The sequence below is a fragment of the Felis catus genome, chromosome A2 (genome assembly GCF_018350175.1).
Source record: "Felis catus isolate Fca126 chromosome A2, F.catus_Fca126_mat1.0, whole genome shotgun sequence".
NCBI classification, from domain to species: Eukaryota; Metazoa; Chordata; class Mammalia; order Carnivora; family Felidae; genus Felis; species Felis catus.
Window position 1 is genome coordinate 102,920,437 of NC_058369.1, and position 144,179 is coordinate 103,064,615.

Genomic DNA, 144,179 nt, shown 5'->3' on the forward strand with positions numbered 1-144,179 from the left:
TTGCAAATAGTTTATACATTTAAATAATATCTATAAAATACAAATTATATGATTTTGTGATGGTAAATGTAGAGATGAATATCCTATTAGGTAGATGTTTCTTTCTATAGACCTGGATATAAATGATTTTAAAATCGTTCACTCATTCTGCATAAACGCCTGCTCTACCTTGAATGACATTTATTTCCCACACATAGTTTTACATGTACAGGCTAAGTGTAAATATGTAATCTTTTAACAGATTGGATATATTTTTCATCTAAAATATTTCTTTTAGCAGGAAACCCTATTTCAGAGTCAAAGAAAATCTCACCATATTGTGAGAACACATTTTTGAATACTGTGTCATACAAATATTTTCCAAACACATCAGGCTGTTAATTTAAAATTAGGCCTGGCCTGAAAAACTAAGAAAACACAGTTCTCATCATTCAGCTCAGTGCAAGTCTGGCCATGAGTTTGGTTATAGTTAGGCCAGCTACCTTGCCACCTTCGGCCTTGACATGGGACAAGTCCCTCTGCTCAAATGGAACTCATGTCTGGGTTCTTCTAACACAAGTTAAAATTCCTCAAAAATGAGGTGAACACTCCTTGACTGGGTTGATCGGTAATTGAAGTCATTTTCTCGAGAACTTGCTACCAAATAACTACAGGAGTAGATACCAAAGAGTTATTTGTTGGCTTTCCTCCGACTTCGATAATAACTAGCTCTGACCTAGAAAGAAAGTTGGAGATTGATTTACTTCCTTTTTATAAGACAGGGAAATAAGCCCTTCTGATGGAAGGGGAAGAAATATAATATATAAATACATACATATATAGATAGATATAGATAGATATAGATAGATATAGATATAGATGATATAGATATAGATATAGATATAGATATAGATATAGATATAGATATAGATATAGATATAGATATAGATATAGATATAGATATAGATATAGATATAGATATAGAAGTGTTAGTGGTGTTTTGCTCCTAATAAAATAAAGCAGGGTCATTCAAATAGCTGAAAACAATGATAACAGAATTGGGTAAAGCAAGTTTAGATACACCCCAGATGAGTGAAACAGGTATGCTATGACATAAGGTGATAGAAATCAGGAGCTATAAGTCATGGACCCTGACACTCTTGATGTCTTTCCAATCTTCCTTTGGTGATACAGTGGAAGAAGACTCTTCCTAAGGCAACATTTCCCCTTAGGTATTAAGACTCCAGCAGTGTCTTCAGCACGTTGTCAAGTGTCCTCAGCTGTGTAATCGAATATTGCTGAATGGCTGCACATGCAGAACTTCAGTGAACGAATTGGCAAAATAAGCAATTCCAGGTTATAACTTAATACTAGCTGAGAGTCCCATTAGGCTATATTCAAACATAATAATATTGGTATATTGTCCTATAAATAATTAATATACAAGATGAAAGACCATGACTCAATTAAAATTTTTGAATAAAATTTTTATTCCTAGAGTATGGTTAAATTCTATTCAATGTAGTTTTAGGGTTAAATTTATTCTTCTAATTTATTGTAGTATGAATAAAGGAAATTATCAGAGACAATATTGCATTAAAATGGATTTTTTCTTTCATCTTTCTGCATTAAGAAGTATGTGTATGGTGTATACAACAACAGTTAGTGATATTCTAAATATTAAACTTGTCCAAGCTAATTTAAACATAATAATACTAAATATTAAGACTGTCCAAGTACATTGAAACATAATGTTAACATATGTGGAAAAAAAACCTACTTGGTACAGTGATGATACATATTATTAGGATGAAATGCCAAATCCTTCTGTGATTACTATTCAAATCCTTTGGAAAATTATAGATCTCAAAGGTATTTTTAGTTCATTTTCAGTAGAAATATATCTTCACACCCACACATCATTTTTCTTGTATCCAAATGTTTCTTCAAATTATATGGTGCAAAGAAATTATAATGGTAAGATCTCAGGTTCATGTTTTAATAGAAATAAATCCACAATATAAATCGTATTTGAGGGAAAAAATGTTAATTTTGTATAAAATGCTGTAAATAATGAGTCAGAGCTGAAGAATATCTGTGGATTTAAAGAGTTTGCATATGTGCCATGCATGTATTCACATCAGATTTAAACTCATTTGAAAATTAATATTCACTAACCCACCATAAGATATTTTTCCAACATAACAGATTAATAGCCTTGATTAGAATAATTATCTGATAAAGTAGTATGGAATGATTTTAATATACTGTATAAAATTTGCATCTCAAAGAATAATATAATATGGTATTGCAGAATTTTGCATGATACATATCTTTTATTATAAGGTTTCCAACTGATGAACAAGGGAGAGCTTCTTTAAAAAAGATTTCTTAAGATAACATACATGGAAAATGCTTTTTGTCCATAACGCATTTAAGCCACCTGCTTTGCACCATCGTTTTCTTCTTTCAGGAATGAAACGGTTCTGCATTAGCTTTAAATTATTCTGAGGGCAAATGCTCTTTTCATGAAAACCAGCTGTGCTGAATAAATGCAAATATGTGTCATATCACAATTTACTGAAGGGACAGAGCCAACAGCAAAACCTTTTGCTGTACTAATTAATCGTGAATCAAAGCTTCATCAGAGACTATTGTCTGTTGCTATATGAAAATCTTCTAGGTACAAGGAATAGTTTAACAACATGCCAATTATATGAATCTAGAGATAGGTGAGAGTTAATAAAGCACCAATAAACTACAACCAACTTAAAAATGGTCATTTTTAATAACTGAAAATACTTCAAATCAAGAGCTTGCATAAGGGTGGATTAGAAATTAGTTGCACATCAGTCCTTTTGGCCTCGAGTGGTGACATCATTAGGAGTACATATCCATATAAATGTCTGGTAAACACACTTTTTTGTATTCAGTAAGTCATTTCACAAAAAATTGGGTTCCAAGTAATTTATTATAAGCAGGTTTTACAAATGGATAAGACATAATTTCTTTCAATGGTGAGTTCACATTCTTTGAGAACATACAATATCAAGGTTTCCATGTTGCAAAGATTCACCATTCACATAGGTTATGGTTATCACTTCCTTAATTATAGCATACACTCTTATGTGCGTGGGGTCCTCTGAGGCTGTGTGGTACACTCTGTGTGGCCATATCTGGTGTTTTTCTTCTTTGTTTGTTTGTTTTTTGTTTTTGCCACAGGAACAAGTAACTGCTCAGAGAGAGCAACCTAAGAATGCAGGAGTAGGAAATAGAGAACCTACTTTTATGTGGAAAAAGTGAGAGAAAGCTTTAAAAATTTGGTTATGTTTTTGCTGTTCCTGAACCATAAGGAGCATATTTTTCCAAAGTGAGATGGGAAAGGCATTTCAGACAGAACACACATTACAGGCAAAGACAAGGGAGCTGGATTTATCATATGCTTCAGGCCTGAGTCTAGTAGAGAAGAGTAGGGATAGATATTAGAATAAGATAGACAGGGGTTAATTCTGAAACACTTTTGTAGAATATAACTGGGGGAATGGGGTCATCATTTTTGTAGCCTGGAAAAAAAATCAGTCTGGCCACAGTGTTCAAATGGAATGAAGACACTAGATACAGTGAAACAAATCAGATGGTTTGTCATAGTTGAAGCAAGAAATGATAAGGGCAGGAACCTTTTCTGTCTTTTTCATCATTATATCCCCGGGAACAAGAATAGTACTTGGACATAAAGGTGAACTAATGAGCAGACAGGAAGAAGGATCTAACATGTATTTAGAAAATAAAATAATAGAACTTCAAATTCCAAAGGATAGGGGTGCCTGGGTGGCTCAGTCGGTTAAGTGTCCAACTTTGGCACAGGTCATGATCTCACTGTTTGTGAGTTCGAGTTCCACGTCAGGCCCTGTGCTGACAGCTCAGAGCCTGGAGCCTGCTTCGGATTCTGTGTCTCCCTCTCTCTCTGCCCCTCCCCCGCTCATGCTCTGTCTCACTCTCTCTCTCTCTCTCTCTTTAAAATAAACAAAATAAATCAAAAAAAAAAAAAAAAAAAAGAAAAGAAAAGAAAAGAAATTCCAAAGGGTAGGATCAGAACATTTAACACCGCATTTTATATCAAGCAATGTTAAGTATAACTGAGATGGTACCCAGGGTCTAATCACAATATTTTTGGTCAAATTACAGTGGTCTGAACACCCCAACTGTTCACTGCTCAAACCTGTTCACTTTACACAAATATTTACAATATATGCCTGAAGGAACCAAAAAGGGGCTCTAATGTTCCCTATTTATCACCAGTCCTTCCAGAATTACTACATGCACTGCTGTGCTTGAGTGAGCTTCTACTGACTCACATGCTCTGTTTGTGGACATCTCTTCCATATTACATGAAACTCCATCTTGGTGATTTGAAATCACCCATTGTGAAAGCGTTTAAGCTATAGGAATTGGCAAATGTTACAAACTTGTTCTTCCCCCTCCTCCGAAAATCAGTTGTAAAACACTAGTCAGCATACTACTGACTACGTGAAGTCTTCTGTGCTTTCTTTTCCTGTCCCACCCACTTTTTGTTTTCCAGAAATTTTCACAGACTATATAGTGTCAGAACTCATTCATCTCAAGGTGCGTTGCCCAGTCTTCCAAAGCTACCTCTCAGAGTTCTCACAACAGTGCTGGGATCTGAGGCAAGAAAATACAGCTTTCCTTGATTCTTGGACAAGGAATTTACTGCTCCTCACATTTCCAAGTTCTTCTTGTTTCAGGATCTTTTAAAACACTTCATATTAAAAACCCATGAGTCTTTATCCCTCAAACCATAAAGACTTGCATCCTATTCTAGTGGCCAAGATGTGGGCAGGCACCACTGATCCAGCATTTATACTCAGCCATCACTAGCACCTTCCACAGGACCAACAAAAAAGTATATCACACAAACATACAAGAAAATCTAAGCATGTTTTCTGAATACAGCTGCTATACTAGAAGAGTGGTAACTCCACTTCAGACAGAGAAATGTTTTGTTACATTGTTACTATGGGGACATGGGAAGAATGAGAAGTGTGTTTGAGACCACAGAGCGTGCCACAGTTGAACCCATACATACCCAGTATTTAACATGGCATCATGACTATATAGCTTAAAAATAATTATTTCAGCGGAGCTTGGGTGGCTCAGTCGGTTAAGCGTCCAACTCTTGGTTTCAGCTCAGGTCTTGTTCTCACCATTTCGTGAGTTCAAGCCCTGCATCGGCCTCTGTGCTGGCAGCTGAGAGCCTGCTTTAGATTCTCTCTCTCCTTCTCTCTCTGCCCCCTCCCTCAATTGCCCTGTCTCTGTCTCTCACAAAATGAATAAACTTAAAAAAATATTTTTTTTAAAGAATTACTTCAATACCCTTAATGCTCAGGTAAGCTTTTTTTCTATGCCCAATAATGTAAACCCTACTTCTGTCAGGTGTCTGAAATACAAAATAAAATTAAAAACAATAATGACACAAACTTTGCAAAATTAAGCCTTGGTACAGGATAGGTGGTATGCTTGGAGGAAAAGCAGAAACTTGGAGTAAAAGTATGTCAAATTTATTTCTGGGTGCCTTTCAATGTCATAAGACCTCCTCTTTGCTTAACTGTGAAATGGTAAAAGACTTTTCCCTACTTTTCTTAAACAGATTTTGTGATCTTAATGAATAAATGTATGTTTAAAAATTCCATAAACTTTAACTACCGCACATGTTATTATGGCATTATTCATTGTAAAAATTGAGTGAATGAAGGCACATATTATTATAGGGACCAAAACGTAGGGCTGTATGTAGCACATCACCTTAGACTTTCCCAGTATAGTTGACTTTTTCTGTCTGATTATACTATCCCTCAATACACTCATTTTCCACCAAATGGAAAAAAGTACCTTTCTTATAAAAAGTAAAACATGAACATTGTGACAGCATGTACATGATTTCTAAGATTTACTAATTATCTGGTTAATTTGATCCATATAAAAAGACATTAAAGAACCCAATGTGTGTAAACTTTATATTAATTGCTCTAGTAATACAAGTAGCTGGAAATGCAAAATTCCTAAAATACATAGACATTTTAAAATGTGTAAAATTACTACACAGGTTTGTAATGAAAGCCAGAATTGAAAAACTTTTTTTTTTCTTTTATGATCTTGGGGAAGTTCGCAGATAAGAAGCAGATTTCTCTTCTTGAAGTACAGATAGTATTATCCTCCAAGTATTTCTGGGATAATTGGAAGGAAATTTTTTTTTTTTAAAGTATCCCAGTGTTTCACACAAGCCAGTTGCTGCTTACATTTAACTAACTTTTGCCACAGACTCATCAAAAATAGCAAATCTATGTGCACATTTCGCAAAGGCTTATAACTTATGTTCCTTTAGAACAAGTTTCCAATGTGAATTTCTGAATTACTAAATAAAAGCCATTAGCAACTTGATTTTTTTTTTGCTTGTTCTTTTACAACTGTAGTTCAACAGAAGAAATATTATCATTTTATGAATGTGTGAGACACTGAATGAATATAAAGTTTAATCTGGGCATATTCATAAAAACTTTATTACTTTTTTGTTGGTTGAATAATCTTATTCTAATTAGATTTATGCTGATACTATCTGAACATTCATATTGAATGTTTTCACATTTTACATGAGAAATAAAAGCTATATCTGGGAAAGGGACATAAAAATATCTCCAGATCATTCTTCAAATATTTGTATTTACATACAATGTTTACTAGTGTGTTTCTTTCTGATATAAAACCCAATTCCTGAGTTGAGATTTTGGCAAATTAAAATAATAAAATTGGTGCTACCTCATGATTAATGTAAGTATTATATTTCATCATTGGAATCTGTATTTTTTATGAGAACTATAAACTATTTATTTAGTTTTGGAATGATGTAGTTTAACAGAGCAATAAAAATAGCTTTATTTTGTATAATTGTATGAGTTGGTAGCAGGCAGATTATGAAATCAGATTATGAAAACCAAAGGTTAAGGTCAAAGCTAATATGATTACATTAGTTTGTGTTTGTATTTTTGGATTTTGTGGATTATATAATTCATTCAATGCATTAAGATATTGTAGAACCATTTTTAATGTGCATTCATCTCTTTTACTTTTAAAATAATTGATTACTACAAAGTTTAATTTACCCAAAATTTAAAATTCAAAAAATTAAAAGAAAAAATAGAAATCACTCTTAATTTTGCCACAAGGAGACAAAATATTTATATTTCATGTATTTCTTTCTAATGCTTTTTCCATTTAATTAAAAAATTAATTAAGATTGTATAGTGTATTCATATTTTATTTTATTTTTTAAAAGTTTTTTTTAAGTTTATTTTCAGAGAGAGAGAGAGAAAGAGCCTGCGACCATTGGAGGGGCAGAGAGAGAGGGAGAGAGAATCCCAAGCAGGCTCCATGCTTACAACACAGAGCCCGACGGAGGGCTCGATCTGACAACCGTGAGATCATGAGCTGAGTCAAAATCAGGAGGCAGACGCTTAACCAACTGAGCCACATCCAGGGGTCCCTAGTGCATTCATATTTAAAAAAAAAAAACTTTTGTTGTATTATATATAAAAATTTTATTTTATTATTAGGGAATGAACTTATCCATGTTATTATCACCTATGTCAAGGAAAAGAATATCTCCAGTGCCAGAAATTACTCTTCTATTCTCACCTAATCACTAGTCTCTCCTACTCCACAAAGTTAATCACTAGCCCAACTTTTAATACCATACATTAAGTCTGGCTGCTTTTAGCTTTATAAAAATGACACCATATATTATATTTACTTGTGTCTGCTTTTTGGGCAAACATCATTTTTGAGAGCTCCATCCAATATTATGAGTAGCAATTTACTAATTTTCACTGCACTCTTCCATGATAAGAGTATACCTCAATCTGTGGGAGGGGGGATGGGCTAATGGGTAAGGGGCACTAAGGAATCTACTGCTGAAATCATTGTTGCACTATATGCTAACTAATTTGGATGTAAATTTAAAAAAAATAAAAAATAAAACAAGTTAATAAAAAAAAGTAGATTCTCCAGTGAATTTTCCAATAAAAATAATAAAAAATAAATAAGAAAAAAAAAAGAATATACCTCAATCTATTACACATTGTTTGATAAACAATTGGGGTGTTTTTCCAACTTTTTGCTATTAATAGTAACACTGAATGAACATTTTGCAATGTCTTTTGAGACATAAAAATATTTCTGTAAGTATGGTCCTAGAGTGGAAAGGTTGGGTCGCAGTGAATGCTTTCATTCACGTTAGTAGATAACTGGCAGTTTCCAGGGTGTCTGAATGAACTTAAATTCCCAGCAGCTACACTATATGAAAATGCCAGCTAATCCAAATCTTTGTCAATTTTCTTTATTTTAGACATTTTATTCTAGGAATACCTGATTGTACCTTTTATGAGTATTTCTCTAATAACCAATGAGAATGAGCATCTGTTTATATTATTATTGACCAGTTGATCAACCTATTTTTGAATGGTCTATTCAAGAAATTGCTCATTTTTCTATTGGTCATTTCTCTTTTGGTTATCTCTCTAGATAGATAAGATAGATAGATAATAGATACATAGATAGATTCATAGAATTTATATACACATATAGCATATAGATATATAGAAATATATATTTTCCAAGTTTTTACGCAAATTCTAATTGGTTAAAATACAGTGTCACATTAGTTTTAGGTGTAGAATTTAGTGATTCATCACTTACTTACGACACCTGGTGCTCATCACAAGTGCCCTCCTTAATACCCATTATCTAAGTATTTTTTTGTTTTATATTATTATTGTATATTGTAACTACTCATTTCAGAACTTCCTATACTTAGCATAGTCCACTTTATCAATTGCTTCCCTTTCTGCATAGTCGAAGAGATATTTCTTATTCTAGAATATTTATCATTCAACTTTTTCAATATTGATCAAAAATTTCCCTGGAACAGGTATTCAAAATAGTGTAAAGGGAGAGGTCAGGTTTTATTTCTTCTCTATGTATGCAATCAGTTAACCCATGACCAATTAAAGAAAACTATTTTTACACAACTGCTCTAAGTATTCATTTATCATCTCTATCATCTATCTATCATCCATCTATTTATCTATCTATCATCTGTCTAACATGTCTGCCTGTTTATTTATTGGTCTTTGTACCCTCTATTCGATTCCATTGGTCTCTCTTTCCCTCTCTCTCCCTCTTTTTTTTTTTTTGACCTATACTACTTTTACTAGTGCCACACTATCATAATTACCGTTGATTTACTCCTTTTCTCTACTATAGGACTTTATATCACATTCTTTCTCCAAGGTTACTTTAGTTTTATTTTCCCATGTAAATTTAAAAAATAGTTTTTTCTATTTAATTCCCATGAAAAACCTGTTGGTATGTAATTGAGTCTCTAAATTAATTTTAGGAAAAAATGATTTATTTATAATAATACCAAGTCTTCATAAACATTGATATAGAGTATCATGTCTTTATATTAAGGTCTTCTTTAATTTCTTTAAAACAAATTCTATAACAATGTGTATAAAAGTCTTATGCTCTTCATTAGATTTATTCTTAGCTTTTTAAATGATTTTTATTTTACTGTAAAACCTATTTTTAAAAATCATTTGCTAATGATCTGTGCCTAGTAAATAGAGTTTTATATATCATTTGTATATCTAGTAAACATTTTATACTCCATTATTAATTATAGTAGTTTTCCCATAAATCTTTTGAGTTTTCTACATTGACTCTCAAGTTATTTGTTTATTATGACAGTTAAATCCTTTCATTTCCTGTCTGTGTATGGTTTATTTTATTTATTTATTTATTTATTTAATTTTATTTATTTATAATGAGTATTTATTAATTTGTCAAATTATACCATGGATAATCTCCAGTAAAATATAACATATACAGGATCACAGCATAAACTCTTTTTTATTTTTATTATCCAGGAAGCAAATTTCAGATTTTGCCTTTAAATATGAACTTTAGGTATTTTTTTAATGTGCTTTATCAGATTAAGAAGTTCTTTATAGCTCCAATTTGATAATGATTTTTCTGATATATAGTAGTTAGTAAAATGCTTTTCTAAATCTGTTGAAATAGTCAGGTTTTCTTTTTTATTTTGTTAATGTGATTGACTTATAAACCTATACCAACCACATCTTCATAAAAGAGTAAAAATATCGAATCTGACACAAAATATTTAAAAAGATAATAATAACATTAAGATATCCATACTTGGAGCACCTGGGTGGTTCAGTCAGTTGAGCATCTAATTCTTGATTTTGGCTCAGAGCATGATTCCAGGGTCATGGGATTGAGCCCTGCATTAGGCTTCATACTGAGCATGGAGCCCACTTAAGATTCTCTCTCTCTCTCTCTCTCTCTCTCTCTCTCTCTCTCTCTCTCTCTCTCTCCTTCATCCTCCTCTCCTTCATCCCTCTCCCCTACTTATTCTCTGTCTCTAAAATAAAAAGTAAAATAAAAAACATATGAAAGCAAAAATTTCAAGTATGTGACAGAACATAGTTTAGAATGAAAAATATTGGAAGGACAACTGTACTTTGAGTTTTTTGTCTCAGAGGCAATCCTAATAGACTGTACCATTCCAGGTTTGGTCATTGAGAGATGTTAAATAAATTTGAGATATTTAGATATAAGTATCTATAGAAATTAATGATTAATTAGTTGCTAAGGATGCATGGAAATGAGGAATTGGAGATATTTCCTAAGCTTCTGTTTTCAGCATCTATGAGGAAAATAAAGACATGGTTTGGTAGGAGGGGAAAAAGGGAAGAAAGATAATGAGTTCAGTTTGGACATTTTGAAATTAAGGTGGGTCTGTGATATTAAATCAGTTATCTTTTGGTGGCAGACATACAGATAATTTTTCATTGTTCTATATTTCCCACTACTTTTCAGAAATCTGCAGTGAGCACATATTATTTTTACAATCAGAAAACAAAATTAAATCAGCATCAATTGATTGCTTGTGGAATTTCTATGAAATTGTAACTCATTTCTTATCACTGAAATAATAATTTTGTTAGGATAATTATTGACATAGATGAGTACATAGCACATAATAATACTAAGTAAAAGAGAAAATTCTGCCTCCATTATTTACTAGTCATGTTGTCTTGGAAAACTCCACAAACGTCTCAAGGCATTTTCATCTTTAATATCAGATAAAATAATTATGCCACCTGTGTCTGAGGGTAATTATGAAGATCAGGTCTCAAAATTTTATTTATTTATTTTGAGAGAGAGAGAGAGAGAGAGAGAGTGTGTGTGTGTGTGTGTGTGTGTGTGTGTGCGTGCGCACATGAGGCGGGGGGAGGGGACAGAAGGACAGAAAGAGAGAGAGAGAGAGAGAGAGAAAATTCCAAGTAGGCACTGAGCTGTCAGAGCCTAATGTGGGGCTCAATCTCACAAACCATGAGATCATGACCTGGGCCAAAATCAAGAGTCAGACGCTTAACTGACTGAGCCATACAGACCTCCCTGAAGGCCAGATCTGATACACCCATGATGGTAAGTAACTGTTACTGACTATTTAGTAGTCATAAGAACTGTAGAGAAAATATATAAAATAAAAAGTAAGTTCTCATGTTTCTAAGAAGTATTAAAAGTTGTAAGAATAATCACTTAATTTTCAAAATCTGGTCATGTCTTTTTCTCAGCACCAAGGCTGCTATTGAGTTGTGTTCTTTTTTTCTCTTTAACTATTTTTTTCCAAATCCATCTAATCTAATAGTAATTAAGAAGGTAAGAATGCTCAGTTTCCATTGTATAAAAACAACCGAACTTTGAGCTATTATATATACACTCTCAGGGTGTTTCAAGTCCCATGAGGTATTTTTTTAGTTCCAAGGTTTAAAACACTAGGGACAAGAGTTCAGTTAGCAGAATCCTTCTAATTGTCACATTGAAATAAAATATTTATATGTTTCCTAGGCTACAGACACATATACTATTATAAAACATGTCCAAGGAATATGTGTTCTATTTAGGCAAATATTATAAATAATGTAAAATTATTTCAAATACGCATTAATAATTTTCAGAGAATTAGACTACTAAAACATTTAGCTCATGACTATACTGGAAACATTGTGATTTCTTTGGCACCTCAGAGGGTACCTCTACACCTTGGGATATCAAAATAATTATAATTATTTGGCTGTAACTGAAAGAAAATACTAAGGTAAGAACATTTATAGAATACCATATCACCTAGGTTTACCATGTATTTTTATTTGAGGGAAGATATTTTCACCTCAATTTTAGAATGTTAGAGTAAAAAGTAATACTCAGGTGGGGAAAAGCATAATATAGTGGTTGAGATTTTAGGCTTTGGAGTTATGTTGTCTGAGCTTCAATTCTAGCTTCTCTATTTACCAACTTTATGGCAAAGATAATTCATGTCTCTCCTCAATATTTTTATTTATAAAACATGAACTAGTCTAAGACATCTGCTTAGCACATTTTATGGCACAAAATGAAAGTTAATGTTTATTGAACAGATAAATGTAGTCTATACTAACTTCTGGGTGCCCCCTTAATCTTCTTACCTAAAGTGAAGAAAGTATTATGATAAGAGCTTTGAAAACATTTTTATTAGGTATTTTAACGATATAAATGAAAATATTTTTATTATATTTTCAAAATTTATAAATTCTGTAAGACTGGCACTATATACTAAAACATTGTATATGCATTTTACTCGTTAAAAGATTCCTAAAATAAAGTGTGTTTAGATTGAAGTGGTTATGTGCATGTTATTTAAAATTATATTAGTGAGAGGATGTCAGAACCCAACATCTTAAAAAAGATCTTCAGGGACACCCTGGTGGCTCAGTTGATTAAGTGTCTCACTACAACTCAGGTCATGATCTCATGGTTCATGAATTCGAGCCCCGCATTGGGCTATGTGTTGACAGTTCAGAGCCTGAGCCTGCTTCTGATTTTGTGTCTCCCTCTCTCTCTCTGCCCCTCCTCTGCTTGTGCTCTATGTGTGTCTGTCTCTTGAAAATAAATAAGCATTAAAAATTAATTTAAAAAAAAGATCTTCCACACCTAAAGCAATATTGCAATTCAGAAGTGGAAAAATCCAAGCTCTGTTCATGCATCTCATGGAACTATAACACATATTAATAGAACCCATGTCAATACTAATATTTAAGTTTACATTACATTTATTGACTAAACCTAATGTGGATGTCATAGTGTTGTTATTTTGAGTTGTAAATGCTTCAGAAGTGGTTCAGGCCTGGAAATGATTGGAAGAAGATAATACTGCATGAAGGTAAAAATTTATACTGCATTGTGAAATCTCAGGTACAATAAACCACTTTGACCCATTATTTAAGATAACTACACACAGAAATTTGAAAAATAGCAACAACTTAATAAATTTGCCATATAGAGGGGGATATATAAATTAGAAAATATATTTTGAAGTTTAACGCTGCCCATTTACCTCTTGTTATTGCTGCATTTACTTTTTACAGCAGTTTTGTGTTTTATTCTGCAGTGTAAGTGACATTAAAAATTACAAAGTATGAGGGCGCCTCAGTGGCTCAGTTGGTTAAGCGTCCAACTCATGATTTTGGCTCAGGTCATGATCTCAGGTTCGCGTTGAGCCCTGCGTAGGGCTCTGTGCTGACAGCACAAAACCTACTTGGGATCCTCTTTCTCCCTCTCTCTCTGCCTCTCTCTCTCAAAAATAAATAAATAACCATTAAAACAAATTACAAAGTTATGATGTGGATTAAACTTATATATTCTTGACATGAAAATGTTTCATATGCTTTTGTGTTTGGAATGGAATTAAAGAATCAATATAAATTCTGTAGTGCCTTACATATATACACATATATTTATTTTTTATTCTTAGTTACTAAGATTATTTGGCCAACACAAGGTAAAAATAATACCAGATTCCATTTATATGATGTCTTCTATGTCTCAAGAGCTTTATGTGCACTTTTCTTTAGACATCATCCAAAGTAGATGTTATTAGACATGGTTACAGATGAAGAAACAGGCTACATGGTACTAAGCAATTCGACCAGATCATGTGGCTTCTAAATGGCAGGGTCTTTGTTATTTCTAGGTAGCATATTTTTTCTCTGAGTAGGTGCATTAATTGAATTGGTGTCAAGAAATGCATGATACATTCAAGTTAGGAAATTTGAGGACAGTCTAATTGAAGAGATTATTTACAGATATACAGGTGGGTTTAGGAAAATGATAAGGGATGGGGGAATATAAGAGAAATCTGTGTGGTAAGAACCATCGGACAGGAGCTGAAGCCATTAAAGATGAATGTTATAAACCTATCATTACCTGATGGAGAGGCAGCTGAGAAAATAAATACCCTGGAGTCCCTCTTCTACTGGCCTCAGCACCTCCTTCTGGTGCCTCATCTTTGCCAATCCGGAATACAAGCAACCCACTGATGCAATCCAAGGAAAGTGTATCTAAAGGGCCAAATGACAGCTATTCAGTATAGAGGGACAAATGGCAGCTATTTCAGTATATAGGATATATTTAATAATTTCTGTAGAATGAGAATCCTTTAATGAGAAGGAACTTTATTCTCATATCACATGCAAATTAACAACCATGCCTATTTTGGTTCCTCAGTTTGTGAATAAAAGGGCTAATCAAATCTAAATGTCATATAAAGTAGTAAGCTTACTGGTTAATTAATACAACTTACAGTGCATTAATATGATTGGAAAGAAAAAAACACAACAGATAGCAACAGATTTCATACCACGCTCAGGAAATCAAGAAATGTGCCTTCTACTTCTCTCCACTGGCTGCCCTTTCGATTCATTTCTCACTTTATGCAAAAACTATAAATTCCAGAATGCATTATTATGCTGGGATGCGGTGGTAAAGTTACAGGATATGGCATTCTGAATGTATTTTTATTTCAGTAATATGTATAAACGTGGTTAGATATGAGGAGGCCAAGGGTCAATTATGCCAGTATGTGCATTCTTTCACGTACTTTGTTGCACAGTGTAGACCCTCACACTTAATCTGACTTTTGAGAGTTATTAAAGAATCTAACAGCCTAGGGAGTGATTTTATCACACTCTTGTAGCTGCAAACAATACAACTATATATATGAGAAGCTAACAGATTACAAGTGCACACTGATGAATTACCTGAAGCCTCTAGCTGCACCAATGTTTGCTGGAAAAAGGTGAATGCAAAACAGATCTCTCTTTGTTCTTGTTTAAAGCAGAGGAAAATCTTACTGTCTTTGAAAAGATTCTGCACGAAATAGAATACTTGACTTCTTGTGTTCTCTTGAATACTGAGAAAACTGGGTTTAGAGTATTTTTTGTCATGAAATAGAGTAAAAGTTTAGAAAAAAATTATAATTGTTATCTTAAAAGTTCAAAGGGCTGTAGGGTGAAGTATAAATGGATATACTGAATAAATGGATGACTGAAATCAGAAGGAGAAAATAAAAGTAGTAGTAAAATTTAAAAGAAGAATTCAAATGTACATTGGAAACAGTAAAAGGAAGCATATCATGTAAGCTCTCATATCAAGAAGCTCTCATGTAATAGAGGAAAAGAGAAAGAAAATTTTAAAATGGAAAAAAAGTTAAAAATAAAACTAAACTAGGAAGTAGAGATTTGTATTAAAAATTATAGGTCTGCCTATGAAAGATATCAGATGATATGAAATAAATCTTAGAGATGTTTTGAAGAAAATATTAAAGATAAGGGCCTCAGATAATAACCCTAAGCAGAATAATAGCTTCAGTGAATAAAAATTATTTAAATAGATGCAGATTTAGTTATAAGTTAATGCTAAAAGTTTAAAGTTTAAAGTTAATGCTAAATATACATGTGTAAATATCCAGAAAGAAAATATTTATGTTAACCAAAAAATAAATATGGTCATCCAATTCACCTGTATTGCAATAAAAAATAAGAAGTTTATGTGTTTTTAAGGGACACAGAATTTGACTAAAGAATTCTGAACTCAGATAGATTTTAACAAGTAAAGACATCATAATGAATATTTGCAAATGAATATTTGCATAATGATATTTGCAAAATATAAAAAAACTAATATCATATTTATAATTGGTATCATAATTAGTGATACAGAACTAAAAGTCATACTTGAATACAATTTATTTAAATTCTTGTTAGTTTACATACAGTGTAATATTAGTTTCAGGTGTACAATATAGTGATTCAACATGTCCACACAACACCCAGTGCTCATCACAAGTGTACTCCTTAATCCCCATCACCTCTTTCACCCATTACCCCCCTGTAAACCTCCTCTCCGGTATCAGTTTGTTCTCTATAGTTCAGAGTCTGTTTCTTGGTTTACCTCCCTTTGTTTATTTGTTTTCTTTCTTAAATTACACATATGAGTGAAATCATATGGTCATACTTAATGTGCTACTATAAGATTTGAAATCAACTAGGTACATGTTTAAACATTTACAACAGTTATAAATATGAGTAAAATTAGGTGCACATCTAAAAATATTGTAAAAGCCTATAAAATCTGTATATGCAAGGAATTGAAAAAAATATTTATAAGCTTAAATATAATAATTATATAATAAAAATCTAACCCATGACTCAAAATTTTCAATGACAGAAATTTTAATAGGTGATAGATAGATATTTAATTCCTGTCTATCTTAAAGAAGTGTGAAAATCATTGTTTCATTCCAAAATTAGACACATAGCTACTAAACACAAATAAACCATATAAGCTAATAAAAAATTTAGTTCCATAATATTTACAGAAGATACATAAGCTAACAATACATAATTTATATAATAAAATCACAGGAAACAATGAATAGCATAAAAACAAAGACATGAATAATGAAAAACTGTGAAGTAATTTGAAACATAAAAGCTATTAAAACTGTTTTAACGTCCTCTGTTTAGAGAGATATTCTGATTATATTAAAGGTAAAGTTTAAATTTGATGGTACCTGTAAAAATGAAGAATAAAACTAATTTATAAGGGAATAATATACAGCTGTTAAAAATGGGGATGCACCGTGGATTGTCACAAAATATCATGGAGGACAAGTGACAACCTCAATAAAGTATGCTTTATATGATCTCATCATCTTTACTATTTTAACTAAAACAGTGACAAAACTTTTGGTGTGGAGGGGGGGATAGAAAGGATGGGTGAATGGGTGTTTTTAATATTCATGGACAAAAAAAATAGCCAAACAAAAATAGGAAGCAAGATTGACAATAAATAATGGGGAAACAGTGTTTATTGAGGTGAATAAAGTAATTTTTAATTGATGAAAATGAAAATCTATAAAAAGTAGAAATAGTGGTAAATCTCCATTCATCTATAACCTCAAAATATGATTTCAAATATTATAATATTTTCATAAAAACATGCTTTTTTTGACACTTAAATGCATTGCCATTAATATATGAGTGTATACAGAAGTTCATAAGTAGTGAATAAATAATTTCAAAGTAGATAGGCATAATATGTCTAACAAGATAACCCCCAAAGAGTGAGAAGAAATGAGGCTGTTCCCCATAGCATTTGTTCCCGTTATGCACAGAAGACTGCTCAGTCCAAATTATATCCCTTTATTAAATAATTTTAGTTCAAGTTACCTATGCAAAAGCAATCACTAAAAATGTAGAAAATTTACACAGAGTTGTCAATTTTAGCGTTCTTCACATGGCAGAAATTGGAAGTAGTATAAAAGTTTAACATTAATGAAATGAATAATGGTATATGCACACAATATAATAATACTTATTAAAATTATTACATAGAAACAAAAAATGTTTAATGGCCTTATACCACATTAAAAATAATATTAAGTGTTAAATCAGGATGAAAGAGCATAATTTCAGTTACATAAAGATAAATTTAGTTATTTTAGAAAGTCTAGACTGGAAAGACATAACACTGGCATGTTAAGAATGATACTCTCTAGGAGCGCCTGGGTGGACAGTCGCTTAAATGTCTGACTCTTGATTTTGGCTCAGGTCATGATCTCATGGTTCCTGGGATCAAACCCCTTATCAGGCTCTATGCTGACGGTGAGGAGCTGGCTTGGGATTCTCTCTCTCCCTCTCTCTGTCCCTTCTCTATTTACACATGCTCACACGCTCTGTCTCTCTCTCTCTCACTCTCTGCCTCTCTCTGTCTCTCTCTCTCTGTCTCTGTCTCTCTCTCTCTCTCTCTCTCTCTCTCTATATATATATATATATCAAAATAAATAAACTTTAAAAAAATGTGATTCTCTAGGTGTTGATATTTCAAACTTGTATTCTCTTAAGATATTTATTTACAAAGTTTCTGTAATGAATGGTTCTTTCTTTTTTAATGAAAGGAAAATTTAATGCAATGAGTTAATCTTTTTATTTGATAAAAAATTTATATAGACATACACTTATCCATAGTTGTTTTGTTCCTTTTGAACATAACATTTATTCCTGAAAATCATTCATAAAGAAAATATAAAATATCTAATTTATTGTGAAGCAGTCATATATAAAATATATGTATACACATATTTATACACATAAATATATATATACACATATTTATTTGATATTTTATATATATTATATATATATATTATATATATATATATATATATATAATATATATATATAATATATATATAGTCATTATTCCAAAATCTCATCCTTAGTTTGACACCTTTTTTCTATCATGATTTAAATGAATACAAATAAGTTCTTAGGATGTGTTGGACCATTCACTTCTGTTTAAGAGCCATTAATACTTAAACATGTTTTTTGTTTGTTTATTTTTGAGATTAGGGACACTATTCTTCAAACCTCATAGTAACTATTAGTTTCACAGTTACAATTCAATGAAATTTTATGAATAAATGAATTAGTAAATGCAATATGTTGATAAATTATCATTATCCATTATTTAGTAACAGTTATAAATACTAAAGAAAAACCTCAGATATAATTGTTAAATGAATAGGATCATGTGTGATGGGACAGTGTATAAATGTACCTTTTTATTGCATGTTTCCCTCACTAGGTCCGAATCAGATAATAAATTGATTTGCTATTACTTTTAATTTCTAAACATAAAATGCCACACACACTTTTAAACTGTAGTGGAAGATTTCAGATTATATATGACTATTCTTCCAAGTTACCTTCCCAATTTCTTCCTATTTTCTTTATGACTAATGATAGGAACTTGTTTTATTTTTTTAATGTTTGTTTGTTTGTTTGTTTGTTTATGAAAGGAGGGAGTGTGTGCATTCCAGTGAGCTGAGAAGGGGCAGAGAGAGAGAGAGAGAGAGAGAGAGAGAGAGAGAGAGAGAGAGAGAATCCCAAGCAGGCTCCGCACTGTCAGCATAGAGCCGCGTGTGGGACTTGAACCCATGAGCTATGAGATCATGACCTGAGCTGAAATCAAGAGTTGGAAGCTTAACTGACTCAGTCACCCAGCTGCCCCATGAAATGTGTTTTATAATTGGCAATTCTATTTGAATCTTACTTTTCCTAGCTAAAGCTATACAAGAAATACCATATGAAGTGTTACATAATATTCAAGATGCTTTGATTATACAGCTTCTTCAAATTCCATATGCATCCACACTTTCTATTACCACTGATGACAGACAGTTTTGCATGTGTTTCAAGGAGAACTAGCATTCAGTGATTTTCTGAAAATGCACATATTGGTAAGTTCTTCTTTTCCTTTCTATTTTGGTCCTTTGTTGGTTGTTGAGGAAACAAATTCCTGGGGCATTACAATCTGCAGCCTTCCAAAGGGATTCTCTCAGTGCTTTCAAAATCTAATTATATGACACATGATGGGCCAAAAATCAGCTCCTCTGGTAATGTAACCCGTTAAAAGACAGTTGGTTTAGTAGCTTATTTTTACTGTGTAAGGATGAGCAATAGTGTCTCATGATCTGTTTCAAATTTGGAATCTCATTAAAGACATCAGTAGCACTCTTGTAAAAACTTCCTAAGAATTACTTTTAATATTCTTTTTTTTACCAATACTGTGAAAAATTGTATAAGGAAATAAAAGGAAGTTTTTGAATGTGGCAGCAAATGAAATAAAACTTTGTGAAAATTTGTATCAAATTCTCATACTGACTGATCATTAGAGTCATGTGATAAGCTTAAATAAAATATTAATGCCTGATCCATGTACCTGACCAATTAAATCCATGTCTGATTCAACTTTGCTTGGGCAAGCTCTCAGTTTATGAGCTCTTAGTGACCTAGCTCCCAAAATATGAGTGAGAAATAATATACTGATTTACTCTGATGGGGTATAAAATTATGATAACCTCCTAAATGGTACTCAAATAACCCAGTACATGCTTGTGGCATTCTTGTAATTCACAGATTACACATAGGACTAAAAGCAAGTACTGACTCTTGTTTTCGAAAATTAACTAGGATTAGAACAAGTGTGTGTGTGTGTGTGTGTGTGTGTGTGTGTGTGTGTGTGTATTGTTTCTCCTTTGTTCCGAGTCTTTAGCCATTTTTTTCAAAGAAGTTTTGCAAATTGCAGCTTACCTCTTTTATTCACATGGAAAGAATTGCTAGTCATCAATTTCACTTTAAAGCTAAAATTGCATATATTAGAATCAGTTAAAATTTCATTATGATTGGCAAAATGTTTCCTTTCTCTTTCTACTGTATTTTCAGTTTACATGTCAGGCATAAAACTCAAATTTTCCTGCTTTTAAGAACACATAAGGATTAGAAATGTTAGTGTTGATGGAAGTTGTCAGTCTGTGCTCATAAAGTGGTCCGCTGACCTTTAATTTTGATATGAATAAAGTTTGTTGTCATGTTCATGAAGATTAAGAGGTTTGTGCTGTTGGAAATGGAAGTTTTATATTGATCTATAACATTTGGCTTTCTCACACTGTTAAATTTAATACTTTTTTACTTAGAACTTGGTCAATCTATATTCCTATAACCAAAGATGATCGATCCTTATTTCTAACTACTCACAATCTATATCAAAATTGAGTAAGATTTAAATATCTTAACTAAGTCTTAATTTCCTGGTAAAAATATTAAAACAAATATTAAAAGTTTTCAAGAGCCCAACAATAACACCAAGGGTATTTAAAAACAATTACTGTTATTAATAATTCATCCTGGAAATGTTAAGGACTCTCCGGAGGCCTGCACATGAAACAGCCCCAAGTGGAGGAAGCATCATCCGTGGTGCCTCAGGGACTTCAGATTTCTCTTTATGATATTTTCCACCCTGATTATAATTCATACTATGATACTGAATAGTGTTTTCTCTCCAACCTACTCTTGATTGACACCTCAACTGAGAAATATTCACTTCATTCTCTCATTTCTGGCTCTGATTCCTAATTCCACTTCTTCGATGTTACTTTTGCTTCCAGCTCCACCCCAACATCTGTTTCTGACCTTTAGCATTAATCCTAGTTAACTAACATTTCTCTTTTTTTTTAATGTTTTATTTATTTTCGAGAGAGAGAGAGAAACAGTGCAAGTGGGGGAGGGGCAGAGAGAGAGGGAGACAGAATCTGAAGCAGGCTCCAGGCTCTGAGCTGTCAGCACAGAGTCCAATGCAGGGCTTGAACCCACAAACGGTGAGATCATGACCTAAGCTGAAGTTGGTCACTTAACCAATTGAGCCACCCAGGCACCCCAACATTTCTCTTTCATTTGAAGCTCCCGAGGAAAACTTCTATTCTTCAATTGTAATTATTTTGCATAAACATTAGAAGATTGTGCTACAATGTAGAACAATTGTTTAGTAGAACAATTGTAGAACATTGTAGAATAATGTTTTTGCATAAACATTAGAACATTGTACTATAATGCTGTGCATTGACAACTAACATTATGTCTATAGTGTTGTGGCAGGTGTATGTGTGTGTGTGTGTGTGTGTGTGTGTGTATATATATATATATATACACACACACACAGTACATACATATATACATTTATATAGTATATTATATAAACTATCTATGACACATGTGTATAGAATCATTTTTAGTTTCACTTATCAAGGTCTGGGGTAAGAGCAAGAAAACAAGCAAATAAGCCATATAGAATCATTATAGACTTATCCTATCAGTTAATATTTGAAATTACTTTAATAAATATCTGAAACACAGTAACAATAGGGACAATTAAATTATTTCCTTTAATAAATAAAAGTGAAGAAACAGTTAAGAATTAAAGGATGTACCTTATCACTGTAGGAAAAGGGGAACTGGGGCTCCTGGGTGGCTCAGCCAGTTAAGCATCCAACTCTTGATCTCAACTCCAGTCTTGATCTCAGGGTCATGAGTTCAAGTCCCATGTTGGGCTCTGCACTGGGTGTGAAGCTTACTTAAAACAGAAAAAAAAGAAAAAATTAAGAAAAGAAAGGAAGGAAGGAAGGAAGGAAGGAAGGAAGGAAGGAAGGAAGGAAGGAAGGAAGGAAGAAATAAAGAAAGAAAGAAAGAAAGAAAGAAAGAAAGAAAGAAAGAAAGAAAGAAAGAAAGAAAGAAAGAAAGAACAGGGAGGAGGAAAGAAAAGAAAAGAAAGGAAAAGAAAAAAAGGAAGAAAGAAAAGAAAGAACTAAAGAATAGTTTATAGTGCATAGTTTCTTAAAATTTTTTTAAATGTTTATTTTTGAGAGAGAGAGAGAGAGAGAGAGAGAGAGAGCGAGCGAGCATGAGCGGGGGAGGTGCAGAGAGAGAGGGAGATACAGAATCCCAAGCAGGCTCCAGACTCCGAGCTGTCAGCCCAGAGCCCGACGCAGGGCTCAACTCATGAACTGTGAGATCATAACCTGAGCTAAAGTCGGACACTCAACCGAGCCACCCAGGTGCCCCTATAATGCATAGCTTTAAGTATATTTGTGGACTTCAATGAAAATAAATGAGAATGCATACAAAAGCCTTACTGCTCCCTACTAAAAACTCCTGTTTTTCATGAAGGTACTGTTGTCACATAAGCATGTAACTCCTGGAAATTTATTTTTATAACTGCTACTAATACTATTTATACTAATAATTACCATACTTTATAAAGAGAGTGCTATCATCATACATTTTCACCTTTTAATTTGATTGTGCTAATCATATAAAATTAGAGAATAAATCTTCTAATGATAACAGGTGTGCTTGTTAGCATGCTTCATAGCTATTTTGATTAGTTTATATCCAAAGTATGCAAACAGTTTTGATTACCTGTATACAGTACAGCATTATAGCAAAACTCAAGACGAAATCATAAAGAATTTCTGAATTGCAATCTGCAAAATATCCTTCAGGTTAAAGCAATACCTCTTAAAAGGGAGAAAAATAAGATCTGCACTCCATGTCATATAGAGTTTAAATTAGAAGACTGATTACCTATTTACAGAACCTGTCAGTGAGCTCAGTCAGCAGCCATAGATGAAAGCTGGGAATTCTAGTTTTATCTTGTTTCACAATAAAAGTATTCACAATGCTCTATATGTTTAACTTCAAGCTGAATGGCGAATTCAATAGTATTTTCACTTGTGTAATTATGTAATGCCATTAATCCTGTTGACAGTCAAAATTCTACAATAATCAGCTTTTCACTGTTTTATGAATAAATTCTACAGGATTATAAATATTATATTCTTGAATTTATTTCTATTTTACTTAAATAATATACTTCAGATGTTAATGTTTCTAAGCAATTTTCACTCTTTAGAAATATTTGTTTTTATGGCTTGTGTGGTTATGAAATAGTCTCTGGAGAGAAATGACAGGCTCACTGCTATTATAAACCTCTGCATTTCTTGCTATATTAAGCAATAATAGCTTTGATTATTCTAAAATATCAATCCATCTAACTCCGAAGCAAATTCACTGTGAAAAGTTACTTTTTATTTTCTCTTCCCTCTTAAAACTAACATGTTAGTTCAGAGAAGGATATGAGAATATACCACGAGTGCTAAACTTTGCTATACTAAACTTGACCATAAAAGAGAAATTTTTAGTTATTTAATCTTGCAAATAACTACCTTTGAAAGAACTTTTACTTTGCATTTAGGAAATGTATGAAGTTTTAAATCTTCATGGAAACCATATAAGATTTATTGTTATGAGACCTAATTTTAGAATTCATTTAATGATGTAAAAACTGAGGTCCAGAGAGATTGCCCACTGAAATAACACTAATAAAGAGAAAATCTGTGTTTTGAAATCCTAGTTATGTCATCACTCACTTTATGACATACAAAACTTCTCTCCCATGCAAACTTCTTTCATATAAACCTTCGTATGTGTAAAATAGGTGTAAATCCACTTATCTCATATATGCAGGGCTGAAATGCCTGGCATGATCAGTGAGCTGAAGTTATCATTAGCATTATCATCTCTCCTAGTAGAATTTCCATTGTAATTGAGTTATGAGGCCCTAAGAATGTCAGAGATATCTTGGTTAAATTTGGGTATTCAGTCAGCCATTGTAAAGGAGTGTGTTGACTATTAGTCTTGCTGTCTTCCTAAAGTTATGCCACATAGGAAGTCATTTTTCCTCTTTTTTGTAAGCACGATATCAAAGTTACTTCTAAAACAAAAGTGTTAGTCCTTTGCCAAGGAGCCATGGCAGTCATGCATCCATAAATAGGGTTTAACTGAAACTGTATGCTCTTATCATTGAGATTTTTTTTGTCCCCTGATAAGATTATTTATCAAAAAAATGAATATGTGTTTCCCAATATCAACACATATTTGAATCATGCTAATGTAATCCTGCTAAGAAATCTTCTCTCAAAAGAGACTATTTTAAAATAATCAAGCAAACAAGCAAATAGAATTTACCTGCTTTTCGGGTTGTATGTAACAAAGCCCTAAACTATTTGAAAAACCAACTGGGATTTGGTCTTTACAGCTGGGAAACCTTTCCACTCCTTGCTGTTACCTTTTTCCTTTCAGCTTCCCTTGGCTCACAGTATCCTCTAATACAGAATATCTTTCCAGAAATCCTAGGGCCTGCTGTCCATGTCACCTACCTGCTAACTGGTTGTGATAGATCCTGTAGTAGAAACAATCTCCAGACCGATTCCCATCTCTCATCCTCAGAGAGACCCAATCAGGCTCTAATGTCTAATCTAATGAGAGAAAGCTCCTCAAAGGGTCTTTTCTGGAAAATACATGAGACTTTTTTGTTTTGTTTTGTTTTGTTTTGTTTTGTTTTGAGAGAGAGAGAGAGAGAGAGAGAGAGAGATTGAGAGCAAGTGAGCATGAGTCAGAGAGAGGGGCAGATGCAGATAATCATTAGCAGACTCCATTCTCAGCATGGAGCTTGACACAGGGCTCAATCTCACCACACTGAGATCATTACTCAAGCTGAAATCAACAGTTGGGCAGTCAACTGATTGACAGAGTTGGGCAGTCAACAGGGTAACTGAGCCACCCAGGCACCCCAATACTGAGACTTTTGTGTCTAGAAGCCATTACCATTGTCCCAAATTATGTTTTTCCTTTCCTTTTCTTTAATGATTTAAGTGAATAATAAAAGATAAGGGAGATGTATTTTAGGAATGATCTCCACATATATGACCTTGTATAATTTTGGTAGTTTTATAGGGACATGAGTGGTAGAAAATAAAATTTCAAAACCCAGTTGCATGGTGGAATGTTGAGAAGGGAAATATGTGGCCCTTTCCAAGATAACACACTTAATAAACGTTGTTGTCTAGAGATTACTTCATATGATTCTTATTCCTCCTTCCCTTTGCTCACAGTTCTTCCCATACCCCCTTACCCACTTGTAACTCCCATGCCAGGTAGAGTCCATAATCCCAGAAAATGGAATTTATCACTAATGATTGCTCACTAGGATGGGATGGAGTGCACAATTACTATGCTAGAGCAATAGGTTAAAGAAACAAATATGAGATCAGTTCTTGTTCTCCTGGACAGGAATGCCGAAGAGTTTTGTTACAGAATCCATTTAAGCTGCAGAGCCTCAATTTTGTAATGCTATTAGTGCAGTGCTGCATTTCATTCATTCATTCATTCATTCATTCATTCATTCATTCTTCCTATAATAATTACAGTCTATATAATGATGTCTTAGGGATATGCATCAGGAAATAATTTTTATTCTAGTGAGCAGATGATAGTATGACCTGAGTGACATGTCATACATATATATATATATAGCCACACACACACACATATACGTATATATATATATATATATATAGCCATACATATATGTTATATATATATATATATAATGTCAAATCTAAAAATGGCAAGCATATATATAGTGGGTATATATATTATATATGTGTGTATATATAATATATATGTGTATATATTACATATATATTATATATATATATAAATGTCAAGTATAAAAATGGCAGGCATATATAATATGCCATTGTAATTCTAGAGGTAATGTACCATGTTCATTTAGGAAATTTATAATAGAAACAGGTTGACTTTTAAAATGAAATTCTATTGATAGCATTTTCTAAAAAAAAGAAAATTGGTCCCATTTTAAACAACAAACTAGAAAATTAACTTAAAAATAGTTTGTGTATTAGAAATTGCAAGTCCCAGTTTCTGCAGACTATCATTCTTTTTAATTGCATTAAGAAAATTAAGAATTTATGCAAATACATTTTCATCATAGTTTTAAATGTTTTAATTATTCAAACTTTTGTTCTTCTATTAGCTAATAAAAACACTATGTAGATATACTGAGACAGAAAAAAATGAGAACAATGGGAGTATTATGGTCTGCTATGTATCCACAATGAGAGAAAAAGTGTAAAAACAAATGAAGTGCGATCTTTAAATGATTAACATATATCAGGAGAACTTTTAAGGAAAATTTAAAGAAATGAAACTTTTGGTAGTTGGAAGTCACTTATAAAAGAAGATGGAATTTGAAAATGTTAAAATTTCTACTCATACTGTTTCTTTTTCATGTTAACATCTGTCTCTATTATTACACCTACACATGTTTTTCAAAGCCATTTTCACTATACCAATCATTATGCATATTCATTAACATGTATAGTGTAGTTTAAAAATTCACTAAATTTTCATAAATATTAAAACATCATGCAAATAAGGGTGTTGGGTTCATCTGAAATTATTATTTCCATTTTAAGAAGAAAGTCATATTGGATATACATAAATGCATATACTGCATACATGTGTGTTTACATGAATTCATATTTATGTATGAATACACACACATCCCATTATAACTTAGAATACTTGTATTACTTGTCATTGTACCTGATGGACATTTCACTGTATGTGAAAATAGTAATCTAAACACTAAAAGGGAAGTGAAGTACAGTGATGTGAAGTGAAAACCTAGAAAACTTTATTTTCCCTGGGTAACAGTTATCTAACTCTGTTTTTTTTGCTATTCCTTAAAATAAATTTATTTAAATAAGACATTTTATAAGTTATTTTGAGACACTGTGAACAGCTTATGTATACTTCCAACATACAATTTTTGTTACTGTTAAAGATCTGAAATTGTTAATATCAGTCTGAACAACTTTTGCAATGTCTCTTTTATAAAAGTAAAAATGTTTTCTTTAACTTAGTTATGACACCATTTTCTAAAAGTAGTGTAAACATTTGGGGAGAAAAGTACAGATGATTCTTGTATACAAATATGGCATTATTTCATTTTTGTTGACATGCATCTAATCTTCATAAGTAAATATGTAATTTATATATAATTATTATAGATAATATAGAATTGATTATTATATAACTTATATATTTATAATTGCAAACAAGTATATAATTTATGATACAGAATCATATTATAAAATTTACAATAATATATGACAAATTATGAGTATATATTGAATAATTGTTAATATATTATTACGCCAATTAACCTTTAAATGTTAATACATAGTGTTTACTTATGCATAAATATATGTATACATAAATATATGTATACATTGTGTATTTATGTATATACATAAATATGTTATTATATAATTTAAATGTTATAATATGCAATGTTACATATTTTATCATGTATTTCACAACTTAATATAATATAAAATATATATGAATTTTATTATGAAAACAACCATATTTATTTTGATAGGTATATTTTCATACATATTTTTAATTTTAAGAATTTTAATGATAAGCTTGCCATTTACTCTGCTGAGTCAACCATTTCAGTCCCTCTTTGGCTCAACTGTCTTCCCAGAAAGACTTTGCCATCGTCTTCCATTTATACAGGCATGCTGTTCATGTGGGCACTGGATGCTTGCATGTTCATACATTCACTGGCTGAAATAATCGTGTGAAAGCTACACCTAACTGAACCATGGGCAATCACTCTTCGGTGTTTTATATTAATAAATCAAAGTTGTATGTAAGTGTATAACCTAACGAAACCCTGGATCTTATTAATCTTGTTAGGGCCAGCTGGTCCACTGAACTACTGAGTCCTCATCACATGTGCAGTGGGATATTTTGTGGCCTTAAAACAATAACCATCTTCTATACTTATATAAATTACCTTAGAAGATTATTTTTATGGTTTCTGTTTACAAAAATAACTTGAACCACTTGTATCCCTTCTTAACCTCCTGGTTTCATGCTATTCTTAAATTTGGTCAACAAGTCATTAATATCTCCTGTCAAATTATTGAATGTATATTGTATAATATATATTAAAGACTAGGGCTGCAGTCCTTTTTAAGTTGAAAATGATACATAAATTAATAAGAAAATGTGATAGGATTTTGAGTGATTATGATGTGCCAAACCCTATACTAAGTTCTTGAGATGTATTTGTGAATTCTCACAATGACCCCTCTGGTTAATATTATTGGAATCTTCTTATAAATGTGGAAACGGAGGCATAGGAAGGTGAGTTATTTTGGCTGAGATCATGTAGTTAGGTGATGGCAGAGTAAGAATCCAACTCTCAGCAGCTGAGTCTCAAATTGGTACTTGATTTTATGCTAAGCTGACATGACCATCTCTAATACTTGTAATTAAACCACTCTTTATAGCACGTTTCTACTCCTCATCTGGAAGAATATTATGAGGAATTTGTCAGAGCATATGCTGAAATGTAGAAATTATATATATATATATATATATAATATATATATAATATATATTATATATATATATAGCCAAGTATATATAATATATATATATATATATATATATATATATATATATATATATACATATATATAGCCAAGTATGTCTTTTAGACAGTAGCTTGCGTATGGTGTAAATTTAGAATGTAAAAAAAATAGTGAATGGATGAATAAATGAATCAGTGAATCCAAAGCATGGTAATTCAGTGCATAACTCTGAGATCAGATTATTTGGTTTAGAAACTAAACTGACATGTTTTATTTTTCAGGGACTTATTATGGCTGCTTTTCCTTCTATGCTATTCTTAAGCTATGTTTTTATTATCCTGGCTATGAATACTCACTGACATTGATCTCTGTCATTTAAATCTGTACTTCCGTCAATGTTTTTTGTAAAACTGGAACATAGATCTATCTCCAGTTTTCCAGTGACTATTCCATTCTGTGTTATTCATCAAATATCATGAAGACCACTTTCATAATCTTAACTTGAATTTTCTCAGTACCCTGGGAAATAACTCATTTGGGCCAGGAGACAAACTTATTTAGAGCAATTACCTGGCCTCTTACTATCTCTTCACTTATCACAGGCTTCAATTCCCTCTTTCGAAAGTTAGATCTGCACTTTGGGCCTGATGCTCATTCCCCTTGACAAGAAAAGACAGAGGCAAAATAGGAGTTCAGTAATTCTACTTTCTATTATCTACTAACCTTACAGCGTGAGCTCTGAATAGCAGACCTGAACTTCTATTATCTTTTTGTTTGTTTGTTTGTATTCCCAATAATCACTTTTAAAAAGTCTTTTATCATGTTACTAATTCATTCAGCAATGTATAGTAAATATGAGGCACTGAATGTTATATGGCAGAAATTCTACATGCCTGACTGTGGCATCATAGAGCATATCTGCGGGAAATACATCACAGGTTAAAAAGTTCAATTAAAAAGGAATGAATGAAATTTGAGGCCCTGTATATAGGAGGCAACCACTGACTCTGCTAGGGAAATCACTAGGCTTTAAAGGCAGGTGATTTTTGAATTGGATTTGAAGAGTTTTTCCATGTTTTCCTTTCTTTATATGTGCTTTGACCTTTTAGACATTATTCTATTTCTTTTTTTTTTTGCTCTGATTTTTATATCCACAGTTGGCTATGACATGTAATCATAATTTCTCTTTGTGTAATGGTTCCTTTGATCTCATTAGGACTTACTGTCTCCATATATTTGAAAGACTCTGCTCTACTTCTCTTTCTTTTCAGTTTAGATGCAGGATTCACCACACCTATAATTCACTGTTAACAATACTCTCACTGTTCTTGTCAATTTGCTACAACCTACTAACAAAATCCACACTCTAGAGGAATGCAAAACATGTACCTCCTAAAATTCTCCATTGGACTAGAATGGTGACAGTAATTCATGCCCAGCAACTATGTTCATTTGTTAGGGCTGTCTTACAAAGGACCACAAACCAGCTGGCTTAAACAACACAAGTTTATTGTCTCACAGTTTTGGAATCTAGAAATCCAAAATCAAAGTGTTGATAGGATTGGTTCCTTCTCAGAGCTGTGGAATAAGGATCAGTTCCAGACCTTTCTCCTTGGCTTGTATATGACTATATTCTCTGGCCATCTCTTCACACCATATTCTCTATACATGTGTCTGTCTCTTTGTCCAAGATTTCCTGTTTACAAGGACACCAGTCATATTAGAATAGAGCCCACCTGGGGCACCTTGATGGCTTAGTCAGTAGTGTCTGACTTCGGCTGAGGTCATGATCTCACGGTTTGTAAGTTTGCGTCAGACTCTGTGCTGACAGCTCAGAGCCTGGAGCCTGCTTCGGATTCTGTGTCTCCCTCTGTCTCTGCTCCTCCCCCACTCATGCTCTGTCTCTCTCTCTCAAAACTAAATAAACATTTAGAAAATTTTTTTTAAATAAAGAATAGAGCCCACCTTAATTTCGTTTTAACGCGATTTCCTCTGTGAAGACTGTATCTCCAAATAAGGTCACATTCTGAGGTACTGAGGATGACTACAATGCATCTTTTGGCGGGGCATGCAATTCAATCCATAACACTAATTTTAATATTTTTTCCGTCAAATATGTTTATCTGTATTTAGATTATTCTCCCTCTCTATCACACTTATTTCAAATAGTTTTACACTTCTCTAAATTAGACACCCTTTCTGAATCACTAAGTCATTTTGGCAGGTTGTCTTTACTCATGCTTCCAAAAAAAAAAAAAATCAGAAAATTAGAAGAAAAAGAACAAATGGGCACACCTATCTCTATCTATCACCAATCTCTTTCTCTTATATTTTGACAATAAAAACAAAGGATACGTTCTTTCTCCATAAAAATAACCTGTCCATCTAAACTGTAAATGATATCTCTTTCCACTTTTCAAAAATTCAGTGCCATTAAGTCCCCCCTTTTTTATTTTCAACTTATTCTTTCTGTTGGCCTTTCCTTATTAGCAAGTAAGCATGGTCTGATATCTCTCTTATTAAAACAACCAACCAGTTATTAACTAGTTCTCTTTGGTCACTTTTAAAATTTCATTATCTCTCATTTGTTACCCAGATAATTCCAATAGGGATTACACACTCTCCTCTCTTTACAACTCCCTAAAATTTTTAGTGACCATTGTGTTACCAAAATCATGCTCTCTATTTATTTAATCTTTGAACAATATTTGGCACAGCTTATCATCCTATCATTATAACACTGTCACTTGTTTTCTCTCTGGTCAGACATGGCTATCATTTTCTTCCAAATTTCTGTTCACTTCTATTTCTAAATAATTTTCCTAACCAACCATAAGTATTGGATTTTTTTTCTTTTTCTCAGCATGCCTTCCTTGGTCTTTTGGCTTTTTCCTTTATATCCTTTTCTCGTTCAAGACTTTCTTCCTGGAACACTTGTCTCTCCTCCTCTCCTTTGCCATACCACACCTAGCTCTTACTCAGCTTTCATATTTTAGTTCACATATAATTTCCACAGGGTTAAGTTGATCACATTATAATCTCTGATGATGTTCTAAAAGGATTATTTAACCTCAACATCCTCTTCTTATTGGGTCATTCTTTTCTTTTTTTATAAGTTTGAATTAAATATTGTCTTGACTATCAATTATATGTAGCTTTGGGAAAGTATCTTAATTCACCAATGCCCAAAGTTCCCTTCTATGATTTTCACAAGCTCTAAGATGACATAATCACATTCTGAATTGTTCTCATTTCCACCTAATCAAGATTCCACCTAATCTTGCAATTAATAATTACTCAACAGAAGTATCTTGGTTTAATACTTTCTACGCCTTCTGAAAAATTAATGACCTATTGTTAAACATCTTAGATTCATTTTTAAAATGTTTATAACCTTTCATCAGTTAGAATATAGCCTCTATAAAATTCACTTTATAGTGATTTTAAAAACACTTTGTTACTTTCAATATGATGGCATCAGGAAACACTGAAACATTTATGAGAATGCCCCACACTTTATAATTTTTAAAACGTCAGATAAAGGAAGCACATATAAGTTAATATGTTATGAAGCTGACAAAAGAGTACAGAAGCCAGCAAGTGAAAGATTTAAAACAGCTTTGGTTTGGAACTGCAGTCCCTAGGTGGTCTAATTCGAGCAGAACATTGCCACAAGGCACAGGACCCCGGCATTGTTAGAAACCACTCAAGTCATCTGCCATTTTGTCAGATGGAGGAGCTTCCCCACCTCGTAGATGAAGCTCATCACTGCCTTGACAACGTTGGGTTCCACATCATTAGTTTCCATTTGATTCTATAGCAACAAAATAAGAGAAAATTAATTATAGTAGATGCTGGAAACCAAATAGTGGAATTAAAATCCCAGCATTCTCATTTAATGGCCAAGAAACAAATTACACTATTACAGCAGAACAGCTTTTTTAACCTCCTGTGCTGGTTTCTGCATTTTGCTCAAAAGTGGAGTTTATACTCTTGAAATAAACAACTTTATTAAAAATGAATCCTGGAACATTGCTGTGGAGGGTTCAGTCAGCGATTCTTTCCAATATGTGAACTCTTATGAAGAAACCACTTCCACAATTCTGAGAAAAACGACTTACCTCCTTCTGTTTGCTTAGTAAACGGAGTAACCTTTTTACTTCAAAATCATCTCTTAGATGAACTCAAGCTGGTAAGACAGACTGGCAAACACTGGCTCCATCAAATGATTATACATTTCATTCCAATTTCACTCTAAGGCTGATTAAAACAAGGAAGTGTAAACAGATCCCTTTTTAAATGGAACTGATCCAAATTGCTGGCTCAGACTAAGGTCAAAATCAGAAAAGGCTTGAAATGGAAAGGCTGTAGGTATATAATGCGTCCAAAGAACCTCTTTCATCAGAGAAGAGTCCTCATTCTTTCACTGTAACTATGAAATTGCAAAAGGACAAAGCTTTCAAGAAAGTACTTTATATAAATGACTTCTTGTTTTTATTCCCTACACTTCATTCTCTAATAACACTCCACATTGAGAAACTGCATTATAAGCTTTATTAGCCATGTGAACACAAGGGTATGCTAAATGGCAAATAATATGTGCAAAAATGCTTTCAAGCCTGTCGCATTCCTTTCAAGTTTTATCTTAAATAGAATTGTAACACATTCCAAATGGCTGAAACCAGCAATATTTTTGTTATTATCTATTGTGTGTGTGTGTTTACATACATAAATATGTGTGTGTTTTATATAGGCAGATAGGAAGATGTGACTTTAGATGCTATAAAAGTACTATATGATAGCCTGGAAAACATATATTTAATTTCTAAATACTCTCTTTTATTTTGTCACTTCCTATCATCTTTGTACTTCTCTTTTTATTTTTTTCCTTTTTTTCATATTTCTGTTATACTACTTACCTACCAAATGTTTATCTATTTGTATCCAAGTTATATAGTTTCATTGTATTGGGAGTTAAAGAATCTACTATGTGACTCCCTGAAGGGTTCTTTCAGTTGAAGATCAATTGTCAAGTGTTTCTTCTTTTTATTTTTACTTTCAGCATGTAATAAAAATGTGTTTATTTTCTTCACTGGTATTGTGCAGACAAGGAAAATCATCAGTAATATTTCATGCATTCCTCATGATTATTGCATTAATTACTTTTTTCATGAATGATGCTAAGATATATGCTTTTACTGAGATTAAGACACACATGATCTGACTTCACTCACACAAATAGATTTCAAAGGAAGCATTTCAAGGTTAGTTACAAATGTAGTAACACTGTAATGATTATAGTCCTGAACAAAAGACTCTAAATATATAAATTAGAGAAATCATGGTTAGGTTACCAACAAGATAAAAAAAATAGAGAACATAATGTTTACGGGAAAAGAGTGGGATGGTGTATAAAAATAGGGATCAAACATTCATACTGTTATATAAAAGTTGCTGTATTCATATGTCGTATTTATTTTAAAAATTTGATCTTCACAGTCACCTGCAAAGTAGGTATAACTATTTCCATATTGAAGTCAGAGAAGTTGAATAACCTGTCAATTGTCAGTTATTAGTCATTCTTATGCTACTGTATCATCACTAGGCAATAATATCCTTGGCAAATTGTTTTATAGGAGACCCCCTCTCATTGTTTTCCATTTTGGAATCTTTTTGGACTCATTTCCTCCCCAAGATAAGCAAATGTTGATGAACTATAGCTAAAAAAAAAAAAAAAAGACATTGTAGAAATTCAATTCACACTTGGTCCAATGCCCTTTAAGTTTTTTACTGACCCTTCAGTTCTAAGCAAGAAAGCAATTTAGGCAGAATAAACAGATTGAAGTACTTGCAAAGACTTAAATATCAGATATATTTCTCAGGAACATCATGGCTTGTGACTAGATACATGATTATTTAATGAAACCATAAAATTTATAATGTGATGTTTAAATGCATTTTTTCTTTCCAAGTTTCTGATATTTAAGAATTGTCATACCCTAACTTTATTTTATAATATCAATTTTTGGGGATTCTCAATTAATTGAAGCCCTCTTACTTCTATACTTCCATACTCCTCATTATACTAACTCTCTAATTACTGTCATAGGTCCTTTATGTGATAAATACTCATAAGATTTCTCTAATTTCTGTTTGGATATTACCTAATTAATTTTGAGCGTGGAATATTGTGGTTAGTCTTTGGAAGATCACCCTTTCCCCCTCTAGCCTCCCACAACACACACATGCACACACCACCACCACCAAGATAAGAGCAAAATGAAATGCTGCATAATCATAAAGTTTTTACTTTGATGAGAGTTTTAGACAACGCAAAGAATTATCCTAAAATAAATACTAACATCCTATATACCTTTCTGTTTTGATTAAAAAATGCCTTCAATAAGGGTGCCTGGGTGGCTCAGTTGGTTAAGTACCAGCTCTTGATTTCAGCTCAGATCATGATCTCACAGTTCATGAGTTTGAGCCCTATGTCCATTTCTGCCCTAACAGTGTGGAGCCTGGTTGGGATTTTCTCTCTCTCCCTCTCTTTCTCTCTGTGCCTGTCACACTCACCCTCTCTCTCTCTCAAAATAAATAAACATTAAAAAAGTTTAAAAATGCCTTCAATAAGTGATTCTTAAGTTTCCTACATTAACCACATAAACTTAACATATTCAATGAAAGTTCTATATTAAATTTCCGGAGCAAGTTATTTTAGTGCACGGTAATGACGACTTTTTATACATTACCTTTGGGTCCAACCAATTATTTTCTAGCCATGTTTTTGTACCTTGCAATACTTTTTCTTGGGGAAATTAATTGAGTGTTGTCATTGCCACTTCCCACTAGAAGTTTCAGGACGAGATTGCAAATGACACTAAAATTGCTAAGTATTTCCAAAAGTTCCCTGGTAGTGAATAATGTCCCCAGGAAAATGGACTAGTATTTAGGAGAATGGAATTAGTTCATGGCAAAAGGTAAAAAAATGAATGGCCGACAATAGTGGTGTGCTTCATACGAATCTGTAATTATACTTTTTCTCTTAAAGATGATTGAGAGAGATTAGAGCAAAGGAGTGGCACATTAAAGCGTAAAGAAACTCTTTACCAAAAATAAGTAAAGAGTGAAACTTGAACATAGAAAAAAGGGGTTGATGTCTCTTCCTGCTTCACCTTACTCGTGAAGAGATCGATAATGGGAGATCCAGCAACAGAACCACTTCTTTCCAGGCTGGAAATGGGACCATAGAATTAGAGCCGGAGCCTCAGAAGAATGAGAAGCAGCTTTTTAATGTTTGATCCTAGAAATCAGTAGAAGGAATTTGTAGCAGCTGTGTTTCAGATAAAGCAGAGATTACTTGTACACAGAATATTACCTCTGCATACTAAAAGACCAGGATGCCTAACAGGGCCATGTTCCTTTCCACTGGGGCTAAATTCCCTTTCACTGTAGTTTGGTAAGAAATCTTCGGTCACATGGAAATGGAGATCACAGCTACAACTTGTGGTTGGGATTGTCTATGTAATTTCAGAGATTCAATGTAAAATGGAAGTTCAGGGCCTCTTGCTCAAAAAGCAGGGGAAAAGTGCTATTAAAAATACTGAAATGCAATGCTTTTTTTTACTTGTTATGGTGTTTTTTATTTGCTAACTAATATTCTAAGTAAAGGAAACATATAATTTTAAATTATTAACTTAAATTTTATTGTTCATCTTTATATTATGTCATGCTAGTTTTAAATGCAAATATAAGAGCATTTAACTTGCATGTAGAATCACTGAAATTACAAAATTTGTATTCCATAGCTCAAATATGCATAAGTATTTTGTCTTAATTGAACAGTGGAAACACTCTGCAAAGCTAACTTAACTGCTTTCATTCCACTTTTTCATATTCACAAATTTTACAACACTCTTTACTTTTAGCTTACTGAGAAAAGAAATGGACCTATAGGTTAGTCTCTTTTTCTCTTTCCTCCTATATCATTTCGAGCTTAAGTGGTTAGATAATATGGGTAAATAGCATGAGTAAGAAAGGACAGTTTCTTGGACATTCTTTCTAATGTCCAAGTCTTTCTAACATATCTTAGAATGCCATTGCCCTGTGTCTGCCTTCAAAACAAGTTCTGGTTCTAACGGAAGGCATGGCCTATCAAGCTTTTAGTCCTGCAGCTTATGTGGTCCTAGACATGACATACCTTGTGTTTGCTTTAAGTCTCACTGAACTTCCATGCATTGAACTCCATTGGAATTCTGTGCTCATGGGACATCATAAAGGCTACCTGTAAATGGGTCAGCAAGGAGTGGTGGGAGGAACACATACTGTGCATTTCTCCTCTGCTCTTGCTCCACTGACCCATTGGACTTTACTTTTAAAATTCAAGCTCAGTGATAAAACTATTAAGAATTTTGAGATGGTCACAGCAAAGCATTAAAACAAACAGACAAACAAGCAAACAAAAATATGGGGACTTTTCGACCGTGGAGCTTTGTACAATCGCAGAGGCTGCAAGCCCATGAGATTGGCTATGCTTGTAGCTCTTTCATCCATTCACCTCAGTGTGATCTGGTATGAACTTCAACCTTTCACTTTACGAGAAAATGCCAAAATATTCTCCAGGGTAACTCTACCATTTTCATTCTTACTAGCATTGTACAGGAGTTCTGCTTGCTCTGGAACCTTGCCTACACATGTACTGGCATTGTCAGGGTTGGGTTTTTCCAACCATTTTAATAGATGTGTAACAGTAGCTAATTGTGATTTTAATTTGCATTTCCTGAAGGGTACTGATATTTCTTTCATTGTTCTTACTCTCCATGTGTCTATCCTCTTTTGTAAGGAGTCTTTTGTCATGTATCTTATGTCTGTATAATTTGTATTCTTACTATTGAGTGTTGAGAGTTCTTTATACAAAATTTCACAACAGCCAGACCTACAAACATTTGAGAAAGCCGAAAGGCTAAAGATATACCTTTTTATCTTTAAATAAATTGTATCTAATATTGTCAACTTGGTTTTTGTCTGCTTAAATCAATAGATTCTGAAGACTAATCTTATTACATTCTTGAAGGCATTGCTAGGTGGACATTTGCAGTATTTTAACAAATAAGAGATTACTGATTCCCCATCAAGCTCTTAATCCATGAAGGGAGCTGAAAGATTGTCCTTCTTTAAGTTATGCAAAGTATTTTTTTTTCAACGTTTTTTTTATTTATTTTTGGGACAGAGAGAGACAGTGCATGAATGGGGGAGGGGCAGAGAGAGAGGGAGACACAGAATCGGAAATAGGCTCCAGGCTCCGAGCCATCAGCCCAGAGCCTGACGCGGGACTCGAACTCACGGACCGCGAGATCGTGACCTGGCTGAAGTCGGACACTTAACCGACTGTGCCACCCAGGCGCCCCAAAGTTATGCAAAGTATTGACTTAGGGAAAACTTTATAGCTTATCTATGGACAAACTTTTGAATTTAAGAAGTAATTAAGGGTGTATGCTTTGATCTACAAATTGGGGTTGCAGTTAATATTGCATATTCTTCTGTCTAGAAGATGCAAATATATGACACGTGTTATTACAGATAAAATAAATTTCCCATGGTGAAATTTTTCAAAAATATAATTCTAATGACAATATAATATTCTCTTGGTGTTTATTTATGTATTTATGTAAATAATCCATTATATGGACATTTGGGTTGTTTCCAGTTTTATTTTTCTTGTTTGCTATTATAAATGAAAGCAAAATGAACATGCAAATAAATACATTTCCCAGTGTATATCTTAATTTATTTCTCCATATATAGATCTCAGAAGTGGAATTATCTTGACATACAGGCAATTGATCTAAATAATCTACCACTATGATATAAAATAGACTATTACAACAGTGTTGTCATATATATCATATATCTTCTTCTTTCAAATATCAGTAATTAATCTTTATGAAGAAAGTGGGGCTAATGGAGAAATAGTAAATTTCCAGTTCATTACCACCTGCCAGAAACAGATACTTTGAGCTTCTTTACAAGTAGTATATTCATGTGTGTATTACTTATTCTTTAGATTCGTTAAACCAATACCTATAAGTGTCCACCTTAGAGGTAACATGGAAACTGGTTAATAGGATCTGGAGACAACGTGAAACAGTTTGCATCTCTGCCTTATCAAATAAAAAGGCAATACAATAAAGTATTATTCTAAAACTAGGACACAAATACCATTTACAATGCTCTTTTGGATTTCTAGGATTGCAATTAGGCACAGTTCTGGGGTCATTTTACATAATCCAATAAATGCACATATGGCGTTCTAGAACATAATCTACATATCATGTGTTTCTTGATAATAATCTAATATCTTTGTTTCCTCTTAGTCCTTAGATTTATGTTCCCATACCCAAGCTGTGACCTGCAACTGATGCCTGTGCTTGTATTCAAGTCTGTGTTGAAGTGATGTTTGGATCAGAGCTCCAAATTATTATTCTTTCCTCCTATTGATACTTTCCTTACATTTAGGTTATATCAGATAAAAGATACCCATGTATGATAATTACTTAGACCCAGAAATGCTCCACTTACTATTAACTAAATATGAAAGCTGAGATCAGTGTTCAAAGTTTCACTATGCTGCTTGACTAAAATATTTGAGCCTCTAGGGTCTCAAAAACTGGTTGTAAATCTTGCCAAGAGTGGATTACACTATTTCAGTTCTTAACTGTATTAGTTCTTTTTGGAACATAGAAGTGCAAAGGCAAGCACAATTTTTTAATTAAAAAGTCTACTGGACATTTTCAAACCTTCAAAAAGGTTCATGTCAGCTTCTGTTCTATAAATGTGCAAGCCTATTTTTTTCTCCTTTGGTGGCAGCTGTTCCTTCACCTGTAATTCAGCAAATAATTTCAGAAACACCTGGGATCCTATAAATCTATATGAAAAATCATGGTATGTTTAAACAGATGCCTGTATGAGTATATTCCCAGATGGATGGGTATTGTGGAGAGGGTCTTTTAATTTTTGTTTTTGTTTCCTTTTTGGTTTGTCAGATCTATACACCATTATGCATAAACAGATATAATTGGAACAGGCTAAGAATACCACCAACATTCTTTTCCGTACTATATCTTAAACATAATCATTAGTATACCACTTCATCTGATAGGGGAAAAGGGGAATAAAATGCATGTAGTCAGTGTGTTATCACTTAAGGAAATTCTTTTTTATCCAATATCAGGCTCCAATTTTCGTAAGTTAGATGAAACTAGTGAGAATATTGAACATTCTCACTCGTGTGGTTGACTTGTACAAATATCCCCACTATTTTTTTAAATTATAAATATTTTTATCACATAGTGAGTATCAAAATATTACCAAATAAGTGAAAATATGGAACATTGACAGAACACCAAAAGGTCCTTCATGTAACAATCTGAACATTGTACACTTACACCTTCCCCAAAATGTAATCACTGTCTTGACCTAGGATAATCACTTTCTTGATCTCCATTATTAGATTTACCGTATAAACATACATCTTTAAATAGTAAAAGTTAACTTTGTCTTTTTGAAATAATTTTATGTGACAAAATTGTACATCATGTGCTCTTTAATGTACCTTCTATTCACTCATCATTACATTTGTAAGACTTAACAATGCTGTTGTATGTAGGTACATTTCCTTCATTTTCACAGATCTTTGGTAGTCCAGTAATTGAGGAAGCCACAAATTAGTTATCCATTCTCCCCTTCTCCACTGTTCTCGAAGCCACTGTTTACAGTATCGGAGTGTGTACTAGAAAGCTAACCGATAATGGCATTCAAAATACTGCTGCCTCCCCAAACCTGGCTTTAGTCAGCATGCTTACCTTCTTTGTGTCTTTATTGTCAGAAATCTATGACTCCCTATGCCAGACTAACATTAGTTTCCCTATGCATTAGCTTATTAGGAATTGCCTATGGAATTTAATTTTAAACTCCACATTTTCAGATGGTTTGAAAACAGTAAAATTCAGGTAGGATCAAGGTAGGATCAGGTAGGATCAAGAAACCTACCAGTTTTAGAAACATAAAAGGTAATTCTGACATTAATACATATTAAAGTTTTGGAGACAACACATTATCAAAGAACTTCTTATTTAGAATTTCTTATAGTGATTAAGTCTAAATTAATGAAGCAACTGATTATCAAAGCAGTAGAATACTCTTGTTGTTTATTTCTATTCACATCTAATAGTTTTTACCCTATTTTAGAACAATCATCACTGTATCACCCCTCAACGGTATCCAATAGTGTCTGGAACAGATCTCATTTATGCAGTGTGTTAGATCACCTGGATATTACACTTCTGCTTCTCTAACAGAAATCCATCTCTCCTCAACGGCATCACTCCTCTTTCATTTATCTCAAGTAGAGACTATTTTTTTTTTCAAATGTCTGATTCATGAGTTTACACGATTAGAAAAAGGTCAGCATTTTTGTCTGTTTCCACTGCTAATCTCAGGCCATTGTTCATCTACTGTTATTCATAGTCCCTAATATTTTATTTATTTATTTAAAAAAATTTAACATTTATTTATTTTTGAGACACAGAGAGAGAGCATGAACAGGGGAGGGTCAGAGAAAGAGGGAGACACAGAATCTGAAACAGGCTCCAGGCTCTGAGCTGTCAGCACAGAGCCCGACGCGGGGCTCGAACCCACGGACCGCGAGATCATGACCTGAGCCGAAGTCGGACGCTTAACTGACTGAGCCACCCAGGCGCCCCAGTCCCTAATATTTTAAACATGTTTTTAAAAAAGTTTCTGTATGTCATTGATTGGTAATAATAATAGACTGAAAAGAAAACATATTAAGACATCAGCTTAGTATGCCTATCACCATAAGGACACACCTTCTACCAATTTTCTAATAACAACCCTGTGAGTGTACTTTACCCAAGTACACACTTACATAAGCATGTTGTGTTCTGTGGCTGGTTACTTTTCACTGGTCAGTTAATTATAGAAAGGCCAAACTTTTCTGACATGGTTTGCTTTTCACAAAGCCATGTTGGTTTTCCACCTTGTACCTTGTGTTCTCTAGATTATTGCAAATTGATTGTTTCAGTTTGTGTTCTAATTACTTTGTTAGGTATCAAAATGAAGACTACTAGTTTTTAACTGTTCAAAAGAACCAAAACAATAGTCCCAGAATGAAGTCACTTACACTAAGGTCTGTGTCCCCAAACTGAAACTTAATTTAATTATAGTTTTGTCTCTCTCAGAAATGGAGACTTAAGCCATTCAAGCAGGAATTTCCTGATCAAGCACTAGTTAGGTAATCTGCTGGATAGATGTCTGCCATCCCCTAAAGGAAAATAATCTTGTAATAACCTGATTTTTTTTTTGCCTAGTCTAACTTTCTTGTTCCCTCTCTGTTCTGTATATAGAAGTCTTTATTTTTGTATAGCTCCTCAGAACTCCTTTCTATCCACTAGATGGGATGCTTCCCGATTCAAATCAATGTTTGCTCAAATAAACTTTTATGATTTTTAATATTTTTCATTTTATCTTTTAATACTACCAAGTCAGCTTTTCTTCCCCTTTGAAAATATGAGCAAATTATGGCAAGAGCCTAAATGTCCATCAACTGATGAATGGATAAAGAAATTGTGGTTTATATACACAATGGAGTACTACGTGGCAATGAGAAAGAATGAAATCTGGCCTTTTGTAGCAGATGGAACTGGATGGAACTGGAGAGTGTTAGGCTAAGTGAAATATGCCATACAGAGAAAGACAGATACCATATGGTTTTACTCTTATGGGATCCTGAGAAACTTAACAGAAACCCATGGGGGAAGGGAAGGAGAAAAAAAAAGAGGTTAGAGTGGGAGAGAGCCAAAGCATAAGAGACTCTTAAAAACTGAGAACAAACTGAGGGTTGATGGGGGGTGGGAGGGAGGGGAGGGTGGGTGATGGGTATTGAGGAGGGCACCTTTTGGGATGAGCACTGGGTGTTGTATGGAAACCAATTTGACAATAGACTTCATATATTGAAAAAAATATGAGCAGAAATAACGTCTTCTCTGCTTTTTCAAGTAGTATACTTACATTTATCTAGGACTTTAACAAATCCTTAGGATTTGCTCATCTGATTTAAATGAATGTGTTTTCTTTAGCCAAGAATCCCTTCCCTCCTCTTCTTAATTTGGATTCTGCCTCTCCTATTATTGGCAGCATTCTCTTTGGACACATGATCACAACTGAATTTATTTATGTATACACATTTATACAGGTGTTAATCCAAAATAATAAATGACTTTTGGTGAAGTGAGACAGAAAGGAAGGATGTAGGGAAGGAGAAGTGGGAAGAGGAACAGAGGCAGAAAATAGGGGAGAGAAGACGTAGGGAAAGAAACACCTGGACTCAGTAGCACGTAGTTAATAAAATATCTCCGTAATCCTGAGTGAGCTAAGGAAGAGAGAATTATTGTTTTCATAATGTACAGCTGGTATAAACGATTATAAATCAAGGTAAGTTCTTCTAGGATGAACTTTATACTCACTGAGACACATGAGATTAATGGCAGACCGTGAGTGGCTGAATCTGCTCTATGCCTGGAATTTAGTTTTAGTCACGTAGCCCTCACAGCAACATGGTAATTTTAGCATTATTATTCCCATTTTATGAAAATAAAACTAAGGCCCAGAAAGATATTGTAACTTTACCAAACAGTCCTTGGATTTGAAACAAGATGTGGGCAGTCTCCTTAATTCATTTCACCACACTGTCTCACTTGCTACCTAACTTTGTACTTAATTTTGTGCATACTTACTCATTAAAGTATAATTTATATATTAAGAGCACAAATGTAATGTGTTTTGTTTGATGAATTATGATCTTTGACATATCTGAGTAACCACCACCCTTAAAAAAGATATATACTGTTTCTAAACAGAAACTCCCTGGTGCTCTTTTCGACTAAATGCCCCACCTTCAGGAAACAACCACTTTTGCAAAATGCTGTATGTTCTTTTATTTACTTATATATAAAGAAACAGGATGTGTTCTTTTCTTTGTCACTTCTTTTGCTCAACATAACCTTCACAAACTTGATTAATGTTATTTTGTGTATTAGTAGTTTCTGCCTTTCCTTGCCGAACTGTAACTCATTGTATGATGAATATGACATTCTCCTATTGATGGGCATTTGTTTCCAGCGGGTAGGTAAATACATACATGTGGAATTGCTAGGCCGCATTGTAGGTCTGTTTATCTTTATACTAAACTATCAAACATCTTTCCAAAATGACAATATCATCTTGCATTTCTATTCACAAATTGTTAACAGGTTCAATTGTTCTACATCTTCACCAGAATTTGGCATTATCAGTTTTTCCATTATTTTGTTAATTCTGGTGAGTAAAATGTTCTTTCAATCTTGTTTTAATGTGCATTTCTCTTAGGATGAAAGGTGTTGATAAATTGTTGTGATCAGTTGCTTATTCCCACTTTGTTTTGAAGTGTCTCTACAAATGTCATGCCAGTATTAAATGCTTACATCGTATTTTATTATTGATTTATAGGAGTTACTTAGACGTTCTGGATGTGAGTCCTTTGTCAGATATATGTCTAGAGATAATTTTAAACTATATGATGTACCATAATATACCATGTATATGCCATTATACACACACACACACACACACACACACACACACACACACAATTTTCTTAATGAGATCTTTGGATGAATAAAAATATTTAACTTGGGGGCACCTGTGTGGTTCACTCGGTTAAGCGTCAGACTCTTGATTTCAGCTCAGGTCATGATCTCACTGTTCAAGGGATCAAGCTCCTCTGAATCAGGCTGTGCACTGGCAGCCCGAAGTCTACTTTGGATTCTCTCTCTCCTTCTCTCTTTGCCCTTCCCCTGATTGCACTCTCTCTCTCTCTCTTTCAAAATAAATAAATAAACTTTTTTAAAAAAGTTTAATTTTGACAGAGTACAAAATTATTGTTATGTTTTATCTTTATTGTTGGTGAGTGATTTTTTTCTAAGTTTATTTTGAGAGAGAGAGAGAGAGCACATGCAGTAGGGAGGGGCAGAGGGACAGAGAGAGAGAATCCAAAGCAGGACAGTGCAGAGCCCCATGTGGGGCTCAAACTCATGAACCATGAGATCATGACCAGACCCAAAACCATTGATTGGCAGTTAATCAACTGAACCACCCAGGCACCCCTGTTAGTGAGTGATTTTGTCTTTTGTTTAAAAAATATTTGGCTACGTGGCACAAAAACAGACACATAGACCAATGGAATAGAATAGAAACCCCAGAACTAGACCCACAAACGTATGGCCAACTCATCTTTGACAAAGCAGGAAAGAACATCCAATGGAAAAAAGACAGTCTCTTTAACAAATGGTGCTGGGAGAACTGGACAGCAACATGCAGAAGGTTGAAACTAGACCACTTTCTCACACCATTCACAAAAATAAACTCAAAATGGATAAAGGACCTAAATGTGAGACAGGAAACCATCAAAACCTTAGAGGAGAAAGCAGGAAAAGACCTCTCTGACCTCAGCCGTAGCAATCTCTTACTCGACACATCCCCAAAGGCAAGGGAATTAAAAGCAAAAGTGAATTACTGGGACCTTATGAAGATAAAAAGCTTCTGCACAGCAAAGGAAACAACCAACAAAACTAAAAGGCAACCAACGGAATGGGAAAAGATATTCGCAAATGACATATCGGACAAAGGGCTAGTATCCAAAATCTATAAAGAGCTCACCAAACTCCACACCCGAAAAACAAATAATCCAGTGAAGAAATGGGCAGAAAACATGAATAGACACTTCTCTAAAGAAGACATCTGGATGGCCAACAGGCACATGAAAAGATGTTCAGCGTCGCTCCTTATCAGGGAAATACAAATCAAAACCACACTCAGGTATCACCTCACGCCAGTCAGAGTGGCCAAAATGAACACATCAGGAGACTCTAGATGCTGGCGAGGATGTGGAGAAACGGGAACCCTCTTGCACTGTTGGTGGGAATGCAAATTGGTGCAGCCGCTCTGGAAAGCAGTGTGGAGATTCCTCAGAAAATTAAAAATAGACCTACCCTATGACCCAGCAATAGCACTGCTAGGAATTTATCCAAGGGATACAGGAGTACTGATGCATAGGGGCACTTGTACCCCAATGTTCATAGCAGCACTCTCAACAATAGCCAAACTATGGAAAGAGCCTAAATGTCCATCAACTGATGAATGGATAAAGAAATTGTGGTTTATATACACAATGGAATATTACGTGGCAATGAGAAAAAATGAAATATGGCCTTTTGTAGCAACGTGGATGGAACTGGAGAGTGTGATGCTAAGTGAAATAAGCCATACAGAGAAAGACAGATACCATATGGTTTCACTCTTATGTGGATCCTGAGAAACTTAACAGGAACCCATGGGGGAGGGGAAGGAAAAAAAAAAAGAGGTTAGAGTGGGAGAGAGCCAAAGCATAAGAGACTGTTAAAAACTGAGAACAAACTGAGGGTTGATGGGGGGTGGGAGGGAGGAGAGGGTGGGTGATGGGTATTGAGGAGGGCACCTTTTGGGATGAGCACTGGGTGTTGTATGGAAACCAATTTGTCAATAAATTTCATATATAATAATAAAAAAATATTTGGCTACGATACAATCACAACATTCTTTTCTATGTTTTATACTAAAGGTTTTAATAAATCTAGCTTTTACATTTTAGTACTCTGATTTATTATGAGCTAATTATGATAAGATTCTTCTTCTTCTATTTGGATTTTCTGTTTTTAAGCACATTTTGTTAAAAAAGTGTTTACTTATAAAATTATCTTGGTACATAGGTCAAACATTATTAATTCATATATGGGCTGGTCTGTTTCAGAATGATATTTAATTGCATTGATGTCTATTCTTAATAGAGTCAATCTCTTTAGATCACTATAGCTTCATAATAAGTTTTAAAATTAGGTAAATCCTAATTTGTTGTTTTTAAAGAGTGTTTGATTATTCTAGATCTTCTGCATCTCCATATAAATTTTAATCATCTTGAAGTTGATTAATTTCCAGCCACACACACAAAAGCCTGCTGGTATTTTGTTTGGATTTTATCTAATCAGAAATGAAATCTTAAAGATTTTGAGTGTGTGTACTTGGTATGTCTATTTACATCTTTTAAAAAATATTTATTTATTTTATTCATGTGTCAATGACATAGAACATATTAATTTCAGTTGTACAACATATTTTTTAAATATTTGTACCTATTGCAAAGTGATCACGACAGTAAGTCTAGTTTTTTCCTTATAATAAGAACTTCCAGTATCTATTCTCTTAGCAACTTTCAAAATACAGTTTCAATATAGTTTTTAAGTGTTTTGAAATTAATTGGTTTGAATTTATTTTATTTTTATTTAGTTTCAGGTGTAGAATTTAGCAATTCATCACTTATACACAACACCCAGTACTCATCACAAGCGCCCTCCTTAGTACGCATCACCTATTTAACCCATCTCTCCCACATACCTCCCCTCCAGGAAGCCTCAATTTGTTCTGTGTAGTTAAGATCTTTCTTACCTTTCATTCTCTGAACATTGTCTTTAGAAGTTTTTAGAAGTTTAAAAGAACAGAAGTTTTTAATTTGATAAAGTCTAATCATTTTTTTTTTCAATTTCATGATTTCTGAGGGCTTTTTATCCTAAGAAACTTTTAATTGACCCGAGGTTAAATTTTTTTTCTCCCATGCAATCTTCTAGAAGTTTTAAGTTTTTCAATATATTTTAAAATGCACTATTAATCTTTAATACAGGAACCTCAACAAAAATATCCTATTAGTATATTTTTCCTGATTTGTAAAATAGACTTATGGCATTTTTTAGCAATTATGATAATAGAATACGTGTGTGTGTGTAATTATGCAGAGAAAGTAGAATATATTCCTACTTCCTAGATTCAGTTTGTCAGTGTAAAAACTAAAACTGAAACAGGTTTCTGGTAATAATTTTATAATAATTTAATAATTGTAATATTTATTTCTAATATTTACTAAATATATAATTTAACAGCCTAATATTTTTTAGTGAGCGAAATAGAAAAGGGAATTTTGATAGGCTATAAGAAATTTTAGACAGTTTATACAAGCACACCCTAAATATTTTCTGTAACTTTTATACCAAATGGATCATGTGGTTTATATGTGGATCATGCCCCTTTGTTTTTTTTTTTTTTTTTTTTTAATTTTTTTTTTCAACGTTTATTTATTTTTGGGACAGAGAGAGACAGAGCATGAACGGGGGAGGGGCAGAGAGAGGGAGACACAGAATCGGAAACAGGCTCCAGGCTCTGAGCCATCAGCCCAGAGCCCGACGCGGGGCTCGAACTCACGGACCGCGAGATCGTGACCTGGCTGAAGTCGGACGCTTAACCGACTGCGCCACCCAGGCGCCCCAATGCCCCTTTGTTTTAATAGAATCATGCTCACATTTTTAAAAAGTGAAATGAAAATCTGCTGCATTCATTTTTGAAACCTATTTTTGCTTCAAGATATAAAATAGTAATCATTCAAAAGCAATAAAAGGCTTTCAAATTAAAGTGCTATTGAATAATGTGCAGAGTGTTTATTTCACCTTCTTCTATCAGATGTGAATAATTAATTTTTAGCCTTAAATATGGGCACAGGAAGAGTTCTTTAAATAAATGAAATCCAAACCAACACTTGGATCATCACCCTCAGAGCTTTTGAAACTCTAATAATTAGTTGTCTGCTGCTGCCTAATTTCATAATTCTGAAGGCAATGGCACTGATAACAGTTTCACAATTTTCACAACTTTAATTAATTAATTACCACAATGTGATTGACAGAATGAGGAAAGAGTATTGTCTGAACTGGGTTTTGTTGCCAGGCAAAAAGCCAGGGATCCTGGGCCTAAACAGGAGAGGAAGTAAAAAACAAATGAGGTAAAATTATTTTAATTAGGTTGTAGATATATTCTGCTTCTGATAAATTCTCTTCAAAACACAAAAACAAATAACCCACAAAAAAACAACTCTAATTGGAGAAGGTTCAAGTACAATAGGGAACCCATAGTGATCCTCAGAGATTTCAGAAAACTTTTCAAGATATCTTATCTTCCTCTGTCCCTTATAAGTTCATGTCTATTTTGATATAATATTTATCAATGTAATATAATATTTAGACCTTTTGATAAAGCACTCTGCTTGAAGCAGATTTGGAAACAAGTGGTAGAAATTAAAAAGTCAGAAAGAAAGTTTCCACTTAGTTAATTTTTTCAGTAATAATGAGATATTTTATTCAAATTAACCATAAAAATAGAGTAGAATATTACTGTGGAAATTTTTTATAAAGGCTACTTATTTAATGTATGTAGTCTTAGTGTCTTGTGGATAAGATGCTCTTTAAAGGATTTTAGTGATTCTCCTAATATCTGATTCCTGTGCTACATGGTAAATCTTTATTTTTAATGTTTTTTAATTTATTTTTGAGACAGAGAGCATGAGCAGGGGAGGGGCAGAGAGAGAGGGAGACACAGAATGTGAAGCAGGCTCCAGGCTCCGAGCTGTCAGCACAGAGCCCGATGCGGGGCTCGAACTTATGGACTGTGAGATCACGACCTGAGCTGAAGTCGGATGCTCAACCGACTGGGTCACCCAGGCGCCTCTGCGACATTGTAAATCTTAAATAAGGAAACATACACATTCCCTTTCTGATTTTCCCTCAAGTTCACAACAATCTCTAGCTCCAGAAACACACAGCCTTTCCTCAATGCATGTGTACAAAGAGAGAGACAGCAAGTTTTCTTGTGTCTTTTCTTATAAGGAGACTAATCTCACTATGAGGACTGCACCTTCATGACTTCATCTAAACCCGCTTATCTCCCCAAAGCCCATGTCCAAATACCATCATCCCATTATGGTTTAGGGGTTCCACTTATGAATTTTGAGGAAAACAATTCAGCACATAACACTATGGATCTATTTCATGAGCACGTATTTACTTTAGAATTGAATCATCAGTAGTATATGTTGAAAATGTTAGATTTCCATGGGGCGCCTGGGTGGCGCAGTCGGTTAAGCGTCTGGCTTCAGCCAGGTCACGATCTCGCGGTCCGTGAGTTCAAGCCCCGCGTCAGGCTCTGGGCTGATGGCTCAGAGCCTGGAGCCTGTTTCCGATTCTGTGTCTCCCTCTCTCTCTGCCCCTCCCCTGTTCATGCTCTGTCTCTCTCTGTCCCCAAAACAATAAACGTTGAAAAAAAATTTAAAAAAAAGAAAATTTCAGAAATGATTTCCTGAAATTACCTAGAGATACCTCTGCATAGCCAATAAATAATACTATAATACAGCAGTGCAAGAACAACCTTTTCAATGGTGGCAAAAATCAACATAGGAAAGCTGTTATGTAAGGAATCCTATAAGTTCTCATCGCAAGGAGATGTTTTTTCTTTTTTCTTTCTTTTTTTTTGTTGTATCTATGATGAGATGGATGTTAGCTGAACCTACTGTACTAATCATTTCACAATATATGTAAATCAAACCGTTATGCTGTACCTCTTAAGCTTACACAATGATGTATGTCAATTATTTCATGATAAAACTGGGAAAAATAGAAAAAAGTCAAATTAATCATTTAATATCTTAGTGGATATTCTATCTCTGCAGTAGTGGGTATACATAAGAGTTTACACAATTCTTAAATGGCTTCTTCATAGCATCCACAAAATTTCTCTACTTCTTGATGTCTGCCAATTTAAATATACCTAAATTAGGGTTTTTGTGTCATCGTACTTCATCACAGTAAATTAGCAGAGTTACCCTGAGCGTCTCAGGTTACATCTATCAGCAAATTACAAAACCAAGGTGGCACAGGGGGAGAAGCTGAACTACATGGCAGATGTAACAGTGATCTCAGCCAGTTCCTAGAGGAGATTTGTATCTGGAATGTCCTTTCAGAATTTTCCCAAAATGGGTAAGGAATCCCTGTCTAGGGGACTACAGGGCTTCCACGTTGACCAGCTATGGGATGCAGGCTTCCCTGAAGCAGGCAATGTAATTGTAAGGAAACCATTCCTTTTCACTGGAGGCCGGGTCCTGGAGAGTGATCCAGCTGAGTTTTCAGCAGCCAACGCTTGCAGCAGATGGAGAATGAGTAACTACACTTGATAGGAATTGTCTATTGAACTGTAGCACCCACTACATATTTGCTCTCATAGTACCAGCTAAATTCTCCAGTGATGCTGCATTACTGAACACTATTTTTTTTAATATGAAATTTATTGACAAATTGGTTTCCATACAACACCCAGTGCTCATCCCAAAAGGTGCCCTCCTCAATACCCATCACCCACCCTCTCCTCCCTCCCACCCCCCATCAACCCTCAGTTTGTTCTCAGTTTTTAACAGTCTCTTATGCTTTGGCTCTCTCCCACTCTAACCTCTTTTTTTTTTTTCCTTCCCCTCCCCCATGGGTTCCTGTTAAGTTTCTCAGGATCCACATAAGAGTGAAACCATATGGTATCTGTCTTTCTCTGTATGGCTTATTTCACTTAGCATCACACTCTCCAGTTCCATCCACGTTGCTACAAAAGGCCATATTTCATTTTTTCTCATTGCCACGTAGTACTCCATTGTGTATATAAACCACAATTTCTTTATCCATTCATCAGTTGATGGACATTTAGGCTCTTTCCATAATTTGGCTATTGTTGAGAGTGCTGCTATGAACATTGGGGTACAAGTGGCCCTATGCATCAGTACTCCTGTATCCCTTGGATAAATTCCTAGCAGTGCTATTGCTGGGTCATAGGGTAGGTCTATTTTTAATTTTCTGAGGAACCTCCACACTGCTTTCCAGAGCGGCTGCACCAATTTGCATTCCCACCAACAGTGCAAGAGGGTTCCCGTTTCTCCACATCCTCGCCAGCATCTATAGTCTCCTGATGTGTTCATTTTGGCCACTCTGACTGGCATGAGGTGATACCTGAGTGTGGTTTTGATTTGTATTTCCCTGATGAGGAGCGACGCTGAACATCTTTTCATGTGCCTGTTGGCCATCCGGATGTCTTCTTTAGAGAAGTGTCTATTCATGTTTTCTGCCCATTTCTTCACTGGATTATTTGTTTTTCGGGTGTGGAGTTTGGTGAGCTCTTTATAGATTTTGGATACTAGCCCTTTGTCCGATATGTCATTTGCAAATATCTTTTCCCATTCTGTTGGTTGCCTTTTAGTTTTGTTGGTTGTTTCCTTTGCTGTGCAGAAGCTTTTTATCTTCATAAGGTCCCAATAATTCACTTTTGCTTTTAATTCCCTTGCCTTTGGGGATGTGTCGAGTAAGAGATTGCTACGGCTGAGGTCAGAGAGGTCTTTTCCTGCTTTCTCCTCTAAGGTTTTGATGGTTTCCTGTCTCACATTTAGGTCCTTTATCCATTTTGAGTTTATTTTTGTGAATGGTGTGAGAAAGTGGTCTAGTTTCAACCTTCTGCATGTTGCTGTCCAGTTCTCCCAGCACCATTTGTTAAAGAGGCTGTCTTTTTTCCATTGGATGTTCTTTCCTGCTTTGTCAAAGATGAGTTGGCCATACGTTTGTGGGTCTAGTTCTGGGGTTTCTATTCTGTTCCATTGGTCTATGTGTCTGTTTTTGTGCCAATACCATGCTGTCTTGATGATGACAGCTTTGTAGTAGAGGCTAAAGTCTGGGATTGTGATGCCTCCTGCTTTGGTCTTCTTCTTCAAAATTCCTTTGGCTATTCGGGGCCTTTTGTGGTTCCATATGAATTTTAGGATTGCTTGTTCTAGTTTCGAGAAGAATGCTGGTGCAATTTTGATTGGGATTGCATTGAATGTGTAGATAGCTTTGGGTAGTATTGACATTTTGACAATATTTATTTTTCCAATCCAAGAGCAGGGAATGTCTTTCCATTTCTTTAAATCTTCTTCAATTTCCTTCATAAGCTTTCTATAGTTTTCAGCATACAGATCCTTTACATCTTTGGTTAGATTTATTCCTAGGTATTTTATGCTTCTTGGTGCAACTGTGAATGGGATCAGTTTCTTTATTTGTCTTTCTGTTGCTTCATTGTTAGTGTATAAGAATGCAACTGATTTCTGTACATTGATTTTGTATCCTGCAACTTTGCTGAATTCCTGTATCAGTTCTAGTAGACTTTTGGTGGAGTCTATCGGATTTTCCATGTATAATATCATGTCATCTGCAAAAAGCGAAAGCTTGACTTCATCTTTGCCACTGAACACTATTTTTATACCTCTAGCAAAAGCAGCTTTTCCTTGGACAGAAATGACTTTTCCTTGGATTGGAACCTATCTTAATAGGAACAAATGATTTAAACCAACTTTTCTTGCTAAAAAGACAAAATTTTACGATGAAAAGAGCTTTGTGTTTGAAACAGGAAAACTATTCTTAAGTTCTATCACTTGTTTTTTGACGAGGTGTTGATCTACAGATGTAATGATTATTATTTGTAATACTATTGAAGTGTGAAGAAATACATCATAAAAACTCCAGGCCTAATAAAACAAATAAGAAAAAAATATAAGATAGCTGAATAAGAAGTCAATCAGCCAACTAAGCAAATAAATGAAATGCAAATGTAGAAGTTTTACAATACAAAAAAAAATAAGCCTAAAAACAAATGGATGGAAGAGATCTATTCACAATAGCAGCAAGAACAATCCAATATCTAGGGAAAGCTTACAAGAAATGTGCATGACTTATGTGAGGGTAACTATAAAACTTTAGTGAAGGACATAGGAAAAAATATATATATGGAGAGGAATATTGGGTTCTTGGATGTGGTAAAGATGCCAATACTTTGTAAAACTGTATAAAATGAAGTTTCTGTCTCTGTCTTTTATTGCATCATAAGAAATTATTCAATCAGACTTTAATCGAGTAGGGAGGTTAATTTAGAATTATCTTGTAGAAAATACAGGCATGTTCATATGTGTGCATGAAGGAAGGAACTATTGGGGAGTTAAAGGTATTCTTCTAAAGCAAATTGTTTTGGTAAATGAGTGGAGAAAATACATAGTGGTTTCAAATGTGTACCCTGAAGAAAACTTTGTCAAGTCAGAAAATTGTGAGTTTTAGATCTCTTATTTAGACTGTTTCTTACATTAGCAACTTCATGTGATCAACTCCAGTATGAATAGTTGCTAAGAATTACATATTTTTATAATCCAGGTTAATAATTTTTGGAAGAATGCCAATATTGACCAGCAGTTACTTTATACATTCAATACAATTCTAATGATAACCTTATAATAAATTTCAGAGAAATCAACAGGACAGTTTGCTGAATGACAATGTTTCATTTTAGGTTGCCAGGCAATGAACTAACTGGGGTTGCAACTTTCTCTTCTCAATAGAAAGGGCTTCCCATAGTCTCTTTTTCTTGATCAGCTCTTGCATATTAAATGCTATTTGTATACAGTTATTCTCCTATTTATCTGACGTACAATTTCAGACAATTTGTAACCTAAGAGTTTACCAGACCACTTGGGAGAATACGGAGAGAGTAGGGTCTCATTCCTGGAACACGGACCCACGGCACAGAAATTACTTGCTAATTTTTTTCCCCAATAATGCCTCACTTTTTTATGATATCACTTCTAGAATGGCAAAACCCTGAGTACTTACAAAACCTATTGTTTTGAGCAGTAAAGAGAGTTTGATTCTTTCCTGAGGGGCATGGCAGACCTTATTTCTAGAACACAAGTAAGTCCAATCTTTGGAAGTAGGTAAACAATAGAAGGGTGAGTAATTTCTCTTCTCTCTTCTAGAGATGTTCAGGCCAGTTAATTCATGTCCTATTGTGGGAAGATAAGTGGGATTGATTTCTGAAACCCTTGTGGTTTTTTGCTGACTTTAGCATCAGTAATTCTTTCCCTGGTGCCCCGCAGTGAGAGGACCTGTAAGATCTCAGTATTCTCCTAATGTCTCCAAATGTTATGCCTACTGTTGCTGAGTTGTATGCTCAGCTGTTGCTCACATGTATGCCATGTGTGTTCATGGCTTCCTAAGCAGCTAAAATTCAACATGTGCATAACCACTGTCACAAGAGAAGGCAGTGAAAATGTAGAGCAGAAGGTAGGTTTCTTTGCTGGAGCACAGAAGAGCAGTGTTTCCACTGCTGTATGAAGCATCAGGTACACCTCTCTAAGATGCCCAACGCATTATCTTATATTCATGTGATTGTTATGTTTGCCTTCCCTCATGACTACATAGCACTTTATTATTCTAAATTTTATTTTGGAGAATATATTAGTTTACCATTGCAGTGTAATGAATTACAACAATGGCTTAAAACAAGGCAAATTTATATCTTACAGGTTTTTGTTTTTTTTCAGGTCAGAAATTTGGGCATTGCTGAGTTATAGCTTAGCTGGGTCTCCTCAGGGTCTCACAAGGCTGAAATTAAAATGCTGAAATGTAATATTATCTGGGGGCTTGTGTTGGGAAGAATTAGTTTCCAAGACCATTTAAGTTGTTGGCAGAATTCATCTCCTATGGTTGTTTCCTTGCTGTCAATGAGGTTCCACTCAGTTTCTGCAGGATGATATAATTCCTTACCACCAGGCCTTTTTGCAACATAGTAGATTATTTCTTCAAAGCCAGTAAGGGAGAGTGTTTTAACCCAGTCGGCTGAGATGGAGTCTTATATACAATGATGTAATCATAGCAATATCCCATGACCTTTGCCATATTCTTTAGGGTAAAAGCAAATCACAGCTTTCTCATTCACTTAAATGGAGAGAGTTATGTGAAGTCACAAGTCATCAAGGATAAATTTAAGATATGTATGCCACAGAGAATAAATGTAAACAAATAACAATACATTTTTGAAAAAAAAAAAAACACTGAGGGGCACTTTGTCCTATTTACATCAAAATATTCCATAGGATTTGATTATTTAATTTACTATGGAATAGCAGTGGAAGCAGGAAACTAAAGGGGGGCAATGGAATAGAATTGAGCATCCATAAGCAGATTGACATTTATTTGTATATATGGAACTTGATATAGGATAATACTGACAAAAATAATTATTAACTAATGTTGGGATAATAAGATACCTCAATGGGGAAAACAGTACGTTAAAGCTTATCTTACAAGTAAAAAGAAATATGTTACTGTTAATAATAAAATGAATAATGCTGATTCAAGTTAAAAGAAAGATTAATTTGAAAATAAATTTTTGGAGTTAAATGTGGAGTAGCAGCTTATCATGACCAGCTATCACTTGTAGAACTATTTATATGTGAATCTATGGTTCATTTTCCTTCTTGGTTTTTCAGAGGGTTCACATCTACTCCATTAGAGGATTTTATCCAGAATGCACATAAGAATATATTTCATTTTATTATTTTATAAAGAAGTTTTTAATCTGGACATTTATTTTTGAACCATTTTATTTCTATCCTTCTTGTATCATATCTTACCTAAATCTAGTTACTTTTATGACCTTGAATTACATGAATTAAGGAAGATTTTTATCTAATGTTTTAAGTGTTCAAGAAAGTTGTTTGAATACAGAGTACTAGAAAAATGTTTTATGGAATACTTTTGATACATTGTAGAGTTAGTTAGATACATTCTAGAGGTCCTAGAAGAGATTGGTCAGTCAATTGATAATCTCTGGAACTTTTATTCTCTGTTCTTATTGCAGATTCTTTTTGAGTGCATTTTATTGTAAAATAGTTATTAAACTATAACTAAACCATAATTTGTCCAAATATAAAGCATGATAGAATAGCTATTCTTTGTTTGAACATGATGGACTTTGTTATTCAGTGGAAAATGCTTCCTGCATAAGATCGAGAAAATCTCACTGAGTGTCTTCAAAAAAAAAACCCATAAATACAAAAGCTCCCATTAGTTTTTGCAGTTCCTTAAGCACTTATTAGTGCCACTGATCATTATATTCCAGCCAATCTAATACGAGCACACACTGTTCTTTCTCACATCACGTGCATTGACACCATCTCACTCTCTCACACACCCCTAACAGAATATTACATACATACATGGATATTTACATACACACAAGTGCATTTACACACACATACACAAAGACTGTCACCCATTTTGAATGTAGTTGGAATAAAGATATGCAAAAACTCTGAGGTAAGGGTATTCTTTGTAACTAAAAGCCAAGCTATAAATGACTTACTAACAGAAGAAATCAAGTACTTTAAAGGACACATAAGCAATGAGGTTACTACCTTTTATAAAACACATTGGCTTCATCGCTGTGAATCCAATTATCTATTTGTCTTTCAAACTTCTCAAACTGAAAATAAAGAAAAACAAAGCCACCAAGGGTAGAACCTTGCTTATCATCCATGGACCATACAAATTAGACACAAAAGATAATTTAAAAAATATCAGCACTGTCAAAAACATTCCATCACAAAAATATTTAGAAATCAGCAGTGAATTAAATCACTGGTCCTGTCACACTGATGAAGGAATTGTATGCTCTGTTTTCATGACAAACACATCGTTAGTGTACATACATTTGAACTGATTATTTCATTCAGTACAAGGGACTTTAGGGTTAGAGTTATATAAAAACTCAAATCATACTTGATGTTTCCCAAATATCATGCTTTGTGTGGCCTAATCAAGATTTCATCAAATGTTTTATTAAGCTCTGTCACAGGAACCCAGCTGAAGCCAGATGATCTCTTATTATTAAGCACAAGTAAATTGCATTCATTTTTGGTCTGAATTCCAATGAAATGATTCCTAAAATACTTGGGAAATATGCAAAGGTCACTTGTAACACCACCCAAATGCTGCAGTGTGTTCATGCAGCAGGAGAGCTGGAAGAAATGATGAAGTGTAGAAGTGGGAGTTTAATGAAGGAAGTCAGGTAGTATGCATATACAAACATCTGCCTATCACGAGCATGACAATGCTCAGGGAAAGATAGACAACCACTTACTTTTACTACAGTTTTTTATTTATCCAATTTCTGGTGCAACCACAAAATCAAAGAATTAGACAACTATCATTAAAAAGCGAGTAAATGATTTTTAAGGTGAATTCAACTATTGTTTATGATGTGAAACAACTTGAAAATTAAAAAAAAATACCTTCTAATATCAAAGTATATATTAATGAAGTCAAAAAGACAATATTTTAACAAAATAATTCTCAGATCTAGAGAACAATCAAAATTGAAGTTCTCTACAAAATCCTGTGAGTCAGGGTCAAGTATAACCATGTAACCCAGTCTGTCTTGGACAGTTGCATTTTATGTCTGGTGTTATGCTGTTATTATCAGTCATATTCCCTTTCAATAAGTGCTGTTGTTTAGCTTATAATAAATTGCGAGACCATTTTTCTCAATTCTGACTAACATAGATAAGCTAGAGCAGTATTGTTTCTGCTGACCATAAGAACAATAGGTCCTGATTGTCTTGTTTCAAAAGCATTACACCTCCTCCCATCTTTCCCTCCTAGCCCAGAGCTAACACAAATATCTTGATACCCTCAGAACATTATGCTTCTTCCTTATATGGATGAAATTATGCTACTTACATCCGATGAGCAAAAGTCTCTATAAACTTTTGTAGGAAGCAGAAGTGCCACATGGTGATAAATAAGCACCTGCCAAGGTCTCTTACATTGGGGAAATTTCTAGAAGTTCAGTAGTCCAGACCATGTTACAATATTCTCTCTGAAATGAAATACAGTTTCTGTACTTCTGTACTTCTCTCACCATGAAAAAAAGTTTTTTGGTAGATTCTTTGGATTTTGAAGGAGACATTTGTCTCATTGGGATGTGAATTACTGATCAATTTATTGAGTAATATTAAAGGCTTGTTGAGAGGGGCACCAAGGAAGAAAGGGCTCTCCTGAAGTTCTTTACACTGTGATGTCCTTATACTGTGGTATAAACAACGCTACCAGTTGACTGTAATGACACAGTATCCCCAGTGTTACTTACAGTGTCTATAGCAGTCAGCATGCTTTATGACATCTCTGGAAAGTCTTAATTAGAGAAACACTTGGAAATCACTAGGGGTTTGGAGTAAAGTGATGACCTCTTCTGCTAACAATTATTCTTCAGTTGAGAAGCAGCTCTAAGCTTACTACTTGATAGAAAATAAAGGTCTGTGAAACACAGAATAAGTATATGATGATATTTAAATAAGATTACCAAATCTAACCTGGGTCTGGAGAATTCTAGCACTAAGTGGAAACGGTATCTATAAAACTAGACAAAAAAAAAAAAAGTCAGAAAGCAGAAGTACATCACATTTCTGAGTGGATTAGGCTACCATCATACACACTACATTTGCTTCACTACCTTTCCCTCATTTCAACGAATAATGATGAGAAAAAAAAATTCAGGCCTCCTTTGTCTATGGTTCTTCATGATGCCCTAAATGGATAGGGAAAAGCTGTAGCAGTACATCTTTACTAAGAAGTGTCTAAAAGACAGTAATAAAAGAAATTTCAGTGGATAGATATGTGAACAGTGTATCAACACTAACTTATGGAGAATGGCTAATGAGTTGGATAGGAAGCTTGGAAAAAACAAGATTGGCAGATTATTGACAGAGAGATCTATGTAAGACAAATGGGAACACTTAATGGTAAATATAAGTGTACCTCAAGCATTCTCATTAATCAGATGGATTAGATGACCCATTGTGTGTTATTTACTACAACCACCCCAATATTTGATCAATGGACTCATGAGCCAAGTGCTATGGCTGCAAGTACAGCGGCTATACATGGGCTGAATAGTTTGGAATTCCCCTCATCAAGGCTTGCCTTTATATATGTATTGTTAAGTGCTTAACCTACTTTAGTAGAGGCCAACATTGATCCCTCACATGACACCATTCTCTAGGAAGATTAATCAATCTGATGATAAATCAATACTCTGGATGCTTTTTATCATGGAGATGTCATGTATTGTTTTTGTTTCTTTCATAGGAGTAGAGACATAATACAAATATGGATATTCATTTCTTATCTACAACCCTATGTCAAAAACACCATCGGCAGACTTATAGAATGTGCGAGACAATGCTATGATATTAAACAAAATATTACTTCTGACCAAGAAACCAATTTTATGGAAAAATAACCATGACAATAGACTCATTCCCATAGAATTCTTTGGTCATATTAAGTATTCCAGATGTCAGAATCAATTGGCTTTACAGAATCATGTACTGAAAGCTCATGTGACTCCTGGGAACCAACACTGTGAAGGTGAGGTACTGGTCTACAAAAGATAATATATACTTTAAACCAGTTACCAACATGTGGTACAATTTCCCCAAGAGGTAGAATTTACATCTAAGAACCAAAGGGATAGAAGTGGCAAATGTCCTCTCACTAATACACATAATGGCTAACTTAGAAAATGTTTTCTTCCCATTTCTCTGTCATTGAGTTCAATGGTCCTTCTTCCCAAGGGAGAAAAGCTTCATTCAAGGACAAACCCTTAATTCTGCTAAATCAAAAGATGAGATGTCCTTCTTGCCTACTAGGTATTCTTATAACTATGAACCAACAGGCATAGAAAAGGATTAATCTACTGTCTCTGGTGATGGATCCTGATTATTGAGTAAATTGGATTGATGTGACATAACAGATCCAGAGGGACCATGTCCAGGGTACTTGTTAGAATTCACAAGTTTGGGGCACCTGGGTGGCTCATTCCGTTAAGAATCTGACTCTTGATTTCAGCTGAGGTAATACATGACCTCGCAGTTTGTGAGTTCAAGCCCCACATCAGGCTCTGCCCTGAGAGTGTGGGGCCTGCTTAGGTTTCTCTCTCTCTCTTCCTCTTTCTCTGCCCCTTCCCCACTTGTGCTCTTGCGCGCGCGCGCGCTCTCTCTCTCTCTCTCTCTCTCTCTCTCTCTCTCTATATATATATATATATATATATTCAATAATAAACACCAATGGAAAAAAATTGCAATATGATAATAGCAGAATCACTAAGGACTCAGATTCTTACAGAATGAAATTTTGGGTCAATTCACTGGATACAGAACTTCAAATGAAATATTGGTAAAGGGTAAAGATACATTAAATGAAGATGAAGAAAATCTCTTGCTTAGCTACAGAAGTGGAGCTGCTGTGAATATTTAATGTTACACAATTTTGCCTTCTTGCCAGCTTGTATAAAGAATGCTAGATTACAATCAGAATTGCAGTTGGGAGTATTGCTGAATTTGTATATCCCTTCTTGAAAGGTGGCTGACCTCTATGTGTGTGGCCTCTAGGTCTTCTGTACTAGAATTTGAGAGCTTCTTCTGAGCAAAGGATATGAATGGAGACTGAGTGGTAAAAAGAGCAAACTCTGCTGGGCATTATTTTAATGTCAACATCAATCATTTCTCCCATGCTTTCTCTGCTTTGTTTCGAGTCCCTAGAGGCTTCCCTCTTTAGAGTGCATCACTTAGGTTCTTCTGATGGCTGCTGGTTAGATTTGGCTAAGTGGGAGGCCTCAGAAAGACAGTAAAAGTTGAATGAGAAAAGAAGGTTGAACTATTTCTTTTCTGCTGCTGGCATCCCTCATCAACCTCAGCTATGTGAGTTAGGTCCTCCAACCACTTACTCCTGCTATTTGACCCTACTCTAGGTTGTTCCAGTTCTCACTACATTATACTGCTTTTATTCCCCCCACTCATTTGTCCATTATGGATTACAAGAGTTTTACCATCCCTCACTTATTTACTTAACCTTGGCCACACTTTTAAAAGAGGCCCCATTTTAAAAGTTTCTTCATTAACTACTTGGGGTGAATTCTGTTTTCTATCCTCACTGGCTCTGATCCAGATGTATTTTCAATTTTTTTTTAAACACAGGGACCCATAACTATTTTCTTTTAATTCCCATTAGCATAATACCCAAACTTCTGCAAAAAAAAAAAAAAAAAAAAAAAAAAAAAACTACATTAATGTTAAATGAATGAGTGAGTGAACGAGTGAATTAATTTATTAAGATTGTCTAATATAACTGGGAGACTTCATCTTTCTATAATACCAGGAACATGCATACAGGGATTTGCTGCTCTAAAATATTATTAAACTTCTCATAGCAATATCCCCCTAACCATAAGGGGAAATCAGATAACTGGTACATGAACAACCACAGATCCCTAAGTGACTTCTTTTTTTTTTAATTGTCTTTTTTTTTCAACGTTTATTTATTTTTGGGACAGAGAGAGACAAAGCATGAACGGGGGAGGAGCAGAGAGAGAGGGAGACACAAAATCGGAAACAGGTCCAGGCTCTGAGCCATCAGCCCAGAGCCCGACGCGGGGCTCGAACTCACGGACCGCGAGATCATGACCTGGCTGAAGTCGGACGCTTAACCGACTGCGCCACCCAGGCGCCCCTAAGTGACTTCTAATGATAGACAAAGCGAAACCAGAATTATTGTGAAATTTGATGGTCTGAGAAACAGGAGACAGAGAATGATCAGGACGTTGTAAATACCTTCTATTAATTTATCTCTTTCAATATGTGAGGAATATATGTATGAAGGTCCTTTTACTAGTTACAATTTAAATTGAGTTGCCCAATATAACACTCCTGTCATGTTGTAGGACCGAGACTAGCATGTAGGTCTCCTGTCAATTAATCTGTGCCACTCTCTGAAAAAAAACATTTATACTATTTGACTTACATAGTTGCCCATGCATTTTATGTTACATTGATTAATTGTATCAAAACAATTGCTATACCATGAGATTTAGAGGTAAGTGAAAACAAATGCATGGAGATTCTTCATTTATGTATGATAGGAGTATGGAAGAGATAAATTGGATCTAAATTGAGAATGCATCAAGCAGTAATGATGAGAACACCAATCAAGCCAGACCCATATCTCTGAATTATTGTCTATCTTACAGTTTTATTCTTTTGGACTCTGAAAGTCATGGTATGTGCAATTGTTTAATTATGAACATCTCAAGGTGAAGTGATATTACTCCCAGAATAAAGGTTATAGATGTTTTATGATGAGATATTTTAGGAAATAGTCTGATAGCCATCCTGGTAAAGAATATGCTAGTGCTTTCAACCAAGAGGAATCAATTGGGTCCAGAACTTTTAAAATAGTGAGTTCAGATTTCTGACTCATTTAATAATGACATAAACCATAATTAGTCATGTCTGATCACTGTCACTGTCCTATCAACTGTTTTTATCATAATGGTATGGTTATATAACATAATTGCATAATAACATAATTATATAAGATAATTGCATTAGTGATTTTTTTTAAACTTTAATGTTTACTTATTTTTGAGAAATAGAGAGACAGAATGAGAGCAGGGGAGGTGTAGAGAGAGAGGGAGACACAGAATCTGAAGCAGGCTCTAGGCTCTGAGTTGTCAGCACAGAGCCTGACATGGGGCTCAAACCCACGCACCGCAAGATCATGACCTGAGCCGGAGTCGGGTGCTCAACCGACTGAGCCACCCAGGTGCCCCTGCATCAGTGATCTTAAATTTTAATAATTATTTATAGATAAAATTAAAGTAAAACATATTTATAAATCTGTAATGTCTAAAGTGCAACAGTCTGCTTCATTGTGATTGTTTCTTTTCAAATTTTCTTTATTCTTTCTGTTTTGATACCTTTAAAGTCATAGAAATTGTTTGTCTTGTGCAATTGTCTGAAATACTGTTAAGCATAATGCTTTGTGATGTTTTCAATATGTAACCCATTATATTCAGCTGGGTATATATAATTCATTATAATTTTATGGTAGTTACACATTCCTTCAGGTAGTGAGCTTCATCAAAAACAGGATAAAACTATAGTATCAGATTAATTACTAGCACCACCCCACTGAACGGCCTCCTGCAAAGATTTGTGCCCCAAATAAAAAACATCATGAAGTGGATTGTGTGTTCTGAATTATATCTAGGTGTACACTCATTTGTTCATTAAAAACATCTTTACAACCACACTGTAATTCTTTTTCCTATATTTACAAATTTGACTTAAAATGGCAAATATTAGATGTCATATAGCAGTCTAGGGCAGATACATTTTAGTTTTAATAGAAAGACTGCTCAATGTATCACTTTAACATCTCATATGAAAATGAAGAGTTTCTAAATGAACTGTTCATGTATATTTTCAGGAATCATTTAGTCAATAAGAGGAAAAGGCTGATAAAATAAAATTGTAACAAATTACAGATATACTGAAAATTCGTCATATTGCAGTCATTTTTTTAAACTTTCATATAAACATCAATGTATCTATTACATTTGTTTTAAATAAAGCTTCACAACTCCATGGTTTTGTCTTTTCCTCAAAAGGATCTTTATTTGTAATGATTTCCAGAATCTGATAAATTTGGTCACTGATGACACTATCTACAAAAGAACAGGTACTTTACTTTTTTGGTTCTTTTGAGGGTAATCTTCTTTTATAGCATGATCTTTCTTGTGAGACATTAATTTATTCAACAGGTGGTACATCATTGTTTATGAACAAGTGCAGTTTCCATGGCTGTCTTATATTTTCATCATGTTACACTAAGATAAATGTTCTTATTCCTTAGAATGGTATTATTTACAAAGAATAAGTCACTATGTAGGCAGACTTACAAATTTCGCCATATTTCTTATATTATGTTTTTATTCATTAAAAATACCATAGCAAATACTTGAAAATATACTTTAGATGTGATTTGATTATGGACGTGTTCCTTTCTGTCTCAAATGGGTGTTTCTGAGTAGAGCTTTCTGAAAGAAGAACCTATATCCATTATGTAAGGTTTATTAGTTCAAAACCAAAATTTTATTCTATCATTTTATTCCTGCCTTCCTCTCATCTATTCAACCTTATCTCTCACTTATTTCCAAGATAGGTCCATTTCTCCAATCAGGTGATTCTTCTAGAAAGAAATTATTTTAGTCTTTTTTTTTAAATTTTTTTAACGTTTATTTATTTTTGAGACAGAGAGAGACAGAGCATGAACGGGGGAGGGGCAGAGAGAGAGGGAGACACAGAATTGGAAGCAGGCTCCAGGCTCTGAGCCATCAGCCCAGAGCCCGACGCGGGGCTCGAACTCACTGACCGCGAGATCGTGACCTGAGCTGAAGTCGGACGCTTAACCGACTGAGCCACCCAGGCGCCCCAGAAATTATTTTAGTCTTAATGAATTTTATCCTTATTCTTTTCCTCTTATTTAAAGTGGCTTTCAATCTTAACCTCCAACGTAGCAAATTTCACCCATCCTTTTAGAGTCACCCTTTCAATGAAGCTTCCCACAGCCTAAGTCTTCAAAGTGTCACAAAAGTAGTGTCACTACTATGAAACCATTGAATTATGTCTGACTTCTGGCCGGGCATTGGAACTTCTTCATGCTGACTGCGGTAGCATTTGCTTTCAGAAGCTCCAAATGCAGTATTCAGGTTCATGACACAGTAACTGATGGCCCACCCCCTCTGGAACAGGAATAAGATGACTGTGGTATTTGTCCACCAACTGGTGTTGGACTGAGCCCAGGTATATTAACACCCTGACACTTCACACCTTCCTCAGTCTAAGCATACTTCTCTAGTAAGGCAGAGCCCTCTGGCAAAGAACTGCAGGTCCTTGGGATAGGAAACTGTCAAGTAAGTAGGCAAGGGACGTGAGATGATTCTTCACAGGGACGTACTCTAAGGCATGTTTTAGGCAGTCTCCCAAAGTCCCCAGGGGAATTGAGTCAAATTTCTCAAAAACAGCTTTGGGAATTAGATAAACCAGAGTTTCAATTTTGGTTGTAATACTTGTGTGAATTGAATTCTGATTGTCATTTATATTAATAGAAATAGTTATCATGGGGCACCTGGGTGGCTCAATTGTTTAAGCGTCTGACTTTGACTGAGGTCACGATCTCACAGTTCTTGGATTTGAACTCCATGTCAGGCTCTGTGCTGACATCTCAAAGCCTGGAGCCTGCTTCAATTTCTGTGCCTCCCTCTCTTTCTTCTCCTCTTCCACTCGTGCTTTCTCTCTCTCTCTCTCTCTCTCTCTCTCTCTCTCTCTCTCTCAAAAACAAATAAACAATAAAAGAAAGAAATAGTTATTGTATTACAGGGATGTTGCTGGGACACAATGCAGGTGTAAACCTTGGTTTATAAGATCTGGCTCATGATTTGGCCAATATGTCAAGTACTGTGTCTTTAATCTGGTTCCTAAGACTGTTCCTCCTCCTCTCCGTCTGATTTCCCTGGACAGGGAACTAGTAAACTGAACCTCTACTTGTAGTACTTTAAGCTGAAATGTGATCGTGATCTTGTAAGAGACATAAGTGCCAGTAGTTAGATCTCAAGCAATCACTGAAGGTAGGGCCAGAGATTCCAGCTCTCTTCTTAGCTGAGCTGCTGCTAAAGTGACCTTCAGTAAACTAGTCAACCTTTTTATTCATTAGCTTCTCTCTTGTCAAAGTAAGTGGCTAAGAATATATGACTACCAATCGTGCATGACCACAGTAAAGAGAAATGGAAAAATTAGAACCCTAAGAAATGGAGATTGCTGTAGAAATATCCTATGTAAGTAGAAATTTTAATTGTCTACAGCGTTTTCTTTGTGACTGAGCTTGAATGGGTGATGCTCAGGTATTTTGTCAGTTTTGGTTTGTTGCTTATTTTAGTCTCATGCAAGACTGTTTCACAAAATAGATTAGATTTTATGATATCTTTCCACTTAAAGGAAGCAGATAGTTACATGGCTGGTTTCACCTAATGGAGAGATTTATTGTCATGCTGAAGTGAAAACATGATAAATGTATTTCTTAATTCAACCTTTTCCCAATATGCATATTTCACATTTCAGTCAAATCCAAATGACTGCCAAGCAACCATTTTATGCACTTGAATAACATCAACAATGGTAGAAATATAAATATTAAGAAGATAAAACTATAAGTAAATGACATTAATTCTTGGAACCAACTACTTAACTTTTGCATTATTACATTGAAATAAAAAAAATATAAGAAACTGCCAATTCTTTCAAAGATCAAATGTAATGTGTATCATCTCTAAACAAGTAAGAAAAAAGTTAATGTAAGTTTAGGAACTAAGGAGGGGAGCCTGGGTGGCTCAGTGGGTTAAGCATCTGACTTTGACTCATGTCATGATCTCACAGGCTAGCCCTTGAGTTCGAGCCTCACAGCAAGCTCTGTGCTGACAGCTCAGAGCCTGGAGCTGCTTTGTATTCTGTGTCTCCCTCTCTGTCTCTGCCCCCACCCTGCTCATTCTCTGTCTCTCTTTCTCAAAAATAAACATTAAAAAAAAGTAAGGAAAAAATTACATTAGTTCAATATCATTAAATTAATGTATTAACTTTTTACCGTCTTTGAATTTTTCTTTCTTACCTTCATCTACTGTTCACTGAATCAATGATTAGCTCTGCCTAAAACTTAGGTTATTGATTCCCTAAGAAAAGTTCATTCTTCTGATGGAAGTCTGGACAAGAAATACAGGTAATATCAATTGTATAACAAGGAAGGTTGAAGTTAATATACTGCTATAGAAACACAAGGAAGAGTATATGTACAGAGTCATTAATGGACATGTATTAAAAATCAGTAATAGTATAATAAAGTGTTATATAGAGAGCAATGGATTAACAAAGTAGGAAGTTGGTTAATTGCCTGAGTCCTGTTAATACCTAGTTTCCCTATTTCACTTCCTTATCCTAAAAATAGATTTGGAATTAGATGGTCTCTAAGGTTCCTTTAAACACAAAGATTCTGTAGTTCTTCTATATTGTTATTCATTTGCTGTAGCAAATTCATGAATATACTCCTGTTAATTTAGCTTTGAGAAGAGACTACCGGTGTGTCTAGATTTGTGGAGAGGCTACAATCAGTAAAAGAAAGCTCCTTTTGTGGGCCTGTCAAGTCCTGGCTCTTTAAATCTTACATATGAGATTTCTCACAGGGAAAGTAGATATTCACAAAGACATTGTCTCTTGGGATTTTACCATGTTACTGCTCACTGTTTCAAATTCTAAAAGAAAAAAGAAAAAACCTAGAAAAAGCCTTCATCCTGAGAAGCTTGTGGCCAAAGGGGATCACTTTCAATCATATCTGACAATTTGTAGCTATTATTCTGAGATCTGTTCCTTCCAGTCAACTGCTTATTAACACTATCCCTAGTAGATCTACTTCAGTGTTTGTTAAAAAAAAAAAATCTAGACTATACCAGGTATAAAGTTAATGATATTTCAAGAGTTTAAATGACAACAAAAACTACTTTGTTTTATTTAACTTGACTGTTAATGCATTAACAAGTTTGTCAAGTCATTATAAAATTCCCAATTTCTTTACTTCAACTGTGTAAACACTGAAATAAATGAAATTTGATTTAGTAACACCCTGGATATTAAACTTTTAAGTCTCTTAACAATTTTGATTCAAAAATAATCCAAACAAAATTTACAAATGCTTAGCATTTTATAATCCTCCACATAAACAATTATGACATCTTGTGATTTTCATTTTCAAAAACTCAATGAGTCCAACTAAATTTTGTCTAAGTGTATCTAAAGAAATGACAATACTTTTTCACAGATTAAGAAGAAAAAGGGGTGGCGCCTGGGTGGCGCCTAGGTGTCCCTAGTATGGCTTTAAGAATTTGTGCAAACTGTTATGTGTGTGAGTGTAAAGGATGGAGATGTTATAAACTAAAAGATAAAAGGGTGCAGTTTTTGCATATATGTCAAGACTAAAACAAAACAAAACATGAATTAGTAAAAAACTCTTAAACTGAATTTAATCTCCACTTAAAATCCAAAATTAGAGGGTTGCCTGGGTGGCTCAGTTGGTTAAGCGTCTGACCTCGGTTCAGGTCATGATCTCACTCTTCATGAGATTGAGCCCCGTATCTGGCTCTGTGCTGACAGCTCAGAGCCTTGAGCCTGCTTCAGATTCTGTGTTTCCATCTCTCTCTGCCCCTCCCCACCCTTTCTCTCTCAAAAATAAACATGAAAAATATTAAAATGAAATGAAATGAAATCCAAAATTAGAAAGAGATACTAAGAACTTTACATCTTAAAAATGATTTCATTATGTAATAGTTCCTTTTATATATAAGGGTTCCCTGTACATAGGTCTCACTCTAAACTTCAGCAATAAAAGATATTTCAAAATCACATATAATTGAAAGATTATATAGAATCTGCTAAGTTGTTTATGTGTTCGTTGATGAAGGTATACATTGGTTGCATGGAGGCAGACAATATAACCTCAAGCAAAGAAGGGAAACAAGAAGAAAGAAGTGATAAGACTTACCTTTTTCTCAGTTTCTAGGCAGCACTGGAAAAGGGAGCAAAAGGAGATGGTTACTTTTGTCTTAGGTTCATGAATTAAATGATGCTTTTTGAAACCATAATTTGAAGTTTATGTTTATAAATAAGAAGAACAACAATGAAAAGAGCCCTAAAAGAATTCTTCAGTTCTCAATAGCCTCAGGAGTCAACAAAGACTGCCTAACTTAAATAAATAATTGAAAAAAGAAAAGTTTTTGCAAGGGTTGGTACTCTGAATTTGACTATACAAAACCTCTGAGTTATGAGAAATAATTTTGTTAGCTAACATCATGGCTTAGTTTGTATTTACTATTAAATTAAGCACCTCCATCAGCATTGATTAAATTGATTTATCCCCAACGCAATGAGAAAACTTCACTGTTTGTAATACGGTGACTCTCCAACTATAATTGTCTGCAGACGGTTGCTGCAATATTTATCTGACTAGCTTGGAAGACACTTATGATAATAATAGTGGTAACCTATGGTTACTGAATGCTTAGTTGAATACCTAGGGTTGTGAAATTTTCATTCATTGTTGGAGAGGATGTATAATAACCAGAACACCTGGGGCTTTAGTTCAATGCTGGAGGAAATATAAAATGGTATAGGCCACTCTGAAAAAAGAGTTTGGCAGTTTCTTAAAAGGTATGACATGGCCTAGCAATTCAACTTTTGGTTTTGCCTAGAGAAAGGAAAACCTATAGCTATAGAAATACCTGAACATGAATTTTCATAGTAGTTTTATTTGTAATATCCCAGTGCTTGAAAGAACTCAAATAGCCATCAAGAGGTGAAAAAACACAATGGAATAAGGCTGGACAATAAAGAAAGAATGGAGTACTGTAATAAGCAAGAAAATGGATGCATACGCGCCGTGATGATTCTCAAAACCATCATGCTGAGCACAAGTTGTCAGGAGCAAAAGAATATAGATTCTATGATTATATTAATTTAAAATCCTAAAATAGGAAAAACTAATCAATAGTGACAGAAAAAGCAGACCCATGGCTGTCTGGGGCCAGTGATCTTGCAAAGATTTACTACAAAAGGTAGCAGAGAACACTTTGAGCTTGATGACTATGCTGTATATCTGCCTTTGGTCAGGCTGTGCATGTGTATACATTTGCTGAAATCCAGGGAAAAGCTCTGCACTTAAAATAAGCATGTTTATTATATGTAAAACATACCTCATTAGAGTTAGTTTTGACAATTGACTTATTTTAATGAAATTTTCTTTTCTTTTTTTTAATATAATTTATTGTCAAATTCGTTTCCATACAACATGCAGTGCTTATCCCAACAAGTGCCATCCTCCATGCCCATCACCCACTTTCTCCTCTTCCCCACCCCCCATCAACCCTCAGTTCTCAGTCCTTAAGAGTCTCTTATGGTTTGCCTCCCTCCCTCTCTGTAACTTTTTCTCTCCCCTTCCCTTCTCCCATGGTCTTCTGTTAAGTTTCTCAAGATCCAAATACGAGTGAAAACATATGGTATCTGTCTTTCTCTGCCTGACTTATTTCACTTAGCATGATACCCTCCAGTTCCATCCATGTTGCTACAAATGGCCAAGTTTCATTCTTTCTCATTGCCAAGTAGTATTCCATTGTATATATAAACCACATCTTCTTTATCCATTCGTCAGTTGATGGACATTTAGGCTCTTTCCATAATTTGGCTATTGTTGAAAGTACTGCTATAAACATTGGGGTACACTTGCCCCTATGAAATTTTGTTTTCTGAAAGAAGAGAAGATTGGCTATTTTCATGTAGTGTTATCAGTGAAACTAATGATTTTGTGATTGGTAGGTCACACTAAATACAGTCACATATTAGTGTCTCCACACAGGAAAAAATATGAGGAAGCTATAACCATAAACTGTGTATTCCTCACCACTTCAACATTCTAAGAATATTGACATATTTACAAGGTACACATGAAGAATTACTTAAAATCTATGGTAGAATAGTTTCTTTAGTTAGAATTAATATAGAAATTATTATTTAAATCAGAGGAGAAAACCCACAGAATTACATAAAATAGTGTTATCAGAAAGCTTACTTGATCAGTTAACAGTCTTTACTTTCTCCACTTAATTCTATAATCATAAGGTCATACATGTTCTTCCACTTAAGACATTTTGATACAGAAATATCTTTGGTGTATATATCCGATACATAACACTGCAAATTTAGTCAACATTAATTATTAAAGGGCACATTATGTTCCTAAACTTTAGACAAAATTACCTTAATTCAAAATATAAATGTAGAAAGGAACAATCCTCCTAATGTCAATATTTTTCTTCACCATATTCTGATTTTTTAAGCAAAAAGTATGTATCAGGATCGAAACTTTTCTTTTCATTTTAAATATTTTATTTAGTTTTGAGAGAGAGACAGAGCAAGTGGGAGAGGGGCAGAGAGAGAGAGAGAGAGAGAGAGAGAGAGAGAGAGAGAGAGAGAGACAAAATCTGAAGCAGGCTCCAGGCTCTGAGCTGTCAGCACAAAGCCTGACGCAGGGCTCGAACTCATGAGTGGTGATCATGACCTGAGCTGAAGTTGGATGCTCAACTGACTGAACCATCCAGGAACCCCAGGATCAAAACTTTTCTTGAGGGCCATACTGTTAAACCAGATTACCTGAATTCCAACAGCAAAATCCTTACGTTACATGAGTTCACATTTTAAGACTACTAACATGAGTATGGTTAGTAGTCTTGAAAGTGATATGTCTTATAACTGATGTCGTCTTATAGTCACTAATGGTTAGTGGCAGTAAGGATGAGGAAGCATAGAGAAAACAAAGTAAACATACTGCATAGTATAAGATAACTTAGCTAATTAATGAATATATAGAGAGGCATATATATGATCACTTATATACATATATGGAATATAATTTAAGATAGAGTTTAATGTGTAAAACAGGGGAGAGTGGTGTTTCAGTTGGTTAAGCGACTAACTCTTGGTTTCAGCTCAGGTCATGATCTCACAGTTTCATGAGTTCAAGCCCCACATCAGTCTCCGTGCTGGCAGTGGGGAGCCTCCTTGGAATTCTCTATCTCCCTCTCTCTCTGCCCCTCCCACACTTGTGCTATCTCTGTCTCTCAAAATAAATAAATAAACTTAAAGAAATTATAAAGTTTAAAAGAAATATAAGGGAAAAGTCTAATAGACACATGAAAAGATGCTCAACATCACTTATTTGCAGGGAAATACAAATCAAAACTGCAATGAGATACCACCTTGCACCTGTCAGAATGGCTAAAATCAAGGATGTGGAGAAAGAGGAACCCTCCTGCACTGTTGGTGGGAATCCAAACTGGTGCAGCCACTCTGGAAAACAGTATGGAGGTTATTCAAAAAGTTTAAAGTAAAACTACCTTAAGTTCCAGCAATTTCACTACTAGGCATTTGCCCAAATAATATAAAAATACTAATTCAAAGGGATACATGCACCCTGGTGTTCATAGGAGCATTATCTACAACAGCCAAATTATGGAAGCAGCCCAAATGTCCATCAAGCAATGAATAGATAAATAAGATATATACACATGTGTATACACACACACACACACACACACACACACACACACAATGGAATATTTCTCAGCCATAAAAAGAATGAAATTTTGCCATTTACAAAAGTGTTGTTGTAGCTAGAGAGTATTATGCTAAGCGAAAAGCGAAATAAGAGAAAGACTAATACCATATGATTTCACTCATATGTGGAATTTAAGAAAAAAAATAAATGAGCAAAGGGAAAAGAGACAGAGAAAGAGAGAGAAAGGCAAACCAAGAAAAGAATTCCTAACTTTAGAGAACAGACTGATGGTCACCAGAAGGGAGGTGGGTGGGGAGATGGGTTTACTAGGTAATGGGGATTAAGGAGTGCACTTGTTGTGATAAGCACTGCGTGATGTATGGAAGTATTGAACTGCCATATTACACACCTGAAACTAATATTATGCTGTATATTAATTAATTGGAATATAAATAAAATTTGAGAATAATAAATAATTTTTAAAAAAGAAATACAAGGAATAAAAACATAATGTTAGAAGTTCAATTTCTTCAAGAAATTGTGAGTCTAAAATGGATACATTGAAAATATCTCTACATTTATAAATCAAAATTATCATATTTACAAAAAGAAGCAGAGAAATAAACACCTACAAAGGAGTAAGACAAAACTTCTGCTACAATACCTTTTAAAGTAAAGAGAACATCAGTAAGGATATAGAAGATTTGATCAGGAAAATTACCAAGCTTGATCTAAGGGATCTTATAAAGACTATTGCATCAACAAATATAGAATTCAGTTTCTCCTCAAGCACACATTTAAAATTTATATCATAGGATCTGTATTATATAGATACAGATATTATATACAGAATATATTATATAATTATTCTGTATATATTATTATATATAGAAAATATTATACATATTTTCTGAATGGAAATACATTTAAAAATAACAATATGAAGAAAAATCCACATAAGTTTTAAATTTTATTACAGCAAACATTTAAATACTCATAAGTAAAAGAGTAAAAAGAAATCATAATAGAAATTTTAAAATGGAACTAAAAGCAAGTGAGAATAACATGAAATCAGAAGTTTAGATTAGAAGTTTAGATTAGATATAACTTTACCTAAATACTAGCACTTAGGAAGAAAGGATAATAATTATTAAGCTGCAAGGGCAACTTGAGTATTTGAAAGGGCAATACGATAAACCTTGAGACTTAGGAAAAAAAGAATATGATAAAAAGAGAAGATATTAATGAACTGGAATATCAAGTCCTTGATAGTGTCTTTTTAATTTGACCATTCTGCCTATCTGGTGGTATGTACTTCATCATATCACGTGTTTCATTTGTTTATGATGGATGATAATTAATTGGGTTGACACCTTTTTATATATGGTGACCATAACTCCTTTGGTAAAAGGCCCACTTAGGTCTTATCTCCCCATGCACTTATTATAAGTTATAGGAATTCCTTATATATTATTATTAAGTGCTTTTTTGGGGTGATATGTATAATAAGAGAAATACACATAGCTGTTTTTCATTTCATTCTCAATTTTATGAACATAAATTTTTAATTTATTGCAATCCTTTTTATCAATATTTTACTTTTATGGCTAATGCTTTTTGAGATCTATTAAAACATATTTTGCCTACTGTTATTTTCTATGATCTTCATTGCTTTATCATTCACACTCTAATTTGCAATCTATCTGTTTTATGTATGGTGTGAGGTATTTAATATGGATCCTTTTTTTTTCTATTTGAATACTCAATTTGTGCATTACCATTTATTGAAAGGTTTTCACCCTAACTTGCACTAGCAATTTTGTTAAGAATCAGGTGATCATATATGTGGGAGTCTGTAGACTTCCTATTCTGTTCCTTTTCCATTTGCCTCTCCTCACCAAAAACACGTCTGATCACTTTGACAGTAGATTGTGGTGTCTGAGCAAGTACTATCTTGAGGTTTGTTTTTATGCAAAATTATTCATGCTACTTGTGTTATTTTTCTTTCCTATACATTTTTAAGTAAACTTACCAACCTTTACAAAATAGTGCTAAAATTTGATAATAACCTAATTAATTCTCTAAATCTATTTTGAAAATGTTGGCATCTATATCAGTGTTCCAGTTCATGAATAGTGTATTCAGTTGTTTATTTAGCTCTTATTAAATTTTCTCAATAATATTTCTGAGGATTTCCATTGGGAAGCTTTACATATGTTCATGAGATTTACTGTCAGATTCTGTTTTTACAAAACACATCTAAAATTTTGTGGTAATGCATAGGAATATATTTTATTCTTTTGTAGTTTCAAGTTTTTATTTAAAATCCAGTTAGTTAACATATTTGATTTTTACATATTGTGTATCCAGTTACCTCATTAGTCACTTTATTGAGAAAGTTATTTATACATTCTATTGGAATTTCTTTTTGCACAATAATATTGTGTACATATAATGGCAGTTTTATCTCTTCTTTAAAATACTTAACACTGTTCAATATTTTATTAAACAAACTGATATCCAGTAGCCATGATGAACAAAATTGGCAATATAGGGCATTTTAATATCATGCCTGATAACAGGGAAAATATTTTCATTAGTTCAAAAATAATATTCATGTAGTATTTTTATGGACATCCCTTATCATCAAGAAAGAGCCATTATCTTAAAAGTATGTTATAAACTTTTATCATGAACATGTGTTGAATTTTATCAAACAATTTTTCATAATCTATTAACATAATCATAGTTTTATTTATTGCTTTAATTTAAAATTATTATAATTTGTAATGTCTAGGATTAGCAATGATGACCTCTTGTTCATTGCTGATTGTCTCATATCTTGTTTGGTGTTTATTAATTTTATTAATCTTTTTAAAGACCTAATGTAGTCTTTGTTAATTTATTCTATTAAAGATTTAATTTTTATTTTATTTATTTATTATCTTCATAATTTGGTTATTTACACTCTTTTGTTTAATTTTCTGAGGTTATTTTTCCTATTTTCTTATGATGGACACTAGGTGACTTTTACTTTTATCTTTTTGAATTAAAATGTGTCTATCAATTTACATGGTCTACCTGTTTTTCAACAGGTTTCCCATATCATATATTCTTTTATTATTACTTTAAAATATTTTCTAATATTTCTAATCTCCATGTTGATACCTTCTTTGACACATTAATTATATAGAGTATATTTCCTAAGATTTTAGTATATTGTGGCTATTATTTATTCTATTGTTTGAGCTTAATTTAGTTTATTTCACCCTGGTCAGAGAACATACTGAGTAACTTAAAATATTTAAAAGTATTTAAATTTGTTGAGATTTACTTTACAGTGTCATATTTTGTTCTGAAAAACATTCCATGAGGAGATGGAAAAAAATTATGTATCCCATATGATATTAATTTCCCATTGCCATTGTAACATATTACCAGAAATTTAGCGGCTTAGGCAACACAAATTTATTATCTTATAATTCTGAATATCAAGAATATAAAATGAGTCTATGGGAATGCTTTTTTTTTTCCTAGATGCTATCAGGAGAATCTGTTTCCTTGTCTTTTTTAGACTCTATTGATTGCCTACCTTCTTTAACTCCTGGCTCCATCCTTTAGGTTCAAAACATCCATATAGACTCTTCCAAACTCTTCTTTCTCCTCTTGTCATCATGTTGCTTTTTCTTGCCTGACCCTCCTATCTTTCTCTCTCTCTCTTCTAAGGACCTTTGCGATTACATTGGGTTCACTCTGATAATCTGGGATAAACTCCTGTCCCCAAATTCTAAATTTAATCACATATGAAAAGTCCCCTTTCCCCATATAAGGTAGCGTTTTCACAGCTCCTGGGGATATAGGCATGGGCATCTTGGGAGCCATCTTTCTGTTTACCACATACAATTTTGGGCATAGGGTCCTAAATTAGATGTGTTAGCTGTGCTTTTCAAGTATTGTATTTGCTGAATTTCTGTCTGTTTTTGTATCGTTTATTGAGAAAGCGAGGTTAAAATCTTCAATTACGATTTTATTAAAAAAAATTAACGTTTATTATGAGCATGAGTGGGGGAGGAGAGAGAAAGAGGGAGACACAGAATCTGAAACAGGCTCCAGGCTCTGAGCTGTCAGCACAGAGCCCAATGCAGGGCTCAAACTCATGGACCATGAGATCATGACCTGAGCTGAAGTTGGACACTTAACCGATTGATCCACCCAGGTGCCCCTTCAATTATGATTTTATATTGGCCCTTTAGTTATATCAGTTTTAGCTTTATACGACTTGAGGCTATGTAATTGATGAATACGATTTTATTTTATGATTGGATTTATTCATTTTGTGAAAGTCCCTTTTTCTTATCATATTTATATCTTTATCTCTTCTGAAATGTATTTACACCTGACAGTATTTAACTCATATACCTGATGATTATGCTACTGTTGTTGTGTACTTTAATACTAAATGATCTCTCTTCTTCGAGATATCATATTTCCCTCTGGAATAATTTTCCTTCTACTTTGAGAATTTCCTTTAGCATATTTTTAAAATTTTGGTCTGATGATGATAACCTCTCTTATGCTTTGTTTGTCTAAAGATGTTTCACTTTGACTTTTGAAGAATCTTTCGTATTTTTTCTATATTTCTATAATTTTCTTTCCATGCCTTGAAATATTTAATCATTGAATTTAGGGGCGCCTGGGTGGCTCAGTCGGTTAAGCGTCCGACTACAGCCAGGTCACGATCTCGCGGTCCGTGAGTTCGAGCCCCGCGTCGGGCTCTGGGCTGATGGCTCAGAGCCTGGAGCCTGTTTCCGATTCTGTGTCTCCCTCTCTCTCTGCCCCTCCCCTGTTCATGCTCTGTCTCTCTCTGTCCCAAAAACGTTGAAAAAATAAAAAAATAAAAAAATAAACTTGTAATCATTGAATTTAATGTTTCCTTATCCCTGTTAAAAACGAAACTGTCCTCTTCTTACTGTATATTTGAAGATAATTTTTAAATATGATTTTTTAAGCTTTTATATTTGGTTTTCAGGTATTTTTCAATGATACTTCTATATATGATTTTCTTTTTGATAATTCTGATAGTTTTTTTCTTCCCTTTTATTAATTTTTAAATGTCTTTAGCCTGCATGTCTTCTATTATTGTCCTTGTACTATTATTCTCCCCTTTTCCTAGGACTCTGGATTGTAAGATATATCTTACATCTGGATCTCATATATCTCTTCTATTCTTTCTATTCTTTTTCCCATATATGGTTCATTCTGCATACTTAAAAAAATTTTTTTTAATGTTTATTTATTTTTGAGAGAGAGAGAGACAGTGTGAGCAGGGGAGGAGCAGAGAAAGAAGGAGACACAGAAACCTAAGTAGGTTCCAGGCTCTGAGTTGTCAGCACAGAGCCTGGTGTGGGGCTCGAACCCATGAACCCTGAGATCATGGCCTGAGCCGAAATCTGATGCTTAACCGACTGAGCCACCCAGGCACCCCCTGCATATTTTCTAATTGCATATTTAAAAAAATTATTTCTTCTTATTTGAATATCTTCTTTTCTGCTGTATCTGATGGGCTTTTAAGACCATCTCTTGGGGCACCTGAGTGGCTCAGTTGGTTAAGCAGCTAACTTCGGCTCAGGTCGTAATCTCATAGTTGGTGGGTTTGAGCCCTGTGTCGGGTTCTGTGGTAACAGCTCAGAGCCTGGAGCCTGTTTGCAATTCTATGTCTCCCTCTCTCTCTGCTTCCCCCACTCATGCTCTCCATCTATCTCTCTCAAAAATAAGTAAACATTTAAAACATTTTTAAAAAGACCATCTTTTGGATTCATTTTTGTGATATTATTTTCTATGTTCATTTGATTATTTTATGGGTCATAAGCTTTTGTTTAATCTTGTCAGCACTTTTATTTTACATATTAATAAGAGTTTTATTTTTTCCAGCGTTTTTGAGATGTAATTGATGTAAAACATATGTAAGTTTACAGTGTACAAGTTAATGATTTTATACACCTATTGCAAAATGATTATTACCTCAGTAGTTAACACATCCAGCACCTCACATAGTTGTGTGTGTGTGTGTGTGTGTGTGTGTGTGTGTGTGTATGTGTATATATGTTTGGTGAGAACATTCAATACCTACTCTCAGTTTACTGACTTGTACTTCTTATTATTAACTTTCTCAAGGGAAAGTGTAATAATTCTGTATAATAAAAGCCAGGTAAATAGCCACCAGAGGACTCATAATCAGCTTAAGAAAACTTTGTTCCTTAATTGTTACTCTTATGAACATCATTGTGTGAAAACATTCATTCCACTCATCCTCATGCCAATTTGAGCCACAAGTTGCTTGTGTTATAAAGAAAGCAGGATTGAACATAGGTATAGATTGCTTAGGTTAAAGACAAAGAGCATGAGCAGTAATAATCCTAACACAAAAGGAAAACATCCAAGCAAATACAAATTATTTGCAGCATTTTATTATGTATGTTATGTATAACAAATTATGTATATATATTTAGCTATGTATAACAAAACAAAAAGTATCTCCTTTACATGAAAGTCAATATACTCAGTGTCTACTAATTTGTCATAGTTTTTAAAAGGAAATAATTTTGTTTTAAAAGAGGCTGAAGAAATATACATGGATAAAAATAAAACAGTTATCTTACAATAAAGTATAGATTAGGGAGGGAAAAATGGTAAGGGAAAACCATCACAACAAAACTTCTCTATAGGTGTCAAATTACCTTAAAAATTTTGTGGATAAATTCTAAACATTTAAAATTAAGATTGATGATATTATTATTAATGCAAAGCATCTGAACATTCTATAAATAAGTCAAACATAGATACCAAAACATGAAGAGTGGTTCAATCAAATTATTGTAGGTTATATAAATTTAGTGTGAAATTTTAATATCTAAAAGGAAAACTCAGCAACAATAAATGAAATATGGGAGAAAACATAACAAATATAATTTCTGCATAAAATAATAAAAATTATCACCAAGGAATGAAATATTAAATTTATATTAAATTTCTAAAAACTCATAAAACCTAGTAACAGTAGACTGTCTAAAATTATTTCCCTTTAGAAAATTTCCTCCAATATAATTTTAAACTAGACCACTTTAGATATCTTCTGTTTAATATACTGAATAGTCATCTATCACAGTTAGTCAAATCAAGAATTTCATACTAATAAATATTTCTAGAGGGGAGTTTATTGCAGATTTGTTGTGAAGGTACCTGGGTAGCTCAGTTGGTTAAGCGCCCAGCTCTTGATATCGGCTCAGGTCATGATCTCACAGTTTGTGAGTTCGAGCCCCACATGGGGCTCTGCGCTGACAGTGCGGAGTCTGCTTGGGATTTTGTCTCTCTCTCTCTCTCTCTTTCTCTCTGCCCTTCCTCTGCTCTCTGTCTCTCTCTCTCTCAAGATAAATAAACATTTAAAAATGTGAATTTCTTTTTCATTTTTATAATTCACTCTTCATTAATCTTCCCCTGTGTCCTAGAAAACCACTCCCAAAATATCTGCCCCATTTTAACACTATAATATAAGCATCATTGTAGACAAAGATAACACTTTGAAAGTATTTCACCAAATGCAACTACATTGAGGGCAATAACTGGATATTGTAATACTTATGAAGAAGATGATAATTATAATTTGAAAGCTTAAAGTTATAGAATGTTTATTATGTGCCATGTGCCATGCTAAATGATTAACTTTCATTATCCAGTCTCCATAGTTACCTATAAAATACTGCAGTTTGAACATGTTAAGTGATTTGTTCAATATCATTGAACTAGTGCTTGGGAAAGTTGAGGCTTCATGCAGCATTGTCAAAATCCAGAAATGGCATACTAAACATTTCATGATATCACTATGGTAGTTTAATATTTACCACTGATATATAAATAAATTTAATTCTCCATCAGGGAATCTTAAAAAGGTCCAAGGAAATTTTGAAAAGAAGTTATATTTTGTTTTCTAATAACACCAGAGAAAAAAAATAAAATACATTTCTAAATGTGTAACGTTACCAAATGTGTTAACTATTATAAGAGAGCAATACTACCTATATACATTCAAAGCATGTTACATACATTGATAAACTGGTCTTGTTTTTCTAATATTTCCCTCAGTAGTCTGCCTTCTGAATGGGTCAACTTAGACCTACCTAATAATCACTTCTCTAAATAATTTTTATTAATCTAGAAATGTCTACAGAGTATTTTAATTAATCTCATGAGTTTTAATGAGTATTTTAAAAAGTCTTTAACTTCATTATATTTTAATTAGTAAAATCACCCATGTACTTCATCACTCCATAGAACTGTATGACTAAAATTGTTTCTGGCTGGTGCTATTTCCAATAGGCAGTACTTAATTGACTTGCCTTGAGTGTCCAAATATGACATTTCAGTATGAAATGAATATTGAAAATCAGTTTTCTGAGAATTGTCCTGAACTTTTTATATTATTTTTTTCTCATTCACACATTGAGAAAACCAGAATCAAAATATGTATGTGTTCTTGTTATGACTTGCCAAAGGTTATTATTCCATATAATTCCCTTAATGTCATTCCTTGATAAATGACTGTCTTCATTGTGTTCTCAACTTTATTCAGGTCGTCTGTAACCCATGTGGAGAGGTACACTATATTTTATGACCATATTTGAGATTCTAATGTGAACTGTAGTATGTAAAAGAATAGTCACGGCACCTGGATGGCTCAGTTGACTGAGTGTTTTGACTCAGGTCATGATCCCAGGGTCATAAGATTGAGCTCTGCATCAGGCTCCACCCTGGATGTGGAGCCTGCTTAAGATTCTTCCTCATTTTCCTCTTCCCCTCTCCCCAGCTAATGCTCTCTTTCTACAATAAATTTAAAAAAAAAGAATATTCAACACCAAAATGATGGGGGAAGATAATTGCACAACAGAATTTGAATCATTGTTTCCAAATGAATGAAATGTTAAAAGAAACAATGATTAGCAATTATTTCCTTATAGAAACAAAATACAAAGTACAGATGTATTTGGCTTAAATTCTTCAAAACATTGACCTTTGATTGCAGCTATTTTCCCAAAAGTTCTAAAAAGAAATTAAGTTTCCTTGTCTTTTACCTATTTATGATCTTTTTTTTCTACGCAGTATTTTTAAAACCTGATTTATTTAGAGAAGTTTCAAGCTCATAACTTTCTATAAGGAACTACTTTGAGCCCTCACATTTATCCTTCTGTCCTTCTTTTTTACACATGCACAACTAAATGTGATTTTTTTTTCATTTTAAAGTTATTTGAAGTGCATGTTATTTGAATTTAAAAACTCAACTAATAGAATTGGAAAACCTAGCAGATTGTTTTTAGTTGAATTTCAAAATCAAAGTGGTCAATATTTGGCCAGCACTGACACTTCTCAAATTGCTGTGTATTGTCAACCACTTATTCCAAATGTTATCTGTTCTTAGAAATGGTCACGAGTGCCTGGGTGGCTCAGTCCATTAAGCATCTGACTTTTGCTCGGGTCATGATCTCACAGTTCACCAGTTGGAGCTCTGCATTGAGCTCTGTGCTGATAGCTCAGAGCCTGGAGCTTGCTTCAGATTCTGTGTCTCCCTCTCTCTCTGCTCCTCCCACTCTCATTTGTTCTCTCTCTCTCTCTTTCTCTCTCTCTCTCTCTCAAAAATAAATAAAACATTAAAATTTTTTTTGAAAAAAAAAAAAAAGGAAAAGAAATGGCACATGCCCTAATTAGCTGGAAGGCTTTGTGTTTTCCCATATTCTGGTAAGAAATATTCATCAGCTTAAAGACATAAACAGGATGGTTCTGAGTTATATAGAAGTAAATGTTCTACTGACATATCAATGACTTTCATTTTTAAATGTGAATTATACCCAGAAGCAAATGCATCTATTACATATGGGGACAAAATCAGTGTTCAGAGAAAGCTACTTATAGTTTATTTCAAAGATCGTGAATTACACAAAAGTATAAATGAAAAGAAAAGGAACTTATGTTAAAACCATTGTAGCATTACAGTGAATTTTAAGAACAGAGCAAGTTTTCAAAAAGACCTTGTATTTAATGCACGACAGTCATATATACTTTATAAAATACTTTTTATTTCTTTTATAATGAGAAATTTACACTACCTCTGGGCTAGAAGCTCTATTTTTCATCCCCCAAATAATTCTCTCCCAGCTGAGTGTACATTTAAAGTTGAAGCCTTAAAACACAGTATATGTTTGCCTGTTTCTAGTTTTTTTCTTTAGAGGAAAGGAGTAGGTTTTTGTAAAGGTAAGGTAAAATATTGTGTTCTTTCCTAATATTCTTAAATGGCTTTTAAGAAGGCATACATACTACATACAGAGAAATGGCAAAAAAGATTATATTAATAAAATGATAAACCATATCACTTTCCAGATAATTTAAAAATAGTAACATATTTCAAAAGATTATATATTATTTTTACTTCCATTACTTCAATATTTTATTAAAGTCAGAAAGAAAGGAAATTTATTATTTAATGAAATGTTTGTGTTTTATTTTACTCTTGATATAATTTGATGTGTAGAAAACTCTAGAACTGGGATTTTAATGTGACTATGTCAAAGAGTGAACTTATGTAGGGGCCACATGAAGAGTGTAGGACTGAGCACCTCAGTCTCCTGTCCCTTCCTTCAGCTCCATCCTAGGTCAGGTACCAGGTGCCCACATTACATTTAGCTAATCGTATCTCTCCTGTGAGAGCTTCACGGTCTGACCCATGACCTCTTCTAGTCCCACATTTTCCCATTGCTTTTGGGACTTCCAATTTGCTATTAACAACTTCCAGGTTGCTATTAACCTAAGCAACATTTTGCATAGGTCCCCAAAACCTAGATCCTAGAATATTACTAAGAAGACTCAGTTAAAAAATGCAAATTTTGGAGATCTGGCATCAGAAACCCTTATAGAACCCATCCGATATCCTAGAGACGCATGGTTAACCACATGCTAGTAACAAGAAATTTTTATTCCATTGGCCAGAGGCCTAGCATAACAAGTCTAAAATGCTTTCTTTGTTACTTATACTTTTGTTCATACTTTGTCACTGATGACTTAAATCTGAGAATACAAGTAGTGAAGGCAGTCTACCTCAGGCCTATTACTGCATGCCAGGAAAGAGATACTCCCTAGGCCAGGCTGCCAAGCTTAGCAACACATCAGCTCCATGGAAGGAGGTAATCCAAAGATGAAAAGATCCAAGTGGATGTAATGCCTAAATATTAATTTAAAAAAATCATTACAAAATAATTAAAATACTCTTCATAATAAATAAATAGATGACAGAGAGAGAGAGAGGTGATAGATAGATAGATCGATACATAAAAATAAAAATAAAATACTCTTCTCCTAGAGTTTTCATAGCATCTCTATGAGCCTAAAGCTGCATTCCAAGATTCATGCTCTGAGAGATTAAATTACAGGGAAAGCCTTGAGCCTCTTTCAAATTTTCAGTGTCTAGTTAAAAACCAAAAAGGATGCTTCTTATGTTGATGCTTATGCCAATATATTATTTTAAAAAATCTAATGACATGATTTACATGATTTTGACATACACTAGGCACCGTACTAACCCTAAAAATACTTTTATAGAAAGATGTGACTCTCTTTCTCTCTACATATAGATAGATAGAGATAGATATAGATAGATATCTCTACATCTCTCTCTATATATCTATATCTATATCTATATCTATATCTATATCTATATCTATATCTATATCTATATCTATATCTATATATCTATATCTATATATCTATATATATATATATCAATTTCTAGCAAATTGGTTCAGAAGATGTTTGCCAAGTTCTAAAACAAATGAAGGTGAAGCAAGAATTTGAACCAATGTCTGTGTAACTATAAAAATCTATGTTTTTTCCTCTATGATAAATGAAACAGTGGGTATTAGGACACAGTCATCTGCTCTTCCAAAGGCATATGTGGTCCCGGTCTCCACCTTTGGAGTGAAAGTGCATTTCTGTGGCACTGTGCAGTTCAACTGAAAACATACCAGGGTTCTTTTGAAATCAACCAGATTTGTGGGGACTTCATATCTTCTCATGATTAATAATCACCAGTATTATTAGTTATCAAATATACTGTCTACAAAGATTGTTTTCCTGCCTTAATATTTGTATTATTGGCAGTTAAGAAGCCTTGCACTAAATTTGAACTTTCTCATAATTCATTCCAAATTGCACTATCGACTTAGGAAACTAATTGTTATGTGAATGGTGTGGTGTTTACAAGCTAAGTTTCTTTAAAGTTGTACCTTAACATTTTTTTCAACAATTACTTATTGAGTACCTACTAATTATTAGCCATACAATTTGTAGGGGTTACCAGGAATCTATTAGAAAGGTTTGCTGTCCTCATCATTATTAATCAGTAGTTCTGATAGGATTTCATGTTGGATAGCTATAAGACTTATACATGACCTCAGACAACTATACATTCAAGTGTAATTAAAATAATCAATTTGACTCCACCAAATTTATGCTCCACAACAAAGGCTTTTTCCAATCATGGCATTTTTTTGTACTTCTAAAATGAGAATATAGTGAGGGGTTATGTCAACGTGCATTCAAAATGTTGAGAATGTTGGAATTTTCAAATAACTCAGGGGAAAATAATTTGGGCCTGGTGCCATGAATGAAACAAACATATTGGATTTATATTCAAAAGATTATGACTAATGGGTGTTCAAAGTAGTGATAACTTCTCCCCAATTCTTACTGAAATTAAATATTCTGTATTTTCTGTAAGTTAAATAGAATGAGTTTGACAAACTGTCTCCTAATTTTATTTTGAATAAGGAATGGTTTATTTCTACTTTTGGCTATCTACTGCAAATTCTGAAAACAATTTTTTTAGTTGTAAAATAAACTGTCTTACCACCCAAATGTGGTCTCCACTACAAAGTATTTCACCAAGGTTTGTTGTTGTTATTGTTTTTATTTATCATTTATTCATTTGTGAGAGACAGAGCGCAAGTGAGGGAGGGGCAAAGAGAGAGGAAGACACAAAATTTGAAGCAAGTTCCAGGCTCTGGGCTGTCAGGTCAGAGTGCCATGCAGGGCTCAAACCTACAAACTGTGAGATCATGGCCTGAGCTGAAGTCGGATGCTTAACCGACTGAGCCACTCAGGTGCCCCTCACCGAGATATTTAATTCACATCATTACAATCGGTCTTACTAAACAAAATCTTTGAGCCAAAATTTTGTCAGTCAATCCGGTCTGATTGGACTTGTATGCATCTTTTTTTTAAAGTTTTAATTTAAAATCCAGTTAGTTAACATACGGTGCAGTATTAGCTTCAAGTGTACAACATAGTGATTCAGCACTTTGATACAACACCCAGTGCTCATCAAAAGTGTACACCTTAATCACCATCACCTATTTAACCCATCCCCCGCACTCATCTTCCCTCTGGTAACCATCAGTTTGTTCTTTATATTTAAAAGTCTATTTCTTGGTTTTACTCTCTCTCTCTTTTTTTTCCTCTTGCTCATTCATTTTGTTTCTTAAATTCCACATATTTGTGAAATCATATGGTATTTGTCTTTCTCTGACTGACTTATTTTGCTTAGCATAATAGTCTACTTGGAGGTTACATTTAAAAAGATATATATATAAACTTCTTGAAAAACTTAGTTCTCAGAAGGATCCTGGAATTAGGATAATTATTCCCCCAAATGACAATATGTTTATTACAGTCTAAGAAATATTTTGTTAAAAAAATTTTTAGTGTTTATTTTGTCTTTGAGAGTGAGAGAGCATGAGCAGGAGAGGGGCAAAGAGAGAGGGAGACACAGAATCTGAAGCAGGCTCCAGGCTCCAGGCTCCAAACTGTTAGCACAGAGCCCCATCTGAGGATTGAACTCAAAAACCTTGAGAACGTGACCTGAGCCAAAGTTGGATGCTTAACTGACTGAGCAACCCAGGTGTCCCAGAAATGTTTTTTATGGTCTTGTATGATTTTTATTGGAAAAGTCTACCTATCAGATCTCTAAAATTTAAGTGCAAATCTGTACTCCAGCCTTTACGTCAGTGATGCTAAGAATGTCCTTTGTTGGGTTATAGATGGAAATAGTCAGAGGATTGCTGGTCATCCTATATGGCCAGTGAAAAGTCAGGGAAAAGCTATAAAATTGAAGAGTTAAGAAGTAAGAAAACCCTGTCCTTGATAGACTGATGTCTTTCCACATTACCTTTGCCACCCTGCAATAAATATTTCCTATCTTGAAAACTGAGAATAAACTGAGGGTTGATGGGGGGTGGGGGAGAGGGGAAAGTGGGTGATGGGCATTGAGGCAGGCACCTGTTAGGATGAGCACTGGGTGTTGTATGGAAACCAATTTGACAATAAATTTCATTAAATAAAATATATTGCCTATCTCACATTTCGTGTTAATACCATATCCAATTTTTACAGACATTTTTCTGAGAACGCACAAGAATATACAGTTCTTTCTCTCAAAGATTACATGGCCAGGTGGCCTGGAAAGCAGAGGCAAAGGAGGAAACATACATACATAATCACCATGACAGAGGAAAACCCAAATTTCTACTGGGACTCCAGATCCCCAAATTGGTATGTCAAGGAAGATGACAATAGCTGAATCTTAAATCATAATTATTTGGTGTTAGAAAGATGAAGAAGGAATGAATAAGCTATGAAACATGGCTAGAGAAGAGTTCTGTCTGCAAACGCATAGGAGTTTAGGCAGCTATGTGTAAATTATTATTTGAAACACAGATAATGAACTTGCACAAGCATCTGGAGGACATTTTATGACTTGCTAAAAATAGGATTCATTCCCAAAGTTCTGCAGGAACAATCAATGAGATTTTATACAGAAGGAGAGCAAGCATTCACCTATTTCCAGATTTTTCTGTACGAATTTCTGTTCTTCGCATTCTCTCTCAGATCCAGTTATTAGCACATAATAAGTAAGGTGTTATGTGTCCCTTTATCCATTGCTTTTTGTGTTTTCTGAGATGCTTTAAAGCTTACAAGGCTGATTTGCTAATGGTGTAGATAATTATATCATAATAAATACTCGAAGATGTTCTGGAGCAGCTGGATGGCTCCACCACAGCTAGCTCACTGGAGGATGAAGTAGGTCACCTATTTTGCTCACTGATGTGGGCAGCCCTACTTTTACATTTACATGAAAGATAGAGGGGTGATTCTGAATAGACTCCTAATGTCAATTCATATTATTAGACCTTAAACATTTAGGCCCATTCAGTATTTTGATTATCCTGTAGCCAAATGCAAAGGAACAGGCGAAATAAGAAGTGGAGGTAATTGAGTTGAAAATGCTTTACCTCTTGTAGTCATTGCACTGGAAACATTTCTAGATTAGACCAGAGGTAAATAATACAGCTTCTCATGATTATTCACTATACATAATTTAAACCAGAGGAAAACTGTCCAAAGAAGGTAGCATAGAGGATAAAAAAAATTTCCTCCTATCTTTCTGAATTCTTTGCTGATATCCCTATAATAAAAGATAGATGTGTAAGAGAAAAACAGAAGAAGTTCACTAGCTTGTATATCTCATATATATGTGGGAGATACCCGCAGGAAAATGACGAATCCCCTGATATGACTTAGAATTCAGGGTTAAATACCTTCCTACCTGGGAAGGGAATGTTGACATCTTAGGGAAGAATAAATGAGTTTTAGGAAAGATGAATGGGCCCTTAGAGGAATAGATGAGGGGGTAGGATAGTTTGTGGCAAAGTTTGTCTAGGTGTGGTGTCAATTTCTAGTTTCTCTCCTGTGAGGAGAGTCAATCTTCTCTGGTTGATGACATTTCTGGGAAGGGGATTATGGACAATTGAGTCCTTTCAGAGGATTTATCTTTAGGCAGATAAGGGCTGTTCAGAGAAAGCTTCTGCCTGCTTTTGTTGTTCTTGAAGAACTTAACAGCTCAAAATAATATATATCAAAGCAGCACATTTTGGGGTGGCATGTCCTAAACTCTTAGCGGTCATTTTTCGGGGTAGCACATTCTTCTACATTTCCTTGTGTATTTTACATGACCGTTCCCAGTCACAAAGGCATAATATGTTTTCATATAGCTTACAAACAAGAATAATTTTACATCTGTTAAATTGTAAAGTATTTTTAACATTGAATAGAAATAGCAGGAGAAAATATAAAATATACATAAATTAATAAACATGTATTAAAGCTGCTATCAAGTATAAATATAACATGGAAATACATTAAGCTACTGGAAGAAAATACGATTTTTTTAATTTCAACTTATATAATACAAGAACATTGGAAAACACTCACACAAAGCATTGAAAATGGAAATAGTGAATCGGTTTCCTACTAGCAGAATTATAAAAGAAAGCATTCAACTGACAAACAGCAGTTATTGACTCTTCAAAAAGAATGACTGTGATTTGGACACCAGTTTGAGCTAGTCAAGAAGGATTTTTTATAAAGAGATGATATGTGCATAAATAACCTCTGATGGGAAGAAAACATATGAATGTGTGTGTGCCTGCGTGTATGTGTTCACAACTTGACAATGGTTTAAAAAAAACTGTATTTAGGGGCGCCTGGGTGGCGCAGTCGGTTAAGCGTCCAACTTCAGCCAGGTCACGATCTCGCGGTCCCTGAGTTCGAGCCCCGCGTCGGGCTCTGGGCTGATGGCTCAGAGCCTGGAGCCTGTTTCCGATTCTGTGTCTCCCTGTCTCTGTGCCCCTCCCCCGTTCATGCTCTGTCTCTCTCTGTCCCAAAAATAAATAAACGTTGAAAAAAAAAATTAAAAAAAAACTGTATGTGTAGAATGCATTGGTTTAGGGGCACCTGGGTGGCTCAGTCAGTTAAACTCCTGACTCTTGATCTCCATTCAGTCCATGATCTCACTGTTCATGAGTTCTAGTCTCCGCATTGGGCTCTGCACTGACGGTGCTGAGCCTGCATAGTATTCTCTCTCACTCCTCTCTCTCTCCCCTACCCTGCTCATGCTCTTTCTCTCTCGCTCTGAAAATAATATTTTTTTAAATAAAAAAGAATGTTTTTGTTTAGCAAAGAATATATTCACTTGAAACATGTCTAGTGTAATGAGCTAAATTTTAAAAATAAAAAAAAAAGTTTTAGTGCTTATTTATTTTTTGACAGAGAAAGAGAGATAGAGTGTGAGAGGGCGAGGTGCAGAGAGAGAGGGAAGCACAGAATCTGAAGCAGGCTCCAGACTCCAAGCTGTCAGCACAGAGCCCGACACAGGGCTGGAACCCACAAGCAGTGAGATGATGACCTGAGCTGAAGTCAGCTGCTTAACGGACTGAGCCACTCATGCACCTCTAAATTTTAAAAATTTTATTTAATTGTCATTACAGTATATACATTGAAGTAGTGTGTTATAGGCAGAATTGCACACCCTCCCCCCGCCCCCCCAAAGTCATATGTTAAAATCCTAATCCCTAGTACCTCAGAATTCAACTTAAATGGAGATAAGATTTAAGGATTTTTCAAGAGGAATTGAAGTTAAAATTAGATCATATAGGGGTGCCTGGGTGGTTCAGTTGGTTAAGTGTCTGACTCTTGATTTGGGCTCAGGTCATGCATGACCTCATGGTTGGTGAGACTGACCCCACATTGGGCTCTGCACTGAGCATAGAGCCTGCTTGGGATTCTCTTTCCCCCTCTCTCTCTGCTCCTTCCCTGCCCCCCTCTCTCTCTCTCTTTCTCAAAATAAATAAGTAAACATTTTTAAAAAATGAGATCATATGGATGGGCCTAATACAATGTGACTGGTGTCCTTTTAAGAAGAGGAGATCAGAGCACAGACACACACAGAGGGAAGATCTTGTGAAGACATAGGGAGAAGACAACCATCTAAAAGCCAAGGAGAGGGGCCTCTGGGTGGCTCAGCCAGTTGAACATCTGGCTCTTAATTTCGGCTCAGGTCATGATTCCATGTTTCATGCGTTCGCGCCCCATGTCAGGCTCTGCACTGAGAGTGGATCCTACCCAAATAGGATTCTTTCTCTCCCTCTCTCTCTGTCCCTCCCCTGCTCATGCATGCTGTCTCTCTTTCTCTCTCTAAATAAATAAATAAAAATTAAAAAAAAAAAAAGTCAAGGAGAAAGCTCGGACTAAAACCAACCCTGTGGACACCGTGATCTTGGACATCTAGCCTCCAGATTTGTGAGAAAACAAATCACTGTGGTGCTTAGTTCACCCAGGCTCATACTTTTTTTTTTTTAATGTTTATTTATTTTTGAGAGAGGGAGAGAGAGAGACAGAGTGTGAGCTGGGGAGGGACAGAGAGAGGGAGACACAGAATCGGAACAGGCTCCAGGGTCTGAGTTGTCAGCACAGAGCCTGACACGGGCTTGAACCCACGAACCATGAGATCACAACCTGAGCTGAAGTCGAATGCTTAGCTGACTGAGCCACCCAGGCACCCCAGGCTCGCCAGGCTCATACTTTTTTTTTTTATGGCAGCTTTAGCACACTAATACACAGTGTTGAATGTATTTCTGTTAAACTTAAATTTATCATATTATAACACTGCATTTTACTTTAACAATTAAAATTTTAACATCCAAATTGGGATGTTCTTTATGTTTAAAATACACACTGGATTTCAAAAACTTCCTTGGCACAAAAGAATATAAAATACATATAATTTTTGTGCTGATTACATATGCAAATCACAATATTTCTGTATGTTATATACTTATTATGTTAGATTAAATATGCTATTATAAATAAGGTCACACTTTTTTTCCTTTTTAATGTGACTTTTTTTTTTTACCTTTTGAATGTGCCAACTGAAAAATTTAAAATCACTTACACTGTTTACGTTATATTTATATTGGAAATCCGTGTTGTAGGCATTCTTCACTAGAATGTAAGGAAAAGGAAAAATAAGCTAGGGAGTAAGGATGAACTCAAATGACACATTTTTAAGGTTAGCATAAATCTTAAAGTAATATCTCACCACTAATTTGAAGTTTTTCTACGATACGCAAACATCAGATAAATATCTCATTTTCTATATAATTTTTTCCATGATGTAGACTGATGGCCACTATTTGTATTTTTCTAGCATCTTTTTGTGATGTACATTGTAAAGAGACTTAAATTGTTTCTAATTTTTTAACCAAATAATTAAATTTGAAATATTTTTTCCTCTGAGCCTATTATTGGTTTCCAAATCCAAGAGAATAAATTAAGACACATATGGTATTTTAATGTCTATTTGCCAAAAAGCAAACAGTATGCTTACTTTAATTATTTAAAATATCAAGTGTCTCTATGAAATTATTCCCTTAGAATTACATCCTTTAAAAATGGAACAAAATCGTGTAAAAGTAAACTTTTCTGCTAACATGAAGGATGTAAACAACTAGGGTTGAAGAAAATAGTCCTTGATTTTAAACAGGGTAAAGTTAACCATTGAAAAATAAAAGACCCAAGAACAAAGTTTAAAAGATAATATTTAAACACAACATATTGCCCATTGTATGCCATTTTAAAGTTTCTCAATGAAAGAAAATATTTCAAAATTCTCAAAATAATTCATACATAGGTTATTTTTTTAAAGAAATGTCTCAGTTAAAATAAGATAAAATTTTAAGTATTAGTTCTTTCTGCAGGGCATTCTAGGAAAATATTGGCATTAACTTTTATCCAGTCATTGTTAGAAAGTAGACTTAGGTAAAGTACCCAAAGAAATTATGCCTTGTAGTCCCTATGATCTTCTACTCTAGAAAGATTTAGAAAGATTACCTTCACTTTTTTTTTATGATAAACTTGACACATGGTCTATTTTGAGCTCACTGAACATTCTACATGGATAAACCTGGAGTAATGAGTTCCAGTTCACAGATGCAGCCTTGGGGTTTTTTTGGCATATTTCCTGAAAACATCACCAGATATTGCACAGGTAATGATGTAATAATCCATTACTATGATCTTGCTTTTGGAAGCTCAGAAACTACATCTATCTGTCTAAGACTGAAAATTTCCAAGTAAATAGCTCATGCTTTAGAACATTTAATAAAACAAAATATATTTAATATCTAGTTATATTACTCTGAAATCTATAAGGGGAGAAGCTATGATGGAAGGCCAATTTGTTAAAATTCATTTGTCCAGAAATTATTTACTTTTTTTTTTTTTGAGTTACCTTATAAACTTCCAAGACCTACCTATCTGCCTGTTATTATAGACTGAGTGGTGGTAATGTGGCTCTATGAACAACATAATGTCACATAGGTTATTTTACAAGGAATGCATTTAAAAATTTGACTGAAGTGGGACTGTTTTCATTAGAGGAAGATTTCAGGTAGCAATGTTGGCCCTAACTAATATAGCTGACTTACCTCAGATCTGGCTGTGAATAGAATTACATTCATATTAATATTCTATTTAACTTCTTACAAATGTCTTATTTTTTTGGAATAATTGTTAATCACAATATTTTCTATGAATGCATATACTTTAAAACAAAGTTATCACCCTTGCTCTGTACTTTTATTCCCAAACAGGCATAGTAGTTTAGAAATAGGGGTGAATAAAATTACTAAAATAAATATGCTGTGACACATATTTATTAGCTGAGATGCAAACTTTGATGAAATGTGTAGATTAAGGATAATACTATCTCAACTTTAACTCAAAGTGAAGGGAAGTGGAAAAAGATATTCAACATTCTCAAGTGGAACCCAGGGAAAAGCTAACGTGGCTATATTTAAATCAGAGAAAATAAACTTTATGCCCCAAATGGTAAAAGAGACAAAGAAGGTATTTATGTTTAGAAAGGGGATAATTAATCAGGAAGATACAACAATTGTAAACATATATGCACCAAATATCAGAGCACATAAATATATTAAGCAAATACTAAGAGATCTGAAAGAATAGACAACAATGATAATAGTATACGACCTCAGAACTCTACTTTCAACAATTGAGTAATTGTCCAGACAGAAAATTAACAAAGAATCTTTAAACTTGTACCATACTATAGATCAAATGGACCTAAAAGACATATAGGACATTTCATCTAACAGCAGTAAAATACACATTTTTCAAGTATGCATGGCACATTCTCTGGGAGAGATCATCTCATAGGCCACAAAACAAGTCTCAATAAATTTAAGAGTGAAATCATACCATGTATATTTTTCAACCACAATATGAAATTAAGAAAAGAAAAGCGGCTGAATATCCCTGATGAATATAAATGCATACATTCTCTACAAAATATTAATGAAATGAATCCAACAGCTTATTAAAAGGACCATAGACCATCATCAAACAGGATTCATTTCTGGTTCAGTATATGCAATTGAATAAATGTGATACTTCACATTAATAGAATGAAAGATAAAAATCATAAGATCATCTCAGCAGATGTAGAAAAGCTTTTGACAAAATATAACAGCTATTCACGATGAAAACCCTTAACAAATTCAGTATAGAAGGAACATACCTCAACATAATAAAAGCCATACATAAGCCCACAGCTAACATTATACTCAAGAGTGAGAAGTTGAAAGCTTGTCCTCTAAGATCAGGAATAAGACAAAAGTATCCAATCTTACCACTTCTATTCAACATAGTACAGGATGACTGGGCCAGGTTTACCAGGCCAAATGAAGAAATAAAAGACATCCAAATAAGAAAGGAAGAAGTAGATTGTTTCTATTTGCATATGAGGTGATCTTATATGCAGAAAATGCTAAAGATTGCCGAAAAAAAAATTGTTAGAAGTAATAAATGAATTTGGTAAGGTTACAGGATACAAAAATCAGCATACAGAAATCAGTTATGGTTCTATACACCAATGACAAATTAATGGGGGGAAAAATGAATGCAATCCTATTTACAATAGTACCAAAAAACAATAAAATATTTAGAAATAAATTTAACCAAAGAAGTGAAATATCTGTAAAGTACTATAAGACTTTGATAAAAGAAAATAAGAAGAAACAGATGGAAAGATATCCCATGTTCATGGGTTGGAAGAATGAATGTGGCTACCCAAAGTGATCTACAGGTTCCATGTAATTCCAAAATTTGCATAGAACCAAAAAAGACCCTAAGAGCTACAACGATACTAAGAAAGAAGAACAAAGCCAGAGGCATTACACTTCCTGATTTCAAACTATAGTATAAGCTGTAATAACCAAAAAAAAAGTGTAGTACTAGCATAAATATAGAAACATAGACCAATGGAACAAAACTGAGAGCCCATATATGATGAACTGAAATTTAACAAGCCAAAGATACATAATTGGGGAAAGAATCATTTCTTTAATAAATAATATTGGGAAGACTGAACAACCACATGCAGAAAAATAACATTTGACTTCTATCTTATACCACTCACAAAAATTTGAACACATAGAAAAAAGCTCTTTGGTATTGGTCTTGGCAATAATTTTTTATTTTTTAACTTTTTGGCAATAATTTGTTAATAAGACAGCAAAAACATAAGGAACAAAAAGCAAAAGCAAGTAAGAGGGACTAAATCAAACTTAAAAACTTCTGCATAGCAAAAGAAACAATCAACCAAATTAAAAAAAAGGCAAACTACAGAATGGGAGAAAGTATTTGCAAGCCACATACCTGATAAGGGGTTAATATCCAAAGTGTATGAAGAACTCTTAGAACTCCATAACAAAAATTAACAATCTGATTTAAAAATTGGCACAGGAACTGAATATATATTTCTGAAAAGACATGAAAATAATCAGCAGGTATATGAAAAGATGCTCAACATCATGGAGATGCACTAATCATCATGGAGATGCATTAATCCTCATGGAGATGAAAATCAAAACCACAAATGACATATCATCTCATACCTGTCAGAATGGCTATCAACAAAAAGCAAGGTATAATTGTTGGTGAAGATGTGGAAAAAAGGAAACCCTTATGCACCGTTGGTGGGAATGTAAATTGGTGTAGCCACTATGAAAGGCAGTGTGCAGATACATCAAATAATTAAAAATTAAACTACCATATTACACAGCAATCCCACTTCTGGGTATTTATCCAGTTGAAATGACAATGGGATCTCAAAAATGTCTGTAATATTGTAGTATTATTCACAATAGCCTAAAGATGAAAACAACCTAAGTGTCTGTCAACATAGGAATGAACAAAGGTGTGTGTGTTTGTGTGTGTGTGTATAATATTATTTTATTATTGCAGTATTAAACTATGAGAAAGAAGGAAATCCTGCCATTTCTGACAATATTGATGTCATGCTTGATGTCATTATAATAAGAAAAATAAGTCAGACAGAGAAAGACAAACAGTGTATGATGTCATTTATATTATGGAAACTAAAAATCCGAACTTGTAGAAACGGAGTAGAATGGTGGTTACTAGGGGCTAGGAGGTAGGGCAAATGTGGAGATATTGTTCAAAGGGTACAAACTTCCCTTTAGAAGATGAGTAAGTTCTGGAGATCTATTATACTACATTGGGAGTATAGTTAATAATACTCCTCTATGTACTGTTGAAAGTTGCTAAGAGAATAAATTTCAAATGTTCTCACCACAAAAAAAAAGAATGGAATTATGTGATTTGATGGAAGTGTTAGCTAATGCTATGATAGTAATCATATTGCAAAATATGTGTATCAAATCAACACTTCGTACATCTTAAACTTACACAATGCCAGTTATGCCTCAATAGATCGGGGGGGGGGGGGACAAAATAACACAATTTTGTAGCATTTGCTTCTTATTTTCATTCTGAACATATTCTATGTGAAAGACAAAGGCAAATTATATATCCTCTACTTTCTTTTCACAATAGAAGTATTCTCAAAGTTAGGAAAAACTCATTTTACTGGTAAATTGAATTATAATTTAAATGCATTAAAGGTGCTCACTAAAGCAAGCATACCATAAATATAATGAAATTCGCCATCTCTTCTGAACATTTGAATTTTATATACTCTGAGTTTCTCAAAGCAGAACACATCTGTATTTCTATTAATCATTCATTAAGTGTAAAATGATTCCCATGCTGGTGAAAACAGGAATACCTAGGGGGTAATTGTTTGAAGTTTCAGGCTTTCCTGACTTAACTTCTGTGCTCCCAGTTCCTCTAGGAAAAGAAGTCATAATTATTGAAATGGTGACACATTCTGTCAACTTGTCATTCATTAAGGAGTTGATAAATTGTAATACATAGGGCTTTTAGGCATAAAATTAAAACATAGAAAACATATTAGTGGATACTGTGTCAGAAGGGAGTAAAGGTTTCTTTAATCTGACTCCTGAATAAGAAAGGTAAAATGAAGGATCCTCCAAGGCCAGAAATATACTCATTGGTTCAAGTGTTGTGGGTTAATAGCCAGTAGTCAGAGCAAATCATCATTACAGTGAGATCAGGCATTGAGGGATATAAGAGAACACTTTATCTAGGTGTAGGGGTGGGGGGGGGGCAGGTAGGCAGGAACTTTTTTTTCTTTGTGGTGTAAGTGGTTACGAATTTTATGGGTGTCGGTTATGCGCTACAATTTCAAGAGGACATGTTTGTAACTGGAGAGAACAAAGAAATAATAGGAATTATTTCCTACGCTGAGCCTTCTTCTCCTGTTTTTCTTTCTGTTTTTTTCTATTATCATAGTATATGACACAAAACATAGCACTTGACACAAAGTTGATTCACACACTGCACAGTTCTCTATCCGGTGGTATTGATCATTAGGAACCTATTTCAACAATGCATTCTTCACTTTGCTCCTGCTCCCTTCCTTCTTCCTCCATCCCCCTCCATTTTATCCACTACTCAGTCTCTGCCAGGGGTCACTGGCATATGTGAAGGTGTAGTGATTGGAGGTGGCCCCTGCTCTGTGTCACGCATCCTGATTTGGTTGAAGGTGTTAGTTTGCCTCCAACCACATATCACCAAATACTCCATGACCTGCTCATGCTTATGTCTTCTTATTTTTTTGAGCCTAGAGTTACTTTGGAAAATTACCTGCACGTAAATCTCATGAGGTTTTTTCATCCATGTAGCTCAGAATTGAAACCTGGGGTAGTCCGTCTTGCTCCTCCTTGTAATATAATTCCTTCTACTTCACATGCAGAAGCTTCTTCAACAAGCAGGCACTTGGCCATTTCCTTTTTTTTTTTTTTTTCAGAACTAGACGTTTCTTTCCATCTTATTTTCACATTTCTTTACTCATTTCAATGGGATTTGGGGAGAATAGAGTAAATATGTGAGCCCAAATCTCCCTTGTTGCTTTTAGGACTCAAATCATAAGTAGGGCTTACAAAGTGCTTCATCGCCTGACTTATCTCATTTAACCTTGCGCTGAACTCTCAGACTGCCTCATTCAGTCCCTCAGCCATGCTTTTTCAACTCTTTAGATCTTTGATCCTGAAACTCTCCCTGACAAACACTCCTTATTTGTCTCGTTAATCATTGGATACCTAAAATATAGGAAAATGTCTAGTAAGAATGAACTACCCAATAAATATCTATTGAATGAATCATCTTTTCATAATATAATTTAAAAACGTTGTATACCAGATTAAAAAAAAATCACACTATAGCTTCCTCAGAATAATTTTGTACCAGCATATATGCAGCCTGTGCTCTGAAGTGATATCCACTCATGTTAACCAGAATATAATATGAACTACAATACAAAATATTTTATGGGTATAACCTTAAATAAATGGAATGTATTTGGGAAACCATGCATGAAAATCAGTTATATTACCAATCCTCCTAGAGACAAGTTCATTTTGGGCTCTCTTGATAGGATACTAATTACTTACTGCAATTATATATTGTATATTTTATATAATTTATTCATCAATATGACAGTCCTATTCCAATCTGCAATCCTAGGAAGGAATGCAGTAACTGTATACATGTCTTAATGATGATCAACTCTATAACTTGCTGAGGTGACTCTTGAGGATTTATTATATTACTTTTTGGATGGAAAATATCCAGTTACAACCAAGATACATATTTCCTACCTATATTAGCTTTTCATAAGTTGCACTGGAGCAAGAGAAGAAGAGGTTGTGAAAGTACAGTGGTTTAGGTTCTGGAGGGTTTTTTTCCCCCCTCTGTTGAGGAATATGCACTTTATTGTGTAATAAGTGGATATTTTTTAGGGACTGAGTCAGAATTTTTGTTAATTGTCCATCTGCCTTTCATAAAGGATCAACCTTACACTTTTTATTAGTTATATAAAAGCACATACACAGTACTTAAGTTCTATTTACACTTCGAAGTTCTTTCACTATATTAAATCATGTAATATTCGCAATGACCCCATGAGTTGGTGGTATTTTTAATCTCCATTTCACTAATAAGGAAATAGAGGCACAGATACTATAGCTCGTTGGTGTCAGAGTTACATTTGAACCCATGAAACCTGGACCCAGAGTCCATATTCTTTTTAAACATGCTATAATGCCTATGTTGTTTTGATGATAATGTTTTAAATATAGAAAGAAATTTTCAATAAACTGGCAGAATTAACAATGCATTATAATATTGTGAGCTTGATTTGATGCATTTGTGTATAGTCATTAAATCTCAAATGACTACAAGATAATTTCCATTTCTTTTACATAGGTGACCAGAGTCTCAGTCTTGGCTCTTTGCCTCTTTAATTTCACCCCTCAACTTTCTTCTGTTTGCATCTCTCCTTCAGTCAAATCTAGCATTTATCCTTACCTTCAGCCTCTGCTATGGCCTTCCTGGAAAGCATGGCTTTTTAATTTTTGTTCATAAACACTTCTATGAAGTATTTATGGACCTTTAAGATTGAGTTGATGCCTTTCTCTCTTGTGCCCTACATATAGGGTATTATACATTGAACTCATCTTTTTTCCTGCATCTGTCTCTATCAATTTTACTGGGAACAAATGAGGGTTGGAACTCTGTCTTATTACATTTTGTATTTGTAGCACTATTCCTAACAGATATTGGTAGGCAACAGATTCCAGGCTAATGCATGAACAAATGAATAAATGTATGTGTGATGTATATTAGATCACTGGGATATAATAGAATGTCCCATTGTGCAAATACAAAACACAGATTATTAATGGTATCTGTCCTAGTTTGGTTAAAAAAAGGTTGACCTCAGTGATGTTATTTATGCTCGCAGAGCTCAAGCAGTTCTATAGTTCTTTTTTGTGAAAGTTTCTTTCAACAGGGGAGAATAACTGTATAGACAATAATCGTTACCTCTTTGTAGCATCATGAGTTCATGTAACATGTACAGTCCCTTCTATTACTGCTTCAGTAATCATCCTTTCTCCCTACTGGAAACTGATACCACCAGGAGAAAGGCAGAAGCTGGTTTCATAATCTATGCCCATTCTCATTCTTTTATAATCCAAAGCAAGAGCAGAATAGTGAAGGAATGTTCCTTAGAGTCAAGAAACTTACTTGTCTCTGCTAAAGGAATGCATTAGTCTTGCTCCAGCTAAATTCAATTAGAACCCCTGTGTGAAGTTCTAACTATTATAGAATTTTCTCCCGACCAAATTAACTTCTGGTAGATTGTTTCTTCTAACAAGGTGAAAATAAGTACATTGTAGTTTGGTCAGTAAATTTAGGTAGTTTTTAATAAAAGTAATGGATATTTAACAGATTCTAAAAATAACAAATTTCTTCTTTGGAAAATTTGTATGAAATATTAGCCTAATAGATAGAATGTAAAGTTTAGGGTTCTCATATTTCTTGATCAAAACAGAATATAAAATTGAGGATTTAGACTTCATGGTAATATAAAAATTCCGAAGCTGCTTTCATATAAATAAAAGTGTTTAAGTAAAGTATATTGGGAAAATGCCAACTTAGTTAATTACATTCTGCCTTCCTAAATTCTAGTGATTGTTAAAAGTAAAGTACTTTGGAAAACTCGTTTTTATTAAATAGTGATTCATGAGATTTTGAACTAAAATTAAATCAGTAATAATAACTTCCAACTGCCATAAATTCTATATCCATATCAAAATAATTGGTTATTACTTTCCTTTTGTTAATGAAATACCTGTTAGTTTTCCATATGAAAATTTTGGAGTACATTTTCTACCTTGTCATCACAGAATATTAATGAATATGAATAATGTAGTGACTATAATAATGACATTTTCAATATCATCACCATTGCAGAGTATTTTTTTAATCCCTTCAACCCCAATTTAACAAAAATTTAGTCCAACTCACTTATTTTGCCTCACCTCCAACCATTGTTTTTTTTCTTCAGTTTATCATCAAACACTTGAAAGAACAATTTATGATTACTTGTTCCCCTCTATCCACAACAGGTATCACCTGGCTTCAGCCTCTGATAGTCACAGGAAAAATTAACATTAACATATGATTTTCCACATGACTGCTAACCACAGTAGCCTCATATTGGTTTTGATTTTGCTTAGTTTATGTGTGATAATTCCTTCTCTTTTTTTCTAATTATATGTGGTAACTCCACTTCTTCCTAGGTTGTATGGCATTACTAGTTCCTATCATTTTAGCCAGAACAGGAGAAGTCCTGTTTCAATGACAAATGAACCCTGAAATTTCAGTGGGTTAACATAAGCAGGTATATTTTTGTTTGTGCCAGTTTTAATGTGTGTCGTTTGGAGTTTTCTCATCCTGACTCCACACCATCTGGATGTAGCAGTTGTTCTCCCAGGTTGTGGTGACAAGGGAAGAAAGCAAAGGTGAAAACATAGTGCCTCTTGACTTCCTCATGTCACTATTGCTCAGCGTGTTTTGGCCAGAATTATTCATATGTCTCAATGCCACAGTAAGGAGTTGTGTGGTGACGTATTTGGAGGGCACCAATGGTCCCTCTGCCACACTTGGTTTTCAACCAGGCACACTCACCTAAATATCCTGGTCCTGCCTTCACACCAGGAATCCATTTTCAGTTGTCTTCTTTCAGAGAGAAAATATCTGTTGAATGATTCAATTCCTTCATCAGGCCTGGTATCTTACTGTGTTGAATCCCAATTATTTGTCCCTGACTTCTGCCATTTTTCTAAGGTGTTGACATATTCCCATGGCTTACAAGCGTCAAAACCTGAAAATACCACTCATAGCTCACAAATTCAACATATTTAACACTGAAATTATCTTCTCCCATCCCAAACATTCTCCTCCCTTTGTGCACTCAGATGTGCAATCCCTCAGATAAACTTTTACAGTCATAGTAAACTTTTCTTTCTCTCCCTCTCTCCACAACTCTGGCCAAGTATAACTTCTAAGTTGCATGTAAACTTGTAATCCCTATACTTATTGGGATGGCTTAGGTCACCATTTCTCATCTACACTACTGAACAGCCTCTTTAGCTGCTCATCTTTCTCCTTGCCTTCCCATTCTCCTTGAGTTATTCTGATTTATATCTGTCATATTAATTTTCTTATATGTTTTTAGGGTAAACAATGAGGTTTAAAGGTAGATATGACTTATATTTTTTCAAAGGGCTTTTTGCCTGTGCTAAGGAAAGTGCATTTCATTCTGTCAGACTGAATATTTTTAAGGACATAAACATGAACAAATTTTGTTTTTAAAAGGATCATGTTGGAGCGCCTGGGTGGCTCAGCCGGTTAAGCATCCGACTTCAGCTCAGGTCATGATCTTGTGGTTCATGATTCGAGCCCCACACAGGGCTCTGTGCTGACAGCTCAGAGCCTGCAGGCTGCTTCAGATTCTGTGTCTCCCTTTCTCTCTGCCTCTCCCCTATTCAAGCTCCCTCTCTCAAAAATAAATAAACAATTGGGGATGCGAGCTGGTGCAGCCACTCAGGAAAACAGTATGGAGTTTCCTCAAAACACTAAAAATAGAACTACTCTCCAACCAGCAATTGCATTACTAGGTATTTATGCAAGGGATACAGGTGTGCTGTTTCAAAGGGACACATGCACCCCCATGTTTATAGCAGCACTATCAACAATAGCCAAAGTATGGAAAGAGCCCAAATGTCCATCGATGGATGAATGGATAAAGAAGATGTGGTATATAACAATGGAGTATTACTTCGCAATCAAAAAGAATGAAATCTTGCCATTTGCAACTATGTGGATGGAACTGGAGGGTATTATGCTAAGTGAAATTAGTCAGAGAAAGACAAAAATCATGACTTCATGCATGAGACCTTTATGGGACAAAACAGATGAACATAAGAGAAGGGAAACAAAAATAATATAAAAACAGGGAGGGGGACAAAACAGAAGAGACATAAATATGGAGAACAAACTGAGGGTTACAGGAGGGGTTGTGGGAGGGGGGATGGGCTAAATGGGTAAGGGGCATTAAGGACTCTACTCCTGAATTTATTGTTGCACTATATACTAACTAATTTAGATGTAAATTAAAAATAATAATAAATTAAATTTAAATTTAAAAAAATTTTTGAAGGCTGTGGTGTTCTGGGGTTACCATAGCAACGACAAACCTCAAGCCCAGCCCGATTCCTCACTTGATTAACTCCCCCTGCCCTCCACACACACACTATAGGACTAAGAGAAGGAAAAGTATGCCATTTCCAGGGATTAAACAGTACCTCAGTTTCTACTAGCTACACAAGATGTCTGGCTTCCAACAAAAATTATGAGGCAGGAAAAATCCGAAGACACAAAGCAATCATCAGAACCAGACTCAAATATGATATAGATGCTGGAACCATCTGACAAGGAATTGAAAATAACTATGATTAATATGTTAAACGCTCAAGCGGAAACAGTGGACAACATGTGAAATCAGGTAATTTCAAGCAGGGAGATGGAAATTGTAAGAATCAAATGGAAATATAGAAATTTTAAAAAATACAATAATAGAGATCAAGAATGCCCTGGATGGGCTCATGAGTGACCCTGTCTCTGCTGAGGAAAGAATCAGTTAACTTGAGGCGGGTCAATACAAGTTACCCAAACTGTAATGCAAAGAGAAAAAAATGAAAACAAAGAAACAGAACATCCAAGAGATGAGAGACAATGTCAAGCAGTGTGACGTAGACAAAATTTAATTCCAGAAGAGAAAAGGAATGGAGCAAAGCAATGTTTGAAGAAACACTGGCTCAGAAGTTCTCAAAATGAATGACATACACCAAACCACAGATCTAAGAAGTACAGAGAATACCAACCAAGTAGAAGAAATCCAAAAATAAAACAAAACAAAGCCTAGGGATAATTTAGCTGTTAGTCCTGCACCAATGTTGTCTGCCTTGTTCTGATCATTGTACCCTGGTCATGTAAAATGTTGCTATAAGGGGAAGCTGGGTAAAGGGTGTATATAGGAATTCTCTGCTATTTTTGTAACTTTTCTGTAATAAATATTTCAAATTAAAAAGGTTTTAAAAATGAAAAAAATAAATAAACCCTAATTTTTTTTAAAGGATCATGTTGACAGAAATAAAAAAAAAGCTATCTTAAGGGGAGAGAAAATCAGAGAAGAGAGAAAAACTAGGAAACTTTTTCAAAAGGCCACATGATATTAAAAGACTGTTATTAATTTTCAATAAACATGTAGTTTGAAATTATAGTATAATGTCAGTGTTCCATAAGCTGAAAACCATCATTATAGGATAATTCTTCATTACCTGTATTCATATAGTAAAAAATATACCTTACAGAACATAATGGCTTTTAAAGTAAAAACTCAACAGCAGTTGACCTAGAAGGAAGTAATACTATTTTTTCAATTTAACATTATGATGAAGTTCCCTTGAAATAAGGATATTTACTACAGTTGTTCTTTATAAAAATGACCTTTCTCTTTCTACTAATTAATCAAGTCAGCTGACCTTGGCCATTTTTTTTAATATCTGTTTTATAAAGAAAATAGTAGCTAAGTATGAAGTTACAAAATAAATCTTAAGAAATTATTCCTACTTCCAATTTTAAGAAAGAAATGATAAATTTTATTCTTTTTTCCTTTCTATGCATGCTTTTATTTTTAGTCCATGTATCTTCTCTTTTTGAAATTAATTTTTAAGTTTCAGAAGTCTTATCTTTTAATTAAATTGATATATAGATTTAGATTTAGACTTTTTCAGTCATTGTTTTTATAGTAGATAAATATAGGGAATATACTAAAAGGAATCTAAATTCTTCTGGACATAGTAGGGCCTAGAAAGACACTATATTCTTCTAAAGAGAATAATAAAGTTTGAAAAATGTCTCCATAACAAAGTTTAAAAATTACTAAGGCTGATATAATAACAAGTTTTATCAAAACATCTGTCAATTTACAGGGTATGAAATGAAAAAAAAAACATTTATAGGGCTTAATAATAAATGTTAACACAACTGAAAGAGCTGTGTTAAAAGGAGTTTAGTTAAAAGATAAAATGTTACAGATGACACCAGTTATAAGACATTTTTCTCCTTTATATCCTGTTTTCTGCCAGTAGAGCCCATCCTAAGTGTGAGACTTTCCAGATGGGACTAGAGAGTTTTTTAATATGTTGTTTTATATGTTTTAATATTATAAGGATGTAAATATATTATATATATGTAAATATATATGTTGCATACATACATAAATATGTTATATATATGTACGTATTTTGTTTTTTAAAACTGAGTAATTTAGAAATAACATATAAGTTGTACTTACCTAAAATAAGTACCTTATTATTATAATATATTAATATTATATTATAATAATAAGTGCCTTATTAATATTATATATAATAATAAGTACCTTATTATTATAATATGTAATAAGCTGTACTTACCTAAAATATACAATTTGATAATTTAGAACATTGGACATGTGTATACACACATGAAACCACTGTCACTATCAAGATAGTAATTATAAATATCCCTCCAGAAATTTTCTTGTCCTCTTCTGCAGTCCCTCAATTCTATATGTCCCTGCTCCCCCACTGATCCCCAGAAAATCACTGATCTGCTTTCTTTCACTAAAGAGAAGTTTGAATTTTTTGAGAATTTTATATAAATGGAATTTAAAAGAGGTGCCTTTGTGGCTCAGTCAGTTAAATGTTGGACACTTGGTTTTGGCTCAGATCATGATCTCACAATTTTGTGAGTTCAAGTCCCACATCTGGCTTTATACAGGCAGTGTGGAGCCTGCTTGGGATTCTCTCTCTTTCCCTCTCTCTGTCTGCTCTTCCCCATTCATTGCTGTCTCTGTCTCTATCAAAATAAATAAATAAAACTTAAAAAAAATAAATGGAATTTAAAAGTATGTCCTCTTATTTGTCTAGTTTCTTTCCCTGAGCAAACTCTGAGACACATCCATGTTGATGCAGATATCAACAGATCTTCACATTTTATTGCTGACTAGCATTCTACTGTAAGGGCACACCAATAATTCCTTTTTCCATTAATCTGCTAACAGATATTTAGCTTGTTTCTAGGGTTTGGCTACTATAAATAAAGCTGCTAGACTCATTTGTGTTTGTATAAGACTTTGTATAGACATTTGCTTTAATTTCTCTTGGGTTAAAAACCTAGGAGTGAATTGGCTGGATTATTTGATTAGATATATCTTTAACTTTTTAAGAAGCTGCCATACTATGGCACAATGTTTCATCATTTTCCACTCACACCAGCAGCATGTAAGACTGCCACTTTCTCCACATACTTGCCAACTTGGTATGGCCACTGGTTTTTGTTTTTGTTTTTGTTTTTAAATTTTGATAGGATTCTAATGTTATCCCATTTTTGCTTTAATTCCTATTTCCCTTGCAACTAATAATGTTGTGCATCTTTCATATACTTGTCATCTATCTTCTTTGCTGAAACATTTTTGCAAATACTTTACCAGTGTTATTACTGGATTGTTACTTTATTAAGTTTTGAAACCTTTTTTATATACTCTGAAGACAAGTCCTTTATCAGATTTGTGCTTTGAAAATGTTTTTTTTCAGTTTGCTATTATTCATTTTCTTAACCACTAGTGCCTTTAGGAGAAAAGAGTTTTACAATTTGAGGACCAATTTATAATTTTTGTTTCAATTATGGGTCATTCTTTGGTGCTTTCTGTAAGAATTCCTCACTTAACCCAGAATTGTTACTAGAAATTTTAAAGGTAGTGTTATAGTTTTAGCATTTTTATTTATGTATATGATCCATTTAGGACCATTTCTGTGTGTGGCTCAAGATATGGGTCAAAGATCTTTTTTTTAAAAACTTGTGAATATCCAGTGGTTCCTGGTGGCTCAATCAATTAAGTGTCTCTGGATTTTAGCTCAGGTCAGGATCTCACAATTTGTGAGATCGAGCCCCATGATGAGATTCTCTCTCTTCCTATTTCTCTGCCCCTTCACCACTCTCTCTCAAACTCTCTCTCAAAATAAATAAACATTAAAAAAAAACTTACGAATATCTATTCTAGCACCATTTCTTGAGAAAGCCTTCTTTTTCCCCACTGAATTATCTTTGAATGTCTGTTGAAAATCATTTGAACACACCTGCCTGGGTGTATTTCTGGACTCATTTTTGTATTCTTGTGATCTATTTATTCATCTTTACATCAATAGCACACTATCTGTAAACTGTGGCATTAAAAATAACCCTTGAAAGTAAGTAGTATTATTTTTTCAATTATATCCGTCATCTGAGATATATTGGCTATTCCAAGACCTTTCAATTTCTATATGAAATTTAAAGTCATCTTTACAATTTGTTTTTTTTTTTAATTTTTTTTTTTTACATTTTTATTTATTTTTGGGAGACAGAGCACAAGTCGGGGAAGAGCAGAGAGAGAATGAGACACAGAATCAGAAGCAGGCTCCAGGCTCTGAGCTGTCAGCGCAGAGCCCGATGCGGGGCTTGAACTCAAAAATGGTGAGATCATGACCTGAGCCAAAGTCGGGTGCTCAACTGACTGAGCCACCCAGGCGCCCCTACAATTTGAATGAAAAGCATGCTAGGGATAATCACAGGATTCACCTTGCTGTGAATCTACAGATCAAATTGTGAAAACTCAATTGTAAGTGTTGAGTCTCCCTACCCAGGTACTTGATCTAGGTCCCCAATTATATAGGTTCTTAAAAGTTTATCTAAGTAATTTTTGTTGTATTTGACTACGTACAGATTTTGAACATCTTTTGTAAGTTTTATCCCTAAATATTTCAAGCATTTTATGCGATACTGTATGAAACTGTTATTTTTATTTTAATTTGTGACAATTTATTGCTCATGCAGAGAACTCCAATTAACTTTTGTATGACCCTGACAGGCTCCTAAACTTATGTATTCATTCAAGTGGCTTTAAAATATATATTCCCATGGATTGTCTATGCAAATAATGTTATATTTGATTAAAGACAATTTTACTTATTTTCTGATCTTCTTTCTGTATTGTTTTTCTGATTTGTATTTCACTGATTTCCAATATGATATTATTATTTCCTTTTTTCTGCAACTTTACACAAGTTATCTTTTTTTTAAATAAGAAATTTACTGTCAAATTGGTTTCCATACAACACCCAGTGCTCATCCCAACAGGTGCCCTCCTCAATGCCCATCACCCACTTTCCCCTCTCTCCCACCCCCCATCTACCCCCAGTTAATTCTCAGTTTTTAAGAGTCTCTTATGGTTTGCCTCCCTCCCTCTCTAACTTTTTTTTTCCCCTTCCCCTCCCCCATGGTCTTCTGTTAAGTTTCTCAGGATCCACATAAGAGTGAAAACATATGGTATCTGTCTTTCTCTGTATGACTTATTTCACTTGGCATAACACTCTCCAGTTCCATCCATGTTGCTACAAAAGACCATATTTTATTCTTTCTCATTGCCAAGTAGTATTCCATTGTATATATAAATCACAACTTCTTTATCCATTCATCAGTTGATGGACATTAAGCTCTAGTTATCTTTTAATTTTCATTTCTTAAGATGGAAACTGAGGTTATTATTTTGAGAACTTTCTACTTTTCTAATAGAGTACAATAATGTTATAAATTTGCCCATATGCTTTATTTTATTGGCATCAAATATGATATAATTTTATTATTGTATAATTTAAAACTTTTAATTTCAATTTTGATTTTTTGACATATAATCTTTTTGAGAATATGTTATTTAATATCCAAATATTTGGTGATTTTCTAAAAATATTCAGTTATTTTTATTTTAACTCATTTGCAATCAGAAAACAGATTTTTATAGACTTATACCATTAAATTTGTTGAATTTAGTTTTAGAAACCAGAATGCCATGTATTATGTTAAATATTACATGGCACATGCAGAGAAAGTGTAGTTTGCTGATTTTGGAGTGGAGTGATTTATAAAGGTCAAGTGGGTCAAGTTAGTGGATAGTATTGTTGAAGTCTTACCTGCTTTTATTTTGTTTGGATTGCTCAATCGACATTTGAGAGAGGAAGATTACAACTTTTTGAATTGTGAACTTGTCTCTTGTACCTTCCCATTCTCTCAATTTTTGATACCTTTATTTTGAAACAGTTATTAGATGTATTAATGGTAAAGATCATTATGTCATCTTGATGAATTAACTTTCTTAACATTAGTAATAACCTTTTTTATGACTGCTAATAGTCTTTATTCTCAAATTTACTTTGTCTGATACTAATACAACCATTCCAACTTTCTCTTGATTTATGTTAACATAACGTATCTTTTTCCATTTTCTTAATTTTAATCATTTTTTTAATATATTTAAAATGTGTTTATGGTAAGCAGTGGCAGTTGGGTCTTTTTTTATCCAATCTGTCAGCCTCTGCCTTTTAATTGTTGTGTTTAAAACATTCATATTTAATGGGAATATTGATAGAGTTTGGTGTAAGTCTATCATCTTCTTATTTGTTTCTTATTAATTTTATGTTTTCCGTGTTCCCCTTTTCCTCTTTTTTTTGGTCTTCTTTTGTATCAGTTATGAGTCTTTCTTGATTTAGTTAAAACTCTTTGTTTTGTTTTTTAGGGGCTACTTTAGGATTCATATTATACATCTTTAAATTGTCACACTCTTCCTTCAAGTCATAATAAATCACTTCACATTTAATATAGGAATATTAAATAATATAGTTAAACTTCTACTTTCCCAATGTTTGTCTATTGTTATTAATTTTTTTGTTTTGAGAGAGAGCACAAGTGGGGGAGGGGTAGAGAGGCAGGGGACAGAGGATCTGAAGTGGGTCCTGCACTGACAGCAGTGAGCCCAACACAGGGTATGAACTCACAAACTCTAAGACCATGACCTGAGCCGAAGTCAGACACTCAGCCGAGCCACCCAGTTGTTCTTATTGTTGTTAATATTTTAATCACATATATTACATTCCCCATATTGCATTATTACTTTTTGTTTAAACAAATATCTTTTAATATGATTTAAATAAGAATATATTTAATATGTACCTATATAGTCACTATTTCCAGTGCTTATATTTGTTTGTGCTGGTATCATATTCCTCTGATAAGGGCTTTATTAACATTTCTTAGAGTGGTGCATAGCTGCTTCTGATTAAGTACTCCACCTTTTATGTACCTGAAGAAAATACATTAATTTAATCCTTGTATTTTAAAAATACTTTTGCTAAGTATAGAAGTCTAGATTAGCAGTTTCCCCCCACTCCTAGTTCCAGTACTTTACACATGTCATGTCTTTGTCTTTTTAGTTTCAATTTTCATTGTTTCTGACGGGAAATGTACTGTTGTTTTTGTTTTTGTTCGATTATATATAGTGTATCTTCTTTCCTTGGCTACTTCACAGATTTTATCTTTATCACTTGATTTGAGTTATGTGATTGTGATGTACCATTTTCTTCACATTAATGTACTTGTTGTGTTTCTTGGATATGTGGGTTTAGAGTTTTATAGTTTTCATCAAGTTTGGTAAAAATTTTAGTAATTATTTCTTGAATTTTTTTCTTTTGTATATCCTTTCAAATTACATACATATTAAGCGGTCTGAATTGATCTGCTGTCCTCTGATACTATTTTCATAATTTATTCTTTTTGACTTTGTGTTTTATTTGGATAGTTTTTGTTGCTATAGTTTCATTTTAACTAATGTTTCCGCTTTTTGTGTAATCTTCTGTTAATCTCATCCAGTATATTTTTCTTTTCAATTATTGTACATTCAATCTCTAAAAGTTTGTTTTTTTTAAAAAAATATCTCCATATCTCTTCTTTGCTCTTAAAACATATACAAAGATAGATTCTAGACATTGTGTGTTTAACCTTACATTTGTTGGATATCCTGAATTCTTGTAAGTATTCTTGAGCTTTATTTGGGTTGTAGCTAAGTTATTATCCTTTTCTGGAAGTAGAATATAGTAGAGCTTAGTCTGTGGCTCTTTTTTCCCCTGTTACTGAGGCAGTACTTTGAATACTTGGAAATATTCTTCTGAATACCACTACTCTTCTGAATGCTCCCTGAATACCCAATGTCTGTAAATTATGAAGTTTTCCATTGTTGCTGGTGGAGGTACACACTAATCACAGCACCTTGTGAGAGCTACACATGGCTGTCTATACCCATTAGGTGGTTCTTTAGCACAGCATTAGGTAGTTTCCTCAGATATATGAATTGATCAGTACTCACCTAAATACTCGAAAGGGACCATCTTCACACTTCAGGAGTATACCATGCAACTCATTTCCTCCCAGTGTTCAGTTTTGTAAATTCTAGCCATCTTAATTTCTCTGGACTTTCAATTCTATCTCTTCAACTCAAGGATTCCTCTAGGCTTTGTCTATGTTCTCTTTCCCTACATTTTGTCATGGATGTTCTACTCTCTTTTTTTTCTTTCTTAATTTTTTTTTACATTTATTTATTTTTGATAGGTAGAGAGAGACAGAGCACAAATAAGGGAGTGTTAGAGGGAGAGGGAGACACAGAATCCAAAGCAGGCTCCAGGCTCAGAGCTGTCAGCACAGAGCCCCACACAGGGCCCGAACTCACAAACCGCAAGATCATGACCTGAGCCGAAGTCGGAAGCTCAACCGACTGAGCCACCCATGCGCCCCAATATTCTACTCTCTATACAAGCTGGGACACATGCAGGATTCATATCATTCCCACCCCACCCCCATCGTTGATGATGATTCATTATTGCTTAGTATCTTGTGTCTTGAAAATCATTGTCTCATATATTTTGTCCATCTTTTGTTTATTTGTTTTTGTTTCACTTGAGAAGGTAATCTAGTCATCTGTTACCCATTTTGGACAGAAGAGTTAATCCTTTAAAAGGGCTTTTAGTAGCTATTAGGTAATTACAATACTCGATAACAGTTTTGTGCCCTTTCCAAATGCTCTTTCAAACACTTATCTAAAATGCATATGTCCAAGTCACTGGTAAAAATCTGAATTTCAGTGAAAATCCTGCATTGACTACCTAAGATATTCAATAGAAAAACAAACAAAAAAATTGAAAAAAAAAAAAAAAAACACCCTGATTAATGCATGTACTCAGGACATTCTACACTAAGACACATATGTTATACTAAATACAGTTTATAGTTTCTATAAACAAACTGAAAAAAAAAAAAACAGACTTTTTTTGGTATTCATTTTATTCTTTTTTTAAATTTTTTTTTTCAACGTTTATTTATTTTTGGGACAGAGAGAGACAGAGCATGAACGGGGGAGGGGCAGAGAGAGAGGGAGACACAGAATCGGAAACAGGCTCCAGGCTCTGAGCCATCAGCCCAGAGCCCGACGCGGGGCTCGAACTCACTGACCGCGAGATCGTGACCTGGATGAAGTCGGACGCTTAACCAACTGCGCCACCCAGGCGCCCCTTCATTTTATTCTTAAATAGAGCATAGCCAGATATTGTTTTATCTAAAATTCTCCCTAACAGGCCTTTTTAGAATTAAGTCATGGGAATATTCTCTCTTCTCTTGATAATCACTGAAAAAAATCTAATTGGATGACTGGGGTCTTTTGTTGAAACTTTCCCTCTTTATTTTGCATAGATTTGATAGACCACAAGGAAAATAAAGCCAAACTGTTTACCTTTATGGCAAACAGGGCTTTGAAAAAGTTGTTGGACTTATAACCTTGGTTGACTCTTACCAAAGGGAGTAGCTTCCAAATTGCAACAGCTCACAGTTCTCAAGTAATCTTGCTTACTAATGCAGAAGAAAAGCTCAAGACCAAACATGTAATAGTTACTTACAACTCTTATTAATGCATCTTAGGCAAACTTCATCCAGATTTTCTGTTTCTCTTTCTTTCTCATAATGAACATTAAAGATATTAAGGTATGGGTCCATATTATGACAGTTTGAAGTTATTGTGATAGCTCTAGAAGGGAAAAAATCAGTTTCATTAAAAAAAGAAAACAGGTCAGAAGTCCTTTCTAATTAAAAAAAAAGTGACAGTGAAATTTTCCTATGCTTGAATCTGTCTCATTTATTTTACATTTTCTAACACTTTTTCTCCTCTTTTTCTTTTGCATAAAACCTCTTTAAAGTTTATCATTCTAAGCTACTTTATATCACATCTCTTGAAGATTTTTTGAACCTTATTAACAGTATATTGTCACATATAATTATTGGGTAAATTTCTATCTCACCTATTCTGATTTTATTTTATTTTATTTTATTTTATTTTATTTTATTTTATTTTATTTTATTTTATTTTTTCACCTATTCTGATTTTAAACACTTGCATATCATACTATGTTGGTAGAGCTGAGTCACAGGTTTGATAGTTGAAGCTGAGGTTAATCATACCTCTTGGTTTTCCCAAGATAATCTTAGTTAATATCTGTTATCCCAATGTAAATTGTACTGCTTTCAACTCTCAAGTTTTTTGACTTTAATGATATATGATATGTCAACCAGGTTTCACCAAATATGGAATCAAAAGTAATGCAGAAACCATGAGGATTAGAACAAAGCAGGAAATACAACATTCTGCAACTATCAAAATTTGGATGGGACACAGAAAAGCAAAAACCCCTGGATTTTGGAGCCAAAAAAAGATCCTGTCTTTTCCAAAATCTAATATCCTCTTCTTCATTGTCCTCCTAACTATCCTTCCCCTGCCTTTCCTCTTCCTTTCCTTTTACATACTTTAAAATTAATTTTATCAGTGTGTGAATATATTATAGTTCTAAGGAGGTTAAAATTACTTTTCTTAACATTTATTCACTCTTCTTAAATTAAAATTTATAACACCACAAACTGGTCTCTCATTTATATCCTGAGTTAGTCTTTTGAATGATCTTAGCACTTAGTTCAAGTAAAACATCTATGCAGAACTTTAAGAAAGTGTTTGAAAAAGAAAAAAAATCAAAGGTGGTATTGATCACTAACATGCTGGCTTAATAGTAATATAGGCTCTTTGGATTACCTCATTGAGTATATGTACTTCTAATGAAGGTAAGTAGAATCTTGATTGTATAGATTTAGAAATTCTAGAATTCCTATTTGAGAGACTTCTGAATATGAAATATATAATTACATATATGATATTAAACTGTAATGCACTTGTCATTTCAAGAGTCACGAGCAAATAAAATATGGTAACATATAAAAACAAATGTGTTTTAGAAAGATAAGTTTTATTTCTGTTTTCCTGGAGTTGTCTGTTAGCAGTCTTAAAGAAAATGTCGTTGTATGTTGTTCACAACAGTACCATTTTGGGGAGTTGAAAGAAATGAATGATTTAAAAACAAATCCCTTATATTTTATATTGGTTTGCACCTGTTTAAAAGTGATATTCCGCCTAATGCCTTGGAAAAACAAGTTAGCAGGAATGTAATTTAAATAAATGAATACAAAATGTAAGTATTTAATTTAAGAAAACGAAATTGCAGCTTTTGGTTTTTCTTTTCTCTTTTCTTTGTGCCTATACCTGCAAAGACCCCTGTGGTTTAAATAACCAGTATGTGTACACTAATAAAAATCCCATTAAATTAAATGGCCAGTAGGCATGTAGAATGTCCTATTGCAATTTCAGAAGACAGTTACCAGACACCCTGCTATGAACATTTTACTTTATCAGGGTTAAGAAAAACATTCCTAAAATCTATGTATTTTTATTTTAAAAGTTTAGAGGATACTGAAAATGGTGGTTTTGTAATTTTTTTTCTTTTCATAAAATGGTCGGGTGGATTCCACATCAGCCACTATGTAGAATACCCTATAGCAAATGTATATAATCAACACAATCGGTCAGTAATTTTCATTCCCTCAACTATTATTTCTTTTTTTCCCATTTGTGAGCAATAACAGTGGCAATTGAGTGTTTGCTGTATTATAGGAAAGTGTTTACAGTACATACTGTACCTGTGTTCTGACAAATAATTTCGGAAATATAGAACTATTTTTTAGCAAATGTTCTCTGCCTTACTTTAACACTCTTTTAAAATATGCACATGAGTTCACATTGTGTAAAGGTGGAATTTCTTCTAACTGTTCAAGCACTTCCAATAATGATCTAAATGTAGTTAGTGATTGGGGCGCCTGGGTGGCTCAATCGGTTGAGCATCCGACCTCGGCTCAGGTCATGTTCTCACAGTTCATGGATTAGAGCCCTGGGTCAGTCTCTGTGCTGACAGCTCAGAGCCTGATGCCTGCTTCAGATTCTGTCTCCCTCTCTCTGCCTTTCCCCTGCTTGCTCTCTGTCTCTCTCACAAAATAAATAAACATTAAAAAGTTTAAAAAAATTTAAATATAGGTAGTGATTAATTGAAGTAAGTGTGGAATTTTCAATGGAGGAAGAGAATGGAGTTGTATGGGGGTTGGAAAACCAACTGGAGAGAAAGGAAATAATGGGAAACAGGCAGAAATTCTCTGGTGGAAAAGGAAAACCACAGAAAGAAAGAAACAAAAGTCACTTATAAAATCAGAGAATCAAATTTCCTTTCTAATTGGCAAAAGGTGGGGGGAGAGATAAAGAGGGAGAAAAGTAAGGATTTTGCATCATTTAGGATAAACAAGCAGAAAGTATGTTTTGGTCTCTATGTTCCCAGAAGACAAGAAGCAAAGTGTAATACAGATTAAGCATTCTGGAGAGTATAAAACAGATGTTAGAAATGGCAGCTCAGCTGTATTGAATAGACAGGGTACTCATGCTAACTCTAAAAACCTTGCAGGTTATATGTTGGGGTCAGAAGTAGATGGGAAATATTTATTATTTAGTAAAGGACTATTAGCACAGACACCAGTCTCAGGGCAGTAGAGAGGCCCTGGAGGCTGAAGAGAAACCATTGCCCTTAGAAGACTCAAATGCCATCCTGGGGAATGGAAAGTTTTTTATACTTAAAGGCAAAGAAGATGGATTTATGGACTAAGATAATTCAATAAGTCTTAATATTCAGATTAAATCTTCACAGGATAATTAGTATGTGATATAATGGTTTAAAATCAAACCTCTTAAAGAAATTCTATGTGCAAAGATAATTAATTGTATTTCTGGTATTTTCACCAATACTATTAAAGAAGGAATATTTTTCAACTGAGTAGTAACCAGTGAAATATTATCTCAGGGAATTTATGTGGAACTATATAAATGAGGTTTTACAGGTATACATAAAATAAGGCTTTGTTGAATGAGTCATCCGGGTCATGAACCAATTAGCAATCAAGAAAATGGAAACTATGTAAGACATGCCATTAGCCTTTGGATTTGGGTTTTAAAGATAGTGTTCTCTTCCACTGAGATACAGATTAGAATGGTCACCTAAGACTCCCAAATGCCATCTAGATGTCCTTCTTTATTTCCTCCCTTATGAGAGGGGTATTTTATTTTATTTTATTTTATTTATTTTATTTTATTGAAATTTTTTTTACATTTGCCATTGTGTAAATTTGAGGTGTACAACATGTTGATTTGACACATTTATGTACTGCAATATGATGACCTATAGCAAAATTAGCAACTCTATCATGTCACCTAATTGTCATTTCTCTTTAGTGGTTGGAATAATTAAGATCTAGCCTCTTTGCAAGTTTAATGATTATAACACAATATTGTTGTCCATATTCACTACTGTACATTAGATCTTAGGACTTATTTAGTACTACTTGCAAATTTTTGTCCTTAAAAAACGTGTATCCTATCCACCACCAGCTCCACCACCACTACATCCCTGGTAAACACCATTTACTCTCTGTTTTTACCAGTTTGGCTTTTTTTATATTCCACATATAAAATACATCATACAGTGTTTTTCTTTCTCTGACTTATCTCACTTAGCATAATGCCTTCAAGGTACATCCATGTGGCTGCAAATGGCAGGATGTTCTTTCTCATGGCTGTATAATATTCTGCATCTTCTTTATCCATTAATCCATTCATGGGCATTTTAGATTGTTTATATCTTGACTATTGTGAATAATGCTGCAATGAACAGGGTGGTGCAAATATCTCTTAGAGAGGCTGATTGCTATTTCTTTCGGGTGTAGAGCCAGAAGTAGGCTAGTAGGATGGTAGTTTTATTTTTAGCTTTTTAAGTAACTTTATAGTGGTTTTCACAATAGCTGTAACAATTTCCGTTCCCACCAAGCGTTCCCTTTCACCACATCTTCATCAACACTTGTTATACTTTGTCTTTCTCATAAGACCCATTCTAACTGGTGTGAGGCAATACTAATTTTGAATTTATTAAATATTTGTTGAGTTTCTAATGTGTATCGACTCATATTAGGGCTAGCTGTCAGTTATAAAGTGAACAAAACAGACATGTTTCCTCACAATACGTACAAGCTGAGGATATTGAGAGAATAAGTACTTAAAATAAATATTAAGCATTGGCAGTACAGGGCACATTTTCTACTAAGTACAACTGCAATGGGTTATATAATTGCGATTGAATTTTCTTCTTTAAAAATAAAAACAGGGACACATGGGTGGCTCAATTGCTTGAGCATCAGACTCTTGATATCAGTTCAGGTTGTGGTCTGGCAGTAGTGAGATTGATCCCCATATTTGGCTCTGCGCTGACAGCATGGGGCCTACTTGGGATTCTCTGTCTCTCCCACTCAGGTGCATACTCTCCCTCTCTCAAAATAAATAAATAAACATTTAAAAATAAATAAAAATAAAAATATAAACAAAAACATCTGAAATCTTTTTTCCCCCTTTATTTTTTTATTTTTTTTATATGAAATTTATTGACAAATTGGTTTCCATACAACACCCAGTGCTCATCCCAAAAGGTGCCCTCCTCAATACCCATCACCCACCCTCTCCTCCCTCCCACCCCTCATCAACCCTCAGTTTGTTCTCAGTTTTTAACAGTCTCTTATGCTTTGGCTCTCTCCCACTCTAACCTCTTTTTTTTTTCCTTAAAATAGACCTGCCCTATGACCCAGCAATAGCACTGCTAGGAATTTATCCAAGGGATACAAGAGTACTGATGCATAGGGGCACTTGTACCCCAATGTTCATAGCAGCACTCTCAACAATAGCCAAATTATGGAAAGAGCCTAAATGTCCATCAACGGATGAATGGATAAAGAAATTGTGGTTTATATACACAATGGAATATTACGTGGCAATGAGAAAAAATGAAATATGGCCTTTTGTAGCAACGTGGATGGAACTGGAGAGTGTGATGCTAAGTGAAAACATCTGAAATCTTAAGTGTGCCAGTGGAAATACTGATCTAGTAACTTAAAGTCAGAAAACCGCAAAACCTACTTATGGATTTCAGGTATATTCCAGTTGCATAATCTGTGCATGAGACCCAAATCTAGTAGGTATACTACCACTAATTTACAGTATGGCCTTGGGCAAGAAGCGTAGCATCTATTGCCTCTGTTTCATTATTTTGAAAATGAAATTTAAAAATTCCTGAAAACAACCTTATCAACTTGATGGGAGAAAATTAAACTCTGTTGTTGTGTTGCTATATCTAGGGGGAATAAGTACAGTGGGCATGAAGAAACTAGCTAGTGAGTTTGCACTAGGTAAGAGAGGAGGGCCCAGCCAGTTACAGATGGATATCCCCATGTGACGGAGAGCTACTTCTCCAGTCCTACCTAATGCTGGCTGAACTGCAGTCCGTTGTTCTTCCAAAGGTTGGATTTACCTCAGAAACCTCACTCACACCTCCACTTTACACTTCCATAATTAGTTTCCTCATTTACTTCACCCCACAGAATATGTTTTTGAATGTCTGACCCTCATCTGCTTCTTTGCCATCAGCTCCTGATTAACTTTGTCCTAGAGGGTCAGAAGTCAAGATGGGGTCATTCTCTTTGGTACAGTACTTCATATGGTCCTTACATAGCTAGAAAAATATTACTACTAAAGTGTCTCCATGTCTTCTTAGAATATTAATGTAAAAAGGAATAAACTGTGTAAATGCATATGGCATTTGCCTTTATAGAAATACAGTCAATCAAGTATCATGACCACACTCTTCTTTAGAAGAATTGAGAACATGTTGTGTGAAAAGATGTCATTATATTCAAAATAGTAATAATTATCTACATCCTATGCTATATTTTTATTGGATTCATGAGATTCACAAGGCATATGTTATTTTTAATACTTTCAGGCACAGACAGTTATAAGACACTAGGGAACATGTCACACATAGACTTTGTTAAGAGACTCTCGAATAGAGGGGTGGGTATGACTCCCATAGAATAGTGAGTCCAGAAATCTGAGTTTTTGCAATTAGTCTTACCATCCATAAGCCAAGCAGTCGGGACTTGCATAGGTCACTAAATTCTTTGAGCTGCCATTTCCTTAATAGAAATACGTGACGATGTTGAGTTATATTAAAACCAAAATCTCTACAGTTCTGCAGTTGTCACTATCCCCATGCTATTGTGTAAATCTTTTCTTGGCTTTCACTGGTTTTATGTATCAAAGCTAGACAGAGAGCTAGCAAGAGAAATTTCTGTTTGCACTGTGATTCAAAGCATGTTAGGAACTTCCAAGGAAGCTAATTTGCTCTCTAGAGATCTATCAATAAAGCAAATGGATGCTTCTTACTGATGAGGCATATAAATTAATTAAAGATGATTGACCCTGTTTTAGGTAGATGGGATAAATGAGCTGTTTTAAGCTAACACTCATGCCAGAAGTTACAGAGCCAGTTTCACACTTTGACAATAGTGGAAGTCGCTCTACCAACCTTTTAATTTAACTTTGAATAGAGTTAAGTTTTAATATTTAACTTTTAATAGAGTTGATAATAAATGCTTATATAGAAGACTGATCAATAGGTATTTAGCTTCTTTTCATTTAATTATAGATATTTATATAATTTCTGAAATGCATCTTGTGAAGAACTAGGTTTTGCAACTCTTATTACTTTTAAATTAAGATTGCAAATTTTGTTTATTAAAACTAGCTCGTAAAAGACAGGGTAACTTGCTAAAGTCTATCCTGTAGCCATGCATGATAGAGTTAAATTGGTGATCTGTGTGCTGTAACTGAATGCACTGTTACCATCTGGTGGGTGCAGTCCAAATCACAGGTGTAAGATCTGTCACAGGAAAAAAATAAAACCTTTTTGAACATCTTTTTTTTTTTCAATTGTATGTAGCCCTGAAGACCAGAAGGATATAAATGCACAGCTTGGGGTTTTTGAGGTTATTTTAAAGCATCCCACCAGAAGTATTTTAACTTCTGTCTTAAAACTAATGTAAATATTGCATTAGAAGCCCTTCCTACTCTAAGTATGATTTTGGATCTGCAGCATCATGTGGGAGCTTGTTAGAAATACAAATCTCAAGAGTATTGACTCCTGATCTGTATTTTAATAAGATCTTGAGGTAATTTGTATGCTCATCAAATCTGTAAAGTACTGGTAAACACTATAATTATCTTCGCTTTTAAAATACATGTAATGTTTTAATGACTAAACTTCCAATCAAATAACGCTCTAAGAAGATCCCCCATCTTTAGCCTATGATTTTTGAATCTTCCCCCTACCGCTTCAGTTCCTCAGCCCCTACCACACACCCAGTGAGATGAGGTACAGTTGGAAAATCATAGCTAAAAGATGGAGTGGCAGGACTTTGGTAGGGTCACTTCGGGTTCTCTCCTTTAACAGACCTGACCTTATCTCCTTCCTTCTCCCCATCAAATTTGCCTACTCTATTCCAGGACCCATGAAAAAAGCATGGTTCCTGCGTCAGAGCCTTTGCATCTGTATTCCTCTGTCTGAATGTTCTTCCTTCAAGATACACACATAGCAAACTCCCTCATTTACATCAGTTCCCTTCTAAAATATGACTCAGCCATAGAGATATGATGAATCCTGCATCTCAGCACCTATCTCACTCTGTTCAAAGTTCCTGTGGACCAAGAAGTGAAATTCACTCATCTTTGATCTTTATCAGTGCTTGCCATAGAGCAGATCGGTAACTATTCCTTGCCATAATGAGAAGAATTAGCACCATAATGATGAGAGTCAGCAACTTGTGATATGAGATAACATTGAAGGAATCTGAATTGTTCTCAGGAACAAGAGAATTCTCAGGAAAAGAGAATCTTTGCAAATGGTGATTTGTAAATGGTGAACCTCTTTCCAGTACATGATCTAGTGTAGAAAGATCATTCAGTCAAATTTCAGTTCAGGACCAGAAGCACATTAAATTACTTTCATTACGTGCCTCACCATATTATTATATTTCGCGAGAAAAGTTTTAGGGCTGATAGGATAAATCCATCTTTACAAATTTGAAATATTATCTTTTACCCAGTGCCTGGGTGGCTCAGTTAGTTATGCACCTGACTTCGGCTCAGGTCAAGATCTCATGGTTCGTGGGTTTGAGCCCCGTCTTGGACTCTATGCTGACAGCTCAGAGCCTGGAGCCTGCGAGGGAGTCTGGGTGTGTGTGTCTCTCTCTCTCTGCCCTTCTCCGCTCGTGCTCTCTCTGTCTTGAAAATAAGAAAACATTTGAAAAAAAGAAATTAAAAAAATGTTGTAATATGCAAAAACAACAAAAAGAATGCAAGCAAAGGTATAAGAAAACATGTTATAGAGGAATGCCAGAATATTAATTAATAAAAATATTATCATAATTTTCTGTTTTGCTGGCATTTATATTTTCAAATGTACAATTTATTGTAATTTGTTTCTATGTCCTAATTAAATATTCAGTGAAGTTTATACTTCATTTTCTGTTCATAATTTTTCATCATTTCTTTAAGGAGGGATCTCCAAATTACTTGAGGCTTTTCAAAACTTGGATCCATTCCTTTATACTAAATGGATACTGACAGGACTAGTCTCTTCAGGGATAAGTGACAAGCTCATAAAAAATCTTTTCACAAAGAATATATACAATAAAAATATACAACTAATAAATACAAATACAATGCATCTTTCCACCAGAGGCAAAAAAAAGTGTGTGTGGTGTGTGTGTGTGTGTGTGTGTGTGTGTGTGTGTCCTTAGAACAATTCAATCAAGTTTGATCTTTCTTTGGCTCCTATTTTCCTACATATGCTTCTCTTCTGATTCGCGTCGCTTAGTGGAACTCCTACTAACTTTCATTGTAACACAACTATTGTAGAAACTGAATTCACCTTAATATGGACATATCCACAGATCCATTCAAGGGAAGTAGCAGAGAAAAGAAACAGTAAGGAATATTGTACAATACAAATTTATCTGGTCACATAATTTCCCTAAGAAAGAAACAAAGGTAATTACTTTTAGCAGTAGTGTATGCCTATATAGAGAAAAAGTAAGTCAATTAAAGCTATCACCAGGGATAATGCCATCCACCTTTTCTTGAACCTCATTCTACCTACCACCTCTTCAGTCTCTCATTTCCACTGTATCAGCACAAAGTCTTGTTAAAGTGATACTATCAGAAATTGTTTTGCTTATCTTCTTTTCCTAAGCAGAAGGAATTCTACAAAGCCTCATAGACAGTCATATACTAGTAAACTGCCTAGTCTTGATTGTTAGCATTCAACAGTTTTTCTATGGTGTAACTATTTTTACTGTGGCCAATTTCAGGCTATCAATGATGTCACTAAACACAAAGTTGGAAGAGATGTGGGCCTTGGGTTCTCATAAGCCAATAGGAACTGGCTCTAGCACATTATAGGTAAACTTCGGATTAACCTTGAATAAACCAGGTAGCTGGAAGCTCTTTTACAATATTGTTTATGACACTTTGCTTTACACTTTCAAATAATTATGCACACAGTCTGGAAGAACATGTTTTAGATGGGTTTCTATCTTCATTGTCTGCTAGTCAACAGCTTGTTCACACTTCTGTAGTGCTACTCTCTCAAATAAAGTGAGTTGAAAGAAAGCTTTACATCATCAATTACAAATTAATAAGCATATTTTCTAATATACCAGATTATACATCTTGACTGACACTGTGTTATATATATATAGATGAACAGACATATCCATTCAATTGTATTTGGTTGAAAACTATGTCCCTATGTTTTCTTTTACTCCTTTTTTCTTATTTGGAGCCAGATGATCTATGTTTGGTGTAATAAGAATTGCAAATGTCCTTCAGAGGAAAAGTCATTTTTATTTAGTAAATAGAAAGCATGAATAATGAACAATACAGAAAATTGTAAAATAATTAGGAAGTGGTTCAGAGGTGCTCATTTACAACTGAGGAAATTAAAAATGCAAATTCATTATTATCATAAAGGTAGTTAACAGACAAATGAGTAAAAAAGAGCCTTCCTTCTAATTCATCATTGTTTAAAAGACACCTGCGAGTTCTAACTGAAAAAGACAAGACAGAGAAATGCAGATGGTCACATTTTGTATTATATCCATCACATTTTTTATACTCTAATTAGAGGGGGATTCATTCTCCATAAGAAGATACTGCTTATTTGAATATTTGAATAAAAGCCAGTTGATACAGAATTCAAAATACTGGCTGTGTTTTTTGTCTCTGTGATGGGAGAGATGCAATATTTATTTTCTTTGACCCAAGGAAACTGCTGGCAGTCTGCCCCCAAAAATCTATATTTGGACTGTGAAAATTAAATGAATTTAAATTTCCTCTGTTCCAAGGCTGAGTTTATTGGTACTGAGTTATAGTTTGATTTTACAAGACGTAAACCTACAAGCCAAATATTTGCAGTATTAGAATATTTTGTCTAAAATTAGATGTTACTTAAATAGATTATTGTAAGATTTATTTTTTATTGTTTTCTTAAACACATGATTACTTCAGTATAATCATCCTAAGAGTAAGATCTGGTTTAATTTTTATTTTCAATAAATATACAATATCATGTTTATGGTGACTGGACTCATAAGAATTTTTCATTTGTTTTTATTTTTAAAGTTTGAATATGCAAAGAACAATATAAATATCATATCAGAGAAGTATAGGAAACATCCAAATGTAAAAGTGGGGCAGAATATGTGCACATACATTTAAAGACTATTAAGATTTGAAAGAGTGGATATCTATGCAGTTGGAGATGAATAATGACAATTATACTTGTCTAACAGCAAAAACTCAGCCATTTTTAAAACTTACCCTTTATCCCCACTCCAGTCTCCTTTTAGAATCAAACAGAAGGTAGGGAAACATTATGCGATGACTTCATATAGTCTGATAAATACAACCCATACTCTTCCTCCTCCTCTCTTCACATGTGCTGTTTATTTGATCTCTTCCATTTCTCTTTTCAGGACACAGGGAATAGAAATCTGATCACTTATGCTTAACACACTAAAAACAGTGACTTTATGCAGATTGCTTTGTACCACAGAGCCTAGTTCAGTTCTGGGCAAACTTAATAAATTGCTGCTCAATTGAATTGTAGTGTCACACATACAAGAGCCAGTTTACTGGTGGGCTTTTAGACTCCTGTTTGGTTCTTTGGCATATTGTAATAAAATAGTAGAACTTCCACTCGCCTAAACCAACTAAATAGAAGAAGGAATGATTGTGGCCAACTAATAAAAAATGTTTAATATCATACTCATCATAGGCTCAACCGTGGTGTTGTCATTAAGACTTCTTAGAATTATCATTAGACCTGTTAAGGCATCCTTAATTAAGATGGATTTTTAGTAGCAGAAAGTGATGTACATTAACTAAATAAAAAAATAGTTTTACAGGATCATTGGCAAGCAACAAAAACTCTTCATTTGGAAGGTGTGTCTTCAGCTTGCTAGCTAGCCAAAAGACAGATTGAAGACTACGTTATATTATTTCAATGAAGATTTAATATACTGAAATTCCTGCTAGTCTGATAAAGTCTGTTCTAAGTTATGCACAGAGAAACTTATCAAACATAAGCTACTTTTATTTGTTTATTTATTTTTTAAATGTTTATTTATTTTTAAGAGAGGGAGAGAAGGAGATAGAACATGAGCAGAGGAGAGACAGAGAGAGAGGGAGGCACAGAATCCGAAGCAGGCTCCAGGCTCTGAGCGGTCAGCACAGAGCCTGATGTGGAGCTTGAACTCACGAGCTGTGAGATCATGACCTGAGCTGAAGTCAGACGCTCAACCGACTGAGCCACCCAGGTGCCCCAAAGCTACTTTTAAATAAACTTAAAATATCACTTAGTGTGTATTGTGGCATGTAATAGAGATGTGGCTCATATACTTAGTGTGAGGTGGTACCTTAAAAACTGAATTTAGTTACAAGGGCTGGGCTCCAAGATTCTCCTCAGGTTATTCTACTAGTCCATTCAGCAAGAACTGGTGTTTCTGTTTTTGAGTCCTGTAACTCCTAGGTACCTTGCAATGATGTTTTTAGGGTAGTGAAACCCACCTCTCAAAGCTTCATCAGCTTTTCCCCAGACTTAACCCCTGACTATCTACACTCCTTTGCAAGGGCAGCCATCTGCCTTCCCACACTATACATCACTACTGCCTCATCTTTCCACAGGGATTCGCTTACTTCTTGAACTCCATTTTTCTTTTATCTGTGTGGAATTTCACCATTCAATTGAAATGTGTGTGTGTATATATATTCCATATACTATATTCATGAATAAAGCTTATTAGAAAGTGATAAGAAATGAGGTTACCAAAGTTTAATATAAAAATCATCATAGACAAAATTGAAAAGGCAGGTATAATATTAACTGATATAAAGCAATAGGCCCAATTATATGGAACATTCCTACTGAACTTTCAAGTGATAAATGATTTATAAGTAGTTTCAATTGCACCAAATTTTAGAAAGTGCTCAATTTTAATATTGCCAACAAAATGTTGACATGTTTTAGATTCTAGAAAGAAAAAAATATACTATCACCGGTATCACTGCGCCAAACAAAATTGTTATGTCAAGTAAAAACACTGAAGTAGCTATTTTAGAGCACACTGAATATCAGAACCATAGAGCTGGTGATCTTCAAAAGCAAAAAGAATTTTATATGTGGTAATGTTGCATAAATTTGAAATCAGGAAGAATATGCTTAACTAAATTACTAATCATTTCCTCGTTTTAATGAATAAGACATCAGACACCAGAATCAGTTTGTTAACTTCAGAAAATATCTATAATCAAGATTATTAAGTCTGTGTGTAAAAGGAAACAAGGTAGAGATTAAATTATATTTGATGTTTAATACTTATTATACTTCAATTCATCTTCCACAACCCTGGAAGATGTTTGGCTTTAACTTGACACCAACTTGTCTATAGAATACTTTTCAGGGGCACTGGGGTGGCTCAGTAGTTTAAGCATCTGACTCTTGGTTTTGGCTCAGGCCATGATATCACATTTGGTGGGTTTGAGCCCAGCATCGGGCTCTGTGCTGAGTCTGCTTAGGATTCTCTCTCTCCTCTCCATCTGCCCCTCCCCTGCTCACTGTCTCTGTTTCTCTCAAAATGAATAAATTAAAAAAATAATAATAATCTTCAGATTTCTTCTCTTTGTGTATCCTCACAGTCTTCCCCAAGGTTTCATTGCATATTCCACATAAGCACAATCTGTCTGTATGCAACGTTTTTTAGGATTTTTTTTCTACTCTAGTTGTTTTTCAATGTTTATTGTCAAACATTTTAGAATTCCAATACTTTCTTAAATTTAAACATTACTTTACAGTTTTGGGTCTTTTTGACATAATGAAAGTATTTCCTGCTTACTTAAAGCCCTCTATTTTCCTATCTCCTATGCAGTCAGTACAGAGTGTAGGATTGATCAATCTTAAATGCCTGTTTTATTAAGTTAATTCACTAATTGATAATTTCAAGTCTTCCTTACACCCTAGTCACTATAAAATCAAGAACAAAAGGTAAGATATAAAATTCTAAAGTGAAAAAATAAACTTTCTAAGGGATTATGAGACTATTATAAGCAACGAATCCATAAATTAAAATTTTAAATTTATATGAAAAAATTTCTGAGAAAAATATAATTTAAGAATTCAAGAAACAGTAGAAGCTGTATAGTCCTGGAGACTTTTAAAAAATGTAGCAGTAGTTAAATATATATATTTCCACAAACGTTCAAACCAACATGATTTTTGCAATGAATTCTCAATTTGAAAGAATAATTCCAATGTTATGTAAACAACTTCAGATAAGAGAAAAAATAAGACCATGCTTCTCGTCTTTCTTTACCTTGACTTCAAACTCTGAAAAGAACAATATAAAAAGCTATTCTCACAAGGAACATGGACAGCAACCCGCCTCCCTTCACCAAAAGTAAAACAAAATGAATCACCTGACATACCAAAAGGATTACAAAGATAATGCATCATGACCAGTAAGACTGAAAAAATATTAGAAAATCCATTTCTTCACAATCACAAAATAAAGGACAATAACTACCTGAACATCTAAATAGATGCAGAATATGTCTTTGATAAGATACAACATGCATTCATGATTTAAACAAAGTGCAACTCTTAGAAAAATGGTAAAAATATATTTGTTAAAACCAGATTAAAAGAGGGGAAATAAAAGATATTTATCATAGTTAATGGTGAAACACAAAGCTTTTTCTTTGAGAGTAGAAATAAGGAAGTAATCACCACTATCACTATTTCTATTCAACATTAGTACTAAAAAAATTCTAGCCAGCACTGTAAGGCAAGAAAAACAGGTAAAAAAAATAATAATAATAGTAACAATAATAATAAACATCAGAAAGGAGGAAACAAAAATATCACTGTTCAAGGAGACCATCATTACTTGGATAAAAATCAAGAGACTATACAAATGAATTAGAGAATTTATCTGTCAGAAATTAAATTAATATTCGACAGAACCAGTAGCATTTTGTCATCTTGCAACAAATAATTAGAACCTGAAGTTTTAAAAAGAATACTATTTATATTGGCATCTTATATATGGAATTGTTGGACATTGGATATGTGGCACAGGGGGCACTGCAGATGAGTGGGGAAAATATATAATTTTCCAAAAATGTTTCTGAGATGATTAGCTATTTATCTGAAAATAATAACAAAATAACATGAAAAAAGAAGAAAGAAAGAAGCAAGGAAGGAAGGGAAAAGGAAAGGGAAGAAAATCATAAAACCCTAAAACAGTTGACTCCAAATATCACACAGAAAAACAAAAATCAGTCTTCAGTGGTTTAAAAACCAAATTGTGAAAGGCAAATTATAAAGCTTCTTTTGTAGCTGAGAATATCATTCTTCCAACCACTTTCTTCAGACCTTATCATGTTGGAAGATTTCTGCCAACTTTCAACTGCAGGTTGGAAGGTCCTTTTCCAAAAACCATGTAAGGCAATAGCTCTTGTGCACTTGTGACAGGCTGGAAGTGTTGGAAAATTGACAGCTCCAAGGATTGGCCTGTACCCAATTACTCTCAGGAGTTGGGACATAAATACCCAGGCTTCCTCTCTCCTTGGATAGAATAATTCAGGGGGGTGTGTTTTGCACCATACCCTGTCAAGATTAAGCACTTGTCCCACCATGGAAGCTGGCTTAATAGTGTGCATATTATTGGCTTCTTTCTCTCTTCTGTATTACTTCTCCACTCTCCTACTGATATACTCTGCATCTCCCGAATAAGCTGCTTGTGCTCGAATCCCTGCCTCATGATCTTTTGGCGGAATCTGAACTAAGATGCTTGATGTTACCAGAGTTCCCAGGAAGCAGATACTCAGGATGAAATTCTGGAATTGGATAATTCCCCAGCAGGTGGCAACAAAGATCTGATTGCTTGAGATAAGTGGAATGGTGGATAACTCCTTGGATGCTGTAGCATCATTATGACTAAGACTTGACCACATGTGGTAAATTGGAAAGGGATACAAGTAGAAGGGCATGGACTGGCTTATGTAGTCTCTCTAGCATTTTAGAGGTATGATGGCAGTGATAGCTATAAGTCTATGAAGTTGAGCAGTTGTAAAGTGCCCTTCTTGTGGTCAGGAAAGAAAATGGCATACATAAATCAGCTGATCACCAACTCAGAGCGGGGTGTGAAATCCAGGGCTCCTCAATTAATTGTGTGTAAAGGATTCTGATCTTCTTGCAACTGGAGGTCAGTAATTGACTGTGAGAGTAACCAAATTTCCAGGAAGGGTTATTTCACTGCCCCAACAGATTTCTATGCTAGGGTCAGGACCCCTGGCTCCTAGATATAGATACATGAGTGAATATGCTGGAGAATCTTGAAAATCCAGAGACCCTTTGAATGCTCAAATTTGACTTTTCATCTCCCTGACAGAAGATAATAGCCTCCCTTACCTGAAAAACATTCACAGATTACTGCAGGTAAATTCCCTGCCAAATGATACTTGCACTCCTTAAGATTTGTGTCCATCTAATCTCTTTATTGGCTTTTAAACAAATAAGAGTTTCAATCTGGCCAAACTGGAAAAGTACTATCCTTATTTTAGAAAGGGAAGTATTAATAACCAAAAGATCTGTTGGATCTGTCTAAAATGTATCAACACATTAGTGAACATGCTTGGAAATGGATCTTGAGGCTGGTGAGTGGGAAGGATGGGTTGCAAAACATATGGCAAAGTTTATTATGTATACAAGAACACTCTGGTTTCTTGAGGTTTAATAACCCTGTGAGATCACCAACAGTTTAAAAGAATGACAAATCAATATGAACCAAAAGAGATTGAAGCCTAAGGTACATTGATGAATAAAATTAGAAAATTATAGAGTTATATGCATAGCAATTGTGTATACACAGTATGCACAAAGCACCTAAAATATTATTTTTCTCTTACATTTATATCAACAAAGAGGAATGCCACCCTATCTATAAAGTTTTGTTTTTTCACAAGAAGAATATATTCAGAAAAAAAAAATTGTGTGAGTTTAAGGTGATCATATAAATGTTAAAAATGTTCTCAAGAGGGAAAGGAGGAGGAGATGGAATAACATTGTTGCATTTCACTTGTCCTTCTGTAATATTTGTCCATTTTTTTTTTGAGACAGAGAGAATAAGTGTATGCACACAACGGGAGAGGAGCAGAGAGAAAGGAAGAGAGAGAATCTTAAGCAGGCTCCATGCTCAGTGCAGAGACTGACATGGGGCTCAGTCTCACAACTGAGAGATCATGACCTTAACCGAAATCAAGAGTCTGAGTTTTGGACTGAGCCACCCAGGCACCCATTGCTCATTTTTTTTTTTGTAGCTGTAAACATGTATCCATTTGATACAATATTTTTACATATAAATTGAAACAAACCAATAAGATAAACCTTTAAAAAAAAGATAAAAAATTTAAATATTTAAAATCCTACTTCGTGAAAAATAATGAAAAGTAAGAAAGTCATAGAAAATAGTTTACTAATGGTAAAATAACTGAGGATAAGCATTGTTTTAGTTTAAAATTAAAATTAAACTTTAGATATTATAATTACTAAATTAACCTAATTTTTTGCAACTGTGAGACTGTGATAATAAGGATTAATCACAATTAATCTAATTAATCTAAAATAGATTAATGATAATCTAAATTTTTCTAAAATTTTTTTAAGTTTATTTATTTTTAGAAGATAGAGACAGAGCACGAGGAGGGGAAGGGCAGAGAGAGAGAGGAAGACACAGAATCCGAAGCAGGCTCCATGCTTCAGGACAGAGCCCGACGCCGGGGCTCAAACCCACGAACTGTGAGATCATGACCTGAGCCAAAGTCGGAGGCTCAACTGACTGAGCGCCCCAGGCGCCCCAAGAATTCATATTTCTAAGTATGCTTTTCTCTACAATTATTTAGCTTTCAATTTGTATATATTTATATAGAGATAGATGGAATAATATCTGCCAATTGTGAAAGATGGCTGTTTCCCAGTATGAGATATTAGGTAATTTGTTCTTTTCATTTTCATATTTTTGTAACAAATCAGTCATTCTATATGGAGCATATGTTTTTAAAAAATTAAAGAAAATATTGTAAAAGCATATTTTACAAAAGTCTATGTATCAAAGATATTTAAAGACATTTTAGTTGGCATGATAAGTAATATGATCTCATTCAAATAGCCAATATTTCCTGTGAAAAGTACCATAGAATTATGTTCCTTAAATTAAAAAAAAAAAATTTACTGGCCACTATTACTTAACATTGATATGGAAGTTCTAACAAATTTAATAATACCATGTAAAAGAAATAACGAGTATATTTTTTTTTAATTTTGTTTCAACATTTATTTATTTTGGGGACAGAGAGAGACAGAGCATGAACGGGGGAGGGGCAGAGAGAGAGGGAGACACAGAATCGGAAACAGGCTCCAGGCTCTGAGCCATCAGCCCAGAGCCTGACGCGGGGCTCGAACTCCCGGACCGCGAGATCGTGACCTGGCTGAAGTCGGACGCTTAACCGACTGCGCCACCCAGATGCCCCGCGTATATTTTTTAAAAACAGACAAAAATTGAGTTTCTTACAAGTTATAATTTTATGCCTTCTAAAATCAACTAAATTATTTTTAAAAAGTTTAAATAAGAAAAGTTATTTAATAAAATAATAATATGCAAATGTAGGGCAATCCATCTTAGAATCACACAGATTTTTGGAAAGTCTTACTTGAACAAGGTCTAATTTTCTGTCCAAAGCATTTACCAATTTAGGGAATGGCATAGAGTCCTTGGCCAAAGAGCAAAACTCAAGACTGAGTCTGTCACAGTTTTCAGCATTCACAAGATAGAGAACCAGCAGCCTCTCAATCAATGCAAGCCACACACTGGGAGAAGAAATTTGCAATACCTGTGTTTGACAAATATCTCCATGCTGACTAAGGAATCCCTAAAAAATAAGAAAAAAAAAAAACATGGAAAAGACAATATATCCACCTCTTAAAGATAGGTGAAAGGCTTTATCAGGCAGTTCATAAAGAAGATATCCGAATGGCTATTGAATATACGAAAGGGTGCTCAACATGATTTATTTTCAGGGAGAAGCAAATTCAAATGGTTATACCACCAGTGTACCACACCAGTATGGCAGATGGTCAGCAGTGCTAGTTAGGAGGGCAAACAATTGGACTTCTCATACACTGCTGGAGAGATTGTAAACTCTTTGTACCGCACCTGGGAAAACAATGGGACAATGTCTATTACGACAAAACATATGCCTACCTTATGAATTAGCATTCCACTCTTGGGCATTTCAAAACAGAAAGAATGCTTCTGACTGCCAAAAGACTTATAAAAAAGAATGTTTTTGGCAACTTTATTTCTAATAGCCTTAAGCTAGAAACAATTCAAACATCTTAACAGCAGATAAACTAGTGTATGTTCACACAAAGGAATATTACACAGCAATAAAAGATGAATGAGAAACTGGATGAATTGCATTAAACACAATATGTGAATTTCTTTTTTCTTTTCTTTTTTATAATATATGGGTTTCAAAATCAAAATGTTGATTGAAAGAAGCCAGATACAAATATTATATACTGATTTTTCCATTTATAAGGTCAAAATCAGAACCAACTGATACATGGTGTTAAAAGTTAGAATAGTTGTTATCTTTTGGTGTGTTATTAATTAAATGGTGTACAAAGAAGTTTTCTGGGAGTTTAAAAATATATTTATATATCTGAGAGGTGCTCACGGGGGTATATACCTATAGAAAGTTATTGAACTTTCTGGGTAAATTTGCTTACCTGATTGTATGCAAGTTAGAATTCAACTAAAAAAAAAAAAAAAAAAACTCACATTCATTGACCTAGCGATCATCCTCTAAGAAATCTGTCTTACAGAAATAGCACAAACTAAAGATACTGATTATCTATATCAGTAAAACCTTAAAGTCTTTAACTGCAACAATGTGTACACTATTAAATAAATATGACATATACATAGGACACAATATTTTCAGCCATTAAAATATCCATAAATATACCAAAATACAAAATACAAATAAAGCTCTCAGTAGCTAGGAAGTGGGAGGTAAGGTGGGGTTTTATGCTTTTTCTAACTTGTCTCTCTTTCTTTCTCTCTCCCTGTCTCTTTCTCTGTGTGGGTCTCTGTTTCTGTCTCTCTGTCTCTGTCTTTCTCTACATGTGTGTATTTTCCGTACTTTTATAAATTCAATTATAATGTTAATAATTCAAAAAGGTTGTTAAAGGAGAAAATAGCTAAGCTAGCTTTAGAGGTTAAATTATGTGACAATCAAAAAGGAATGAGAGAAAAGACGGAAGAGGACATTCATTCAGTTGTGTGTGTAGCCTTTTATAGTTAGAGATTATTTTGGCAACTTAGACCCATTTATGAGTTTCTTTCTGAACTTTGGTTTACATAAACAATATTCCATCAACTTCCAGTGACTATGTGGGAATTGGATTGTAAAGTTAATATGAGGGTCAAAAAGAAAACAACATCCTTCTTTACATAAATAATTTAATTTGTAATGAATAAAAAGAAGGCCACTGAAAGATGGTGGGTATAATTCCTAGTTACTTGATTTTTCTTTAAAGCCTCCAACTTAACAGTCGAGAGAAAGCACTATAAATCAATGTATGTACCTCTTCCCCCTTCTCCCTCCTTCCCTCTTCCCATCTCCTCTTCCTTCCACTCACTCCTCCTCCTGTTCCTCCTCCTTCTCCTTCTCCTTCTCCTCCTCCTCCATCTCTTCCAGCTCAGAAAGAGAAAGCACTGATATAAAACAATATAATTTACATAACCTGGAAAGATACTATAAGATGATAAGTGTAATTCAAGACTCAAGGGAGTAAAATGAATAATATTGCTTGCATACATTATTTCCCCTTTTCCCTTAATCTTCTCTGATTACAGTACTCTATTACTTCTCTTCTCCTTTATTTTCTTTCTCCTGGACCCATCTCCACTTTTCCTTCTAGGCTATTAACTCACAAATATTCTTCATTTTCTTATTCTTGGTATCACTACCTAGTCAACTATCACAGAAGAATTTTATCATAGATGAGGTTATCCCTTTATAAATTTTTTACCAGGATACACAGGATTCCAAACTGATACTGTGTCACTGGCCATTTCTACTCCAAACCTTATGGTTTACAAATATATAGAAAGTGTTCTCTTTTAAAGAAAACCAGTAATTTAGTATATACATATGCAACTTCAACTTCAATATGTCTGCAATGACTATGTAAGTATATTGCCTTTTAAAGGATTTTGAGTCAGGAAAACATGAAAATAACAGAAGAATCCTAGTGCTAGAAGTGTAATTTAATAAATGGTATTTAATGGGAAAGAAACCTCAATGAATTTCCTAAAGTGTTGACTAATTACAAGTAATAGGTTTTGTATAGAAAAACATAACTAGTAAAGAGATTTATCTGGTATATCAAAAAAGAAACATCTTCAGATCCCCATATGTTTACTTATTTAGCCACTACTTGAATTCAAAATATCAACCAAAGTTGTGGCGCCTGATGGCTCATTTGGTTAAGCATCCAATTTGGCTCAGGTCATGCCCTCAAGTTCTGTGGGTTCAAGCCCTGCATAGGACTCTGTGCTGACAGCTCAGAGCCTGGAGCCTGCTTCCAGTTCTGTGTCTCCTTCTCCCTCTGCCCCTCCCCTACTCACACTCTCTTTCTGTCTCTCTCTCAAAAATGATAAACATTAAAAAAAAATCTTAAATATCAACCAAAGTCCCCTGCTACCTGTTTCCTTTTTTTCTTAGATCATACGTGTACTTTGTTGTTGGTGCTATTATCAGGAATCAAAGTTTTAAAATTTGAATCACGATTCATGTTATTTATTTCATATGGGATCATAGGATATGGCAGAGTTGTGAAATCAAGTCTGCATAGTACAGACTTTCTCATTCAGGCTTCAATTAGGAGTAGTGAGAGTTCTGTCGCAAAGCAGCTGACCACTCCACCCACAGCAGATTGGCTACATAAAACACCAACTGTGTAGGCTGCTGAATGAAGTGTAATGGTGGTAATGATGTGATCAGCTATTTGTAAGCTCATGAGGATTAGCATTTAATAAATGTAAAGTCCATCAAGTGATAAACCAAGAAACCTTTGCAAAGCTAAAGATTACCTCTTTGATCTGCAAACAGAAAATCCAAAGTGAGAATATGAGCAATCCAAATTCTTCAGGTAAATTGCTTCTCAGATAAAAGAACCGTGAATGGACTTGAAAGAAAATCAAGAGCACATATGCCAGAGAAAGTGTTCTCTTCTTGAATATATGTGTACATTTCTGTGATGGAAAATTAGACACACACTAAAAAGAGAAGCGATACATTCTTTACCCTCATGAATGTAATCAGAGCTGTCTTAAAATAATGTAAACTATCGTAGCATGATTATTTTACATGATGTTGAGTATGCGACCAAAATTAACCTCTATTTTGAGATTAGCCTTTCTTGTTTGGTCATTGTCCGATCCCATTTTGCTTCATTTGCCTTTCTAACTCTGCTTTCTCTTGAATTGAAGCCACTTGTTCTTGAATGTCTTTGTACCCAGTTGTGTCAGAAAGGTATAAAAACATCATAAAAGCCTTAGTGCCATAATTGAGTAATCGTACCTCAATGAGCTTCCCAAAGTGTCTACAAATTCTAAGTAATATGTATGCATAAAAACACAACTAATTAAAACCATGTAGGCCTGAGTGATTCAAAGATTTCTACACCGTATCTCTGGCTTATCATCTTTTCTTTTTTATTTGTTTATTTACTTACTTTGAGAGAAGGAGAGAGGGGAGGAGGGGCAGAGAGAGGGAGATAGAATCCCAAGCAGCCTCCACACTGTTAGGGTGGTGCCCAATGCAGGGCTCAGGCTCAAGAACTGTGAGATCATAACCTGAGCCAAAATCTAGAGTCAGGTACTTAGCCCACTGAGCCACCCAGGCACCCCTGGTTTATCATATAACTGTGATGAATTGTGGTTCCAATACCTGGACCTCACACTTACCTCCTGTGTTCAAATACCCACACTGGAAACCTTAAGCTAAGGTCTTGGTGACTGCGGCCCTAATTGATACCTACTGGGCTCTTTCCAAGAACTAAGTTCTATGTCCCTGTCTACTTCGTGAATCCCTTCTTTCCTTATACCTAATTGCCACTTGTTCATTGTTGCTTCGTGCTACTTTTATGTATGTTTTGCTAAGCATTCATGATAATTACTTTACATGTATTTTACTTACCTTTTGCCTCCCCAATGTAGTATTTTCCTCTAAGAGCCTATGAAGTCCTCTAGATAGAGCTGGTTCTAGGTTCTAGGACACCCTTCTCACCCAATCTTGCTACCTGGAGTTCCATCTTGCTCCAAATATAATTGCCTTTAATTCTCTTAAGCACTTTTCTTTTCTTCAGAGGAAATTATTATCATAAGTTGCTATGTTTTCTGAAAGTGATGTGAAAGAAATATGAAAGCATAATAGTATTCTTTCTAATTAATAAACACCAATCTTGAAGAGATTACTAAAATCATTCACTGTTTTGGGACATGTTTCCAAATGTGTATCTTCAATTTGTTGAGATTTATCCACACAACAGAATAAAAATCAAGTTAAATACATCAGAAATGCTCCAAATTGGTAATTCTCTGTTCCTAAATCTGTACCATGTGATGCATTGGCAAACAGCTATTTATTTTACTTTACAAAGACATCTGACACTCAGAACTTCATGGAAAAATATTATAATAGAATAAAGCTTCTAATCTCTTTCAATAGTTAGTCACAGAAAAAAGCATTTATCAGGGAACAATGTTTAAAATGTTCCAGAAATCTTAGGGTTTCTATTCCAGTCTTCATCCTCTAGTTTTCTATAGGAAAACAGGCTGCTAGAATCCCTTGATGTCCGACAAACAATATGTGGTTGAGGTAGTAGAAAAAATAATCCCCAAATATCAAAAATCTCCACACAGAAGAGGTTCCTTCCTCCAGAATGACCTCAATTTGCTTGTATGTAATGCTTCTTTCTAATGAAGAGAGTGATATTACCCTTATTGTGACTGATTAGCAATTAAATTATTTCATTCTTCTCTGAATAAATACAGTGACTCCAAAGAACTTTAAGTAAATGCTCTGGAGATGAATTATTAACTGGATCTCATAAATACTAATTTGATGATGTGTAATTGCTTAATTTAGGACTTTGACCTAATTGACAAAATGAAACTCTTTACATTTTAAAAATCTTCTACTAATTCCATCAATTATATTTTATTTAATAAGAAAAGTGTCATGGAACTTGTGCCTAATTCAATTCCACCAGTCAAATCTAGGTCACATGTGATAAATACCTTTTTAATCATGTAATGATTATTATAATACTGATAATAAAGGTATAATTTACTGAGCATTTTGTGGCAGATACTATGGTAAATGTAGAGCACATTGAATTTTCTATTTTAATCCACACAAAAATTATATGAATTGGTTATTTTTGATATGTCCATTTTACAGATGCAAGAACAAGCTCTAGAGAAGCTCAGATACACAAATCACTTGGCTAGCAGGTGCCTATTCAGAGTTTGAACCGCTGTGTCTTACTATAGTGCTTTTTATTAAAAATGTTTCTTTTCTACTTTTTTATGATGTTCTGGTTTTGTTTAAATATATACTTCTGATTCATCTGAAGTTTATTTCTTTTAAGGAGTGATAAAGCATCAATCTTTGTTTTCAAATGGCAAGCTGGCCATTTCATCATTATTAAAAAGCCCCTATCTTTTCTCACTGTTTTGAAATGTCAGGTTTATTTTCTCATATATTTCCTTTGTTTGCTTCTATCTACTCTGGAATCTCTACTCTGATCCATTTATTTTTCTGCTTATCTGAATATATATCATACTATAGTATTTACTAGAAATTTCTGTAGATTAATACTATATTCAAATATATAGTAGGACTAGTTCACTGTTTTAAATCTTTTTATCTTAAAATCATTCTCGGTATCCCCTGCAAGTGATTGGATTGAATATCATTGAAGAAGAAATAACATACTCATTTTATGGAGGATTCTTAAGTCTGTGTGTGTGTGTGTGTGTGTGTGTGTGTGTGTGTGCAAGTGTTTTCCCTTACAATGTTATAGGATTGTATTTCTGAGTGCACGTGTATTTGGATAGAGTCATATGGCTTCTTTCAGAAATTGAGTTGTGTGTACAAGTGATATGCAGTTTGACACTCCTAACTCACAATGTAAGAGTCTTTAGAAATCTTATTTCCTCTACCGTGGTAATTAGGAAGGTTTGAGATGGTTGTTCTAGTGACCTGAGTTTTGCAATTTTGTTAATATTTTTTCTATGAATTTTACTTTTAAATAATTTATGCATATTTCTGTTAAAATTATACTCATATTGGGACATAGTTGTGAAAATTTTTCTCTTATTTCCCTGTAACAGTGTTTTTAACACAGCACCTAATATTTCTTGAGGTATTAATAAAATCTGCTTATAAACCTGTAGACAGATAAATTTTTGAGTGATTAAATTTAACATTTTTAAATCTTTTCTTGCAATTTAGTCAACATCTAGAATTAATTTTTAATCAGTATTATTTAAATTTTAAAACTTGTTAGCAAATTTGAGGTGTTATATAACTATCTATTTAATATCTCCAGTTTTCTAATTATGTAATGTTCATTCTTACTAATCTTCATTAGCAACTTCTCCTTTTGTTTCTTATTGATCAAATACCCAGACCAATTATTTATTGTTTATTTACTCTTATATTTTGTTAACTTTTGTTCTTAGATTTCGGTGTTTATTCTTTTTTTAGTTGAATATATATGTATGTTTGCATATCTATCTATATTAATATATGTATAATTTTTAGTATTATTTCTACATTTTGATTCAAGGCAATTTATTACTGATTAAGTACTGATTCCTACAAAATTTGACAGTAACTTTTTTGTCAGAACTACATGTTTCTAAAAGTTAACAATCACTAATACTGAGTTCTCTGAATTCATTGAAGTCATGAAGTTTTGATTTTGTCTGATAGAGATAATGAAACACCAGCTTTCCTTTGATAACATCTGCATTGTGAATCTTTTCTATTTGTAATATTTATTTCAGATATTTTTATGTACAATGATGTTCTCTATAATATTTCTTTTCTATTTTTAATCATAGTGTAATTATTCATCTAGATGAAGAATGGATGTTTTTCGTTTGTTTTATTTATCTTTCTGACGATGACCATATCATTTTCCTTTCAGAAACATACATAGAATGTAATAAATTTTATTAGTGATTTCTTAATATAAAATAATATGTGAGGGTTTTGTTATTCAAAGGGCATTGTTCTTTTAATTAAAACCTATATGCTTCCTGTAGTTTTTTAGTTAATTTTAATTTTTTTCATTAATGTTCAGGATTATTTTTGTCTATAGTCTTTTCCTTCTACATTCTTTGGTATCAATGTTATACATCTTCTTAAGAACACTAAGTGACAGATCACTGTTAAGTTTATATGCTAGCTTCCATTTACAGCTTGAGATGAAAGAGACAGAGTCATTACGAGAGAGAAGTGATAACTCCATTTTCATTTCTGGTGTATTGTTTATCACCAGAATATCATGGCAGGGGGGGGGAGAAAATGATACTTCAACTGACAATAGTGATTCTTTCAACTTTGGCTCAAAGCACCATAGAATTTCATCCTGTTACTCATTTTAATAATTAGGTTTAGAGTATGCTGTGTTGCACATGCACATTTATGATAATCACTAAAATACCAAATGGTGCTCTATTCTTTTCTCCCCCCAAATTGTTGTTTGCTGCATATTGCCATAACATTTGAAAAAGGCCTTGTCACTTTCCAATTTCAAAGAAAAAACAGAATTCTAGTCAACAAAAGGTGAAGAGTCTAAGCCAGACAACAAAAAAGGAATAAACAAGACATAGACACAGAAGGATTACTGGAAAAAATGTTTAACATTTTTTTTAAAAGAAAGTCCTTTGATTAGAAGAAAAATCAGATTGGCATATTAGAGAAACAAAACAAAAAGCTGTTACATTTATATATGTTAATGTTAATATTTAATTTTAAAAAGCAGCTTTTAATTATATACTGAAAGGAGAATTTTAGGCTCAAATAGCTCTATATATTCCAAAAGTTTAAATGTAAGTTTAAATGTAAGGAACTGGAGATCCCGGCAAGATGGCGGCTTAGGAGGACGCTGGGCTCACCGCGCATCCTGCTGATCACTTAGATTCCACCTACACCTGCCTAAATAACCCAGAAAACCACCAGAGGATTAGCAGAATGGAGTCGCCGGAGCCAAACGCAGACGAGAGGCCCACGGAAGAGGGTAGGAAGGGCGGCGAGGCGGTGCGAGCTCCACGGACTGGCGGGATGGAGCCGGGGCAGAGGGGTGGCTCGCCAGCCAAGCAGAGCCCCCGAGTCTGGCTTGCAAAAGCGGAGGGGCCTGACGGACTGTGTTACGACAACAAGTGCGACTTAGCTTCTGGGAGGTCATAAGTTAACAGCTCTGCTCAGAAAGCGGGAAGGCTGGAGGACAAAGGGAGGGAGAGCTGCTGAGCCCCCGGACAACAGAGCTCAGTTTGGTGGGGAACAAAGGTGCTCGCCAGCGCCATCTCCCCCGCCCATCCCCCAGCCAAAATCCCAAAGAGAACCAGTTCCTGCCAGGGAACTTGCTCGCTCCACGCAAACACCCAACTCTGTGCTTCTGCGGAGCCAAACCTCCGGCAGCAGATCTGACTCCCTCCCACTGCCACAGGGCCCCTCCTGAAGTGGATCACCTAAGGAGAAGCGATCTAAGCCTGCCCCTCCTGCCCCTGTGCACCTTGCCTACCCACCCCAGCTAATACGCCAGATCCCCAGCATCACAAGCCTGGCAGTGTGCAAGTAGCCCAGACGGGCCACACCACCCCACAGTGAATCCCACCCCTAGGAGAGGGGAAGAGAAGGCACACACCAGTCTGACTGTGGCCCCAGCGGTGGGCTGGGGGCAGACATCAGGTCTGACTGCGGCCCCGCCCACCAACTCCAGTTATACACCACAGCACAGGGGAAGTGCCCTGCAGGTCCTCACCATGCCAGGGACTATCCAAAATGACCAAGCGTAAGAATTCCCCTCAGAAGAATCTCCAGGAAATAACAACAGCTAATGAGCTGATCAAAAAGGATTTAAATAATATAACAGAAAGTGAATTTAGAATAATAGTCATAAAATTAATCGCTGGGCTTGAAAACAGTATACAGGACAGCAGAGAATCTCTTGCTACAGAGATCAAGGGACTAAGGAACAGTCACGAGGAGCTGAAAAATGCTTTAAACGAAATGCGTAACAAAATGGAAACCACCACAGCTCGGCTTGAAGAGGCAGAGGAGAGAATAGGTGAACTAGAAGATAAAGTTATGGAAAAAGAGGAAGCTGAGAAAAAGAGAGATAAAAAAATCCAGGAGTATGAGGGGAAAATTAGAGAACTAAGTGATACACTAAAAAGAAATAATATACGCATAATTGGTATCCCAGAGGAGGAAGAGAGAGGGAAAGGTGCTGAAGGGGTACTGGAAGAAATAATAGCTGAGAACTTCCCTGAACTGGGGAAGGAAAAAGGCATTGAAATCCAAGAGGCACAGAGAACTCCCTTCAGACGTAACTTGAATTGATCTTCTGCACGACATATCATAGTGAAACTGGCAAAATACAAGGATAAAGAGAAAATTCTGAAAGCAGCAAGGGGTAAACGTGCCCTCACATATAAAGGGAGAGCTATAAGACTCGTGACTGATCTCTCTTTTGAAACTTGGCAGGCCAGAAAGAATTGGCATGAGATTTTCAGGGTGCTAGACGGAAAAAATATGCAGCCGAGAATCCTTTACCCAGCAAGTCTGTCATTTAGAATAGAAGGAGAGATAAAGGTCTTCCCAAACAAGCAAAAACTGAAGGAATTTGTCACCACTAAACCAGCCCTACAAGAGATCCTAAGGGGGACCCTGTGAGACAAAGTCCCAGAGACATCACTACAAACATAAAACATACAGACAACACAATGACTCTAAACCCATATCTTTCTATAATAACACTGAATGTAAATGGATTAAATGCGCCAACCAAAAGACATAGGGTATCAGAATGGATAAAAAAACAAGGCCCATCTATTTGCTGTCTACAAGAGACTCATTTTAGACCTGAGGACACCTTTAGATTGAGAGTGAGGGGATGGAGAACTAGTTATCATGCGACTGGAAGCCAAAAGAAAGCTGGAGTAGCCATACTTATATCAGACAAACTAGACTTTAAATTAAAGGCTGTAACAAGAGATGAAGAAGGACATTATATAATAGTTACAGGGTCTATCCATCAGGAAGAGCTAACAATTATAAATGTCTATGCGCCGAATACCGGAGCCCCCAAATATATAAAACAATTACTCATAAACATAAGCAACCTTATTGATAAGAATGTGGTAATTGCAGGGGACTTTAACACCCCACTTACAGAAATGGGTAGATCATCTAGACACAGGATCAATAAAGAAACAAGGGCCCTGAATGAGACATTGGATCAGATGGACTTGACAGATATATTTAGAACTCTACATCCCAAAGCAACAGAATATACTTTCTTCTCGAGTGCACATGGAACATTCTCCAAGATAGATCATATACTGGGTCACAAAACAGCCCTTCATAAGTTTACAAGAATTGAAATTATACCATGCATACTTTCAGACCACAATGCTATGAAGCTTGAAATCAACCACAGAAAAAAGTCTGGAAAACCTCCAAAAGCATGGAGGTTAAAGAACACCATACTAACGAATGAGTGGGTCAACCAGGCAATTAGAGAAGAAATTAAAAAATATATGGAAACAAACGAAAATGAAAATACAACAATCCAAATGCTTTGGGATGCAGCGAAGACAGTCCTGAGAGGAAAATACATTGCAATCCAGGCCTATCTCAAGAAACAAGAAAAATCCCAAATAGAAAATCTAACAGCACACCTAAAGGAACTAGAAGCAGAACAGCAAAGGCAGCCTAAACCCAGCAGAAGAAGAGAAACAATAAAGATCAGAGCAGAAATAAACAATATAGAATCTAAAAAAACTGTGGAGCAGATCAATGAAACCAAGAGTTGGTTTTTTGAAAAAAATAAACAAAATTGACAAACCTCTAGCCAGGCTTCTCAAAAAGAAAAGGGAAATGACCCAAATAGATAAAATCATGAATGAAAATGGAATTATTACAACCAATCCCTCAGAGATACAAACAATTATCAGGGAATACTATTAAAAATTATATGCCAACAAATTGGACAACCTGGAAGAAATGGACAAATTCCTGAACACCCACACTCTTCCAAAACTCAACCAGGAGGAAATAGAAAGCTTGAACAGACCCATAACCAGCGAAGAAATTGAATCAGTTATCAAAAATCTCCCAACAAATAAGAGTCCAGGACCAGATGGCTTCCCAGGGGAGTTCTACCAGACGTTTAAAGCAGAGATAATACCTATCCTTCTCAAGCTCTTCCAAGAAATAGAAAGGGAAGGAAAACTTCCAGACTCATTCTATGAAGCCAGTATTACTTTGATTCCTAAACCAGACAGAGACCCAGTCAAAAAAGAGAACTACAGGCCAATATCCCTGATGAATATGGATGCAAAAATTCTCACTAAGATACTAGCAAATCGAATTCAACGGCATATAAAAAGAATTATTCACCATGATCAAGTGGGATTCATTCCTGGGATGCAGGGCTGGTTCAACATTCGCAAATCAATCAACGTGATACATCACATTAACAAAAAAAAAGAGAAAAACCATATGATCCTGTCAATCGATGCAGAAAAGGCCTTTGACAAAATCCAGCACCCTTTCTTAATAAAAA